This window comes from Oryx dammah, unplaced genomic scaffold (assembly GCF_014754425.2).
Source record: "Oryx dammah isolate SB20612 unplaced genomic scaffold, SCBI_Odam_1.1 HiC_scaffold_10, whole genome shotgun sequence".
Lineage (NCBI taxonomy): Eukaryota > Metazoa > Chordata > Mammalia > Artiodactyla > Bovidae > Oryx > Oryx dammah.
In genome coordinates this window covers 71,330,515-71,474,693 of record NW_024070194.1, presented here as the reverse complement: position 1 = coordinate 71,474,693, position 144,179 = coordinate 71,330,515, and the positions used below count along the sequence as shown (strand labels likewise).

Below are 144,179 nucleotides of genomic sequence, written 5' to 3'. Positions count from 1 at the left end.
CCCCAGTGCCCTAAATATCCCTTCTCCCCATCCTTCCTCCTTGGGAACCATAAGTTCAATCTCTATGTCTGGACACTTGGTAGATTTTGTCGGATAAATTAGTAATCAAAACTTCGCACATAAACATGGGATTTTCTTTTTTTTTTTTTTAAGATGAGTTTGAGAACTACTGTGAGAGGCAGTAGTCTTTCAGTCAATAATCCTCAGTGTAGACAGGGCTTACAATTCCCTTGGAACTACAGGGATTCATTCTTCATTCTGAGGTTTACCCTGAATCAGTAAGACAAACTGCACTTTAACTCAGGAAATTGCACAGTACAGCTTAGAGATATTTCTGTCAAAAACAGTTATAACGTCTTCTGGTACTTGTATAATTACCTGACAGGAATCAGTACGGCTCTGTTTTCTGGTGTGAATTATCCCCTGAAGGTTCTGAATAGGATATGAATTGTGAAACATTAAAAAAAAGATCCTTGGCATGCTAATCTTTAGGAGGTCTCATTTAAATTTGGCAAGCTGTATACCTAGTTCTCAGCCTGTGATTTTGTAAGGCTCCTAGGGTTGGTGATGAGCTGGTGGTAAAATATTTTGGTTTCTTTAAAGAACTTTTAAAAATATAGTATATGTAACAAAGAGTATATAAACTACAAGCATACCATTTAGAGAGAAAAAAAAGATCCATATGTTCACCAAAAAGGTCAATAAGTAAAACGTGACTATATCTCAGGAATCCTCTGTGTCTCTCCCCCATCTCCCATAGGTGACCACTATCTGAGCTTTAATTTCTTTCCTTTTATTTTTTAAAATTAACTTATTTCTTTTTTACTTTTTGTTCATGGGCTCTACACATATGGAATCAGTGTGTATATTCACTCATGTCTTAAGTTTTTTAACTCAACCCTGTGTCTGTGTGATTGAAACATGCTAATGCATGAAATGTACATTGTTTATTTCAACTTCTATATTTATGTTTCCCTGAATAAATATATACATAATTGTTTCAAACAACTTTTTCATTACATGGAGAATTCCAACCACACACAAATGCAGAGTGGTGTCATGAATCTCCAGGTACTCACTAGGTTCAATAATTACCATTTCATGGTCAATCCTGTTTCATCCAAGTTCCTACCTGATCCATTCTCACTGGTATTATTTTGAAGCAAATTCCTTATATCATCATCATTTCCGTGTATCTCTAGATACATGAAATAGTGTATATGTATTTCTAAATTTCTCTAAAGAATTAAAAGAATAACAGTACTATTATCATGCCAAGATTAACAATAATTCTTAGTATTATCAGATCTACCATGTTCAAATTCCCCATGACTCATGTCACTTTTGAGTGTATTTTTTATAGTTAAAAAAATATCAGAATCCAGATAGGGTCCACACACTGTGATTAGTTGATATTTTTGCTGTCTTCTTAAATCTATAGTTTTATTTCTACCCTGCCCCTTGCAGTATTTTTTGAAGGAAACTTTTGTCTTATAGAACTGCCCACTTTGAATCTTGCTGATTACATCCCCAGGATGTACTTTGACAAATTATTCTGTGTTCTGTATTTCCTGTAAATTAATATTTTGATACAGAGCTTTATCCAGACTCAGATTTTATTTATTTATTTATTTTTGGCCAGGCTACATTAGAGATAGTGTTCTGTTCTTTCACGACACAAATAAAATCTGGTTATCTTTCCCTTGGAGTTGTGAGAAGCTGTCGATGGTTAACATTCAGGTCTATTCAAGTAGATGTTACTATTTATCCTTTCAAATACTGATGAGTATTTAGGTTGTTTCTAGGTTTTTGCTACTATGAATAATATGTATTACTATACATATTCCTATACTTTGTATAATATGTTACATATCATGTGTATTGTTATATGTTAAATATATTCTTATTCTTTCTGGTTAATAACTTAAGCAAGAATTTTTCTAGAAATGGGATGGCTGAGTTGCAGGGCCTATTCAAGTTTAACTTTATAGTCAATGCCTAAGTCTTTTCTAAAGCAATCCTTCTAATTTACACTCCAATCAAGAGTAGGTGAGAATTCTTGCAGCCTCATTGCGTTGTCCAACTTAAGCTCAGTTCATCTGGTGGATGTGTAACAGTATTTCATTGCGGTTTTCATTTTCAAAATGATGGAGGCATTCAGTGTAAGGGTCACACATGACCAAGGACATTTCTCACCAACCAAACTGAGCTGGCTTAAAGAGGACTCGTGGAAGAAAGATTAAATCCAGATGTGTGTTTCTTCTTAGACCCTCATAAAACAGAATTTAGTACAGGTGTTCACCACCCCTCCCTCAAAAGGGGAGTATTTATTTCTTGTGCATTTTACATATGTCTTCTGAAATATCTCTAATTGGAAATTCATCTTAGTTATTTCTGAAAGAACTTTCCCACACCACAGTTTTGATAACCATAATATATTCTCTGGGCTTCCCTGATAGCTCAGTTGGTAAAGACTCTGCCTGCAATGCAGGAGACCGTGGTCAAATCCCTTATGATTATACAGTGGAAGTGACAAATAGATTCAATGGATTAGATCTGATAGAGTGTCTGAAGAACTATGGACGAATGTTCGTGACATTGTACAGGAGACGGTGATCAAGATCATCCCCAAGAAAAGGAAATGCAAAAAGGCAAAATGGTTGTCTGAGGAGGCCTTAAAAATAGCTGAGAAAAGAAGAGAAGCTAGAGGCAAAGGAGAAAATGAAAGATATACCCATTTGAATGCAGAGTTCCAAAAAATAGCAAGGAGAGATAAGAAAGCCTTCCTCAGTGATCAATGCAAATAAATAGAGGAAAACAATAGAATGGGGAAGACTAGAGATCTCTTCAAGAAAATTGGAGATACCAAGGGAAAATTTCATGCAAAGATGGGCACAATAAAGGACAGAAAGTGTATGGACCTAACAGAAGCAGAAGATATTAAGAAGAGGTGGCAAGAATACATAGAAGAACTATACAGAAAAAGATCTTCATGACCCATATAACTGTGATGGTGTGATCACCCACCTAGGGCCAGACATCCTGGAATGTGAAGTCAAGTGGCTCTTAGGAAGCATCACTATGAACAAAGCTAGTGGAGATGATGGAATTGCAGCTGAGCTATTTCAAATCCTAAAAGATGATGCTATGAAAGTGCTACACTCAGTATGCCAACAAATTTGGAAAACTCAGCAGTGGACACAGGACTAGGAAAGATCAGTTTTCTTTCTTTTTTTTTTTAAATAAAAATATTAATTTATTTATTTTAATAGGAAGCTAATTATTTTACAATATTGTAGTGGGTTTTGCCATACATTGACATGAATCAGCCATGGGTGTACATGTATCCCCATTCCCGAACCCCCCTCCCACCTCCCTCCACATCCCATCCCTCAGGGTCATCCCAGTGCACCGGTCCTGAGCACCCTGTCTCATGCATCAAACCTGGACTGGTGATATACTTCACATATGGTAATATACATGTTTCAGTGCTATTCTCTCAAATCATCCCACCCTCGCCTTCTCCCACAGAGTCCAAAAGTCTGTTCTTTACATCTGTGTCTCTTTTGCTGTCTCACATATAGGGTCATCATTACCATCTTTCTAAATTTCATATATATGCGTTAATATATTGTATTGGTGTTCTTCTTTCTGGCTTACTTCACTCTGTATAATAGGCTCCAGTTTCATCCACCTCATTAGAATGGATTCACATGTGTTCTTTTTAATGGCTGAGTAATACTCCATTGTGTATATGTACCACAGCTTTCTTATCCATTCGTCTGCTGATGGACATCTAGGTTGCTTCCATGTCCTGGCTATTATAAACAGTGCTGCAATGAACATAGGGGTACACGTGTCTCTTTCAATTCTGGTTTCCCAGGTGTGTATGCCCAGCAGTGGGATTGCTGGGTCATATGGCAGTTCCATTTCCAGTTTTTCAAGGAATCTCCACACTGTTCTGTATAGTAGCTGTACTAGTTTGCATTCCCACCAACAGTGTAAGAGGGTTCCCTTTTCTCCACACCCTCTCCAGCATTGATTGTTTGTAGACTTTGATAGCAGCCATTCTGCCATTCTGACTGGCATGAGATGGTACCTCATTGTTGTTTTGATTTGCATTTCTCTGATAATGAGTGATGTTGAGCATCTTTTCATGTGTTTGTTAGCCATCTGTATGTCTTCTTTGGAGAAATGTCTGTTTAGTTTTTTGGCCCATTTTTTGATTGGGTCATTTATTTTTCTGGTATTGAGCTGCATGAGCTGCTCAATTTTGTATATTTTGGAGATTAATTCTTTGTCAGTTGCTTCATTTGTTATTATTTTCTCCCATTCTGAAGGCTGTCTTTTCACCTTGCTTATAGTTTCCTTCCTTGTGCAAAACTTTTTAAGTTTAATTAGGTCCCATGTGTTTATTTTTGCTTTTATTTCCATTACTCTGGGAGGTGGTTCAGGGAGGATCCTGCTGTGATTTATGTCAGAGAGAGTTTTGCCTATGTTCCCCTCTACGAGTTTTATAGTTTCTGGTCTTACATTTAGAACTCTAATCCATTTTGAGTTTATTTCTGTGTATGATGTTGGAAAGTGTTCTAGTTTCATTCTTTTACAAGTGGTTGACCAATTTTCCCAGCACCACTTGCTAAAGAGAATGTCTTTTCTCCATCATATATTCTTGCCTCCTTTATCAAAGATAAGGTGTCCATAGATGTGTGGATTTATCTCTGGGCTTTCAGTTTTGTTTCATTGATCTATATTTCTGTCTTTGTGCCAGTACTATGCTGTCTTAATGACTATAGCTTTGTAGTATATTCTGAAGTCAGGTAGATTGATTCCTCCAGTTCCATTCTTCTGTTTCAAAATTGCTTTGGCTATTAAAGTTTTTTTTTTTTTTTGTATTTCCATACACATATACATTGTGAAATTATTTGTTCTAGTTCTGTGAAAAATACCATTGGTAGCTTGATAGGGATTGCATTGAATCTGTAGATTGCTTAGGGTAGTATGCTCATTTAAGTATATTGATTCTTCCAATCCATGAACATGATATATTTCTCCATCTATTTGTGTCATCTTTGATTTCTTTCATCAGTGTTTTATAGTTTTGTATATATAGGTCTTTTGTTTCTTTAGGTAGATTTATTCCTAAGTATTTTATTCTTTTCATTGCAACGGTGAATGGAATTGTTTCCTTAATTTGTTTCTGTTTTCTCATTGTTAGTGTATAGGAATGCAAGGGATTTCTGTGTGTTAATTGGAAAAGGTCAGTTTTCATTCCAATCCCAAAGAAAGGCAATGGCAAAGAATGTTCAAACTACCACACAGTTGCACTCATTTCACATGCTAGCAACATAATGCTTAAAATTCTCCAAGAGAGGCTTCAACAGTATGTGAACTGAGAAACTGCAAATGTTCAAACTGTATTTAGAAAAGTCAGAGGAACCAGAAATCAAATTGCCAACATCTGCTGGATCATCGAAAAAGCAAGAGAGTTCCAGAAAAACATCTACTTCTACTTTATTGACTATACCAAAGTCTTTGATTGTGTGGATCACAACAAACTGTGGAAAATTCTTCAAGAGATGGGAATACCAGACTACCTTATCTGCCTCCTGAGAAGTCTGTGTGCAGGTCAAGAAGCAACGGTTAGAACCGGACATGGAACAACAGACCGGTTCCAAATTGGGAAAGGAGTATATCAAGGCTGTATATTGTCACCCTGCTTATTTAACTTACATGCAGAATACACCATGAGAAATGCTGGGCTGGATGAAGCACATATTGGAATCAAGATTGCTGGGAGAAATATCAATAACCTCAGTTATGCAGATGACATCACCCTTATGGAAGAAAGCAAAGAGCAGCTAAAGAGCCTCTTGATAAAAGTGAAAGAGGAGAGTGAAAAAGTTGGCTTAGAACTCAACATTCAAAAAACTAAGATCATGGCATCCAGTCCCATCACTTCATGGCAAGTAGATAAAGAAACAATGGAAACAGCGACAGACTTTGTTTTGATTTGTTTGGGGCTCCAAAGTCACTACAGATGGTGACTGCAGCCATGAAATTAAAAGATGCTTGCTCCTTGGAAGGAAAGCTATGACAAACCTAGACAGCATATTAAAAAGCAGAGACATTACTTTGCCAACAAAGGCCTGTCTAGTCAAAGCTATGGTTTTTCCAGTAGTCATGTATGGATGTGAGAGTTGGACTATAAAGAAAACTGAGCACTGAAGAATCAATGCTTTTGACCTGTGGTGTTGGAGAAGACTCTTGAGAGTCCCTTGGACAGCAAGGAGATCCAACAAGTCCATCCTAAAGGAAATCAGTCCTGAATATTCATTGGAGGGACTGGTGCTGAAGCTGAAATTCAAATACTTTGGCCACCTGATGTGAAGAACTGACTCATTGGAAAAGACTCTGATACTGGGAAATACTGAAGGCAGGAGAAGAAGGGGATGACAGAGGATGAGATGGTTGGATGGTATCACCGACTCAGTAGACATGAGTTTGAGCAAGCTCCAGGAGTTGGTGAAGGACAGGGAAGCCTGGTTTGCTGCAGTCCATGGGGTCACAAAGAGTCAGACACGACTGAGCAACTGAGCTGAACTATGGCTCAGCTGGCAAAGAATCTGCCTGCACTGTAGGAGGCCTGGGTTAGATTCCTGCGTTGAGAAGATCCCCTGGAGACGGGAAAGGCTACCCACTCCTATATTCTGGCCTGGAGAATTCCATGGACATGCGGTTGTTAGGCAATAAATACCTCTTTTTCTCACTCTCTAGCTTATAATGAGAGACTGGTGTCCCTAGTCCATCTCTCTAATAGTGATGTAACCGTGACCTAGCTCCTCAGCCTTTCTGTACTTCAGTTTTTTGTCAGTTAGTTGAGGATCATTTTAGTAGCTGTCTTATGTAGTTGTGAAGTTTAAATGAATCAATGCATTTAAACCATGTAGAAGGTTTTTGAGCCCATGAAACCCTCAAAGATGCTAGCTATGATCATCCTTTTTCCTGTTCCCCTTCATAAAACTTGCCATTGCCCAGGAGTTATTGGAGAGACATCACTCTGACATGTGAATCCTCCAAGAACAATATTTTCCTGAGGGTGAGACAAATTCCTATGGTGCCAAGTCACTGTAAAAAAAGACCAAAAGGGTCATTGTAAGACAACAGAGGGATGTCATAAAACCAATGTGACTGACCTCCTGATTTTGTCTGGGGGATTGGCAAATGTGAGCCCTTAGAGAAACTCTGTTTTGTAAATAAACTTTTATTGGAACACCTGTTTGCTTTCAGATTGGCTCTGATCTCTTTCTTGCAGTAGAGGTGAGTAACTGCCATCAAGACTATGGCTGGCAAAGATGAAAATATTTACTATATACTAGTCCTTTACCAACCTAGATAGCATATTCAAAAGCAGAGATATTACTTTGCCAACTAAGGTCCGTCTAGTCAAGGCTATGGTTTTTCCTGTGGTCATGTATGGATGTGAGAGTTGGACGGTGAAGAAGGCTGAGTGCTGAAGAATTGATGCTTTTGAACTGTGGTGTTGGAGAAGACTCTTGAGAGGCCCTTGGACTGCAAGGAGATCCAACCAGTCCATTCTGAAGGAGATCAGCCCTGGGGTTTCTTTGGAAGGAATGATGCTAAAGCTGAAACTCCAGTACTTTGGCCACCTCATGCGAAGAGTTGACTCATTGGAAAAGACTCTGATGCTGGGAGGGATTGGAGGCAGGAGGAGAAGGGGACGACCAAGGATGAGATGGCTGGATGGCATCATGGACTCTATGGACGTGAGTCTGAGTGAACTCCGGGAGATGGTCTTGGACAGGGAGGCCTGGCGTGCTGCAATTCATGGGGTCGCAAAGAGTCGGACACGACTGAGCAACTCAACTGAACTGAACTGAGTCCTTTACAGAGAAGGAAATGGCAACCCACTCCAGTATTTTTGCCTGGAGAATCCCAGGGACAGACGAGCCTTGTGGGCTACTGACTATGGGGTTGCACAGAGTCAGACACGACTGAAGCGACTTAGCAGCAGCAGCAGTCCTTTATAGAAAATGTTTCTTGACCTCCCTGGTCTAGCACATAATTTACCTTAGATGGCTACTTATCAGTGTTACCCAGTCGCCACTTCTTAACATAGTTCAAAAAGGTGCAGCAAAGGTTTTTTTTTTTTTTTTTTAATTTTTAATTTTATGTTGGAGTATAAGCAGTTAACAATGTTGTGATAGTTTCAGGTGAACAGCAAAGGGACTCAGCCATGCATGTATCCATTCTCCCCCAACCTCCCTTCCTATCCAGGCTGCCACGTAATACTGAGCAGAGTTCCCTGTACTATATAGAAGGTCCTTGTTGGCTGTCTCTCTTAAATACAGCTGTGTGTACATGTCCATCCCAGACTCCCTAACTGTGCCTTCTGATCCTGCGCTGGGGCTCGGTAACCGTAAATTTGTTCCCTAAGTCTGTGAGGTCTGTTTCTGTTTTGTAAAAAAGTTCATTTGTATCGTTTCATTTTAGATTCTGTATCTAAGGGATGTCATACAATGTTTCTCTTTCTCTGTCTAACTTACTTGACTCCATGTGACAATCTCTGGGTCCATGAATGCTACACCCAAAGGTTTTATATAGTGATAGTAATGCTGATGACAATTGGTAACATGGTATTTAATTACTATGGCCAGGCATCTTGCCAAACACAGGTATTAACCCCTTTAACTGAGCATCTACAATAAGGCCTGACATCTCAGTATCTGTCAACTGTATTCAGTTAGTAATAGTAAAATCAACCTATGAACACAGGCAATAGCTGGATGGTGAAGAAAGTCTTTTAAATGTGATAACTTTATAGTAAGAAGAATGTAAGAAGCCATATCCGAGCAAAAGAGCGTTTAGTTATCTTGGAATGTGTTTTACAACGTAAAAGAAGTTCATTGCCCTTGAGTCAGTTTATTTCGGTGCAATCCCAATAAAAGTGGCGGTTTTAAAAGGGTGATTTAAGCTAACTTTAAAGTTAATTTGTAATGGTAAATGTATAAGAATGGGGAAGGAGTGTTTGAAAGAGTAATTACCTCGCAAGATATCAGCATGTTATAAAGTGATACAAATTTAAACAGTTGGTTCTTGGTAGAAGAATGGATAGCTCCATACATTACAACAGAGGATATCCAAAGTTGTGTGTGACAAGATAATACACGAGATAGAATTTTAAGCCAGTGGGGAAAAGGGCAGATTTTTTGTTACTCACCTGAAATTCCATACTGAGATTCGTGGGTCACAGCATGGGTAGGGCTGCACTGTTGACGTTTGTCTACATTTTCCTCTTGAAAAAGAGTTGGCCCAGTTTCTAGTCTATTTGGCAGACTTCTCAGATGGTGCAGCAGTAAAGAATGTGCTTCCCAATGCAGGAGATGCCAGTGACCTGGGTTCAGTCCCTGGGTTGGGAAGATCCCCTGGAGTAGGAAATGGCAATCCACTCCAGTACTACTGCCTGTAAAATCCCATGAACAGGGGAAGCAGGCAGGCCACAGTCCATGTGGTCACAAAGAGTCAGACATAACTGAACGCACACAAACATAGCATCAGCAAATATATCTTCCAGGGGAGTAAAGTAGTCACCATGATAAAGCAATTTTGATTCTTGATATTGTTGACCAGTCAGATCATGAGTGCAAAATGCAAAAGATTCTTATTTTTATTCTACTCTAGAGTTTAGCTGCTTTAGGATCAAACCCAGATGTTGTTCAGTCACTCCGTCATGTCTGACTCTCTGTGACCCCGTGGACTGCAGCATGCCAGACTTCCCTGTCCTTCACCATCTCCCAGAGTCGCTCAAACTCATATGAATTGAGTTGGTGATGAATTAATTTTCCCTGTGATAAATGGCCATCACAGATGCCAACAGTGTAATTTATTCTTGAAGGAAATACCGTTTAGTGACACTAGAGGTCTCCACCTTCCCATGCACAAATGACATCACAGAGGAAAACCTTAGAAAAATTTCCATGGCAACAGTGAGTGGGTATCTTGTCCTGGGGGAGTTGGTGCCGCGTGCAACCTGTATGACCCACAGGGACAGTTCATAATGAGCAGTTTCTAGTTTCTGTTGATGGGTGGATGTCATCTGTTGATGTTTTGAAATACAGACTGAAATCTGAGTAGGCTTTGTTGGACTTAAATTTTCCACTTGTTTTTCAGATTTGTGTCTTTGATTGGACGCCTGAAGCTGCTTAAAGCCTGCGGCACTGGAAAAAAAAAGTGTGGTCATTACTATGAGCCATGGCCCAGAAATCCTCTTCCAGTTTGGATTTTAAACTGACTTTTTCCAAATAACAACATCCTGTTTTTAAATTAATTGCATGCTGCTGTTTACATGGTAAAGGATCATATGTGAATTCAGAAAAATTTTGGGTTTATTAAAAAGAAAGGAAAAGATGTAGCCCCCAAATGTGTGAGGCAGAATCAAACTTTTGAGTATGAAAAATTTTTAGAATGGTAACATGTCTTGGTATTTGTCTCTTACTGGAGAATGCTACAACCTGAGAGCGCACAGGTATGCTAAGAGCACTCTCTGGTGTGAACGCCCATGTACTCCCTCTCCCATCACTCAGGGCCTCTCTGACTTCCTGAAAAGAAACAGGAAGAGAGCTAAGCCTGCTTCCTTCCCTCTCCTTTTCTCTTCCCAGTTCCTTGGGCTACTACAGGCAGCGGGAGGGGAACCTGTCTGGTACTCCTTACAGGGTGCTCACCGACCCTCGCCCACTGTTGGCGCTCGATTCCAGAACCTTCTTCATCCAACTGTTGGCTCCTTATAGAATCTTGGAGTTTATAGGGAGATTTGGTGACTGGTTCCATCACAACAAGAATCTCAAGTTTGAAAACCCTCTAAATCCCTCTGAAAAAGTGGCTATACATTCTGCTTGATTAGTCCCAGCTCCAGGGAACTTCCTGCCTCCCAAGGAGCCTGCTTCTTTCTTTCGTCTCTCCTGCCTCCGTCCCTCTCTTCCTTCCTTTCTTTTTTTTTCTCTCTTTTTAAAATTATGAAACTATGATAATAATTTACAGGAGACTTGGAATATACAGAACAAAGTTACATATAGTTCCACTCTTTCTTCCTTTCTTCAAGCAAATTTGAACATCAAATTCCATACTTGGAATATGGAGATTTGGTGAGTTATTGAATTATATGTTCAAATTTGTTTTCTTTCGGGGTTTTGAAGACTTTGTTCCATTGTCTTATAGCTTTCAGCGTTATAAACAGTCAGCAGTTGTAGGTAGCCTCTTTCTTCTCTATGGAAGGTTTTTGGATTAGCTTTCTCTTTGCCTCTCCCACCCCTCTATCGACGTCACCCGTGTTCTGAAATTTCTTTCTTATGTGCTCTGATGAGAGTTTTTTTTTTTTTTTTTGCATTAATTTTACTGGGTGTCAAAATAGTCTGTTCAAGCTGGAAATAGTATTTCAGCTCTGAGTTATTTTCTTGTACTATTTCTTTCAGAATTCCCTCCCCTTTCATTATTTGTCCTTCTGTAACTCCTTTATTTGGACATTGAACCTCAGCCCTGAAACTTTTTTTCTAACATTTCTAAGCTTTCCTTTTTTTCTGGGAGATTTAGCTTTATTTCCAACCTATGAAGTTAAAAAAAATTTTTTTTCTCTTAACAATGTTTTAAATTTCCCAAATAGTTTTTTCTTCTCTGAATGCTGTTTGCATTTTTACAGCATCCATTTTGTTCACGGATGTACTATGGACACAACGCTTCCTTTTGTTTTTCTGAAGATAATCATTGTTGTTATTATTTGGTTTTCTTCTGTTCCTCATATCTGTTGTTTTTGTTTTCCCTCAGTTTTTTTTAAAAAACCATGTTACTTCAATTTCTGCTTTTTAGGGTAGCACTTTTGTTCAAGTGCTTGGCGGTTTAGTTACCTTTTTATATTTTGGTGAAACTCTAAGATGATGATTGGGAAGTCTGAGATCTTGGAATGGGCTTATACATTAGTAGGCTCACTTAGCAGTAAAGGGGCCCTTTACCCTCCATGGACATTCCTAAATGGATGGATCTCCAGGCCTTTTCTCTTGGGCTGATCAGTTTTCTCAAAAAGGAATCCTATAGTGTCCGGCCATGGGAGAAATAATTACTCTGGAGATGAACTGAGGGACTGAGGTAGGGAACAGTCTCGCCAGTAAATCCGTGGGCTTTAACTTAATCGCCCACTTTTTGTTATCATGACTTCTCTGTATCCTCCGCTGGGTAGGGGGAGGGTTCATGAGTCTAGATCTTCTCAATCAAGGTCACCCTTTCTAGAAGAGCAAATCTCTAGGTCTCTGCTGGCTCTCAGGGTAGAATCTTGACTACATGGAGAAACTGCCCCAAAACTCTTACTCCCTTTAAAGAGTTTCAATCTTTACCTCCAGCTACATCTCCACCTAATACCTAAAGGGTCTTTTGTCCAATTCACATTTCTGTTCCCTTCTGAGATTCTACGGAATAACTAGGTCTCAGGTTTAGGATTTCTCTATTCACTGTGCCAAGTCTTCTTCAACTGCTTTCTAGCCTCCAAATTTGCTAACATCTCGCACCTCTGTTTTTTCTTTCCTTGCTCACTTTGTTCTTTTAAAGAATGTATCTTTCTTTTAAAAATTAAGTGACATTAAGAAGGAAGTGAATGAAGACTGTGTTCAATGCACCCTGTGTCTTTATTCATGTGGACAACACGGTCACTAAGAAGAGTCTTTCTTTTTAGTTTTGGTTGGGATGCAACCCACACATTATCTTACACTGATTACGGCCAGCCTCATTTTCATTCTTGCCAGTGTTCTTTTTGCTCTAACTTCGAGTGAACTGAAACGTGTCCTTTTTGCTTCCTGTAACTGCAGCCTCCAAACATTTGTCCACAGGACCATAGCTTTTCCTTTCCTTCTCTGTACGTCTTCTCCAAGCCACACATCTCCAGTTTTTTTTTTTTTTTTAATTTTTGGTGTCCTAAATTGCTTTAATTTTTCTTGAACTTTTAATTTTACTTTGGGGTGTAGCTGATTAACAATGCCGTGACAGTTCAGGTGAACAGTGAAGGGTCTCAACCATGTGTCCATTCTCTCCCAAACCTTCCTCCCATCCAGGCTGCCACCTAACTTTGAGCAGAGTCCCCTGTGCTATACAGTAGGTCCTTGTTGGTTATCCATTTCAAATATAGCAGTGTGTACATGTCCATCCCAAACTGCCTAACTGTCCCTTCCCCTCAGCATCCATAAGTTCATTCTCTGTCACTGTTTTGTAAATTCATTGGTATCATTTCTTTCTAGGTTCTGCACATAAGGGATAGTAAATGGTATTTCTCCTTCTCTGGCTTACTTCCCTCAGTATGAATGAGTGAATCCATTCACATTGCTGCAAATGGCATTATTTCATTCTTTATAATGGCTGAGTAATATTCCACCATGTATATTTACCACATCTTCTTTTTCCATTCATTTGCCAAAGGACATTTAGTTTGCTTTCATACCTTGACTATTGTAAAATATTGGTGCAGTCAACACTGGGGTGCATGTATCCTTTTGGATCATGTTTTTCTCTGGATATATGCTCAGGAGTGGGATTGCAAGGTCATATAGTAGCTCTGTTTTTCGATCTTTAAGGAGCACCCATACTCTTCTCTGTAGTGGCTGTACCAATTTACATTCCCAGCAACATTGTAGGAGGGTTCTCTTTTCTCCACACCCTCCAAATTTTATAATTTGTTGTTTATTTATTGTTGGTGGATTTTTTGATGAAAACCATTCTGGCTGGTGTGAGGTGATATCTCATTATAATTTTGATTTGCAGTTCTCTAATAATTAGTGACGTCTCTCAGTTCAGTTCAGTTCAGTCACTCAGTCCTGTCCGACTCTTTGTGACCCCATGAATCGCAGCACGCCAGGCCTCCCTGTCCATCACCAACTCCCGGAGTTCACTCAGATTCAAGTCCTTCGAGTCAGTGATGCCATCCAGCTATCTCATCCTCTGTCATCCCCTTCTCCTCCTGCCCCCAATCCCTCCCAGCATCAGAGTCTTTTCTAGTGAGTCAACTCTTCGCACAAGGTGGCCAAAGTACTGGAGCTTCAGCTTTAGCATCGTTCCTTCCAAAGAAATCCCAGGGCTGATCTCCTTCAGAATGGACTGGTTGGATCTCCTTGCAGTCCAAGGGACTCTCAAGAATCTTCTCCAACACCACAGTTTAAAAGCATCAATTCTTCGGCGCTCAGCTTTCTTCACAGTCCAACTCTCACATCCATACATGACCACAGGAAAAACCATAGCCTTGACTAGACAGACCTTTGTTGGCAAAGTAATGTCTCTGCTTTTGAATATGCTATCTAGATTGGTCATAACTTTTCTTCCAAGGAGTAAGCGTCTTTTAATTTCATGGCTGCAATCACCATCTGCAGTGATTTTGGAGCTCAAAAAAATAAAGTCTGACACTGTTTCCACTGTTTCCCCATCTATTTTCCATGAAGTGATGGGACCAGATGCCATGATCTTCGTTTTCTGAATGTTGAGCTTTAAGCCAGCTTTTTCACTCTCCTCTTTCACTTTCAAGAGGCTTTTTAGTTCTTCACTTTCTGCCATAAGGGTGGTGTCATCCACATATCTGAGGTTATTGATATTTCTCCCGGCACTCTTGATTCCAGCTTGTGTTTCTTCCAGTCCAGTGTTTCTCATGATGTACTCTGCATAGAAGTTAAATAAGCAGGGTGACAATATACAGCCTTGACGTACTCCTTTTCCTATTTGGAACCAGTCTGTTGTTCCATGTCCAGTTCTAACTGTTGCTTCCTGACCTGCATATAGGTTTCTCAAGAGGCAGGTCAGGTGGTCTGGTATTCCCATCTCTTTCAGAATTTTCCACAGTTTATTGTGATCCACACAGTCAAAGACTTTGGCATAGTCAAGAAAGCAGAAATAGATGTTTTTCTGGAACTCTCTTGCTTTTTCCATGATCCAGTGGATGTTGGCAATTTGATCTCTAGTTCCTTGATAGCTCAGTTGGTAAAGAATCTGCCTGCAATGCAGGAGACCCCGCTTCAATTCCTGTGTTGGGAAAATCCACTGGGGAAGGGATAGGCTACCCATTCCAGTATTCTTGGGCTTCCCTTGTGGCTCAGCTGGTAAAGAATCTGCCTGCAATGAGGGAGACCTGGGTTTGATCCGTGGGTTGGGAAGATCCCCTGAAGAAGGCAAAGGCTACCCACTCCAGTATTCTGGCCTGGAGAATTTCATGGCCTGTATAGTCCATGGGGTCGCAAAGAGTTGGACACGACTGAGCGACTTTCACTTTCTAGTTCTTTTGACTTTTCTGGTCTGGCTTAATTTAGTCTCTCTTTACCCTTTTGCTAACCCTCCTCTCAAAGAGCTTTAGTTATTTGAGGTCTCTGTTAAAATGTAACCCCCAAACTCCTGGCATGGCCTGGTAAACCCAGAATATGGCAATATTATTCTTAGATTCTCTACCTCTGACCCACTACCAGGTCTGGTCTGGGGAACAGAGACCTTGGCATCTAGGCCTGGACCTGAATGAATCTTCCCAACAGAAAGAATGCAGTGTACTATAATGTAGCATCCTGCAAACTGGAAAATTATCAGTGGTCTGAAGATTCTTGCTACACATTTGAAAGTTTTGTGTCTGTACACACATATGTTTGTATGTTATGCTGGTAGGTATAGGTACAGTTTTTATATAAATTATGGATCATACAGTTGACTGCCTGTAACTGAGTACCATCCTCAGCCACATTTCAAGCAATAGCTACATACGACGACTGGCTGTCATTTTGCACAGCACCTTGTACATTTCTAAGATTGCAGGAAGTTCCATCAGGTAGTGTTGAAACACAGAGCTTGTGGTGCGTTTTGTTCATAGGTATGTTGGCCCCAGTGGAATTACTCTGTCATGCGCAAAAGAGCTGAGGTGTGCTTGCGAATTTATGACAAATGAAGGTCAAATGCATCAAGACACATAACTGATTCCTCTTTGATAACTGCAGTAGGGAAAAGCAGTGGATGAACTGAGTCATCACACTGGGTGCCTGAGGTCATATAACCACGATAAACGCAGAAGGTTTTACACTGTGGTCATCGGGACACAGTTACATTGGGAGTGTTGATTCAGTTTCAGTCTCTTGACTTCATCGTCATGTAAAATTAGTATTGTTAATTTTAATATCATTTTTTATAGTTTAATTGTGTTAACTTTTACCAACCACATCTTTGGTTTTATAGTTATGTACAACCAATGAGGTTGAGTTTGTGTTTTTTTTTGTGTGTTTGCTTGTTTGTATTTAAGTTTGGTCCCCTCCTTTGGTTACAGAATTGAGATAGAATTAATTCAGATAGAAATAATTCTGGTGGAATTACTTTTCCTATAAAAGAGGTCTCTAGATTCTTTGTTGGGAATATTATAACAATAATGTAGTATTATAACAATAATATAGTATAATAATGATGTTGATGGATTGGTGGCTGCCTTGTGTACATTCGGTGGTCTTCTAAGAGCTCTGAAAGTTATATCTCATTTACTTCTCATCATGTCCCCATTAACACTGGTCCTGTTGCTCTCATCCTAGACATGAGGCACTGAGGCCCAGCCTTTAGGTGACTAGTTCAAGGTTATGTAGTGGTGAAGCTGGGATGTGAATCAGGCAGTCTGACTTCAGAAGCCACATGCTTGGCCTTGATGCATTGTCCGATAGAGGGCACAGGTGTTGCAATCAAATGCTTTCTCTCTCTCTTTGTTTTACACACTCTGGGCAAAATATAGACTTCAAGCCTTAGTGTCCTTATTTATAAAATGAGAGCAATTATGCTGTCTTCATAGGGTGGTTCTAAGTGGAAAAAATGTCCACAAAGCCCTTAGCACAGTACTTGGCAAGATTTTTCCATAAGGAAATCTTTGACTCCACATTTGCCAGCTGGGGGCTGGCCCAACAGCCACGTCAGTCAGTGAAGTGACTGCATTTTCCTGATGAATTCTACCCCCGAAGCTTCATCATCAAGAGAAGTATAGAAGGCAGAGAACTTGGAGATGGAAATACACGTCTTTCTTGTCTCCCTGGGGAGTGTCACCCCACCTGCCGGATGGGCCCCCAGAGCAGCTTGCACCCTCTAAGTGCGCCTCTCTGACAGTGAGTCCTGGGCTATACACGAACTACCTTGGGGGGGGTGCCTACTCCAGCCCCAAGGATCTCTGGGCTCTGGTTGCTCAAGCCTGCTTTCAACTCTTGTTAAATTAAAAGGCAGAATGTGGAGGGAGCGTCTTCAAGCAGTGTCTCCTGACGCGGCCACAAAGACATCGTGCAGGAGGTTGGAGCTTTAGCTGGGCCTTGCCGGGAGGTCAGTTGGTTTTGAGGTTGTTTAAAAGATGTGAGAGGGCCTTTCAGGCTGGTAGGAGAACATGAGTAAAAGTTCTGGGCCAGGAATACACAGTAGGTATGCAGGGACCTGTGAGTCAGCTTATCTGATGCTAATAGCTGTGTGGTTTGATGTGTAAGGACTTAGCTAATCTCAGTCTTTCTCTCACTCACATACACACACACCTACCCCAGAGACACACTCAGGACTCTCTGGGCTCAGGGCTTTGGGGAAAACATGGAGAAACAGACAGCCAGGACTCTTCCCCGTTGTCAGCCTTCACGGAGACCAGCCAGCATTGCTGCAGGAATGGCGGCGTCCAGGTGGTTCAGTTCCAGGCCCGCCTTCTGACTGCGGGCCCCTCCTCTGCCAAGATGGCCCCCGGAGTGAGTGAGAGTGGGTTTGGGGAGTTAAAGTACCTACACAAGGTTGACCCCAGGGCTGGCTTCAAAATGCCCCGCACCCTACGGACCCCTCGATAACTCCGGGATGTTAGAGCAACTCCAGGTACACACAGCACAGGTTGTTGGCTCTTGCTCACTACTCCAGGGGTTAAGGTGACAGACCATGCCCTCCTTCACTGCCTCTCTGCTTGCTCTCTACCTCCCACCACCTGCTATTCACCCCTTTTGCTCTCTTGTGTCCTCTGGTTTGACACTTCCTCTCTTGCTCCACTGGTTTCTGCGTCTTCCTAAAATTCCCCAAGACAGAGAATCTGATAGCAAAGATTAATCAGTCCCTGTTGGGCAAAATAATTCCCACCAAGCCTTATTGTCAACCAGCCACACACACTGATGGGTGATCATAGCTGGGTGCTCACCTATGGTCCAATGCATTCCTTCATTGAGCAAATATTTATTAAGCCCCTTCCAAGCTGGCAGGGTCGGTGACAAAAGGCAGGTCACTGATGCAGCCGAGATCTCTCACGGGTACTGTGGTGCCACGTGCAACCTTATCTTGGCTTTAATACATGTTTACGTGTAAAGAAACAGAACTCAGGGTAAAATGAAACAAGAACCATTTCTTATCATTTCTGGCCTACCATCCATTCAAACCTGCTTTGTGGGGCTAATTCTTCCAGCTTCTGAAATCTCCTAGGTCCTGTGACTTTTCTGGTTATTTTTAGGTGATTGAAAATGTCCTCTGGTCACTTCTTATCTTCCCTTGAGCCTCATTTCAGCAACTTAACTGTGTGGTGTCATGCATGCGTGCTGAGTCTCTTCAGTCGTGTCCAGCTCTTTGCAATGCCATGGACTGCAGTCCGCCAGGCTCCTCTGTCCATGGGATTCTCCAGGCAAGAATACTGGAGTGGGTTGCCATTTTCTCCTCCAGGGGTTCTTCTGGACCCAGGGATCAAACCCGAGTCTCTTATATCTCCTGCATTGGCAGACAGGTTCTTTACCCCTAGTGCCACCTGGGGTGCCATGTGCTGTGTGCAGTGCTTAGTCACTTAGTCGTGTCCCACTCTCTGCGACCCCATGGACTGCAGCCTGCCAGGCTCTTCTGTCCATGGGGTTTCTCCAGGCAAGAATACTGGAGTGGGTCGCCGTGCCCTCTTTCAAGGGATCTTCCCAACCCAGGGATCGAACCCAGGTCTCCCACATTGCAGGCAGATTCTTTACCATCAGACATGAGATAATCGCAAATCTGTTCAGAGCATGTGTTCTCTCTACTCTGTTTCAGGTGGGCTGAGTGTACCACGTGGGTGAGAAGGAGAGAAACAGGCAGGGTTCCTCTCCAGGCTTTGTCACTTCCCCAGGCTTTGTCACTTCGTCTTTTCTGGCTCAGTAACCATGGTTTCTGCCCTCTGCCCTCTCTCCCAAATCGGAAGAGGGTAAGTAAACAGGAAGGACTGGCAGGAGAAGCTGCCTTGTCTTGGGCTGTCTGACTGGATCCTGGCATTTCCTGGGGTGGGTGGATGATAAAAGCTGATGCCTCTTCTCCTAGGAGTCCTGGGCAAGACAGACACTCTGAATCCTGAAATCTGTGGCTGCACTTTCTGGACGTGTGCAAAGGGCCCGTCCCTCTGGCTGCCCGTGCCCAGCTGCCGCTTCTACACCTCAGCATCGCTGGGCAAAGCCCCAGCCAAGCAGCTACGCCAGGTGGTCCTCCTAACAAGACAGTTAAGAAACTGGTGCAGCATCACCAGCCCTGGACCAAGATTCTTAAAGCACTTAACAAAAAATACCAAAACCCCACAACTTCCAAACCAAGGACCAAACCCTAGAGAGTAACTTCTTTAAGAACCCATTTCTTTTGGTGTAAAAGGTGTAAAGGTTTTTAAACTGTATGTTTTTAAATTTTTATTTATTTTATACTATAATTGTTTAGCTTTTCACACCTAAAAATAGCATCACCCTTAACGGCCCACATCTTTTGCACAGGAAATACCCATGCCTCCTCATTTGTCCGCATGAGCAGGGAAAGCTCCCTTAGAACAGCTGAACTCGTGAGTCCATGTCTTCCTAAAAGAAACCCAGATGTCCCTTTCCCAATACCTTTGACTGGACTCAAGGAAAAGTTCTCCTTTCTGTTGGCAAGATTGAGTCCATGTGGAAGTACAGCATGGGAGAGAATTAGGGGTGGTGGTAAGAGGGCCAGGCCTCCATGAGACCATCTCTCCATGTTTCTTTTCCCTAGATGTGGAACAGATAAGACCAGGTGTGACTTCTGACCCTGAGAGTTGGTGTAAAAGTTTTTCTAGCCCTGATGGGGAGATACAGCAGGAAGGCTGAGTATAGTCTGGAACAAAGCAAGACTGGATGCTGAGAGATCTGGGTTCTAGTCTCCACTTGGTGACTATTTTCTGTGTCTCTAGTTTCAGATTCCTAACCTTTTTTGTTTTTTTTTTTTTAAGTTAATTGAAGGATGGATAAATGCAGAGTTGATTTCTGCCAAGCAACAACATGAAGCAGCTATAGGTATACATATGTTTCCTCCTTTGTGAACCTCCCTCCCACCTCCTCCTCTTCGAGGTTGTCACAGAGCACCAGGTTGAGTTCCCCAAAATATTTATTTATTTGGCTGTGCTAGGTCTTATTTGCGGCATGTGAACTCTTAGTTGCAACCTGTGGGATCTAGTTCCCTGACTAGGGATTGAACCCAGGCCCCCTACATTGGGAGCATGGAGTCTTAGCCACTGGACCAGCAGGGAAGTCCTATTCCTCACCTAACAAATAGATACATTTACAGTCAAATTTCAGAAGGCTTTTGTAAGAAAAGAGTTTGGTATGTAAATCCTTTGTACACTCTAAAATAAGAAGCAAGTAGTAATATCGTTAGTCATCCAACAGATTCACCATTTGTTAAAAGCTGATTATGAGTTTGACATGATTTTGGCCACCGTGGAGGGGAACACAGAGTTGGCTGTTACTATTTCTGAGAGCTGATTCTCAGAAGTGTCTCCTGCTGGGGACATGGTAGGGGTCTCTGGGCAGGGTGCGTGCAGGGGCCCAGGTTGAGGAAGGGGGTGCCAAGAGGGGAAGAGGGGGCCCACAGGTGCCCTCATGCCTGCTAAGGGTGGACTTGGGGAGTGTTTGTGTGTGTGTGGAAAGTATTGCTCACCAACCTTTGTGGCTGCTCAGGATTTTGATTCAGATTAGAACCAGAAAATGCTCAAATTAAAAAGGCCCTGAGATAGCATCTTTCTGACCCTCCCTCATTTTGAGGCCCCTGAGGACTGAATGACTTGTTCAGAGTTTCGCAGTGAACTGAAAGTAGAGCTGTTTCAGAATGGATGACCCACACATTTCCAGTCCTCTGTCTACATGCTTCCCTTCCCACTGCAATTCCCTGCAGGCCATCCTCCACCCTCTTCCTCCTTGAGTTAGGTGCGTTTGGCAAACATCCGAGCTTTCCATCAGGAGCCAGGAAAGAGCGGTATTGCCTTGCCATGGATCTGGAGCTCTGGAGTCTTACATTATTTTCAGAACAACGGACCCCAACATCTGCACCTGTGCTTCTGAGAACAGGCACCTATTTTTTCCTCATTAGGTGAGGTTCTCAGTGTTCATTACAGCAGAGTGTCCATTAAAAAAATAGTAGCCTCAATGTGGTCATGATCATTTCACGGCACACCTGTCAGACCATCAGCCTGCTTTTACTATTGTCTTAAGAGGAATCCGGTGCATCCCAAGCCCTTGGCCCCCTGCAGTATTTCATTTTCCTCATCAGAATTTTCATTAGTCTACTGTTCATGTGCATTTGTAGGTTATCCTTCCTGTAGGTCATTATGGTACAAAAAATGCAAAAAAAAAAACAAAAAAACATCAGAGTGGCTGCACCATAGGTTAGTTTGAAGCTGGGGACACTAACTTTACCTGATTGTTCCTTCATTTTAGTCATTTTTTTAGGTTTTGACCCCCAGCACATAATTAACTTGGCTTTCTCCGCATGGTCTTTCCTAGCCCAAGATCAGACAGACCAACACAGTTTCCCCCCTTACTTCACCTCCCTCGCTGAGCAGTGGGTAGGAGCATCCTAGTTATGGATAAGCCAATGCTTTCAATGTCTTCGTTACTCTTCTGAAATGAAACCCTACATAAATAATCCATCCCCTACAGAATTCCTCATTTCCTTCAGTTTGATGGTCTGCCACTTGGTCTTGGCAGTTACTTCACTTTTAATTAAGTTTATTTCCTTCTTTGTTTTGTCTTATTCAAGACTGGTCTGATTTAGAAATGTAAGGTGTTGGACATTATTTATATTATCATTATTTTTGTTAAATATTTATTTTTATTTACTTATTTGGCTGTGTCAGGCCTTAGTTGTGGAACATGGATCTTCATTGTGTCACGCGGGGCCCAGGCTTAGTTGCCCTGAGGCATGTGGGATCTTAGTGCTCCTAGGAGGTGTTGAACCCACATCTCCTGCATTGCAAGGCAGATACTTAGCCACTGGACTGCCAGGAAAGCCCCACCAGACTTTATTTTAGATAGAGTGCCAGAAGAATTTCCAGTTGCACAATGAGTTAGGGTAGCAACTAAGAATCACAAGAAATACATCTTGTATCACAAAATCCCACCATGGAGAAGGAAATGGCAACCCACTCCAGTATTCTTGCTTGGCAATCCTCTGGGACCAAGGAGTCTTGTGGGCTATCATTTGTGGGGTCACAGACAGTCAGACACAATTGAGTGACTAAGCACCACATTCTGAAACCACATATTTGGCAGGGAATAGAAATATGATTGGGGAAAAAATAGTAGGATAATAATATCTAGAGAAATTGGGTGGTGGACTTCTGGTGGGAAAACTGAAAACAAGGCCTAGACAGCCCCCCTCCCACCCACACACGTAATGGATAATTTGGTGGCATGGATTTTTACTGTTGTGCTCCACAATTTTTTTTTAAAAAACACATGGGATGGAACCACTTGAAATACTTTTATAACAGCCAAGATTCTGACATTGATGTCCTCCTCCACCGTGAAACGTGTCGGCTGGCTCTTCGTTCCACGTGTTGCCATTTTGATGTGGTCTTTCTCTAGGGGGATGGTGGGGTACCCTCTGAGTGGCATAGTAAGGTGGTTTTGGAGGAGAATGGTAAGCTGATTCAAAACAGGATTAGTAATCACAGGACTGCTGGTTCTGTGCTCATTTTAAAAACAGCCGTGTTATCTACTTTTACATGGTTTGTTAGATTCTGAATTTTTAAAATTAATTTTTATTGGAATATATTTGCTTTACTTTGTGTTAGTTTCTGCTGTATAGAAAAGTGAATCAGTTATAAGACATATACAAAAGTGCCCTCTCTTTGGGGTTTCCATCCCATTTAGGTCACCACAGGGCACTGAATAGAGTTACCTGTGCTGTACAATAGGTTCTCATTTGTTACCTATTTTATATACAGTATCAGTAGTGTACATGTGTTAATCCCAATCTCCTAATCCATCCCACCCCTTCCTCTTACCCCCATACATTAGCTCTCTACATCTGTGTGTCTATTTACAGTTTGCAAATAGTTTCATCTGTATCATTTTTCTTGATTCCATATATATGCATTGACATACAGTATTTGTTTTTCTCTGACTGACTTTGTGTGATAGTCTCTAGGTCCATTCACATCTCTACAAATAACCCAATCTGTTCCTTTTCGTGGCTGAGTAATATTCCATCACATATATACACCACATCTTCTTTATCCATTCTTCTCTTGATGGACATTTAGGTTGCTTCCTAGATTCTGAATTTTAATGGTAGAAGAAAGGAAACTTACAGGCCTTTTTTGCCAAGTGGGTATCATTTTTCCATCCCATTTACCCACATTCAGGATTGAGGTTCAAAATATCTAAACACCCTGACAGCATGGGCACCGGCCAGTCAGAATGGATGCAGTCTGCAAACAGCCCTTGTAAACTTCCGGAGATTTATCGACTGAACACTGACCCCACACTGGGTAATGCACTCTGCTCTGTCATAGATGAGCTTGGAGGCAAAGCCTGCAAAAGACACATGAAGAGGGGTGACTGTCTTTAGGTAGACTCAGATGCTGCCTAGAGCCATCTGTGGGCATCCAATCAGATAAAAGTGAACAACAGCAAAACTAGCTTTAGGAGAACATTTAGCAGTGTAATTGGTCAGGTTTGCCCCTGGAGAGCTGGTTCTGATGTTGGTTGTGTCATTGAGTTGCTTGTTTTAGCGGGAGTAGGGGGTGTTCCCTCCTCCCTCTTGCCCTGTTCTTAGACATTTTTGGAGAAGTAGCCTGGAATACATTTGGAGACCAGGACAAGTCCCCCCATCCCCCGCATTTCAAAGGGTAGCAGATGGTTCTCCTGGGACTGGCAGACACCTGGGCAGCACCTCTTCATACTGCTCAGAACTCGGGTGGTGCATCTACAAGGAAGGTCAGGAGACTAGGCCCATTTACACAGCACAAACGGAGGTGTTCACACAGCCAAGTCACAGCCCAAGCCATTTGGCTTCTCGAAGGGAAGTATTGGATGTTATAACCCTATGCTATTTCTTGCAAGACCTTCCACCAGCTGTCCTCTGACAAGTGTTTTAGATGTCTGGGACATTGTTTTCTTTTTTCAGAATTTTATTTTATTGATATATAGTTGATTTACAATGTGTCTTACAACATGTTGGATGTCTTTTTAAACCAGAAGGGAATGGCTAAGCGGGCTCTAACAGCTTGGTGAACAGGACATCTGTGTGTGTGCTAAGCTGTGTTCAACTCTTTGTGACCCCATGGACTGTAGCCCACCAGGTTCCTCTGTCCATGGAATTCTCCAGGCAAGCATGCTGGAGTGGGTTGCCATTGCCTTCTCCAGGGGGTCTTCCTGGGATCAAACTCGCATCTCCTGTGTCTCCTGCATGGCAGGCGAATTCTTTACCCTGAGCCATCAGTGAATAGGGCACATGTGTCTTTTTCTTGCTAAGTAAGTACCGAGGGTCAAGAGTTCTGGGCAAGTCCCTGAGGGCAGTAAGGATGGCTCTGCTGTGTGCTGTGAGGGTAGGATCAGCTGAGGAGGTGAGTCGTAGGTTCAAGATAGAAATGTTGATGGTGTAACATGCAGGCAGAGGGGAAAAGCCCCCATGAGCAAAGAATCAGTTCAGTTCAGTTCTGTTGCTCAGTCGTGTCCGACTCTTTGCGACCGCATGAATCACAGCACACCAGGCCTCCTTGTCCATCACCAACTCCCAGAGTTCACTAAAACTCACGTCCATCGAGTCAGTGATGCCATCCAGCCATCTCATCCTCTGTCGTCCCCTTCTCCTCCTGCCCCCAATTCCTCTCAGCATCAGTCTTTTCCAATGAGTCAACTCTTCACATGAAGTGGCAAAAGTATTGGAGTTTCAGCTTTAGCATCAGTCCCTCCAATGAACACCCAGGGCTGATCTCCCTCAGAATGAACTGGTTGGATCTCCTTGCAGTCCAAGGGACTCTCGAGAGTCTTCTCCAACACCACAGTTCAAAAGCATCAATTCTTCGGCGCTCAGCTTTCTTCACAGTCCAACTCTCACATCCATACATGACCACTGGAAAAACCGTAGCCTTGACTAGACAGACCTTTGTTGGCAAAGTAATATCTCTACTTTTTAATATGCTATCTAGATTGGTCATAACTTTTCTTCCAAGGAGTAAGTGTCTTTTAATTTCATGGCTGCAGTCACCATCTGCAGTGATTTTGGAGCTCAAAAAAGTAAAGTCTGACACTGTTTCCACTGTTTCCCCATCTATATCCCATGAAGTGATGGGACCAGATGCCATGATCTTCATTTTCTGAATGTTGAGCTTTAAGCCAACTTTTTCACTCTGCTCTTTCACTTTCAACAAGAGGCTTTTTAGTTCCTCTTCACTTTCTGCTATAAGGGTGGTGTCATCTGCATATCTGAGGTTATTGATATTTCTCCCAGCAATCTTGATTCCAGCTTGTGCTTCTTCCAGCCCAGTGTTTCTATGATGTACTCTGAATATAAGTTAAATAAGCAGGATGACAATATACAGCCTTGATGTACTCCTTTTCCTATTTGGAACCAGTCTGTTGTTCCATGTCCAGTTTTAACTGTTGCTTCCTGACCTGCATATAAGTTTCTCAAGAGGCAGGTCAGGTGGTCTGGTATTCCCATCTCTTTCAGAATTTTCCACAGTTTATTGTGATCCACACAGTCAAAGGCTTTGGCATAGTCAAGAAAGCAGAAATAGATGGTTTTTTGGAACCTTTTTCGATGATCCAGCAGATATTAGCAATTTGATCTCTGGTTCCTCTGCCTTTTCTAAAACCAGCTTGAACATCTGGAAGTTCATGGTTCATGTATTGCTAAAGCTTGGCTTGGAGAATTTTGAGCATTACTTTACTAGCGAGATGAATGCAATTGTGCAGTAGTTTGAGCTTTCTTTGCCATTGCCTTTCTTTGGGATTGGAATGAAAACTGACCTTTTCCAGCCCTGTGGCCACTGCTGAGTTTTCCAAATTTGCTGGCATATTGAGTGCAGGACTTTACATCCATAAAAAGTGACTCAACCTTTCTAGCTCTGATGCCTTGTGGACCTGCTGGTACAAAGAGTTTAAGAGACACACATGCACCTTCATTCATTAAATAAAACTTGGTGACACAAAAGCATGTGTGTTATTCAGTCACCAAGTTGTGTCTGACTCTCTGCAACCCCATGGACTGAAGCATGCCAGGCCTCCCTGGCCCTCACCATCTCCTGGACTTTGCCCAAGTTCATGTCCATTGAATCAGTGATGCCATCCAATCATCTCATCCTCTGTCACCCTCTATCTTCATCCCAATTCCCAAGAAGGGCAGTATAAAGAATGTTCCAACTGCTGGCCATTTGCATTCATTTCCCATGAAGCATGCACGCATAAGTAAGTAAGTGTTAGTCACTTGGTCATGCCTGACTCTTTGCGATCCCATGGACTGCAGCTCACCAGGCTCCTCTGTCCATGGGATTCTCTAGGCAAGGATACTGAAGTGGGTTGCCATTTGCTTCTCCCGGGGATCTTCCCAACCCAGGGATCGAACCCAGGTCTCCTGCACTGCAGGCAGATTCTTTACCAACTAAGCTACAAGGGAAGCCCATTTAAGGCTAGTTTAATATATAGAGATTACTTACCTCATTGTAATTATATTTTGAGGTTTTTTTTTTAAGTAAAAAAATTCTCCAGCTTTATTGAGGTATAATTGACAAATACTGTGTGCCTGCTGGGTGTACAATTTGATGTTCTGGTACACATGTCCCTTGTGGGATGGTCACCAGTTGAGCTGATTAACTTACCCATTTTCGGTCATACTTACCTCTTTTTTATGGTGAGAATGCTAAAGATCTCCTGTCTTAGCAAATTTCAAGTGTGCTATGTGGTACTGTTACCTATAGTCACGTGGCTATACGTTAGATTTCCACAGTATATTCATCTCGCGTGACTGCAGCTCTGTACCCCTTGACCTATATCTCCCCATTTCCCCTCCCCCAACCCCTGGCAACCCTGCTACTCTCTGCTTCTATGAGTCTTGACTGTTTTAGATTCCACATGTAAGTGAGGCCACAGAGTATTTGTCTTTGGCTTACTTCACTTGTATCATATCCCTCCACTTCAGCCATGTTATTGCAAGTGGCAGGATCTCCTTTTTTAAAGTTGGCTAATATTCCCTTATATATGTACACCAAACTTTTCTCTATCTACCCAGGGCATTTAGGTTGCTTCCACATCTAGGCCATTGTCAACAACGCTGCAGTGAACGACGGAGTTCAAATATCTCTTCAAGATACTGATTTCATTTCCTTCGGATGTGTACCCGGAAGTGGAACTGCTGGCTCATATTCTATTTAAGTTCCGTTTTTAATTTTTTGAGGAGCCTCCATGCTGTTCTCCAGAGAGGCTACACCAGTTTACATTCCCACCACAGTACACAAGGGTCCGCTTCCTTCCACATCCTTGCTGACACATCCTTTTCATTTTGATGATGGCCATTCTGACAGGTGAGGTGAGAGCTCTTTGAGGTTCTGGTTTGCATTTCCTTGATGATGAATGAGGTTGAGCATCTGTTCATGGACCTGTTGGTCAACTGTGTGCCTTCTTTTGGGAAATGTCTATTTAGATATTTTGCCCACTTTAACTTGTTTTTGGCTATTGAGTTGTATGTTGTTCATTTTTCAGTTGCTCTCGTGTCTCTCTGTGACCCCACGGACTGCAGCACACCAGGCTTCCCTGTGCATCACCAACTCCTGGAGCCTGTTCAAACTCATGTCCATTGAGTCAGTGATGCCATCCAACCATCTCATCCTCTGTCATCCCGTTCTCCTCCTGCCTTCAATCTTTCCCAGCATCAGAGTCTTTTCCAATGAATCAGTTCTTTATATCAGGTAGCCAAAGTATTGGAGCTTCAGCTTCACCATCAGTCCTTCCAATGAATATTCAGGATTGATTTCCTTTAGGATTGACTGACTGGTTTGATCTCCTTGCAGTCCAAGGGACTCTCAAGGGTCTTTGTTGTATGAGTTCCTTATGTATAGTGTTTTGGATATCAACCACTATCCACCCCTGCAGTGGTGAGGTGGGCCACTGGGCCCCAAAACAGAGGAGTTGTGGCTGCAGGGATCCTCTTGATGCTGAACTGCACCAGTCTGAGGAGGGCAGACACAGGTAAACACCTTCTGTAGCTTTCTATGTGGCCATCCCCAGTTTTCCCCTCCACTGGCTTTTTACAGCTTCAGTGACAACACACTCCAGTGCTTTTTTCTTGGAGAATCCCATGGACAGAGGAGCGTGGAGGCTTACAGTCCATAGGGTCTCAAAGAGACATGACTGAAGTGACTTAGCACATACACACGGCTTGTTATGGCTTCTTAACTCTCCAGAGCTCTTTTCCTCAATGAGTAGTTGTTAGATTCTTGTTTTTGAGGTGCAAGGGCTGAGGCCTCTTGGTAACTCCATCTTACTGATATTTTCCAACTCAGATAATATGATTGTACACATAGAAGAATCTGAATGGGTCTTCATTGCAGAAAATTCACTTCCAGGTTGGCAGAAAACTCTATTTTAATTTAAAAAATTTAAATGTATGCTTCTAGTGGCTCTGCTTTGAGGATTTTGTCATGCTTTGTTGGCATAATTTCAGTGTCTTCAGTTTGCCTGTGGAATGACCTTCAATTTCTTTATCCAAATGTTTGTAGCATCTGCACATTTGACTTTCATGTACTTTTCTGGTCAGTGACACTAACATTTCTATTTATGCATGTCGGGAGCCAGCGTGAGTAATTCCACCCGTGACAAGGTCATGCGGCAAGAGCTCTGATGGCAAGGCTAATCAGACCTCAGGTTTTCCCCCTGGCATTTCCTGAGCATCCACCCCCCAAAAAATAAGAATCTGCCTGCTTTTCCACTTTTCTGATCTTCTCTGGAAAAAAGTCAACTCAGGGCTTTAGTCTTCTGCATTTGAAAGGGATGTTTCAGTTAACCCCCTCTGATTGCTCTCTAGCTTGCCTAACAGGTTCCTTGGACCTCTTACAGCTTGTGAATTGCTTGCAGCCCCCAACCAGCGAGAGGCACAAAGCTTAACAGCATCTTAAAGATACAGAGCCTTTTCTAAAGAGTTAAAAATTATATTGGTGACGGGATTTCACTGTTGACTCAATGATTGCCAACAGGCCTCCATATTCTTTATCTTTTAGGCACCTGGGAGGATGTTAATCAATGTAAACGGGATATGGAAAAGATATATAGTAGTTCTGATGTTAGCAACACTAGACTTTTGAGTTAATTACTTCTCTTTGCACTCCTCTTGTGTCCTTGCTATGTAAGAATGTAACTTTATTTAGTACTTTCTGAGAGTGGCACCAAACTTTGGGAAGATCACACAAATAAGTCTTCTGGTCGACAAACCCTTATCAGAAAAAAGGCTGTAAAATGTTAATTGGCCCCTTTTGGCCAGAAGATGATGTAAATCACCTAAGACTTGAGTAATACAATTAGGTATGCAGAGAGAAAAGCCTGGTTTCGATAAGAGTCTGGGCTGCTAACACTGCATAATTTTGTATTACCCATTGATCTCTATGTACAATCTAAAAGGTATATAAGGCCTTCTAAACAATAGGAGCGGGAGCCAGTCACTGGACTGGTTTCCCCCGTGTCTCTTTACTTTAATTTCAGGCTGAATTTCCACCTGGGGCGCGGAGGCTCGCCAAGTCTACTTACTTGCCCTGGCTGTTAAGACCCGCGCGAAATGGAGCCTAAGGCGAGGCACCCTTAGATATTCAAGCGAGCGCCGGTGGCCCTACGTAGATGGTGCAAATTCCTTGTCTGGAATTTTATTGGTCTTCCGTGTAATCCAAGCTATTCAGCCCTCTTCCTCCACTTAATCTTCCTACTACACTATTTCTTCCTAATCTAATCTTATATTAATAAATAAGTCTTTCCTTGCCGACTCCATCCACCCTTCGAATTCCCTGGATCCACCGGGGCCGGACCCCGGCATATGCATCCATTCATCCATCGAACCTATTAATATCTATCAATATATTGATATATCAGTAGCTGAGGTATAGATAGATGATAGATAGATGTGATAGGTGGATGAATGGATGGATACCCTCATGCTCATGATCAACTTGAAAATTTCCAGTGACTCTCACTAGGAAGCATCCACTGACTCTCCCTACCTTGCCCCGTGCGGGAGCATCTCCCAGGCTCATAATGGACAATGAGCTCCATGTTATGGGCGAGAAAGCCTCATCCAGGAAGTTAAGTGAGGCTGCGAAGTTTATCATGGCAGAGCTGGGGCTTGAGCTCAGGTCTCTCTGGTTCCCAACCCCACCTCCTCTCCACAGCTCCTCACACTCCCAGCACGTCTCAGCTGACACAACGGGTCCTAGAAACCGATCTCTTCTCTACAGTCATGTTCACAGCAGGGAGGGTAGCAAGCTCTCAGGACCAAATGGAAGTAGTTCTGGCATGGAGAGAGGAAGGCTGGACTGGTGGTAATCCCGAAGCCCTAGCAGCTGCAGCTGGGATCTTTGCTCTGAATGCCAACAGAGACTCGCTCCTTGACGATACTGTACTCAGCCTCCCTGAAATCTTTTTCAAGTAAGCATAACTTTGGGGCTTCTGTGTTTGTCTCTGCATCGTCCAATTTTAGCAAGAATCTTGCAACATCAGTTTAACCAGAATCCCCACTCTTGATGTGTGATCCCTTACCCCCTAGGTGAGGTCTGCTCACCTGGCCTGCCTTCTCAGAATCCTGCTAGGTCGGATAAGCCAGAAGCCCCCCTTCCCCCTGCTGTTTCTTAGTAATTTTCCATCCACTGCCCTGCCCCCTGTTTCTTGTCTGTAAACCCTCACTTTCCCATGCAGCTCCCCCTCCCATGCTGGCCCCTACGCCCATCGCGATGGTCCCCCTTGAATCAGCCTTCCTGTGCATTCACAAGTGTCTCTGGGTCTTTTCTCTGACAATATTGACAGGTTTATAAACCACAGAGCGGATGTTCCACCGGCAGGAAGAAACAGCTGCCAAAGTCAGAAATCGAGAGCCGGACAGAGGCCTCTTCCTGTGTGTGTGGAAAAACCACGAGCTCTGCAGTCAGAGAGGATATTGGAGGCCAGAGAGGTAAGAAGCTGGCGAGAGAAACGAGGTGACGAGAGAAACACACAGGCAAGAGTCAGAACATGACAAGGAGCTGAGAGACGGTGGAGGTGTTGCTGCAGGAGAAGGGATGTAAGGGTCTGGCCTGGGTGGGGAGGGCCCTGTCTGTATCAGAGACAGGATAGCCTGAACCTCACCATTGCCCTCTCCCAGCACGCCCACTGCTGGCTTGCCTGAAGAAAGCATCCATTTCCTGCAGCTGCTGTCGTTAAGTGACCATAGGCTGGTTGACTTGAAAACGACCCAGATGTACTCTCCCTCAGTTTAGGAGGGGCCTGCGGGTGTGCTCAGTAGCTCAGTCATGCCTGACCCCTGCATTTGCTGCAGTGGCAGAAAGATTCTTTACCACCGCACCACCCGGGAAGCCCTCTCTGGGTTTTGGAGGCCAGAAGGTCAGCCAGGGTGCTGGCAGGCCACGCTCCCTCCGTAGGCCCTAGAGGGGGCTCCGTCCTGGCCTCTCCCAACCTCTCGCAGCCCTGGGTGTTCCTGAGCCTGTGGCTGCCTCACTCCTGTCTCTGCCCCCAGCCGCCCCTTCTCCCTGTTTCTTATAAGGTCACCTGATGTTGGCTTTCGAGTCCAGCCCTACAAAATCTAGGACACTCTCATCTTGAGATCTTTAACTTAAAGAGATCTGCCAAGACCCCTTTTCCAGATAAGGTCATACTGGCAGGTACTAGGGGACATACCTTTTGAGGGATCACTATTCACACACTGCCATTCATCCCTTACTCAACTTGCCTGACAGCTCTTTTTGAGCCTGAATATACAAAGGAAATGTGGAAAGTGAGACTGTCAACCTCAGGGGTTTACAGTCTAGAAACAGAGGCAAAGCAGATGTTTGTAGAGCTTGATGGAAAATGGCGGGTGTGTTGGAGATGTGGAGAGAAATACAGTGGAATGGAAGCTTAAAGGGGCAAGAGATACACCAGCTTGGGTTGGCGGCCTTCAGGGAAAAGGAGGCTCCTCATAGCAGACCTGAGAGACAGGAGTACATGAACTTGTGGGATGGGGACAATCTGGGCAGAAAAACTAGCCTCAGGGAGGCCCCGAGGCAGGAAGCGATGGGGGTTCACAGGCAGTGCTAAGAACTGTCTGGAGTGATGGGAGTACAGATGAGTGGAGGGCAGAGGCAAGAGGGGATGGTAGAGAGGGTGTCTGGGAACAGGATAGGGCACTTTGAATGGGGTTCAACCAGGGAAGCCTGCACAACATTATGAATATAAGGGCGTGGTATAAAAACCTTGATTTCTGAAGATAGTACTTTTATATTTCATAAATAGTAACAATTATTTTTTTCATAAACAGTAAAAAATTATTTTAAGCTATTTGAGATGCAGTAGAGGCAGAACGAGGCCTTTCTGAGCTTCCTTTAACTGACTAAATGCAGACACTTCAGAGAAGTGAGAACCACCATAGATTCCTTCTTTGGTGTGTGTCTGATCCCAGGAGTGAGACGAAGAGTAAATCTACCTCCACAAACTCTCATCTCCTGAAACCTATTTGCTTTTTCCATTGGAGACTTTTCCTTTTCCTCCCTGTCCTCTGGCAAGTTAGCTATTAAGCCCCAAATAACCACCGTTTTGAGTGCCTCATCACGGAGCTCTCCCACACGTACACACGTTACATGCGTAGATAAAAGTACACTTCTCTTGCTCATTGGGCTTTTGTCAACTTAATTCACAGGCCCTTGGGCACAGAACATAAAAGGGTAGAGGAAAACTTATTCCCACCCTACAGTTTATATATTGTACATGTGAATTAAAATGTAGACAGACTTAAGATGGGAACACTGGTTCACAGACTACTAAATAATCCAGGCACGATTAGCAGAGGAGAGAGGAGAGATAAGTATGTATTTGGAGAGACTGCAGAGGCAGATTCAAAAGGATTTTGTAGAAGGGAGAGAGGGAGGGAGGTTAGAAAGGGGGAGCAGATAGTTGACAAGAACTCTGTGGCTCTGAGCCTGGATGACCAGGTCCATGAGGGTGCTGTTATTAGGAAGTAAGAGATAGGAAGATCTTAAGATAACAGGACATGTTAATGGAACCTGTGTGAAGCCTGGCAGAGAGCCTAAACTGGAGATGAGGATTGAGGTGATTGCATTGAAGATCTTTAAAGGCATGGGGTAAGAGAAAACTATGTTTAAAAAAAAAATGCGAGGAGGGGAGGGGCCTCAGAGGTGATTTGGGGAAGAAGGAGGGAGTGAGGCCAGCTAGAGGTGGGGAGTTAATCAAAGGTGGAGGTGGTGAAAGAGGAAAGGTCAGAACATCCATGGGGCTGGAGATTAAACAGTTCATATTAAACTTTGTATCAAAAGTTGCAGAGAGGTAGATAAGTATCGAGCACATTCTATAAGAACAGGAAAGAAGGCTGTCATTGGAGGAAGCAGTGTCAGGAGAGAGGTTAGGAGGCAGAGCTGAATTCGGGTGTTGGAGATCATTCTTTCAAAGAATCTTATTGGAGGGAAAAGCATCCCAGGTGCTGAGAACAGGAAGTGCAAAGGCCCTGAGGCAGAACTACATCCAGCGTGACGGGGAAACCACTATGACTGAAGTCACTGGAGCAAAGTTGAGAGTGGAAAACTAAAGACCTGATCCCACAGGTCCTTGGAAGACTGTGTAGGGAATTTAGAATAAAGTATGTTGGAAAGTGAGTGGAAAATGAAATCTTGTAGAAAAGAGAGAGAGAAATATAATACCAATAACTTCAGGGTTATCTGAGCCTCTCTTCTGGTTGAGGATTTTGAATGATTCTCAAAATTTAAAACATCACCTCAATGATAGCTATATTTTGATGATAACCCAAACAGAACCAAGTTGGGGGTGAGGGGGATGAGTAGGGAATTAAACTATGAAGAGGCATCTTTCTTTTATTCCATTTTTATGTATCCATCTCTTTGTCATGAAGTCATAACATTTTATCAAAATATACAAACAACACAGATACTTTAAACATGTATAGCTAGAATTCTTATTAAATAAGATCACTGTGAATAGCATGCATGGGTGTTTATCCTGAAAGATGTCTCTCTCAAGAGACTTATGAGTCATCAAAACATCAGTAACAGTATCATAAAGGAATGGGATTTCTTTTCCCTAGAAGAATTACACATTTCATTTTTTTTCTGCTGTTCTAATGTGAGGATGATAAGGAGAAACTGCCACTGATACTGAAATCAACTGAGAATGGATGGGTGGGAAAGTTTTATTGGCAGGAGTGAAATGATTCCATGACTAAATCTTCATTGGATTCTAATTTCTACGTTGACAAGATAACAAGAGTAGGGATCGAGTCAACCTTTCATATCAATGACACCAACACTCCCCACCTTCCTTTCTCCCATGAATTTCCTCGCTAATCAGAATGAATGGATTTGTAAATCTCAAGTTATAAGCTATGTTTATTATGAAGAGTTCCTGTAAGAACCTAGTCAGGGCTTCCCCCACCCCTTCCCCCTTACACTTGCGCACAGGTATGAACAGAATGAAATGGGTTAGTGGTGACTTGTCTGTGGCTGAATGGAATCCAGTGCTACACCAGGCCAAGAGCTGCCTTCGGTCTTGAGAGATTCAGATTATGCTCCTTGAGTCAACACATAGGTCATGGACCAGTAGCTGGTGCCCAGGTGAAGAGTCATAACTCAGAGCAGAGTTCAGTTTTCAGATCTTTCACAGCATGGAGACCCATCTTCAAGTAAAAAGCTACAGTGAGTAAGAAACTCAAGACTGGCCACGGTCATCAGTGAGGCAGAGCTAGTTTCTGCTACAGACAAAGCTGCTGAGGAGCTCCCAGGGGCTCAGCCTCTATGGGTGAGTGTTTCTTTTCTTTTCCAAGTTGAAAAGGAACCCAAGGAGTGTCCGCTTGAACCAGTTCACAGAGGGAAGAGGGCAAATCCTCTGGAGAGGCGAGGTCAGGATATCAGCTTCTCCATCCCTGGGTTCATGAAGGAAAAGTTCCGGAACATGTTCTGGTCCATGCTGTTGATCAGCGCCCTGTCTGCGAATGACAGCCGGGGCTTCTCATTCAGGAATTCCTTGTCGAAATTGCTGCAGTCGTATGGCGATTTCTGGATCAGAGTTTAAGTGGTGGGGAGAAAAAGAGAAGAAGATCAGCCACTGAACTCATTATCTGTTTTCACCATCAAGGCTATAATCTTCATGTGAAAAGGCTGGCATCTGCAAATAAACTAAAGTAACACTTACAGATGATCATATGCGAGTTTTATTGACCGTCTCTCAGACCCCGGATCATCAGTGTTATCAACAGTATAATAAATACATACAGAGGGATTCTATGACTTGCACATTCAAATAAGTTTACGTGAAGCAGGATTGGCAACCCTTGGGAAAATGGTCAGCCCCAATCTGACCTCTGATTTTTTAATCTACAGGTGACCCTGGATGGAGAAGTAGTGGGAGGTAGGGGTTGGGGGTGGGGGTGGAGGAGGGGAGGAGTTTTGCAGATTATACATTCCTGTTCTGCCAACATCCTTCACTACTGTTCATTCCCCTTACCCACAGTCATCTTATTTTTTTAAAGTCATTTTATTTAATTTTTTATTAAAAATTTTATTGCTGTATAACTGATATACAATGTGTTAGTTTCAAGTGTATAGCAAAGTGAATCAGATATATATATATATATACACACACACATAAAATACTGCTCTTTTTTTAGATTCCTCATAAGGACCTACCGCATAGCACAGAGAACTCTACTCTTTAATGCCCTGAATGGGAAAAGAATCCCATGCTAATTTTACTATTAAACATCTCGGGCTGTCTTCCACAGACAAGAGAGATTAGGGTGACCTCCTTTCATGCCACCCGATCTATTGGTGCCCATGACCAAAAACAGACCTATTCACAAGTACGGCTCAGTATGGTGTACGCTTCCACTTTCTAAGATTAAGAGCAACCATTATGCAATGTCACCCTTATACGAGCATGACTAAGAGTCAGCCCTTCCATCCTTAAGGGGCCCCCAGAGCTGCTGAGGTCAACGCTTCTTTGGCCTTTGCCCACAAACAGCTGCTTAGACCGCAGGTCACGGAAATGCCTTCCTATGGAAAGAATCTGGAATCATCCCACAAGGAAAGAGTAGATCAAAGGTCCGATTTTTTTGTGCAGAAAACATCAAGTCCGTCATAGTCTCTCATGGAAGTCGAGACAAAAGACATGGCCCTGATGAGCTGGAACAAGGCAGAAATTACTCTCTAAATTATTAACCTATGTATTAGAAATGGTGCTGTTACAAATATGAAGACTGCTCTGGGCCAGCCCTATAGGACCCTCGGAACATCCCCAGAGCTTTGGAAAATGTTGAGAATAACTAACTCTTCCTGGCCCAGGGACACACTGCCCTGACTGGCCATCCACCACCACAAGTAACGACAGAAGACATTTTCTAGAGTGAATGCAGTGCTTTGAAATCCACAAGTCGGTGCCACCTGTTGCAAAGATGGCTCATATTCATCCAGGTCACTGCTATCTTATTCTCAGAATCACCAGGAATGGGGGTAGAGCTGGCAAATCCACCACTTTGCTTTACTCTTAAAAAAAAAAAAAAGTTGTGATATATTTGTCTATCCCGATCTCCCAGTCTACCCCACTCTCCCCACCCCCTTGGAATCTATATGTTGCTCTCTACAAATACATGGGTCTGTGTTTCTGCTTGCAAATAGGTTCATCTGTACACTGTTGTAAATTCCACATATTTGTGTTAACATACGACGTTTGTTTTTCTGGCTTCACTCTGTATGATATAGTCTCTAGTTCCATCCAGGTCTCTGCAAATGACACAATTTTGCTCCTTTTTATGGCTGAGTAACATTCCATTGTATATACGTACTACTGGGGAGTTTGTGTTTAACAGGGACAGAGTTTCAGTTGAGGAAGGTGCAAAACTCAGGAGGGTGGATGATGGTGAGGGTTGTACTACCTTGTGAATGTCCTTAGTGCCACTGAACAGTGAAATGTGGTTAAAATAGTCTGTTTTTATATTATGTGACTTTTACCATGATTAAAAAAATTAAAAATTGTGGTAAAATGTACGTAACATGAAAGTGACCATCCTAACCCTTTTTAAGTGTTCAGGTACATTCATATGTTCCGTCACCATGACTACCATCTACCTTCAGAACATTTTTTATCTCAACTTTGCCTCATTTTACAGTGACCCAGGAAGTTCTGCTCTTGCTCAGGGAGGTTGGTGACTCTGGCCAGTGGGAATTTAGAGACCTGTCTTTTTCTAAGCACCGCCTTACTTCTTACATGAAAAAACATCTACCAATTACCATTAGGGTCTGTAGTTACAAGACCAGATGACACGTGTCAGGGAAAATTTCACAAATATCACAGAACACATGGCTCCAAAATTCCTGTTAAAGGAGGCAGGGTTTAGGCTCAGGTTTGGGTCACACAGACTTGACCCTGAAAGCCTGAATGCATCCGTGCAAAGCTCCACATTGTATCTCAGGGTTACCTATCCACACACATATTCGGTCTAAGGCCTATATACTCAGTGATCCATTCTTCATGCAGCTACATTTGCGGACGCAGTAAATGAGTTACATCCCCCTCCCCAGCCCCATAGCCTGATTATGGTTAAAGAAGATTTTCTTCCAAGAACAGCACCCCAGAGGGTGGGTGGGGAGTCAGGGTCCAGGCAGCCTGGGTGTGACGTGAGGATGGTGCTGGCAGGACCTCAGGGTCCCGGGGGCCCCTTACCACTTTAGGTCTGAATGGCGGGTCGATCTCCTTCCTTTCCAACTCTTCCCAATTGATCTCTCGAAACAAGGGGTGCTGACGAATGTCTCCCCTCACCCCCAGCCGCTTCTCAGGCTCTCTTACGAAGAGCTGAAAGGGAGCAGAAAGGGAGCAGTTACTTCTCATGGGATGAACCAGGCTCCTCAGATTCAGGGAGCCCAGACCGCAAAGCTTGACTCCACTAGGAGAGGGGTTTGGCTCTTGCCACCTGATTTCAGAGCCTTCTTTTTCTACAACTGTCTTAAACTATCGACTCAAGTCAAACTAGTGGCAACAGGTCTACTGAATATTCTAGAGTCTGAGCTTTGCTCTAGAAATGCTATTTTTTAAATTATCTAGACCTTGATCGAAATCAGCTTTGCCCTGTGTTATTCATGAGGCCGCCAGCAAGTCACAGAGGCTCTGAGTCAGGTTCCTCATCAGTAAGCTGAGTGAATCCTTCTTACAGATCTGTTCTGTGGGTTACAACAACCCACACACACGTAAGTGTGTGCTAATTCCTGGTCTGCAAAACACACCAGCAGAGGGTAACTGACCAGTGTGTGTGTTTGTTGTTTGGTTGGCTGCCATCAACCGAGTTTGATTTCTTACAAAGCTGCTTTCTTAGGGTCATACTCATGCTCTAAGGAAAAGCTTAGCCTCGTGTTGTTATAATTAAATGCTTCAGGGAATCAGTTTAGAAGTATAACAGCTGCCTGAGGCCAAGTGTGCACACACTAGTTTTCTGTTCATTCCCCCAATAACATGGGGTGTTTGTTCCAAGAGGATCATGAGAAAGAGTTTTCTGAGCCTAGCAGATATACCTGTGAAAGGTAAAAAAAAAAAAAAATTAGAAGATAAAAGGAATAATGAGAAGGTAATATGATCTCCAGCTTCATGACTCCAAATCCTTTCTAGTTTTGCACAGATGAGTAAATTATCATCTCTGCTCTGCAGCTGATCCTCCCTACCCTGGTCCTGAAGATGCCCGTTGATCTTGTGGGCAGTCATCGTCTCTGCCACAGGGGAGGCTGCACCAGAGTTTTAAATGCTTACAAAGAAAGGTTTGATTTCGTCCATAAAAGCTGTCACAAGTGTGGTTTACATTTGTAGGAAAAAGCACATCTCTTACATAAACGGCCAGGATGCAGCTGGAGTTTGTTTAAACATATTCGACTGTCTGGGCAAGAAAGCAGTGCTGGGACACTGTGGACAGCCCCCTCCCCTCGACCCCCAGGCTTCGCATCTGCCACTGGAATCTCCCCTCCAACCTCAGTCCCTCCTCAGACGGCTCCTTCTACTAAAGGGAGAGGTATTTCTGTCTGGGATGAATAGTGTTTCATCATTTTCCAGACAGGACATCCTGGATGAATAAATGAGGAGGAAAGGGGCGTGTCTCTGACCACTGTCAACTGGACGGCCATGTTCCAGCTGTAATTCTTTAAACCTTAAAGGAGACATTCCACACAATTTTTAAAGTTTACTTTTCATTTAGTTATTACAAAACATTGGCTGTATTCCCCATGTTGAATAATACATCCTTCTAGCCCATCTTGCACCTAAGAGTTTGTGCCTCCCCTCCCAACCCTGTGTTACCCCATCCTCCTCTCCGCTGGTAACCACCAGCTCTCCGTGTCGGTGGGTCTGCTGCTTTTTTGCGATATTCACTAGTTTGCTGTACTTTTAAGATTCCACATGTAAGTGATATAATATTTACCTTTCTGTGAAAGTGTTAGTTGCTCAGACCTGTCCAACTCTTTGTGACAAGGTCTGACTTATTTTCACTTAGCATAATGCCCTCTAAGTCCATTCACGTTGTTGCAAATGACAAAATTTCATTCTTCCATATGGCTAAACAGTATTATATTGGATGTGTGTGTGTATGTATATATGTGCATTTATATATACATACATACGTATATAAAACATCTTCTTTATTCATATGTCATTGATGAAGTCTCAGGTGTTGCTTCCACGTCTTTGCTATTATAAATATCTTTAGTTTTTTGAGGAACCTCGATGCTGTTTTCCATAATGGCTGCACCAATTCACATTCTCACCAACAGTGTTGGAGAGCTTCCTCTTCTCTACTTCCTCACCAACGTTTTTTATTTGTTGTCTTTTTGCCATAGACATTCTGACAGGTATGAGGTGACATCTCGTTGTGGTTTTGATTTGTGTTTCCTTGATGATTAGTGGTGTTGAACATCTTTTCATGTGCCTCTTGACCATCCTCATTTCTTCTTTGGAAAAGGTCTTCTGCCCATTTTTATTTTGTTTTTATTTTCATTTTTAAAAAAATATAAATTTATTTATTTTAATTGGAGGCTAATTACTTTATAATATTGTATTGGTTTTGCCATACGTCAACATGAATCCACTACGGGTGTACATGTGTTCCCCATCCTGAACTCCCCTCCCTCCTCCCTCCCCATACCATCCTTCTGGGTCATCCCAGTGCACCAGCCCCAAGAATCCAGTATCATGCATTGAACATGGACTGGCGATTCGTTTCACATATGATATTATACATGTTTCAATGCCATTCTCCCAAATCATCCCACCCTGGCCTTCTCCCACAGAGTCCAGAAGACTGTTCTATACATCTGTGTCTCTTTTGCTGTCTTGCATACAGGGGTATCATTACCATCTTTCTAAGTTCCATATACATGCATTAGTATACTGTATTGGTGTTTTTCTTTCTGGCTTACTTCACTCTGTATAATAGGCTCCAGTTTCACCCACTTCATTAGAACTGGTTCAAATGTATTCTTTTTAATGGCTGAGTAATATGGTATGGGCACAGAGACAGGAATACAGATCAATGGAACAAAATAGAAAGCCCAGAGATAAATTATGCCCATTTTAAAATTAGGTTGTTTTTCCTTTGATGTTGAATTGTGTGAGCTGTTTACGTATGCTGGCTATTAACCCCTCGTTGATCATACCGTCTGCAAACGTTCCCTCTCACTCGTAGTCTGTCTTTTGGTTTTGTCAGTGGTCCCCTTTTCCAGCTGTAACTCTCGCTGGGGCACAGCCTCTCCTGACGTGCATTTGTTCCGCGCACTACATGCATCCACGCCCTTGCCAGACTAGAGGGTGGAGCCCGGTGCAGACACCACTGCCGTTACAGAGACTGGTGAATACTCTGCCCACCTTTTTCAGAGGGTCCATTACTTCTGGGTCTCACAACATTAGGTGTAACTCCCTACAGGGAGTTTCTCTCAAAATGATTCGTTAGTATACCTTTGATTTTTGCAGAAAAGGGAGCTCAAGGATGTGAGGGCTGTTGGATTAAAATCATAGAGCAAGAGAGATGCAGAGATGAAACTAGAGGCCAGTCTTACAATCAGCACATCGCAAAATGGAAACCAATTTTTTCAGCCCAGCTCCTAGGACCTGGGAGATCTTCCCAGGGAGCAAGGACATGGACATTTTACTTACTCACATGAGAAAGAATAAGTCCAGGTTCCTCCACGTGGATTTAAAACCTCTTTCAACAACTGGTTCTTTTTCTTCCCCTTCTTTATCCTTAATTGTCTTTGTTTCTGCTCTATTCAACAAAAAAATTCACTTTCTACATTCACAGCAAATCTTTTCCCTGCCACTGAAACGCTGCAGGTGACTTTTTTTTAAAGCGGAGGAGGGTATTTGCTAGAATTTAGCTTTAGTTTTGTTTTTAAACTTTTTATTTTGAAATAATTATAGGGCCTCAGTCTGCTGTAACAAAATGCCCCAGACTGGGAGGCTTAAACAGCAGACGTTTGTTTCTCGTGGTTCTGAGGGTGGGAAGTCCAGGAGGTGCTGACATGGTCAGTTTCCAGTAAGACCTCTCGTCCTGGCCTGGAGGCGGCTGTCTTCTTGCCACGGGCTCACGTGGCCTTTTCTTGGCGCACGTGTTTGGAGGGAGCGATCTCTTTTCTCTCCCTCTTTTTGTAAGGACACTAATCCCACCTTGAGGACCCTACCCTCATGACCCCATCTAAACCTAATTGCCCCTCAAAGGCCTCACGACCTATAACGTCACTTTGTGAGTGTGAGGGCTTAAACATGTGAGGCTCTGGGAGCACGCAAACATTCAGATCATACATGTAGATTCAGCAGAGGCAGGTCCTGTGCGCCTTTGCCTGGTCTCCCCGAGCGCTTCCATTGTAATATGACGACAGTGCAAGAGGCTGACACGCGCACAACGTGTGCGCCTCGTCCTGTGCGCTGGATCACACGCGGAGGTCTGGGTGGCCGCGAAGACAAACGGGGTACAGGACTGTCGTACCACCACAAAGATCTCCCGTGGGGTCCCCTTGATGGTCACTCCCCTGCCGCCACGATCCCTAACCCCCGGGAGCCGCTAATGCGATTTACAACTCACAATGTTGTCATTTCAAGAATGTTACAGACGTGGGCTCATACAGTACGTGACCTACAGAGACGCACTTTTTCTTTTTTTCACTTTAATGTTCTTTGCCTGTTTGGTGACTCAATAGTTCTGTCCTTTTAATTGCTGAGTAGTTAAAAGATGGAAACTTGACGTTAGTAAGTAAAAGGCCCATGCCCTTGCTCTCGATAGTTCTCCCAGGTTCTGGGAGCTGAGCTGATAAAATTAGTTTCCATCTTGCACTTTTCACCGCCATCTTTCCTCCTCCTCAATCTTCCTCTCCTTGGAAACCACCTCGACCCTAGTGTCTTTCTGTGGACTTACTCCCATCATTTCCACCTGGTCTGGGTTACACCCTCTCTGCGTCCTTGCCGGGACGTCTCCTCTGCTGAGCTGGGAGGAGCTGGGTTTGGAGGCACAAGTGTTCAGCTTTATGGAAAAGGTAGCTGCAATGTCAGCTTCAGAACCCCCCAAGCCTTTTCCTCGCTTTCTTTTTCTAGTGAGTTCTGACAGTCCAGGCCTTTGGAGGGCAGCCTTCATGCTATGGATTGAACCGTGTCCCTTCAAAATCCGTGTATTGAATCCCTAGCCCCTAGTGTGGGTGAACTGGGAGTAAGGAGATGCTTAAGGATAATGAGGTCATGAGGGTGGAGCTGATCTGATAGGCGAGTCCTTATAAGAGGAGGTGTCAGAGCTGTCTCGAGAGAACACAGTGCCTGCAAGCAGGAGGGTTCTCACCAGAAACCCACCCTGCCAGGCCCAGACCTTGGATTCCCAAGCCTTCAGAAATGTAAGTAAATTTCTGTTGTTTAATTCGCCTAGTCTATGGTGTTTTGTTAAAGCAGCTGGAACCAACTAACATACCTCAATTAAGTCCTTCCAAGAGCCAGGGTGTACAATAAATGTAACAACTGTCAGAGTGCCTGAAGCTGCCATTATGGAAAGGCAAAATTGTTTACATTCCAATCCTTGTAACTAATTTTTACTGTTGTCATCTTTTTTTTTTTCTTTAAATTGGTTAATTTTGAAATTAGCTTTCATTTTATAGATGTGTTGTTCAGTCATTAAAAGGGAACTTGATTGGTCATTTGGGGAGTTTTCTAAGTTTACTGCCTGTTTGGATCCATCAAAAAGTGCAAGCTGAGGGTATACTGGTTCAGATTTATAAATACCATCAACCTTGGGCTGGGGCTCCTCTGGGGGCTCTGTTAGCATTTCAGATTCAAGACCTTGATTCCTCAGGGAGAACTCCACAGCCGCCTCTACGTACGAAACATCCTAGTCAAGCTGACAGTCGGATGAGAGGCTGAAGTGCATTACGCAGTTTAAATTTAATTCTGAGCAGTTCTTCATGAGAAAAAAAGGAGACTGGTGAAAAAAAGATAGGCCGGATAATCTTCTAAGTTTGGATTTAAAACCACTGATAACATCTGATGTTGAAAGATCCTATTCTCATCCCCTTTTCATTATAAGAAAAGCAGAGCTAAAAATTATTTCCCTAAATGACTTTTTATTTTAGCTAGCTGATATGAGTTGTCAGAAATCAAAACCCTGTTTTGTTCAAAACACCTGTATTTGCAGTTCTTTTTAGATCTGCTGGCTCTTGGTTAACATCTGTGGGTCTTTTTGATCCACATAGTCTCTGGAACGGCTCAGTAAATGTAGGTGCTTATCATGATATGTAATTAGCATGTTGTATGAGCATGAGTTTCTTTTTTTTCTTACAACTTCCTACAATCACACTGTACTGGTGTTTTGCATCTTCAAAAGAGGAGAACTTAAAGTTTAAATCTGTAGTGATGGCTTTCCAATGCATCGTGTGTCTCTGCAATGGACTGACTCCCTGGGGGCTCCTGGTGCAAAGTTAGTGATTCTTGGAGTCTGTAGCACTGGGTTCTGGTTTTTTTTCTCAAGTAATCTCCTTTCTTACTTTTGCTTATTTTTGGCTGTGCTGGGCCTTCATTGCAGGCTCTTCTCTGGCTGCAGTGAGTGGGGTGCTCTCTAGCTGTGCTGCGGCGGCTTCTCTTGCTGCGGCCATGGGCTCACGGGCTCAGTAGCTGTGCTGTGTGAGCTCAGCTGCTCCAGAGTATGTGGGATCCTCCAGACCAGGACTCGAACCTGTGTCTCCTGCATTGGCAGGCGGATTCTTTACCGCTGAGCCACCAGGGAAGCCTGCCAAGGCTTAAGTCTGGCCTATCGCGGGTGAGGTCTGACTCCTACTTTGATAGTAAATTCTGGAGATCGCTGCTAAGATGATAAGAGCCTGCAGTATCAAGGGTTCCGGGTGAAAAATACATCAATGTCTCCTGTGGACACGGGTCAGGAATGTGGCAGGAGGGCTGGCCTGCGTCCATCTGGACAGCCCCTGGGCTCTGCTCAGCAGGAGTCTCACCCACATGGAATGTTGCTGGCTTAAGGTTTCATACAGAAGTTGGGTTGAGGGATGAATTCAACAGCCTGAGTCTCAAGGGCTTCATTGCAAATTGTCTCCAATTACAGGCATTTCCAAGACACCTGGTAGAATCTCATACAAAGCCTTGGCTTTTTTTTTTTTTTTTTTTGGGCATGTCATGTGGCTTGTGGGATCTTAGTTCCCTGACCAGGGATTGAACCTGGGCTCTCTGCATTGTGAATGCAACGAGTCCTAACTACTGGGCCACCAGGGAACTTCCGAAGTCTTAGCTTTAAAACCCGTCAAAGAGCAGGCAGCCCCCAGTCATACAAGAGCAGTTCTTTCTCTTCATAATCTCTGTCCTCTTGCTGTGTTCGGTCTGAAGCAGAAACCCAAGAGTTGGAGACGAAGGGAAAGCGCACACAGTTGGTACTCTGTGACCACACTCTCTTCTCCAGAAGTGAGCAGCTGCCAGCCGTGAGCCTGGCCGGAGGAAAGGGAGCTGGAAGTCTCTGCTCTCAAGTTAGGGCTGATGTAATGACTTAGATCTTGGCCAGGACAGCTTTAATTTCTCAGCAGAGACAGTGTTTTCTGACTTAGGAGTGACAAGAACTTTTTCTTTTATCTAAGAATGAGCAGAAAGCCAGACATCTTATCCACATCTTCATCCAGGGTAAGGGGAAGATTTTTAATTACGTTTCAGGATCAGCATTATAATTTGACATTGGTACACATTACAGAGTGATCACCACGGAGGTCTAATTACCACCCATCACCACAGAGTTGACCCCCCTTCATCTATTTTTGCCCAGTCCTCTAACCCTCTTCTCCACTGGTAATCACGAATCTGTTCTTTGTATCCATGAGCTTGTTTTTATTTTATTGTGCTTGTTTTGTGTGTTTTCTTAGATTTCACATGAGTGAAAGCACATGGTACTTGTCTTTCTCTGTCTGACTTATTTCACTACCTAGAATGCCCCTGAGACCCATCCATGGTGTTGTAAATGGCAATATTTCATCTTCATGGCTGAGTAATATTCCGTTATACGGCTCTCACACACAGCATAGCTTCCCCTGTTCATCCATGGATAAACATTTAGGGTGCTTCCATAGCTTAGCTATTGTAAACAATGCTGCAGTGAACACAGGGGTGCATATATATTTCCCAATTTGTGTTTCTGTGTCATTCGAATGAATAACCGAAGTGGAAGACCATATGAGTACATGGCAGTTTTATTCCTAACTTTTTGATGAATCTCCCTACTGTTTTCCATAGTGTACCTATCGCTTTACATTCCCAACAGTGCATGAGGTTCCCTTTTCTCCACATCCTCATCAGTACTTATTTCTTGCCTTCTTGATAACAGCCATTCAGACAGGTACGAGATGACAGCTCATTGTAGTTTGGACTTGTGTTTCCCTGGTGAGTGATGTTAAGCATCTTTTCATGTACATATTAGCCACTTGTATGTCTTTGAGAAACTGTTTATTCAGATCCTCCTTTGCCCATTTAAAAATTGAGTTGTTTGTTGTTGAGTTGTATGGTTTCTTTATGTATTTTGGATAGTAATCACTTATTAGACATATGATTTGCAAGTATCTTCTCCCATTCAAAGTTTTCATTTTGATGGTTTTGTTTGCTGGGCAGAAGCTTTTTAGTTTGATGTCGTCGCATATTATTTTTTTGCTTTTGTTTTCCCTGCTTATAGAGCCAGATCCCCCAAAATATCGCTAAGACTGATGTCGATGAAGTCTGTTTTCTTCTAGGAATTTTACGGTTTCAGGTGGACAGAATAGACTGTATAGGGATTGTTGCTGGAGATTTCTTTTGTAAATTATGCATGTGAGGGTCTATCTTACACTCATCTTGATAGCTCATGTTCATCCTATTGGTGCCTCAGTTAAAACAGACGGCAACCATCCCCTTTAAGGCTGGCTCAGAACAATTATTGTTTACTATGTATTGGGTTGGTCAAAAAGTTTATTCCAGTCTTTCCACAACATCGTATGATCAGAAAACCTAGTGCTAATCTTACAAAAGTCTCCTTGACTTCACTTCTTACCTTCACTAAAAGGTCCTTCGCCTCCTTCTCAAGCCATCGCGGGTAAAAGGGATTGTCCATGCGGATGGAGTGGAAAAGCTCCTCTTCATCCTGCCCGTGGAAAGGGGACTGACCTACTAGCATCTCATAGAGGAGGACACCGAAGGACCACCAGTCCACAGAGTGGTTGTACTTCTGACCCAGGAGGATCTGTGTGACCAGGAGACAAAGACAGAGAATAAAAATGAGGTTGACTCAAACCTTGCATGGACTTTTCAGGGCCACCCAGGATATAACTCACGAGGACAGAGCGTGGTTTTAGCAAAGATGACACTGAAAACGATCTTCTGAGAAGTTAACGATCAGATAGAAATGAGTGGGCAGTGCCCAAACTAAGCAAATATTTTTGAGATCAACCTCTTTTTTCCCCCACCTAAGCGAAACAGCTAAATTGTACCATCACCCTTCATCTGCCCATCTGAGACGGGAGCATGTGGGTGATAAGATTCAGCCCAGGAGAGCTGGTGTGTATCTATGCCCTTCGGTGCCTCTAAACCAAACCCACGCATTTTATGGACTTTCTGTTAAGTGTTGGGGCTTCCCTGATCACTAGTTGGGTAAAGAATCTGCCTGTCACGCAGGAGACATAGGAGACACGAGTTCAGTCCTTGAGTTGGGAAGATTCCCTGGAGGAAGAAATGGCAACCCACTCCAGTATTCTTACCGGGAGAATCCCATGGACAGAGGACCCTGGTGGGCTACAGTCCAAAGATTTACAAGGAGTTGAACATGAGTGAGTGACTAAGCAACCTAAGCCAAGGGTCCTGAGTCTTTACATAAAGTTTTGTAGTTAACCAAGCAGCCAAGGAGGTTGACCAAGTCCACCCCTTAAACCTAAGCAGTCATGGTTATGAAGAGTCAAATTTTGTGACTATGCTGAGAGAGACTAGGGCAACAAGCTGGTAGATATTTGCAAAAAATAAAGGTCAAGTTGCAAACAGAATTTTTCAATCTGCCACTGACTTCCAGGATAAAAAATGCTATCGACTGGCCTTAATATTTGAACACCAAAGTTAATCTTAAAGTTCAAAAAATAACCTTAAGGAACAGTGTAAAAGTAGACCTAGGGAGAATGATAAAATAAAGATGAGCACATACAGCACAATCTTAGTTCGGGGGCCTTTGCCTCAAGAGGGGACTGGTTCAGATGCAATTCCCAGAACGTGCCACAAGGGGGAGCCCAGGGCAACCAGAAGCCGCTCTGAGCATCACATCCTGGTACACAACATCATTTGTGTTGGATTAACGAAAAGAAATTTGGAAGACAGGAGACAGTTAAGGTGGAAATTCAGTCTGCTAGGGCTAGGTGGTAAAGAGTTTCATTCTTAAGTTAGGAGAGAGAAGCACAATGCCAACTCAGCTATTCATGGTATGAACAGAAAATCTGCAAACGTCTGTGATGGGTACTGGGCGTTTCCCCATACTTTGTGTGTTACTGACAAGAACGTCTGGGGTAGGTCCTCTTATCCCTGTTTAACAAAGGACAGTGACTGGACCCTGGGAGGGTCTTCACATCTTCCTTAAGGAGACCTTAAGGAAGGTCAAGAGCTATGGTTAGTCAAGAGCTATGTTTTGAACCCTGGTCTTTGGGGATCTTACTATACAATGTTCTTTTTCCATTATAATGTTGTCTCCAAGACGGAAACTTTGTTCTAACTTGGTCATGCTCAAACTAGTCTATATTTTTAAAGAAACTGGTGGAGAAACACTGGCTGGAGTGGCCCCTTTTGAATCTCAGACCCTGATGCCTTCTCTTGGCCATGCTGTCTTTTGTCTCGTGTCCCCCCCCATCTTTGCTCAAAATAATTCAGGTAATCATAATGTTACCACTTCATGTCAGCGTCCCTCTTTCTCTCTTAGAGCAAAGGAGAGCTGCAATTCCATCTGCCTTGTGGAGCTAGTAATGTGAGGGCTGCACACGGCTCACCGGGTGATATACACAGCAGAGGAAGTGTCCTTAGAAAACCAAGTGACCTCCAGTGCCCCCACTCAGCGTGACTCCTGCCTTCTCCAGGGAGCGCCTTCTCTGTATTAAAATTCCTGACTAAGTGGCTGGTAGGTGTTAGAAAGCAGGGTGTCTCCTTATTTTACTGTTTTCCTATTCTTTGTCAAAATGAGTGTAGCCCTCCAATTATACGTCAGACCCTCAGTCTTATAGCAGTGATAGGGGACAAGGGAGGTTTTGAGAAGACCCCAGGAGGCATGGACTGCTGAGACTATTCCCTGGTTTGGAGGAGCACAGTCGGCTTTTCCATGCACCATTCCTGACACTGCACTGAATGCCTTAATTTCTTGTGTTTTGGGATCTCCGCCCATATCTTTGGGGTCCCCGGGGGAGAATGAGTGAGATGAAGGAAAAACTTCACCAAGGCCCATGCATGGCATGTGTGTGGAGCTTTGGAAAATGGGTAGGGTTTTGATGGAAAAGGGGGAAGCTAGGGAGTGTTCTTGTGTAAAAGAGGCCCAGAGGTGGGGGAATCCAGCACAGGTTCAGAGACGGGCATTTGAGGTGCAGGGCTGGGTGTGGACATTCAGGGAACGGGTGACGGATGCTCTGAGTGGTGAGGGAGGAGCCTAGACATCAAGGTGGATAAACCGTGGTCCTTAACGGTGCGAAATTCAGTTTATTGGCAAATCGATTACATGTGCGCTGCAGGGGCGCAGAGGAGGAAACCACTGCTTCGTGTAAGAAGCCAGGAGCATCTTCAGGGAGAGGATGACCCAGGGGGTGGGGGCGATCCGACCCAGGATCCCAAGTGCCCGGTTCCGGGCCACAGGAGAGGAGGGAAGCTGGGCTTCTCAGGACATACGATTAAGGACCTTCGCTCGGGGTTTTGGCTTGTACCAGACGATAACGGGGACCTCCTGAGGATGCTCAAAGCCGTGGCATGACAGGTTTCCCACTGGAAAGGGAATCTGGTGATGCGGGAGGAGTGGCCCTCAGTTCAAGGCACTCCAGGGGTCACCTAGACAGTGCCACAAGATACAGATGAAGATACAAGAATTTGCATTTTCGTGAGTTTAAAAAAATTCTGAGGGACATCTGAGCCCTGGTTTAGAGACCTGAACAAGGACTAGGTTTCCCAAGAGGGGAACGGGAAGCGTCATCTCAGGAGGAGCTGCTGGTGTGTCGGCCAGGGCATCTGTTCTCAGCACGTCGGGAGGTGTGTCTGTTACGACGACTTACTGTCCTAAGGTGTGGATTCACCGGTGTCGTAGGCCTGATTAAGGGGATGGCTGGGTTCTGTTTGAACTAAGCTCATTTTCACAACATGATGGGTCCTTAAAAAGTTTCCTCCAAAGAGGCTTGGGATGAAGACCACACTAAGTGATACAAAGCCCAAGACGGCAGTGCAGGGACCTTACTCCTCGTCCCAGCTCCTTGTCACTTTATCATCAGGCTGAAAACGGTCATCTCATTAGTTATAGTAGGAAGCTGGCTAAATCAGGTGTATCAAAAACACTGTTGTAAATTCTGGACTTACATCCACTGTTCGTAGCCATGAACCTTGCCTTATGTACACCTTGTGGCATCTATCTTACACTGCGTCTTTGTGAGGGCTCTTTTCTAGCTATGAGCCACTAAAACCAGAATCTGAAAGAAACTAGCCATCTGAACGCAGAGTTCCTAAGAACAGCAAGGAGAGATAAGAAAGCCTTCCTCAGCAATCAATGCAAAGAAATAGAGGAAAACAACAGAATGGGAAAGACTAGAGATCTCTTCAAGAAAATTAGAGATACCAAGGGAACATTTCATGCAAAGATGGGCTCAATAAAGGACAGAAATGGTATGGACCTAACAGAAGCAGAAGACATTAAGAAGAGGTGGCAAGAATACACAGAACTGTACAAAAAGATCTTCACGACCCAGATAACCATGCTGGGCTGATCACTCACCTAGAGTCAGACATCCTGGAATGTGAAGTCAAGTGGGCCTTAGGAACCATCACTATGATCAAAGCTAGTGGAGGTGATGGAATTCCAGTGGAGCTATTTCAAATCCTGAAAGATGCTGCACTCAATATGCCAGAAAATTTGGAAAACTCAGCAGTGGCCACAGGACTGGAAAAGGTCAGTTTTCATTCCAATCCCAAAGAAAGGCCATGCCAAAGACTGTTTAAACTACCGCACAATCGCACTCAGCTCACACACTAGCAAAGTAGTGCTTAAAATTCTCCAAGCCAGGCTTCAACAGTGTGTGAACCGAGAACTTCCAGATGTTCAAGCTGGTTGTAGAAAAGGCACAGGAACCAGATATCAAGTTGCCAACATCCGCTGGATCATCAAAAAAGCAAGAGAGTTCCAGAATAACATCTATTTCTGCTTTACTGGCTATGGCAAAGCCTTTGACTGTGTGGATCACCATAAACTGTGGAAAATTCTTCAAGAGATGGGAATACAAGACCACCTGACCTGCCTCCTGAGACATCTGTATGCAGGTCAAGAAGAAACAGTTAGAACTAGGCATGGAACAGTGGAACAACATGGTTCCAAATTGGGAAAGGAGTACGTCAAGGCTGTATATTGTCACCCTGCTTATTTAATTTACATGCAGAGTATATCATGCAAAATGCCAGACTGGATGAAGCACAAGCTAGAATCAAGATTGTAGGGAGAAATATCAATAACCTCAGATATGGAGATGACACTACCCTTATGGCAGAAAGTGAAGAAGAACTAGAGAGTCTCTTGATGAAAGTGAAAGAGGAGAGTGAAAAAATTGGCTTAAAACTCAACATTCAAAAAAGCTAAGATCATGGCATCTGGTCCCATCACTTCATGGCAAATAGATGGGGAACAATGGAAAGAGTGGTGGACTTTATTTTTTGGGCTCCAAAATCACTGCAGGTGGTGACTGCAGCCATGCAACTAAAAGATGCTTGCTTCTTGGAAGGAAAGCTATGACCAACCTAGACAGCATATTCAAAAGCAGAGACATGACTTTATTGACAAAGGTCCATCTAGTCAAGGCTATGGTTTTTCCTGTGGTCATGTACGGATGTGAGAGTTGGACTGTGAAGAAAGCTGAGCGCCGAAGAACTAATGCTTTTGAACTGGGGTGTTGGAGAAGACTCTTGAGAGTCCCTTGGACTGCAAAGAGATCCAACCAGTCAATCCTAAAGGAGATCAGTCCTAGGTGTTCATGGGAAGGACTGATGCTGAAGCTGAAACTCCAATACTTTGGCCACCTGATACAAAGAACTGACCATTGGAAAAGACCCTGATACTGGGAAAGACTGAAGACAGGAGGAGAAGGGGACAACAGAGGATGAGATGGTTGGATGGCATCACTGACTCTATGGACATGAGTTTGAGCAAGCTCTGGCAGATGGTGATGGACAGGGAAGCCTGTTGTGCTGCAGTCCATGGGGTCGCAAAGAGTCGGACATGACTGAGCGACTGAACTGAACCAGTATTTTGAGTGCCTATCACAAAGTACTAAGCCAAGATTTTAAAAATTATTGAACCTCATGATTTTAGTAGAACATAAAATGTACTATGAATAGTCATAGTTATTTAAGACTATTTCATCTTAAGTTCAGCCAAATCCTTTTCCTGCATGTTTTCGAACATACACTGTACTGTTGCTGCTGCTGTTGCTAAGTCGCTTCAGTCATGTCCGACTCTGTGTGACCCCATAGACGGCAGCCCACCAGACTAGCTGGTGATAATGTATAATAAATACACGTAAGCTGGCGATGCATTTTTAACTGATGAAGGATGACCTAAAAGTGAAAATATGTAATGATACACTGGCTGTTGGGTGGTCCTGGAGCAGAAAACCAAGTCAAAAGGCATCACTGGCGTCCAACCAGAGGTGCCGAGGTCCTGGACAGGGATTTGCTGCTGAATTTGTTTTGCCCCAGACGGGGAGGGACTGGAGAAGCTCGTATTTGATTCACAAAGGGATTCACTCTGAGCAGCAAAAGAGAATCAAGGTATGTGGCGGTGGAGGGTGGTGGTGGGGTGGATCTTCATTCACAAAACTGGGGAGGGATGAGAATAGATGTGTGAAGTCCTGAGGTCTAAATTTAGAGGGTCTTGGCATTCGCATTTGGGAGGGTCAAGAAAGAACAGAGAGAACAGGTTTGGAACCTGCTATGTTTGAATGGCCTGTGCCAGTTAGTTGGAGATCTCAGCAGGAAAACAGACATACGGGTTTGGACAAGAAGTCTGGGCATGGCTGCAGTGATTCGAAATCACAGTCATACATCTGCTGCTCATGGAGAATGTACGGGAGGAGAAAGGACCAGGAGTGGAGCTGTGTGAAGACAGCGCGATTGAAGGTGAGAGGATGAGTCTGAAGCTGCAGAGAGAAGCCAGTCTCGGAGGCTAAATTCTGGAAGATGCCAAAGAAAAGAGATTGAAAAGGAAGGGCTGCCCAAGATAGGGCGGGGCATAAGGCATGTGTAGACAGGGCAGTTAAAGCCACAGTCTACTCACCAGAGGCCAAGCTCACATTTAAAAAAGGTGCAGTCAAAACTAAATACATACGTGCAGGGCAGAGTCTCCTGTTTCCCAGCCTGAAGATGCTGCTGTTACTTTGGCAATGACAGGGATATGTCGCTAAATTTGTTTTGCCCTGGAAATCAGAGGCCCATCACTGTCTATCAAACAACCACTCAGCACTCACACACTTATCAACAATTCTTCACTCACTCTTTGAAAAGCTATCTATTAGCACCTTAATGTGCCAAGCCTTGTGCTCCATCCTTGGATATAAAAGAAAGAATATACTGATCTACACAAGTGACAAGACGAGAAAACAGAACCGTATACACCTGTACCAACATCACTGCCCTGGTTTTGCTATTGTACCATAGCTATTAAAGATGGAATTGGTAGGGGAAATGGTGAACGGTAGATATGGGTGATGTTTCTTTACTATTTTGGGAAGCTTCTTGTGAATTTGTAATTATTCCAAAATAAAATGTCTAAAAAGTTAAAAAGTGAAAAAGCAGCAGTCCTGGGACTTCCCTAGTAGTCCAGAGGCTGAGACTCCCCACTCCCAATGCGGGGCACCCAGGTTCAATCCCTGGTTGGGGAACTAGATCCCATGTGGTGCAACTAAAAAAAAAAAAAAGATCCTGCATGCTTCAACTAAGATGCGGTGCAGCCAAATAAATACTTTTTAAAAAGAAAGAAACGGCTGCTGGCATTAGAGTAATCATCCAATAGAGCGGAGAGATTCAAAGACAGAAAAGCCACGATGATAAATTTATGGTGCGAGAAAAACCACGTGGCAAGGGGGTGTCTTTCTCATCTGCCCGGGTGGGCAGCTGGCATGGAATCCAGAACTAGGGCGGCGGGCAGTGGGCAAAGCAGGATTGAAGGATGCCTTTTGAGCAAACGCTGCACTTCCAGGGGCTCAGAATACAAGAGCAATGGCTTGTTTCTTTTTTAAACGTTCATAGGCTCTCTCATGTGACAAAATAGCGCAAGACAGAAGTATTCTCATTTTATATGAGAACGTGGGGCTCTCCAGGCTCACACGGGACACAGCCTGGAAACCACAACTTGGGGGTTTCTAGTCCCAAACGAAGCCACTGAACGCAGGTGGATGCCCCAAGAGCCTGTTCAGGGTCCACCTGGCTCTTCTCCAGTGGCTGCTTTCGGTTGGTCTGAGCAGGGTGGATATATTTTAAGGCTGGGGTGTGGGGAGCCAGGACAGGATGGACCTGCTGGGTCCTTCACGCTTGGCGAGATGCTGCAGTCAAGGCTGGTACCACCCGCCAGGAGACACCAGCAACACCTTCGTGCAGCTGCGTTTGTCAAGTATTTGGATTAACAAACACACCTCCAGCACCAAAGCACTTTAAAGTCTTTTGGTTTTTCCGGGGAGGCAGCAGCAACAATGCTGGCCTGGGGTGTGCTGAGGTGGGGAGGGGCCGGGGTGCACCCTACCTCTGGCGCGATGTAGTCGGGGGTCCCGCAGAAGGTGTTGGTCCTGGCGTCTCCCAGCATGTTCTCCTTGCACATCCCAAAGTCCGCGATTTTGATGTGTCCATCTTTGTCTAAGAGGATGTTATCCAGCTTCAGGTCCCTGAGAAACAAAGCAGGTTCTCACTTTAATAAGGCAGTTTTGATGACATGGGGTTGCTGTGTAAGATGGGACACGGTGGCCTCAGCGTCCCATCGGGGTTTTCAAATCAAGATGGCAGAGCAGAAGGACATGCAAGCGTCTTCTCCCAGCACAGCTGGAAAGGCCACCCGTGGGTGCTTTGCTGGCCTCCTCTCTCCTTTCAACCCTTCATCCACAGCATGGCTCAGGGGCTCACTGCTTCTCCTCCATGGTGTTTCCTCCGTGACCAGCGTCTCTGCCCAGGGCCCAATCTATTATAGTCCCGAGCAGGCAAGTAAACTATTTCTGGGCCCAGCTCTGACAGGCTTCCCTGGTGGCTCAGACGGTAAAGTGTCCGCCTGCAATGCGGGAGACCCGGGTTCAATCCCTGGGTCAGGAAGATCCCCTGGAGAAGGAAATGGCAACCCACGCCAGTACTCTTGCCTGGAAAATCCCATGGACAGAGGAGCCTGGTAGGTTACAGTCCATGTGGTCGCAGAGTCTGACACGACTGAGCGACTTCTCTTTCTTTCACTCTGACAGAGTCTTGTATCTTCTACACCCAGTGCAGTGCCTGGCCCATCTCAAGAGCTCCATCTGTATTTCTTGTATGAATGGCTGAGCAGGTGCCGAGATGGGGATGCTTAAAGGTCATGTGTCATCTCTGCAAAGCAGCACCCCTCAATATTAAGAGGGGCCTTCCAGAAATGAAGCCTGATGTGTCTGGGGTAGGGTGGTATTTAGTATTACACAACACGTACACGCGTTCACTCCTATGCAGATAGGGGTGCAGATAAGCCCGACTCATCAAGGAAAAGGCTGGCTGCTACCCATTTCCCTTTCTCACTTATTAAGGAGTAGTTGTTACTCAGTTGCTCAGTTGTGTTTGACTCGTTATGACTCCATGGACCGTATAGCCTGCCAGGCTCCTCTGTCCATGGGATTCTCCAGGCAAGAATACTGGAGTGGGTTGCCATTTCCTTCTCCAGAGGATCTCCCCAACCCAGGGATCAAACCCACGTCTCCTGCATTGGCAGGAGGATTCTTTATCACTGAGCCACCTGGGAAGCCCATTCATTCAGTGAGGCCTAGCTTCTGCTTAAGCAAGAGTTTGAGGTTTTATATTGCTTGTAACCAGTATCCACATTCTAAAGTTCCCATCGCTATTTCTCTCTCTTGTTAAACTCTAAGCTTCAAGAGGGTGGAAATGCGTATTGTTACTCACTGTACAGCAATGCTCTGACAAGAGTGTGGCGTATGGCAATCGTTCCATAAATATTTGTTGAATGAATTACTCACGAGCCGGTGACTACCTCACCACTTCATTGCCTGCTGCAATTAAGTCCTGAGTAATGGTTCCCTTTCAGTGCTTTCTCACCTTGTGTGAGCGGATCAGCTGGGGACACAGAGCAGGGGATACAGTCCTGTTCTGGTGGGTGGATGCTGCATGCTGCTAGCTTACATCTGGACCAGCGTGCTAACCTCCGGCACCAACGCCTCATGGACAGTCTGTCTGACCAGAGGCGTGGATGCTCCCATGGTACAGGAATGTGTATCTCACATTCATATCAGTATCGGTTCTGTTTCTCCCATCCTAACTCAAATGCCATCACGCTCTCTTTAATGAGGACTACACACTTCCGATATGTCTGTCTTCTCCTTAGGCAGGCCCTCGGCTTTGTTCCTTCATTGTAATTAAACCCACCCTCATTGTGATGTGTTGCCTGTATTTAGACTTGAGGGAAATGTCAAGTTAGAGTCTAGTGAAAAAGAAAACTTTTTTCTCCCACCCATGATCACAGACCTCTCACATTCTGCCTTGGACCCTAGGCTGAGCATGTCTGTCTGAGAGTCTCCCTCGGGCACTCTTCATTAGAATCTTATTCCCTTGGACTTTCTACGAGTTTGCTGTTCGTGTCTTTTCATGTACTTATATTTCACCTTCGAAAAAACCCCAAAACCCCAAACAAAGTACAAACCCAGAAAGTGACTTCCTCAGGTATCCAGAGGCTGGACTTCTATAGCTTCAGTATCCACCATGATGCTTAACAGAGGCTGTGTGTTCAGCGGGTGCTCCATCCAAGTTACCAGGTGCAGTGGGTTTAAGGTACCCCCTCCCCACCAACGATGTTCTTATCCTAAACCCCAGGACCTTATGAATGAGATCTTATTTGGAAAGAGAGTATTTGCAGATGTAATCAAGTGAAGGATCTTGAAATGATGTCATCTTAGATTATCTGTTGTTGCTCAGTCGTGTCTGACTCTTTGTGATCCCATGAACTGTAGCCCACTAGGCCCCTCTGTCCATGGGATTTTCCATGCAAGAATACTAGAGTGGGTAGAATACTAGAAGGGTAGATTCCCTTCTCCAGGGAATCTTCCTGACCCAGGGATAGAACCCATGTCTCCGCACTGGCAGGAGACCAGCGATCCACCAGGGAAGCCCTGGTTTATCTGAGTGGTCCCTAAATCCAATGTCACGTGTCCATGTGAAAGGCATACAGGGGAGAGATACAGGCAGAGGCGAAGGCTGAGGGACGATGGGAGGGACACCCCAAGCCTGGAAACCCCTGGGGCCACCAGAAACTGGGAAAGGCCAGAAGGACCCTCCCCAAGAGCTCGCAGAGGAAGTGTGGCCCCGTGGACACCTTGATTCTGGACCTTGGGACTCCAGAGCTGGGAGGGGATAAACTCGGTCGGCTGAAGTCATCAGATTTGTGCTAAATCTTATGGCAACCCTTTGAAACTAATCATCAGTGGACAGAAAAGGGAAACTAATAGAATCTCCTTGTTAATTCAGGGGCCCAGTGAGTGTCAGTGAGTACGTTTACAAGGTACCTTGTAGGCTGAAAATTTTCTGAAGGCCAATCTCAGTGTCCGTGTACCTGCTAGGTGACATCCCACAGTTCAAATTATTCAATGACTTCCCAGGATCTCCTACAGTCCTGTGAGTACACTGCTAAATAAATGTAGTGTTCTTTCTTAGAGGCGCATAAGGCACTTCAGAAAACATGATTTCCCAAGCAATTTATGATATTAAAGACACTCATGGACCCTCACTGTCTTTTTGTCCTGAGTGTCAGTAATTTACAAGAGATGAAGAGATAGAATGTGGAGAAGCAGCCTGCACTGGGACATGTGCGGTTTGGTGGCACGAGGTCCTTTTCAGCTCTAAGATCTCTCTTCTCTTTGACCTTCCTAGTTTTTCCTCCCTCTTTTCCTATCCGTCCATCCCACACAATCTGGAGGGCCTCAGTATAGGTATACTTTGGGGATACTGCAGGCGTTTCATATAGAAGGAGAAAAACAAACCATGGAATCTGATCAGGGTTTTCACCATCCTGGGGATCAGATCTCCATTTCCTGAAGATTAAAGAATCATGTCAGATTTTTAGCCTATCGTTTTGTAGACAGACCCCCCACCCAATACAAAAGTATACCCAAAGGGTGTCAGAGAGACTGCTTAAGAAAAATGAGTGCTGAAATCTCCCCTGAAATCTCATCTGGTTCGGCAGGTCTAAACAGGGTGCCCACACTTGGCTGCACCCCTGGAAGTAGAGAGGTTTCCCCAGGCGGAGTTTCAGTCTCCTCTGTAAGCACTGGTACAGCCTGGATGGAGTGCTTCTGGACCACATTATTATACAGTTTGCTGTCTTCAGCAATTTGTGCAAAACCTCACTTAGCCTTTCCTAATGACTCGGGGTCCTTCCCGAGCACTGGCCACAGGAAAGCAGGTGATCCCATTCTCCTGGGCCGTGAGCTTGTCCTGCTTTCCCCCTTTATGTCAGGTCCTCAGCTGTCTCTTCTCACTGGGGTCACTGTGCAGGCTTCCAGCTGCTCAGCCAGCATCCTGTCTAGCTCCTTTCTTTTATTAAAAAAATGATCTCCCTCTCTAATCTGCAGTGAGTTGGAAACTAGATAACTAAGCCTTTGAAGATTTGCATGTTAAATGAGTTCAAGTGTGCCTTGAGAAATGAACACTGAAGTACATTAGCTTTTATCCAAGAAGGTTGTGAGATGATGGTGTACAGTAAGTTCCGGATGGATATCCGCTCAAGAAAAAGGGGACACGTGGCGTCCTGGGTACGGTGACTAGGTGTAGGCATGTAGGTTTTCACAGGTGTGTTTGAGTGTTCAAGGAAGGACTTCCCTCCACCCTCACCCAGGAGAACACTCAATATGCAGATACAGGCAAGAACGAAAAGGAGACAGAGAGAAAGCAACTGTGAGATGCCAGAGAGAAAGTAACGGGAGATAACGAGACAAAGGGAGGTGAGAGGGCGAAGAAAAGGAAAGAAAGAACAGAATGAGGTCGCAGCCCCTCGGCTTTGAGATGGGAAATTTCCTCCTTGGTTGGTAAATCAGTGTCCGCGATCACTCTGGGCAGGAAGCCTGGGTGTGGAACTTTGCGCCACAAAAGCACACTGACCGCTTCCTGTCACCTGAGCACGATGAGTAAACCACCTGGAGCAGGGAATCCCGACATCCCAGGGCTTGTTCCCAAAGAGCCAGCTTACCTGTAGACAATTCCTTTGGAATGAAGGAACTGCAGACCGAGGATGATTTCGGCAGCGTAGAACCTGAGCGAAGGAAAAATCGAGGTTCCACATGAAATGTTTAGTGGGAAAAGGTTCCCCATTAGACAGAGTGAGCGTGTGGCATTCTGCTAAATGTACACGCGGAATTTTGTTTAATCCTAACAAAAGGAAGACCACATCCATTCTACACGCCCAGCTTCAGCCCTGAGAGAATGAACAGAGCTGATACCTAGTGCTGCTGCTTATACTGTGAACTAGAATACCCACTCCAGTACTCTTGTCTGCAGAATCCCAGGGACGGGGGAGCCTGGTGGGCTGCAGTCCATGGGGTCGCTGAGGGTCGGACATGACTGAGCGACTTCACTTTCACACACTGGAGAAGGAAATGGTAACCCACTCCAGTGTTCTTGCCTGGAGGATCCCAGGGACGGGGGAGCCTGGTGGGCTGCCATCTACAGGGTCGCAGAGAGTCGGACACAACTGCAGTGACTTAGCAGCAGCAGCAGAATGCTTGAATTATCATTTTGGAGGGTTATGAGAATATTCAAAGACACTAAATGTAATAATAATGTAATAAATTTCCCTTTTATTTTTAAATCTACCTGGACCCCAGATTCCACATGGACCTGACTTGCTCACACGTGAAAGATGCAGTGTGAGAGGAGGAACGCATAGAGGTAGAGCTCAGCGATCTCGCAGGTTCAGTTCTAGACCACTGCAGTACAGCAGATCTTTTTTTTTTTTTGGTGGTGGGGGGGTTGGTTTTCTTGTGCATACAATAGTTACATTGACACTAGACTAGTTATGAGGTATGCAATAGTCTAAAAAATGCACATGCTTTAATTAAAAATACTTGCTGTGAAGTATACTTCAATAAAAATAAATGAAAAATACAGCTGAAAGATGCGAACCATCATCTGACGATGTAGAGTTGCCACAAACCTGCATTTATTGAAAAAAAAAAAAAAGGGTATCTCAAAGCATGATAAAATGAAGTGTAAAAAAGGAGATATGCCCGTGTTAGGGGGTGATCCTGTGCTCTCCACCTTCACAGATGAGTGACTCAAAGGAGGTGAGTTTAACCATCACTAGTTGGATTAGATATAAGGGAGAACTTCCTGCAAGTGTGATCTGCTGGATCTTGGAGAGGAATGCAGGAATCCTTTCCCGGGAGGCAGTGAGGAAAGACAGCGTGTGTCTGTGATGCCTCCTACACTTAAGAGACCTGGAGGGGACTGGGAGAACCCTTAATAGCAGAAAAATGCTTGAAGATTTCTGTGCTGCAGAAATCCCATAAAATTATCCCCTGACACCTGGCTGACGGGTCCTGGAGACAATAAGATCAGCAGTGAGCTAACCACTGGATGTGACAAGACGGACGTTTCAGACTGGGTTTCTGCACAAGCTGCTGGAAAAGTCTGTCTGTCAATGCAGCTTGACATGAACGACTCTTGAGTGTTCGTTAGGGGTGAGTGAGAGATTGTTGAGCATTCAGCGAAGAAGGCTAGTGTGTACCCACACTTTTAGGTGGGCCTAGGGGCACAGTTTTTGAATGTCTCAGGGGTTTGATGACTCAGGAAAGAGGGCCCGAGAGAGGCAGGATGCAGAGGGTTCTGTGAGCTCTGCTACTGTCCACCTAGTAAACCCACCTTGCTTGATTCTGCCTGCATCCAGGGTGCGTGTGTGCATCCAGTCGCTCAGTGGTGTCTGACTCTGCGACCTCGTGGAGGTAGCCCCCCAGGCTCCCCTGTCCTTGGTATTTTCCAGCAAGAAAACTGGAGTGGGTTGCTGTTTCCTACTCCAGGGGATCTTCCTGACCTAGGGATCAAACCTGGGTCTCTTGCATCTCCTGCTCTGGCAGGTGGATTCTGCACTGCTAGAGCCACCTGGGAAGCCAGCATCTAGGGTGGCTTGATGCCAAAGAAGGTGGAGATTTATTCTCGAGAGAAAGCAAATGTCTCTTCCGGTTCTCCAGTTCTCCTGCCCCCAGAGCTGAATGCTTGATGCTTTACTCTGAGCTTCCCTTGAAAGGTCCCTGTGGACATCCCACCCGTGACCCCTCTTCCATCTGACTTCCATTCAAGGGGCAAATCTTGCTTCTAGGTTCAGGTGACTTAGAAGGCTGATGAACTGGGGTGGTTCCTTAAACTAAGTACTTGATCTCGAGGCAGAAAAATGAAATAAAACTAACTGAATGGAAGCTTTAGGAGCTGGGGAAACAGGCGCCTCATTGGATGTGTTTCTGGGGTCACCCTGCCCTGGAGTTTAGGTCCTCTGAGTAAAGCATGTGGGAAAAAGCAAGGTGTGGGCACAGTGGACCCCAGTCCCCGACCAGACAAGGGGGACCCCAACCCCACGAAGGGCTCTTACGTGGCTCTGCAGAGGTCGAACTTGTGGCAGCTCTGGATGTGGTACATTAAGTCTCCTCCGTTGAGATACTCCATCACGAAAAAGAGGTTCTCCTGCAGAAAGACACGACGTCCCACTGTGAGCTGCTTTTTTTTATTGGGGTATAGTTGCTTTACAACAATGTGTTGCACATGGTCTCTGCTGTGCAACAACGTGAACCAGCTGTACGTATACCTATATCCCCTCCCCCTCAGACCTCCCCACATCTCATCCCTCTAGGTCATCACCGAGCACCAAGCTGAGCTTCCTGTGCCAAACAGCAGCTTCCCACTGGCTAGCTATTCTACGCGTCGCAGTGTATATATATCAGACCCAATCTCCCAGTTCATCCCACCCTCTTCTTCCTCTCTTGTGTCTGTATGTCCGTTCCCTACATCTGTGTCTCTGCTTCTGCCTTGCAAAGAAGCTCATCGGTACTATTTTTCTAGATTCCACATACATGCATTCATATACAATACTTGTTTTTCTCTTTCGGGCTTACTTTTCAAAGGAATGAGTTTCATTATTTCAGAGGAAACGACTCTGTCTTGAAACCCCTTTCAAAAAGGCTGGCAACATGACTTAGTTGATCTGCAGCATTTCTGAACTCCAAGAAGTCTGGGAAGTTGGGGGTGCTGGTGAGTGTGATGTTGGATGCCTAAATGCGCTGATGCAGTGGAGCAGATGGGGGCACGTGAGGGAGGGGCCGCCTGGACTTGCTCACTTAACCGTGGGATGGTCTCAGGCTCTTCAATGTGTGCTGACTGTCTACCTACTCAAGCTGACAAGGGTGGTAAAAGTCGGGCTTCTCTGGTGGCTCAAACGGTAAAGAATCTGCCTGCCAATGCAGGAGACATGGGCTCCATCCCTGACCTAGGAAGCTCCCCTAGAGGAGGAAATGGCAGCCCACTCCAGTACTCTTGTCTGAGAAATCCCATGGACAGAGGAGCCTTTTGGGCTACAGTCCACGGGGTCGCAAAGGACAGGACTTAGGAAACGAGCGTGCACACATGAACACCGTGATTTTGAAAGTCCTCATGAGCCACGGAATGAGCGATACATTCAGTGTGGGGATGGCTGGATGTCTGCACATAAATCTCCATCTGTGAACCTGACCCGGGCGATGTTTTTATTTTTAAAACAGAATTAATTACCATGATGCCCGCAAGAAGATCACGAAATAGAGGTGAGAGGGCTTCCTCCTGTTAAGTCATCTACTGTTCATGCCAATGGAGCTCGGCCTGGGGGCAAATACCTCTGTGCACCATGTCCTGACTGCCTTAACATCTAAGTCAATGCCGCCATGAGCCAAGGGCTGAGAAGCAGAATGGGTTAGGACAGAGTGGGCGGCACGATTCTGAGCTTGACAAGAGTGAATCACTTTTCGATCAGCCTTTGTATTCTGTGTCTGAGTCGTGTGTTTTGTTCTCTTATAAAGAACTCAAGCAGGCCTGCTCAGAGTGTATTATTTCTGACTTTAGAAAGAGTCCAAACAAAGAATTAAAATTCAATAACCTCTAGGATTTGCCCCCGAGTCCGAGCATTCAGCGAGTCTTTCATTTTGCCTACTTATCTGGCAAAACCATACCGTTTTGTCAAGTAGCTCCTTGAAGAAGTGAATTTTACGAGAGGAAGGTTGCCTTACTTAGGATGCTCCCTCCAGCAGGGGTGTGGCTGAAGTTCTTATGCATGACACAAGAAAACATTGAGCATCTTTCCATCCGATCAGTGAAGTCAGTTTTATTTTTTATTTAAAATCTTTTTTTGGCTGTGATGCACAGCTTGTGGGATTTCAGTTCCCTGATCAGGAACCGAATCTGGGCCGTCAGCACTGAGAATGCAAAGTCCTAACCGCTGGACTGTCAGGAAGTCCCTGAAGTCAGTTTTCACTGGGCTTTGCCAGTACCCTGATTATGGGCACTAAAAGAAGTGATACAGTGAAGAACCTCTGGCTAACAAGAAAGCATTTGGCACATCATTCAATGTTTATCTCTCAGCTCCCCAGTTTGCAAATATATCTATGGAATACATGCTGTTCTGTGCCTGGCCCACAAAAGCAAGAGAGTCAGAGTCAGTTTCTGCTTTGCTGTGGCTCTCTGACAATTGAAGGCAATAATTAATGCTGATGTGCTGGAAAAGACTGAAGGCAGGAGGAGAAGGGGACCACGGAGGATGAGATGGTTGGATGGCATCACTGACTCAATGGACAATGAGACTGAGCAAGCTGCGGGAGATCGTGAAGGACAGGGAAGCCTGGCGTGCTGCAGTCTATGGGGTCGCAGAGAGTGGGACATGACTGAGCAACTGAGCAACAACAACACGCTGTGAACAGGCTCAGGGTGAAGAGTCCTCCCTGCAGTGCGTTTCTGGTGGAGTGTATATTCCTGTAGAGTCATTTACTTTTTAAACTTTTTATTGGAGTATAGTTGATTTACCATGTTGTAAAGCAACAATGTTAGTTTCTGCTACTGCTGCTAAGTCACTTCAGTCGTGTCCGACTCTGTGTGACTCCATAGATGGCAGCCCACCAGGCTCCCCCATCCCGGGGATTCTCCAGGCAAGAATACTGGAGTGGGTTGCCATTTCCTTCTCCAATGCATAAAAGTGAAAAGTGAAAGTGAAGTTGCTCAGTCGTGTCCAACTCTTTGTGACCCCATGGACCGCAGCCTACCAGGCTCCTCTGTCCATGGGATTCTCCAGGTACTGGAGTGGGGTGCCATCGCCTTCTCCGATGTTAATTTCTACTGTATAGCAAAATGTAAAGTCAGTTAAATACTGAGTACATTCAAAACTTCAGAACAGTAAAGGATTCTGTGTGTTTGTGTACAAAGTACTGTATTTTCCAGAGCGTCTACAAATATCTTTCATCATTTGGCTGATAGGATGTATTTTGTTCTCCTGCGTTTTGGGTTGACTAAAAAAGTTCATTCACGTTGACCCGTAAGATGTTATGGAAAAACCCAAATGAATTTTTTGCCCAACACAATACTCATAAAAATATAAGAGACCAATTTAGGGGGCCTCTAACATCTAAATTCCTTTGTATTCATCTTCTTTGTGAAATATTTACATAAAATTTAGTTGTAAAAGTAGAAATACTAGTAGAAAGGAGGAAGGCCGGTCACAGCTATATACAGTAAAAGAAGTACTTAGACACTTCACTAATCTAAGAATTGGGAAAAAAAATCATTTTTCACGTGAGAGATGTGTATTCATCTCAGTGGTTTTCAAAGCCAAATCCTTGAAATCATTAAGGTCTAAATTTAACCTAGATATTGCGCTTGAATCTCTACCTTGGTGGATCCCACCCTTGTTACTTACTCTGTCGATGCCCTGAGTGTGGACGAGAGTCAGAGTGGAGACAAGTCCCCTTCAGAGGGCTGACTACCTCTGCAGAGATTTACATCTTTACTTCTACTTAATGCCCCCCCAAAATCAAGGCTTTGGTTTGAAATTAGAGACCGAGCAAGTTACTTCCTGGACATCCGCGTCTCTGGGGTGGGGAGGAAGAGCATGGAGCCGGGGTCAGGGTTTCCCCGCCAGGAGCTCACAGAACCAGTGAGTGGCCCAGCCTAGGGCGGAGCTTGCATCGCAGAGGCACGCCTGCTCAGCACCTGGGCAGGGCACACCCAGATCCCCTGTTGCTCCAGGCGCACGCCCACATCAGGGTGGTCAGGAGAACACTCAGTGTCTTACGTATGCTTGTAATTTAGAAGACTGGAGTCACCCTGAATCTGGAGAACTTAATTTATTCCGTAGTTGTTTACCGAGCCGTAAGCTAACACATCCTAGAAAACAGGTTTATTTGCTTTTTTCAAAAAGAATAAGCCATCAAAGAAAGCCAAAGATAATCACGTGTACTTCTGATATCTGAATGTTGGGTGCATATGCGTGTGAGGGAGGCAGGGCTCCCTGCAGGCTGGCAGACTCGTTCATTACGTATGGCCTATTTATATTTCTACTGTAAGTTCTAATTAGTAAAGTTCACTGCCTTCCATAGATTTGTTAAAACGTGTCAGAAATAAAGTGCCCAAGTTTCTAATGGCTTGTACCTGCACCAGAACTTGGGCTCAGTTGGTATTTTCTGGCTTAATTGTCCCACAGGGTCATCTTGTAGTAACTAACAAGTTCTCTCCTCTGTAACATGTGCTAGCAGGGATTCAGTTCATGAATTTTAAAATTGTTTTCCCTGATATGACTGGGTCTCTACTAAGAGGAAATAGTGTAGTTAGGCTGATGGACTTTGCTCCCAAACTGCTGCCCTGCTTGACAGTTGTGTGACCTCTGGTGTCTCTGTGACCCCTGCAGGGGTGACCTCGATTTCCTTGTTTGTAAAATGGGGATAATAGGGTCTACTTTAGAAGGTTGCTATGAAGAATAAATTATCTAAAATACACAGCATGCCTAGAAATGATTTAAAATATGTAACATGCCTAGGACATGGACTCGCACACAGTAAATGCTTTATAAACACCAGCTGTTATTTATGACTATAATTACTATACATAATATACACACATGTTGAGAAATATACATTCACAAGCACAGAAGGATTCCTGGAACTGACTGAGTTTTAACATAAAAGACAAGTTTTAAGGAATATGGTTTTGATGTGAAAATGATCTACTCTGCTGAAGATTTTAAAGTTATCTTTCCCCTCGTCATTAGCAATGAGAAACTAATACTGAAAAAAGATGAAATACTCAAAAATCCTACCTCTGGGTACCTTTGAATGATATAGCTAGAAATGACTCTCTTCTTTAATGCTTTTGTGTATTCTCCACTTTTTAAAGTATATATTGGTATAATTACTTTTATAACTAGGGAAAATACTAATGAAATTTCCTAAGAATTTATAAGTGAGTGAGTGAGTTTTCCATCACCTAATGTTTCTATAGTGTAGATTCTCTGTATTTACCAAGGGGGTTTGCTATTTGATATGGACATCTTGATTCAGTGTTTGATGTAAAGTAAGATGCTATCTTTTTTAGCTCAACTAAATTGAAACTGGCAGGCTTAGCATTATGAAGACAGCATGACCAGGTAGCACCCGATACTCCCTGATAAAATTTGAGTCATCTGATAAAAGACTTCTTACATCGTTTTAATCAAAACAATACAAACTGTAAAAAAGATTTTAAAAAATAATCAATAACAAAAAGATCTAAAAGGGAAAGCCTCATTAAAGGGAAAGTTTACACTGACAATGTGAAAGATGATTAACTGTAAGATTAAAGTGACAGACTTAACAAAATCGGCGATGTAATTCCCATAGGACTGTGTTTGCATGTCAGTGTCCTCTGGAGGAATTACAAGACCCAGGGCTGTCAACATACCAGGGCTTACAACATGAGCTTATTCTTTAAAAGACATTTCGTGAATGAACATTCTAGAACTGGTAAAGGGGCAATGGAAACTTATCCTAATGTGATCTGGCTTCTACCTGACTTCTCCTTCGAAGGATCACATTTGTTTTGCACAGGACAATGAAAATAAAGAGCTTGGGAAATTATGCAGTCATGATGACTAGCGAGTCAAGTACTGAACCAATGAGGGGACAGTTGGCAAATGTGCATAAGTATCAGCAAAGTGAGAACTTTTTAGCATTAGAGACTCTATGATCTTATCAAACTTGTAATAATTTTGAGATTACACAGAGGACGTGGCAAATATCATGCAAATAAGGTCAGGAATATAGATTCCCTTTCCAGAAAAAATAAAAGGGGGAAAAGAATAATTAGTCATTTTTTCAGGTTTTTTCCTTCTCCCAAGGGCTAGTGAGTTAATGTAGTAAACTTTATATAAGAGAAACAATAAGATTAGAATTCAGATATTTAATGTCCAAGTGTAAGGACTTTTTTGGCAGTCCAGTGTGCTTCTAATGCAAGGGGCACAGGTTCAATCCCTGGTCAGGGAATTAAGATTCTGCATGCCCCGCAGGGTGGCCAAAAAAGAAAAAATCCAAGTGTACCAGTATCCTTTTCAGAGAATCATGTTTTGAAGCATATGTAATAAGTGCTGTAACATCCAAGATGATAGTACAACAACATGGAAACTGGAGAACAGACTTCAGCTCAATCTTGCTGCTGCTGCTGCTAAGTCGCTTCAGTCATGTCCGACTCTGTGCGACCCCACAGACGGCAGCCCACCAGGCTCCCCGTCCCTGGGATTCTCCAGGCAAGAACACTGGAGTGGGTTGCCATTTCCTTCTCCAATGCATGAAAGTGAAAAGTGAAAGTGAAGTCGCTCAGTCGTGTCCGACTCTTCGAGACCCCATGGGCCGCAGCCTACCAGGCTCCTCCATCCATGGGATTTTCCAGGCAAGAGTACTGGAGTGGGGTGCCATTGCCTTCTCCAGTTCAACCTTGGGGTATGTCCTATTACAGCCAGTGGCAAGTGTGGGATGGTGCACCCTGAAGAATGAAGGGCAGTTGGTCCATATCTAAAAGGAAATTCTCCAGATCAATATTTAGCCCTGTGCCACAGAGTAAGAACGCCATACATAATTACCTTTATTATGTGTATTGTTATTATTTTGTTATAACAAATGAAACATGTTCTATATTCCTATGTGTTCTCTCTCTATATATATATATAGAGAGAAATATATATATATAGAAATATACCTTCATAATGACCAAGAAAGTATGTGATGACTTTAGAATTCTTCCAAATCTTGCTCCAGTTAAGTGGCCTCATGCAGAAAGCATGCTACCCACTCCAACCCCTAGCCTCCACAACAGGGAGTTGCACACGTTTCCAGCTAAAAAAAGAAAACATGCTTCTTGATATCAAGGGAAAGTACTATTTACATGGAGAAATGGTAAGATGCATATGAACGCAGTTACAGAAAGGCAAACCACAGGAAGAAAACCACCTTTCCAGGTTTTATCATCTGAGAAGCCTGAGGTGAAAGATAATGGCAATTAAGTAGGATTTGGGGAATCTGAAAGATATTTATGGGGGAGATTCTCTTTAAGCCTTCAAAGGAGGCAGAGTGGATTTGCAGACAAGAGGTTCCTTCCAGATGTGCTCGAAGCAGTTGCAAAAGGCTGGTGTTTTGTGGGAAGCTGGTGTCTGGGGCTTTGGGAGAATAGCTGATGCAGGAACCAACCGACAATGAGGGCACATGAGCCTTGAAGAAAAGTTATGACCAACCTAGATAGCATATTCAAAAGCAGAGACATTACTTTGCTGACTAAGGTCCGTCTAGTCAAGGCTATCGTTTTTCTAGTAGTCATGTATGGATGTGAGAGTTGGACTGTGAAGAAGGCTGAGTGCCAAAGAATTGATGCTTTTGAACTGTGGTGTTGGAGAAGACTCTTGAGAGTCCCTTGGACTGCAAGGAGATACAACCAGTCCATTCTGAAGGAGATCAGCCCTGGGATTTCTTTGGAAGGAATGATGCTAAAGCTGAAACTCCAGTACTTTGGCCACCTCATGCGAAGAGTTGACTCATTGGAAAAGACTCTGATGCTGGGAGGGATTGGGGGCAGGAGGAGAAGGCGACGACAGAGGATGAGATGGCTGGATGGCATCACTGACTCGATGGATGTGAGTCTGAGTGAACTCAGGGAGATGGTGATGGACAGGAGGCCTGGCGTGCTGCCATTCATGGGTTCGCAAAAAGTCGGACACGACTGAGCAACTGAACTGAACTGAACTGAGCCTTGAGGAAATGTTACACAAATCACATCAAGGTGAGAATATACCCGTGAGCTTAAGAGCAGGTATGTGGAAAGGGCATGGCATTTCCGACTCAGCAGGCAACACACGCAGGCAGAGTTCCTGAATATTTGTGCATTAACTACCTATTACCATTAGTGTCTTGGGAGAGGGTGGGACCTGAGGCTAGAGTTTTGAGTACAATAGGAATTTACTAAACTATTCTTTTTTTTTTTTTTTTTTGTAAATTGTGAATCGAACATCTGCTGAATCAGTTTAGTTGCACAGAAAGGGCAACTGAAACACATCAGAGTGAAGGGCAATTTCTGAAATAACAGTTTTCAAGCATTCATAGTATCAAAAAGTGGCAGAGTCCTGTAAAGAAAAGAGACACATGCTATATAACACAGGAGTCCAGCCTGGTGTTCTGTGATGACCTAGAGGGGTGGGAGGGGGGAGGGCAGAGAGAATCAAGAGGGAGGTGATATATCTGTATAATGATGGCTGAACTGCGTTATCGTCCGGCAGGACCCAACACATCATTGTAAAGCAATTTTCCTCCAAATAAAGAATAAATAAAAAACATTAACTACTTTATGAAATAAAAAAAGAGTTACCTATGAATGGGGACAACACAAAAAGTTAATTCTCATCTCAGTTCATGGATAAGTGTTTTTGAGGATGTGGCTTACGTGGTTTTCTTTTCCTTGCTCAAACTGTGATCACTGTCAGCACTTCTAACTCACCGGAGCGTTTATGGATTAAAGTGTTTTTGCAAGCTTTAGACAAGGGAGTTTCTGAATGAAATGCTTGCCATTAAAAACCTTCCAGCAGTCTTAATGGATTTTACCTTCAGACTATGGGAATTCTCACAGTTTGACTTTTTTTTTTTTTTTAAACTACCATGCTGAAGGAGTTCTTCTATTTCAGATAATACCCTGCAGTTCATAAGGCACTTTTTTTCTCCACAAAGGAGTCAAACTTCTCTGCAAATGCTATATATTCTTTAACGTTGTCCCTTAGAGACTAAAAGGGGAGAATTGAGGTTACAAAGAAATGTTAGGTGACTTGTTGAAAGTCATGGGAAGCTTCAGGCATCAACTCTTGCTCTGAATTCATGAGCAGAGGAGTGACTGTGGCGAGGCCGGCCTTGCGTGTTCTATTATGAAGGGAAAGTGAAACTCAGTTTTCTGTTTCATAAAAGAGACATTGCAAAGTAACATTGACAGAGAAGAGTCACCTGGTTCAGACAGGGTGTGTGGAAGTCGAGGGTGGTGGTGTGAGCACATGACTTAACACCGGCATTCTCACTCCGTCTGTCAAATTGAGGACTCTGCATTTGGACGTCTGCATAACAGCTGGGTGTTCACTCACATCGGCCTGAAGAAGGCGGAGGGTCCTGGAGATGTGCTCTATGATCTAAAACGTCTTGTAGGTGCGACATCGTAAAGCTACTGAAACTACTGTGTTGGCTAAAAAGCGCATTTGGGTTTCATCTTAAGATTTTACAGAAAAATTGGAATGTGCATTATGGCCAACCCAACACTTGAATACAGATGGGCCTTTCAGGATTCAAAGGAGACACAGATGAATGTAGACCACAGTTTACTTTTCATTTCTAAGGAACGATTACTTCCTTAAAAAACAAAACAATCCCAAAGTGTTAGATCCTGTGGAGTCCCATACCAAGGTCACAGGTGCAGAGCCCGGAACCAAGATCATCTCTGGATGAGCCCCATAGTAACTGTTGCCATAAGCCCCTAAACTGGCAGCTCCCTGACCCCATATTAGGTAAAAATGCCCACCCTAACCGATCCCCTAATGCCACCCTTCCAGCAGGAACTGTCTTTGTCTTGAGGCTATAAAAATTGGCTACTAACCCATGAAAGCGTCAGAGCTCCCTTGAACCAGCCTGCTCTACTTGCTATGCCCTCATTATCTCTGCTCTTTGTTCTTAACAAACTCACTCCTTTCTGAATTACTCTGTGTCTGGAAGTATTTTTTTTTTTAATTTAAAAAAAGTTTGTAATTGAAGGCTAACTGCTTTATAGTATTGCATTGGTTTCTACCAAACACCAACATGAATCAGCCATAGGTTTACCCATGTCCCTTCCCACTTAAACATCCCTCCACCTCCCTCCCCACCCCTCTAGGTTGTTACAGAGTCCCTGTTTGAGTTCCCGAGTCAAACAGCAAATTCCCTTTGGCTATTTATTTTGCATATTGGTATGTATGTTTCCATGTTATTTTCCCCTATACCTTCCACCCTCTCCTTCTCCCCTGTAGCTGTGTCTATAAGACTGTTCTCAATGTCTTTGTCTCCATTTGCTGCTCTGCAAATAGGTTAATCAGTACCATCTTTTTAAATTCCATATATATGCATTAGCATACAATCATTATTTTTCTCGTTCTGACTTACTTCACTCAGTATAATAGGCTCTCGGTTACTCTGTGCTGTGGAAATTCTTTTCCAACCCGTGCTTGGACCACAACAGAGGCATCTCTTTCTTTTTTTTTTTTTTTTAAAGAGACAATAGTCCTCACATGGAGTCACCTGTGCTAAGCCCACGTCACCAGCTGAGATTTAACACCTAACCTATTTGCAGTTCCAACCTTCCCCAGCAATGCAGTCTTAACTGGTCAATCTGGAACTTTCTGGTCAGTGTGAGTAAGGTCAGCTGCCTGATATAAACCCTCTCCTCCCCTAAGGGAAGGTGGTCTTGCCTGAAACAATCTGCCTTTTCCTTGACCCTCCCCAATTTCTGCCTATAAAGGCTTCCAGGCTCCTCAGAGCTCCTTTTTATTTGCTAAATGAGATGCTGCCCAATTCAGGAATCACTGAATAAAGCCAATTAGAGTCCTAAATATACTCAGCTCAATTTTGTGTTTTAACAGGTTTGGTGACGGTGACAGGATCTGAAGGAAACTTCTGACAGCTTTGAGGAGAACGAGAAACACAGGTAGGAAACCACTGACTTCTCTCCCCCGCCATTACAAGGGCTGTGGGTGAGTTCCCTCGGTTTTTGAGCTCTGCTCTTTGCATTGAGCTCCTGATGACATTTAATTGGCTTTCCAGTCCCCTGTTTGCTTGGAGCCCCTAGTTCCGTGCTGGGACCTTCTGGCGGTTTATGCTGGAGCTCCCCAAGTGCTTGGAACCCCTCTGCAGACTCCCTGCTGGGAGCTGCTGGTGGCAGCTGTGGTTCTCCATTTGTGGGGTTTGCTGGTTCGGTCCTTCCCCCAGTCCCGGGTTCCATGTTGGGAACTGTTGGTGGTATGTGAGGTCTTTGTCTTGGCCAGGATGCAATGATAGCTCTTGGTTATTCCTGGTGTGTTAAGGTGCACATTTGTTTGTCTTATGTAGATGAAGGCTACTGTTGATGGGAATTTCAGAGGCAAGAAAAGCCACAAAATTGGTGGGCATGGATTGAGCACTGAAAAGCTGCTAGAATGCTCACCACCTCACCCAGAGACTCCTGGGTTAGGACAGGATAGTCAAGGAATGGCTTAGAGTGACACTGAGTCACCTGCCCACCTCAAAACATCCACGCAATGGGGTATGTGCATTGTATAAAAACCACACAAGCCCCGCAGCACACCCCGCTTATTCACCTGTCTCTGAGAGACCCAAAAGGCTCAGCCAGAAGATGGGACCTTTCAATTCTAAGAGAGTTAAGTGTGACACCTGCTTATTGTGTCAGTTTGGGGGCCAAAATATGGCTGCACAGAAAAGTGGCTGAGCTACCTTTGTGGCTGAGGGTCCTCCAAGCCCTCACGGAAATGACCACAGCCATTATGGGGAAAGTTAGCTGAGATTACTTAAAAAGTACACTTGAAAATAAGACCTTCCAAATCACACACACAGAATGGGGATACTTGTTTTAACACATTATCTACTGAGTTGTTGCTTTTTTTGCAGAAACTAACGCCTGTGGCTAGCAATTAATTATGTAAGTGAATATCAAACTACCTGCATTTGAGTAAATATCAACAACTTTTTATTTTGGACTTAATGTATTTATTTGAAATTTTGTACATGTCTTACTAAAGCATTGTAATGTTTCATGAGAGTGTGACAGGCAGAATGTAGCAGACACTGCAGTGCAGGGGACTATTACAAATATACTGGTTTTCACTGCATTTTCCCCTGGAAAAGCAGACTGCTGGATGCAATTTTTTGGCGGGGGGTGGGGGGTGGGGGTGGGGTGTCTGTGGGTATTGTTCCCTCTTGAATACTTTCTTTTATTTTACCTGACAGTCGACAAAGTAGATCTTTGCATTGGGGGAGGGGGTGTGTGTGCTCTTTAGAAATAAGAAATTTCCCAATGCATCATTTTTGAAAATGTCAGTAATAAACTTGTGTTTGTAATATACGCAAGGTTGGAACAAAAACCTAATGGAGCCAAATGTGAATGATAATAACAATTATGTTGTATAATGAACCTCTGATCAGCTTCAAGCTCTTAACAACTCTGCACAGTGATGTCAATTGTATCATGATCTAAAACCATATTGATAAGCCTCTGGTCAATAATATTCAGGTAACAAAAGATGGACTAATATGTCTCCTGTTAATGATGTGTTAGCTGGCATGCAGAAGCCTTCAAAAGGCTTCAAGATGTCAAAGGAGTGTCATTAAAAACTTGTTGCAACAGGCTAATGAAATACAAAAGACACAGGAGGTACCTAAAACAGACTGTAAGATGGACATTACCTAACCTTTACTGCTCCCTTCTGTCCCCCTTTATTTGGACACTCATTCTAGTAATCTGATCTAAATTGTCTTTCTACTCTGAAGAGAACACAAGATCATAAGCAAAAGTCCACCAAGTCAGTGGACTTGCAGACAGCCCCATGTCTACCCTCAATGGAAGACCCCCATAAAGGCCCCTCCCAGGATTGTCGAGACTGAGGGATTTTCTGGTAAATTGCTACATTATTCCCTTAAGCAGCTAAGGCTAACTAAAATTTAAATTAATGAGAAACAATGACTGAGTTTTGGTAGATTCCAGAGACTCTCTACTGTATACCCCACTTCAAGCCTGCATATGGGATCCCAGGAAAACTGGCAGAAGGCAGCTCAGGAGAGAATTCTTCCCTGAATTAGCTCTCCTGGATCTTTATCAATCCATGAGAAAGAGGGCAAAGACAGTAACTTTTATAGCCACTTTGGGGACACCTCTTAAGTAAAGGGATGGTTCTATACTGCAAGAAATATTTGCTGTTTGCCCCGACTAAAAACTGGTGAGATATTTACAAGGATTTTTTTTTTTTTAAATAGCTCAGTGATAAGAAGTTGGTCAGAAACTGGCAGTTAATACTGACAGCATCATAGAAATTTTTTCTTTTAGGGCTCTTCCCTTAAGCCAAAATAAATCTGTGTACACCCCAGAGGGAAATAAAAACCTATCGCCTTTGTGAAAGGATTTACTAAAACATTCCAAAGGCAAACAGCTCTAACTCCAGAACATATAAATTTTGTGATATCCATTTTAGTTAGAAATCTTCTCCCTGATATACAAGGAAAAAATGAATTAAGGATAACCTAGTTGGGATGGGGTAGCTCAATGTAAGCTGTCATTTAAACTGCAACCCAATTCTTTGAGGAATTAAGAGCTACTGTCATGATCTTACAAATTTTGCAAAACTAGAAATTCAGCTCTCGAAGCAGTTCAAAATTCAACTATCCCTTCCACCAAGGCCACAGCCACCGCTATTTATCTCAAATGTAAGTATTAATCGTATATCAGTTCTAATGAGGTGGATGAAACTGGAGCCGATTATACAGAGTGAAGTAAGCCAGAAAGAAAAACACCAATACAGCATACTAACACATATATATGGAATTTAGAAAGATGGTAATGATGACCCTGTAGGTGAGACAGCAAAAGAGACACAGATGTATAGAACGGACTTTTGTTGGACTCTGTGGGAGAGGGAGAGGGTGGGATGATTTGGGAGAATGGCACTGAAACATGTATACTGTCATGTAAGAAATGAATCGCCAGTCTATGTTCGATACAGGATACAGTATGCTTGGGGCTGGTGCATGGGGATGATCCAGAGAGATGATATGGGGTGGGAGGTGGGAGGGGGGTTCAGGGTTGGGAACTCATGTAGACCCGTGGCAGATTCATGTCAATGTATGGCAAAACCAATACAGTATTGTAAAGTAAAATAAAGTAAAAATAAAAATTAAAAAAAAAATTCTGGCCTTAGGAAACCAAAGTCCTTCTTGGAGGAACCTGCATTCTATTCCCATGCCTTTGAGATGTAAATGTTATCTAAACTTTAGGGAGGTAATTCTTATCAGTAAGAAAATAAAAGGGGGGAAGTCATTTGAAACTTCAGTTCAGCTGCTCAGTCGTGTCTGATTCTTTATGACCCCATGCACGGAACACGCCAGGCTTGCCTGTGCGTCATCAACTCCTGGAGCTTACTCAAACTCATGTCCATTGAGTCGGTGATGCCATCCAACCATCTCATCCTCTGTTGTCCCCTTCTCTTCCTGCCTTCAATCTTTCCCAGCACCAGGGTCTTTTCCAGTGAGTCAGTTCTTTGCATCAGGTGGTCAAAGTATTGGAGCTTTAGCTTCAGCATCAGTCCTTCCAATAAATATTCAGGACTGATTTCCTTTAGGATGGACTGGTTGGATTTCCTTGCAGTCCAAGGGACTCTCAAGAGTCTTCTCCAACACCACAGTTCAAAAGCATCAGTTCTTCGGTGCTCAGCTTTCCTTATGATGCAACTCACATCCATACATGACTACTGGAAAAACCATAGCTTTGACTAGACGGACCTTTGTCAGCAAAGTAATGTCTCTGCTTTTTAATATGCTGTCTAGGTTGGTCATAACTCTTCTTCCAAGGAGTAAGCATCTTTTAATCTCATGGCTTCAGTCACCATCTGCAGTGATTTTGGAGCCAAAAAAAGACCATTACTGTTCCCATTGTTTCTCCATCTATTTGCCATCAAGTGATGAGACTGGACGCCATGATCTTCATTTTTTGAATGTTGAGTTTTAAGCCAGCCTTTTCACTTTCATCAAGAAGCTCCTTAGTTCCTCTTCACTTTCTGCCATTTGAAACTTAGGTGAACAAAACAAAACAAAAAATCTCCCACATGCCTTCCCCACAAACTTTAGTGAAAATGCGTTAGCCATCTGAGCAGGTAACTTTAACTTATTTCTCTACCAGGTAAACAACTTAGATCCAGCCTCTTTTGTAAGTAGTAAATTTCTTACTGGAGAAGGCAATGTTACTGTAGCTGATTCATGCCATTAATTTAAAAATGAAAGCTATAAGGTCTCTGTACCTCTCTTTATGTTCATGTGTCTGTATACATGTGTTGTATGGTTATTTTTCACCTCCTAATGGTATTACTAAAACTGTAAAAAGAAATAAAAAAAGAGTTCCATTTAGTTGGTTTGAAGAGAATTAAGCACTTATATGAAGTAAGTATTCCTAAATCTCCCAGAAATACCTCAGCGATATTACAGGTCCAGTTTCAGACAGCTACAATAAAAACTAACATCACAATTAATCAAGTCACATGAATTTTTAAATTTCCTAGTGCACATAAGGCTTATATTTACACTATACTCTGGGCTATAAGTTGGAAAATCTCATGGATGGAGGAGCCTGGTAGGCTGCAGTCCATGGGACCGCTAAGAGTCGGACATGACTGAGCGACTTCACTTTCACTTTTCACTTGCATGCATTGGAGAAGGAAATGGCAACCCACTCCAGTGTTCTTGCCTGGAGAATCCCAGGGATGGGGGAGCCTGGTGGGCTGCCGGCTATGAGGTTGCACAGAGTTGGACACGACTGAAGCGACTTAGCAGCAGCAGCAGCATGGGCTATAAGTGTACAATAGCATTATGCTTGAAAATGTATGTACCTTAATTAAAAATACTTTATTGCTAAAAAAAAATGCTCACTATCTGAGCCTTCATGAAGTCATAATCTTTTTGCAGGTTGAGGGTTTTATGTCAGTGTTTGTGGCTGCAGACTAATCAGGGTGGTGATTACTGAAGGTGGTGTAGCTATGCTGATTTCTTAAAATAAGACAACAGTGGTTTATTGATTGACTCTTCATTTCATGAATGATCTCTCCAACGTGGGCAATTCTATTTGACAGCATTTTATGCATGGAATGTCTTTCAAAATTGGGATCAATTCTCTCAAACCCTGCCACTGCTTTAACAATTAAGTTTATATAATATTCTAAATGCTTTGTTGTCATTTCAACAATCTTCACAGCATCTTTACCAGAATTAGGTTCTAAGTCAAAAAACCACTCTTTGCTCATCCACTGAAGTCAGTCCTCATCCATTAAAGTTTTTTCATGAAATTGTATCAATTCAGTCACATCTTCAGGCTCCACTTCTAATTCCACCACATCTGCAATTACTTCCTCCACCAAGGTCATGAATGCCCAAAAGTCATCCATTAAGGTTGGAATCAACTTCTTTCAAACTCCCGTTGATGCTGATATTTTGATTTCTTCCCGTGAATCACAAACGTCCTCAACGGCATCTAGAATGGTGAGTCCTTTCCAGAAGGTTTTCAACTGACTTGCCCAGATTCATCAGGAATGAACATCTGTGGTGGAGAGCCTTACAAAATGTATATGTTAGAGAATAAGACTTGAGAATTGAAATCACACCTTGGTCCTTGGGCTGCAGAATGGAAGTTGTGCTAGCAGATAAGAAAACAACAGTAATTTCATTGTATGTCTCCATCAGAGTTCTTAGGAGACCACATGCATTATCAAGGAGCAGTAGTATTTTGAAAGGAATCTTTTTTTCTGAGTAGATCTCAACAGTAAACTTAATATATTGAGTAAACCATGCTGGAAACAGAGGTGCTGTCATTCAGGCTTTGTTGTTCCATTTACAGAGCACAGGCAGGGTGGATTTAGCATAACTCTTAAGGGCTCTAGGATTTTTGGAGTGGTAAATGACCATGGCTTTTAACTTAAAGTCACAGTTGCATTAGCACCTAACAAGAGTCGCTTTGTCCTTTGACACCAGGCGCTGACTTCTCTCGGGCTATGAAAGTCCTAGATGGCATCTCCTTCCAATATAACACTGTACCGTCTGACCTGACAATCTGCCGGTGTGGCCTCTTTGTTAATTATCTTAGCTAGACCTTCTAGAGAATTTGCAGTAGCTTCTACATCAGCACTTGCCGCTCCACCTTACACTCTCATGTTACGTGTATGGCTTCTTAAACCTCACAAGCCAGCCTCTGCTGGCTTCAGACTTTGCTTCTGCCGCTCCATCCCTCTCCTGGCTTTCACAGAGACGGAGCGAGCAGGGCCCTGCTCTGGGTTAGGCTTTGGCTTAGGGGAACAGTGCGGCTGATTTGAGTGATCCAGACTGCTAAGCTTTCCTCCATAGCCATCATAATGCTGTTTCACTTTCTCATCATTCCTGTGTCCACTGGAGTCGCACTTCTAACTTCCTCTATGTTCACACCCTGGGCTAATGGTTGGTGCAAGAGGCTTCTCTCTCGACCTATCTTACCTTCCACCACGCCTTCATCCCAAAGCCTAATTATTTCTAGCTTTTGACTTAAAAGTGAGTAATGTGTGTCTCTTCCTTTCACTGAACTTTAGAGGCCACTGTAGGGTTATTAACTGGTCTACTTTCAACTGCGTGCCTCAGAGACTAGAGGACCTGAAGAGAGGGGGAGAGATGGAGAAACGGCCGGTCAGAGGAGCAGTCAGAACACATTGAACGTGTGCCAGTTAACACGCTACCAACAGGGGCATGTTTGCAGAAACCAGCACCTGCGGCCAGCCATTTGCTATGTGAGTGAATACTGAAACACCCACGTTTGAGTCAATATCAACACTTTTTTTGCACTTAATGTATTTATTGGAAACTTTGTACATGTCTTATTGAAGCATTCTGATAGTAGAGGTGATGGAATTCCAACTGAGCTATTTCAAATCCTAAAAGATGATGCTGTGAAAGTGCTTCACTCAATATGCTGGCAAATTTGGAAAACTCAGCAGTGGCCACAGGACTGGGAAAGGTGTTTTCATTCCAATCCCAAAGAAGAGGCATGCCAAACAATGTTCAAACTACTGCATAATTGCACTCATCACACACACTAGCAAAGTAATGCTGAAAATTCTCCAAGCCAGGCTTCAACAGTACATGAACCGTGAATGTCCATATGTTCAAGCTGGATTTAGAAAAGGCAGAAGAACCAGTGATCAAACTGCCAACATCCACTGGATCATAGAAAAAGCAAGAGAATTCCAGAAAAACATCTACTGCTTTATTGATTACACCAAAGCCTTTGACTGTGTAGATCACAGCAAACTGTGGAAAATTCTGAAAGAGATGGGAATACCAGACCATCTTACCTGCTTCTGGAAAAATTTGTATGCAGGTCAAGAAGCAATAGTTAGAACCAGACATGGAACAACAGACTGGTTCCAAATTGGGAAAGGAGTACGTCAAGGCTGTATATTGTCACCCTGCTTATTTAACTTCTATGCAGAGTACATTATGTGAAATGCCAGGCTGGATGAAGCACAAGCTGGAATCAAGATGGCCAGGAGAAATACCAATAACCTCAGATAGGCAGATGATGTCAACTTATGGCAGAAAGTGAAGAGGAACTAAAGAGCCTCTTGATGAAAGTGAAAGAGGAGAGTGAAAAAGTTGGCTTAAAACTCAACATTCAGAAAACTAAGATCATGGCATCTGGTCCCATCACTTCATGGGAAATAGACGGAGAAATAATGGAACAATATCAGACTTTATTTTTGGGGGCTCCAAAATCAATGCAGATGGTGACTGCAGCCATGAAATTAAAAGATGCTTACTCCTTGGAAGAAAAGCTATGATCAACCTAGAGAGTATATTAAAAAGCAGAGACATTACTTTGCTGACAAAGGTCCATCTAGTCAAAGCTATAGTTTTCCCAGTAGTCATGTATGGATGTGAGAATTGGACTGTGAAGAAAGCTGAGCGCTGAAGAATTGATGCTTTTGAACTGTGGTGTTGGAGAAGACTCTTGAGAGTCCCTTGGACTGTAAGGAGATCCAACCAGTCCATCCTAAAGGAGATCAGTCCTGAATATTCATTGGAATGATCGATGCTGAAGCTCCAATACTTTGGCCACCAGATGCAAAGAACTGACTCATTGGAAAAGACCCTGATGCTGGGAAAGATTGAAGGCAGGAAGAGAAGGGGACGACAGAGGATGAGATGGTTGGATGGCATCACTGACTAAATGGACATGAGTTTGAGTAAGCTCCGGGAGTAGGTGTTGGACATGGAAGCCTGGCATGCTGCAGACCATGGGTTGCAAAGAGTCAGACACGATTGAGCGACTGAATAAACTGAAATAAACTGAATATTTTGAGTGTGTGATAGGTGCTACAGGAGGCACATCTGTGCAAGGACAGAACACGTATTACAAACACCCTGGGCTTCACTGTGCTTCCCCCTGGAAGAGCAGACCTTACTCTTTCTGGAGACATTCTTTTTAGTCCTATGGGTATTATTTCCTCTAGAATACGTTTTTTTATTTTACCTGATAGTTGGCAAGGTGGATCTTTGTGGGGGGCTCTTTTAGAAATAAGAAATTTTGTAATGCATCATTTTTGAAAGTTTTATGGTAATAGACTTGTATTTATAATAGACACAAATTTGGACCAAAAACCTAATGGAGCAATATGTGAATGATAACAAAAACCATAAGGTATATAATGAATTCTTGATCAATCTTTTAAGCTCTAGCATCTGCTGTTAATTGTATCATATTCTAAAAATATACTGATACATCTCCGGTCAATAACATTCATGTAACAAAAGATGTTTCTATACATCTCTGGTCAACGATGTGTTAAGTTTGCTCTCTTACATGGGCATAGTTCATGATGCCCAAAACAATTACAACAGTAACATCAAAGACAACTGTAATGTAATAATGTAAAAATTGGAAATATTTAAGAATACAAAATGTGACACACATAAGTGAGAAAATGCTGTTGGAAAAATGGCTCCAACAGACTTGCTCAATGCAAGGTTGCCATAAAGCTTTAGTTTATTAAAGAAAAAAAATGCAATATTTGTGAAGTTCAATAAAGCAAAGCACAATAAAGCAAAGTATACCTATAACAGAAAGTAGTCCAAATGCTTCTCAAGTTCACATGATCAGAGATAATCTTTAGTAAATAAAAGCTTGTTGAAGTTTGTTGGGTTAACTAAAATACGTGCTCTGAATTATTATCATTAAAATAATGCAAACGTACAACTTTTCTACTTGTTTTACTGGTCAAATAAGTTTGTGTTATCTCTGTTACAAAGTTTTTCAGCAAGAAAAAAATCTTAGGGGGTGATGGATGACTTGTCCAATGTCTTATGAAGCTTTTGTGGGTAGTGTAAACATAATTATTGAGAACAAATGAGTCAAATTGATGCAAATGGGATAACAGGTTTTAGGTAACTTGTAAAATAGTTTCCTCAAAACTTTGTGGTAATCTGAAACCCAAGTTTTGCTAATTTAAATTATGGATAGTCATTAAATATCTAGATAATTTCCAAATAAGATAAAATACTGAAACACTAATTATTGAATACAGGTTTATCTACTTTGGGCATTTACAAACCAACTAAAGATTTTTGGGTCTATTAGTAAACTTTTTTTGTGCCATACTGAAATATTTACTCTTAGAAAACAAATTTTAAAACTGTCAAGCCACAAAATAAGCTGCTAACATAAGACTTTATAGTTGTTTACTATCTGATTTTCACTAAAATTAAGTATTTTTAGGGTTAAACATTATAATTAAAGCTATTAGAAATAGTAAGGGGAAATATCTCTGGGTGCAAGGATAGTAGGATGTGTGATTTGACAATGGTAGGTATGAAGAATAGAGATGTATTTCTGTTGAGGAAAAGAAGGCAATTTTGTCCTAACTGCAGAATGGTTATTTCAGAATGGAAAGAAGGAATAAACATAGAAAACAATTGTAGAAAGTTTGTGGGAAAAAGAGTCTTGCGAGCTGAATTTTATGCGTGGGTAAGCTATCCATGATCTGAATGAATTTATTTAAGTAAAAAAGAGTTTTAGTCAAAATTAAAATTGCTTTTTCTTAAAAGGAAAAGTTCTTTTGCACTATTGGTCTACTTCTGGTAAGCAGCCGTGAAAGGGTCTTCAAGATAAATTCCTGTGATTCCCATTATCTTTATTAGGTCTTTGATTACTTGAGTAATTCTGAGTCTTCTCTACTAAAAGAGACATTTTAAACAATTATGCAACTTTCTTTTTTTTTTTGAATTGGAGGCTACTTACTTTACAATATTGGAATAGTTTTTGCCATACATTGACATGAATCAGCCATGGGTGTACATGCGTCCCCCTCCCCTCCCTCAGGGTCACCCCAGTACACCAGCCCTGAGCACCCTGTCTCATGCATCAAACCTGGACTGGCAATCTATTTCACACATGGTAATAAACATGTTTCAATGCTATCCTCTCAAATCATCTCGCCTTCTCCCACAGAGTCCAACAGTCTGTTCTTTACATCTGTGTCTCTTTTGCTGTCTCGCATATAGGGTCATTGTTACCATCTTTCTAACAATTATGCAACTTTCCATATTTACCTGCAAAGTCCTTATCCCTTTGTTTGAATGGATAACTGTTACTTCACAGTGAACTATGATCTTATTTGACCAAGTATTTTTAAACTTTTTGGTATTTTTGACAAACTTCTCCCAAATCAAATTCTAAATGTAATCTTTTTGACCTCAAACCAACTTTGAGATTTTCCAGAGAGCCCCTGAAACATTTCAAAAGATTTGTTTTCTCTCCTTAGAAAAAGAGAGATGTCAAACTAACTAGGCTTATTTGATACAGTAAATTGTATGGGAAGCCCTGTCACATAAAAGGTAATACTAAGCTTCCTTTAGGTTGTATTTCTTTTTTTATTTTTATTTTTATTTTCCTTTAACTTTTATTTGTTTATATATTTTTAAAATTTATTTTTTCTTAAATTTTAATTGGAGGCTAATTACAATATTGTGGTTTTTGCCATACATTCACATGCATCAGACATGGGTGTACAACATGTAGGTTGTATTTCTATAGATATATAAGTATTCTCAAAATTCGTATGTCCTGCAATAATGTAATCAGCCATACTTCCAGTTACCATCTTAAAATGTTTATCACAGAATAACTATTTCCTTTTCAAATGAACTCTTATCAGATCTTTAACTATAGTCATTTGTAAGTCTGTCATTTACAGAGTTACTGTTTTACTCCGATGCTTTTGCAAAAGTATTTCTTCAAAAGTGCTTTATTTAAAGAAATTCATGGAAAGGACTCTGACAAATACAGGTTAGTGATAACTTTGGTTCACACAACTCAACTGGGTAAACATTTCCAGAACGAATGAAAAACTGGATTCAAGCAGAACAAGAATTAATAACATGAGACTGAATGAACTGAGGAGGATGAGTAGAATTTCTTATTTGAAACATTGCTGGTATCTTAATATTTTGTTTTTCCAGATTTGAGATTGCTCTTGCAGTAACATAACCTACAACAATGAGGTAAAGTATACCATTGTAAACAAAGATGAAATGTTTTCTCTGATTCTTCCAGAACCCAGAAACTCTCAAATATTCTTTTTAAAGCAAAATAGCTATTTTACATAAGATTAGTGAGAATCTGTCATTGTAACAGGGCACAATTGATTACATTGGTATTATTACCAAGGCATTGACTGTAATAGTATATATGAGAGATGTGTATAGACTCAGATATGACCAGACAGCTGAAAATAACTAAGATTCACTTTGGGGAGTCTATAAAGTCCTTTGGAAAAACTGGACTGGTACCAAGATTCCTGGTAACTAAACAGGCGAGTAAAAAAGGTAATTTCCTGGTAGGTCCATAGAACTCCAGGATATTTTTTTAGACCTCAATAAGAGAGGAACTCACCCAAAGTTACAGGTATTGCAGGTAAAACTGGATTGTGAGATTTTGGCTACCTGGCTTCAGAGGCTTAAGAGTTCAACCTGAGGTTCCTTTATAGGAAACAGTTTTTAAAAAAGTATAAATGGTCGAGCACTATTCTTGCTGCACTTATGTAATTAATCAGGCCAAGTTTAATGCAAACAAATTGGGTTTACTGTTAATGCTCTTTGGTTAAAAGAACAGTGATTACAGAGAAGAAAACTGTATTTCTGTAGATATCAGAGTCTAATCCTGGGAAGTGCTTTGGAGACTTTGTAACATCCCTGTAACCTGGCGTGGATCTCGAATACTTCCAGTTCCCTCAATTGACTGGTTATGACTCTCCAAACTACTGTTTCCAATTTCCTCCCACCCTTCTGATTTGGAATCCCAAAGAACAAAGACTGCCCTTGCGTCTCCTGGCAAGGGACTATCCCAGATCTTCCTCACTAATCAGATGGGAGCCAAACTGCAGGGACTTGAACCTTGGGTGTACATCTCACCTGATGGTGGGTCCTGTCCACCCACTCAAGATCTCAGAGTCGAATCGGCTGGGAAGAGAAAATGTTGAGGTGCATTACTGGGTAGCCAAGCACGCAACCCTCTCTTCTTCAGTGCCTTTCCTTGACTCTGGCCTTGACTTGGAAAGAGAACACCATCCCCCGTATCTCCCAAGCTATCACTTGGGTGTGGGGGTGGAATCCTTCAGATCGCTGGACTTCTCATCAGAAACTCTGATCTGTCCACGATGTTAGAAAGCCCTGGTCTGTTTCCTTCCCTCTATCTAACCACCCCAAACTTGGGGAACTTTCTATTCAGGCTCTACACAAAGGAGGAGACACATAGCAAGAGTAACCTCCCCCTTCCTTTGGCAGGATGCTTCGTCACTAGTCAAGACAGCCTGTGGCACCTGGATTAACGTGTCTGCAGAAGCTGAAACTCAGTTACAGGAAAACGCTGAACAACCCACTTGGCTTGAAAAGGTGACTCTTTCAATGGGATCTTTTTTGTTTTTTCTTCATTAGTTTGGCCGCTCTCTAACTATTGGGAATTATCCTACTTTACATAGTCACAAGAGGCTCCCTGGAATGCTGTGTTCTTTCAAAGGCTTTAAATTCATGTTTGTAGGCACTGACCCTCAGGTGAACGATCTCCCTCAACGTGGAGTTTTCCAAAAAGGAAGAGGATGCCTGACTTAAAACTGGTGACCCTGAGCCCTGTGGCCCGTGAATAGCGCACAAAGGATCATCAAAAACCACGGGAACTTCAGGACGGCAGCTGGGAACAGTGCTAATACCTTACATTTTGATCACATCTTCCAGTTAAGCTGACGGTCTGGTCAAAAGGGGAGGGGGGTGATTGTTGATAAAACAGTCCCCAAATGGAATTCCTCGTGCTAAGCCCACATCTCTAAATGGAGACTTAACATCTAACCTACCTGCAGCTCTAACCTTCCCCAGTCTAGACCTTCCTGATCAGCACTTGTGAGGAAGTGACCTTGCCTGAAACACTGTTCTTTCCTTGTCCCCACTTTCTGCCCATAAAAGTCCTCCATTTCATACAGGTCCTCCGCGTTCCTTTCTGCTTCCTAAATAGGATGCTATTCAATTCACGAATTATTGCAAAAACATTAGATCTCTAAATTTACTCAGTTGAATTTTGTGTTTTTAACACTTTCCAAACCCTTCCCCTGCCCCCCCCCACCCCGACCTAGGGTTATCAGAGTTAGATCAGAGAAACTATGGGTACTCGAGTTATTGAACTTTTACTCTAGTATAATGAAACAGAAGAACACTATTTTTCTGTGTGCTTTTCCCCCCTGTAGGTGAACATTTAGATACTACAGAGATGACATATCACTAAGACACTTACATGGTATGAATATATAGAATCCCATATCTGGACAAAGATGCCCCAGTAAGATTGCATGCTGTTTTCATCTCAGTGGCCTTAAGACAAAGTTCATCTTTCCTAGCTTCAGTTTTCTCATAGGTAAAATGGAATAATATCTACTTCACTGGGGTTGCAGAATTAAGTATATTATTTTATTTAAGGTTCCTAGGAAATTATCTGGTGCTAAATTGACTTCAATAAAGCTAGTTTGAATCATATATTTTAAACTAAAAATATGTTAAAGCAGAAATGTCTGGTTGCCTCTCTTTCTTAGTAAAAAATATTATTCTGGATGACGGTGTGCTCATCTTAAAGATTCAACTTTCCAGTTTTCCTTAGAGCTATAGAAGAGTCAGAGAGAGAGGTAAACAGCAGCTTTTTGTAAGTCTTTTGCAAAAGTGACTTAATAAAGAAGACTAAGCAGGCATGGGGTTGTTCTTTCCTCCCTCGAATGTGGCTGTGACAGCTGGGCTCCAGTAGACATACTGGACTAAGGATGAGAACCCAGTGCAGTAGATGGTTCCTGGGTCTCAGACATCATGGAACTAACTCCTTTTGTATGAAGAGACTGACTTCTGTCTCATTTAAGTCATTGTTTCCAGTCTCTATTACTAGCAGCCAATGCAATTTCTAATTGACATACATGTCAATTCACATTAGACAATTTCAGAGATGTGGCTCCTAGTTTTTAAAATAATTTTCTGTATCAAGAAAATAGGGCATCTAATACTAATAGCATCTTAAAATCAAGAAAGCAGACTACTATTCTTCCAAGCTAGCTACCAAGTCCCTATAGTTTGAGTCTTGCCTCTGTTGGGGAAATGTAGAACTTAACAAAGAGTAGGTCCACAAGAAACCACATTTGTTGAATTAACGGGGACTATCCAAAGTGATTCATGAAGTGTATTTTCAAAGTTTTATGATTAATTAGTTTCTGATAGATTCTAATTTGCCAGCACAGTTAAAAGATTCCTCCCATGGACACACTGATCGACACAGAAAGCAATTCCTCCTGAAGAACTGAGGGCTGACTGAACAGCTTCTGCTCAAGAAATGATATAGAGGGACCGAGACCCAGCACTACCAGGAACCTAGAGGAGTGGGTGGAGGGGGTGTATGTTTACGTATGGCTATTCACATTGTGGCACAGCAGAACCAACAAAACATTGTAAAGCAATTATCTTCCAATTAAAAAGAAAACTAGGGTCCACCTCTGACACTGTGGTCTGCAGTAGGAAGGACACCCCTGAGAGCCCTGTGCACAGACTTGCCCACTTTGGGACACATGGAAAGAAACAGTGATTGAAAGGACACTTAGACCATTTACTAACCTTAAGGCATCTGCCAAACGTGGGGGAACTGCTGGAACTCTTTCCAAATTGGAAAGGAGACAGTAAAACTGTCACTATTTGCAGATCATATGATACTACACATAGAAAACCCTAAAGATACAGTGAAAAAACTATTAGAACTAATAAATAAAGTTGCAGGATACAAAATTGATATGCAGAAATACAATGCATTTTGTATATTAATGAACTGTTGTAAAGAAAAAGCAAAACGATCTTGTTTACAGTTGCATCAAAAAAGAATCAAATATCTAAGGATTAACTTCAGAGGTGGAAGACCTGTATTCTGAAAACTAAAAGACATTGATGTAGGAGATTCAACGTGATACAAAGAAAATGTGGAAAATACCCTGTGTTCGTGGATTGAAAGAATTATTATTGTTAAAATGTCCTTACTACTGAAAACCATCTAAAGATTTAATGCAATATCTATCATAATACCTATGATATTTTTTGCAGAACGAGAACAAATAATCCTAAAATTTGTATAGAATCACAAAAAATTCAAGTAGACAAAGCAGTCTTTGACTGCTTCAAATCCTCATTGTTACAGAAGTTAAAACCAAATTCTAAACACAAGTAAGCAGACAAAATCCAGAAGTAAGGCCCTTTTCCCAACTGACTACATTCTAACTTACACAGAGGAAATCATTATTCATGTAAATTGCTGCTTTTTACACTTATCTGTGGCATCTGGTTATTTTGTTTGACATACAAGGTTTAAATAAATCAGGACTATTAAGTACAAAACAGGCTAGAAGGATAGATTGCACAACATGGGAAATCTAAATATTTTATAATAACTATAAATAGAACATATTCTTTGAAAATTGTGAATCACTGAACTGTACACCTATAACTTATAATACTGCACAGCATCTATACACTATCAAAAATTAAATTTAAAAATCAAGGTGTCTCAAAACAACTGAGGGTCCTTCAGAAAGTGTAATAATGTAAGCTTTGCCTCCCCTTCCCCACCATCTCTAAAAGAACTTAATTCCTTGAAATCTAGTGAGACAGTCATTTTTACATTTTACATGTACATTCTATAACATTTTTTCTCGTGTATTTACTGCTCTGGTTTTGGTAAAGCATTCCATAGGCTTGGAATTTTAAGAGCATTTCCTATAAGGAAAAATGTAAATAACCCCTGAGAATTGACAATCAGAGACAGAAATATGCCTATTTTTTTTTACAAAATGGACTTCATGGTAGCCTTCTCTGCAAGATATGAAAACAACAGTCAAACAAACACATAAAAACAGCTAGTGGGAAGCTGCTGTACAGCACAGGGAGCTCAGCTCGGTGCTCTGTGATGACCTAGATGTGGGGGAGGGGATATATGGATACATATGGCTGATTCACTTCATTGTACAGCTGAAACTAACACAATATTGTAAAGCAATTATATTCCAATAAAAAACAACAGCAGGAAAAGGTGCCAAGAGAAATTTGATTTCCTAGAAGCCTGGTCTGGTCTGAGGTGCATTTAGCATTTTGATAAAAGCCTCACAATATTTCAAGAGGAAAAGTGAGACTACGTAACCCCCCAGGGTGCACAGCAAATCTAGAACACAGAACAAGACAGTTGGGCAAAGTTCCTTATTTTGTCTTTGAGTAAAATATCTGCACCATCCAAGACCAACAGATATTTCTGATCTCCAGGAGGAACTGTCTAGCAGGAAATCTCTGTAACCCTCATTACCAGGAATCCCAAACTCCTTTCTGCTGTAAAAACATAAGCCTACTTAAACAGCTTATCACAATCCCTTTCTTCCTTCATGCCCTCTTATAGCCTCTACACTTCTGTTACCCAAGACCTTTACTGCCTATTCAAATTCTAATTTCTAGTTTTTCTCAGCTCTGGTACTTAAAAGTCAGCATTCTGCAATTAATATTACTTACCACCGTTAGAAGTATCATTGTCGCCTCTTTGAAAGTGAAAGTGAAGTTGCTCAGTCATGTCCAACTCTTTGCAACCCAATGGACTATAGCCTACCAGGCTCCTCTGTCCATGTAATTTTCCAGGCAAGGGTACTGGAGTGGGTTGCCATTTCCTTCTCCAGAGGATCTTCCCAACCCAGGAATCGAACCCGGGCCTCCCACATTGCAGGCAACGTTTTACCATCTAGGCCACCAAGGAAGACACAAAAGAAGTGCTTGCCTGCTGAAACCCGGGATTGAACCAGGGACCTTTAGATCTTCAGTCTAACTCTCCCAACAGAGCTACTTCAGCTCCACAGAGTATGAAATTCTCTAGGTCAGAGACTACATTATTTCTATATCCTTCACGATGGAAACCCAGACCATGAGAAAGCACTTAGTGATCACATACTGTACTTGAAGCATTGTGAAATGGCATTGTGAAGACTCTGAACTGAACTGAACTGAAATAGGCAATAATAGAATAGAAATAGATAGATATTGTTCAGTCGCTCAGTCATGTCCAACTCTTTGCGACCCCATGAATTGCAGCACGCCAGGCCTCCCTGTCCATCATCAACTCCTGGAGTTCACTCAAACTCACGTCCATCAAGTCAGTAATGCCATCCAGCCATTTCATCCTCTGTCCCCCAATCCCTTTTCCTCCTGCCCCCAATCCCTCCTGCCCTCAATCCCTCCCAGCATCAGAGTCTTTTCCTCCTGTCCCCAATCCCTCCCAGCATCAGAGTGTTTTCCAATGAGTCAACTCTTCGCATGAAGTGGCCAAAGTACTGGAGTTTCAGCTTCAGCATCATTTCTTCCAAAGAACACCCAGGACTGATCTCCTTTAGGATGGACTGGTTGGATCTCCTTGCAGTCCAAGGGACTCTCAAGAGTCTTCTCCAACACCACAGTTCAAAAGCATCAATTCTTCGGTGCTCAGCTTTCTTCACAGTCCAACTCTCACATCCATACATGACCACAGGAAAAACCAAAGCCTTGACTAGATGGACCTTTGTTGGCAAAGTAATGTCTCTGCTCTTGAATATGCTATCTAGGTTGGTCATGACTTTCCTTCCAAGGAGTAAGCATCTTTTAATTTCATGGCTGCAGTCACCATCTGCAGTGATTTGGGAGCCCCCCAAAATAAAGTCTGTCACTGTTTCCCCATCTATATCCCATGAAGGGATGAAACCAGATGCCATAATCTTAGTTTTCTGAATGTTGAGCTTTAAGCCAACTTTTTCACTCTCCTCTTTCACTTTCAGCAAGAGGCTCTTCAGTTCCTCTTCACTTTCTGCCATAAGGGTGGAGTCATCTGCATATCTGAGGTGATTGATAGTTCTCCTGGCAATCTTGATTCCAGCTTGTGCTTCTTCCAGTCCAGTGTTTCTCATGATGTACTCTGCATAGAAGTTAAATAAGCAGGGTGACAATATACAGCCTTGACGTACTCCTTTTCCTATTTGGAACCAGTCTGTTGTTCCATGTCCAGTTCTAACTGTTGCTTCCTGAACTACATACAGGTTTCTCAAGAGGCAGGTCAGGTGTTCCGGTATTCCCATCTCTTTCAGAATTCTCCACAGTTTCTTGTGATCCACACAGTCAAAGGCTTTGGCATAGTCAATAAAGCAGAAATAGATGTTTTTCTGGAACTCTCTTGCTTTTTCGATGATCCAGTGGATGTTGGCAATTTGATCTCTGGTTCCTCTGCCTTTTCTAAAACCAGCTTGAACATCTGGAAGTTCATGGTTCACGTACTGCTGAAGCCTGGCTTGGAGAATTTTGAGCATGACTTTAGTAGCTTGTGAGATGAGTACAATTGTGCGGTAGTTTGAGCATTCTTTGGCATTGCCTTTCTTTGGGATTGGAATGAAACCTGACCTTTCCCAGTCCTGTGGCCACTGCTGAGTTTTCCAAATTTGCTGGCATATTGAGTGCAGCACTTTCACAGCATCATCTTTTAAGATTTGAAATAGCTCAACTGAAATTCCATCACCTCCACTAGCTTTGTTCCTAGTGTTACCTCCTAAGGCCCACTTGACTTCACATTCCAGGATGTCTGGCTCTAGGTGAGTGATCACACCATCGTGATTATCGTGGTTGTGAAGATCTTTTTTTTACAGTTCTTCTCTGTACTCTTGCCATCTCTTCTTAATATCTTCTGCTTCTGTTAGGTCCATACCATTTCTGTCCTTGATCGAGCCCATCTTTGCATGAAGTTTTCCCTTGGTATCTCTAATTTTCTTGAAGAGATCTCCAGTCTTTCCCATTCTGTTGTTTTCCTCTGTTTCTTTGCATTGATCGCTGAGGAAGGCTTTCTTATCTCTTCTTGCTATTTGGAACTCTGCATTCAGATGCTTATATCTTTCCTTATTTTAGCTAAGTACATTTATTCATCTATTCCCTAATTAAACGCTTGAGAGTCTATTGGCAGCTGGAGAAGTGGTGATGAAATCCCTAAGTGACCGTCCACATTTACTGGCTGATTCCCAGTTTCCCCACTAACACTTCTGTGGCTGGAGGCAGAAGATGCTACTTATACTAAGTTAGTACATTACCATCAAGGCTTGAAATAGAACAAGAGAAAAATTTCCTCATTTTCTTTGGATCTTAACCACATAGCTCCCCACGGGTCTGCTTATTATTCTTGGCTACATACAACACAATTCTAGGCCTTACACATGGGGATAGGGTCAAGTACAGCAGAAAAATAGAAAACCATAATGTTTATACGGATGACTGATCTACAGGAATGTTCATTTCAGTGTGATTTAAATCAGAACAAAATTTAGAAATAGCCTAATGAGATAAATCACATTGCAGAAGGATATCTACAGATGTCAGGAAATGTACAGAGTGTTAAAGTGCAAGTTACAGAGCAGGAGGTATTTACACTAACTGGTTATTTTTATTTTTATAAACCCAGTGGTGGGGGAAGTCTAGAAGGATAAACTTCAACATAGTAATGACGACTATACCCAAGTAATGGGATATATATGATTGTCTTTAAGCATATAAGCAAATTTTCTAAAATGATCCTGAATAACTTTTAAGTTAGAAAAAAAAGTGTTTTTTTTTTTTTTTTAATTTTAAAGAAAAAGCAGATCAGGAGGAACAGTCTCCCAAAATAAGAGGCATTTTTGACAAAATTCACAGTTTTATCTGGCTGCTCAGTTCCTGGTACAATATGGTCTAAAGGATGACCTTCTCCTGGCCTTATAAAGGGAAATAACAGTACACACATATTTTGATCCATTTTTCCAAATTTTGTCTCCTGACATATATGTATGGTAGATGAACAGATGTCGCACCTTTTCGCTTTCACAGAGCACTGCTTTGTTAAGCAAGTCACACACTGCTTAGCATCCTTGTTATAGAAGTTAAACTGAATTCTAAGAAGAAAGCAAGTAAAACCAGAAGTAAGGCCCTTTCCCCAGTCAACTGCATTAGAAAATGCAAGTTTCCTGCATTTTTCCAAACAAGAAAACTTGTTTCTTTCCAAACAAGTTTCTTCCCCTCTAAACAACTGTGAAAGGCTTGCTTAGATGGATGGAAGGTGGACTCAAAGAAGAAAGAGATACACGGAGTAAGCGCCCCGTGTCTCCTGTTCTGCAGGAGCACCCAGACCTACTGGCTGAGGGTGTAGAGATGAAGAACCATCTGGGCAGAAGCCTTACCTTGGTCTGGAATGTGCAGAACATATGTGTTAAGAACGGATGCTCCCAGGCCAAGGAGAGGACCCTCTTCTCTACCATTGTGCACTCCACGTCATCATCCATCAAAACCACATCTTTCTTTAAGGCTTTTATTGCGAAAAATTGATTGGTTTTCTTGAACTCTGCTAGGAAGACCTGGAAGGAAGGAGAAGAAGCAGGGTTATTTTAGAATTTGGATTGACACTTGATAAAGAAGACTCATGATGTGCATGAGAGAGAGGTACTGGGGGAGGAAACAGAATTAATTCTCCCGTCCTCCTCGATCCCCTTTATGGAGACAGACCGAGTTTTACTGGCGTGGGATGCTATTAACAGCTTCATCCACTCTACCTTTCAGAGGGTTTCACAAAATCGGATGGGTTATTCTCAGCCCCTGGAAAGACTCTATTGAAAAAAGTGGAATCTAGGAAAATCGTATAGATGAACCTATTTGCAAAGCAGAAACAGACACACAGATGTAGAGGACATGGACATCAAGGGGGATGGATTCGGAGGTTGGGATTGATACACACACACTACTATGGACAAAACAGAATGAATGAGAACCCACTATATAGGTGAAGGAACACTACCCAATGCTTGGACCAAAATGGGAAGGAAATCCAGAGAAGAGGGGATACATGCACATGTATGTACAGCAGTGTACATGTATTTACACAACACTGTAAATCAGCTATACGCCAATACAAATTTTTTAAAAGTGTCCTGTCTGCCCAGAGACCTAAGTTTATTAAAAAAAAAAAAAAAAAGCAGAGAAAAATGTGTATTGAGGAAGCAGCAGTGAGCAAGGAAGAGGAAGACTTGACTGCTTTTGAAATAATCAATAAAAATGAGCATAAAACCTTATTCCACGTTTTCAAGGCCAAAAAGCATACGTGAGAAATACAACTGTCCTGATGTACTTAAAGAATGCACAGCATTTCCTCTGACGGCACAGACACTAACATTATCTTCAAGACCTACTATGTGTCAGACATTCTGCTACAGGCTTTAGGCATGCTATCTAATTTTAGTACCTGTTTAATTCTTGGTTCAGAACACTCTGCAATACAGATAGTAATAATAAAAGAAACCTAGGGTCAAAGGGTAACTATCTCAAACTCACAGAGCTACTCAGTGGAAAATCTGACTTCAAAGCTGACTTTTTCCACTCAATTTCAGGCATCTTATAAGACAGGACACCAGATGGCTTAGTATGGAGGGTTGCTCCAACCTGCATTCTTACAGATGATACAGCCACAGGCAACTGACAGAAGTGAGGGCACGGCCTGTGGAGTCAGAAAGCCACAGCTCTGGCCTCATTGCACAGACATTTTTACCAGCTGTGGGAATGTGGGCTCACAAAGCAACCTCCCTGGGCTTCGGTTCCCTAATGTGGAAAAGCCATAACTATCACCACACTGCTGACTTACAGGACTGTTGTGAAAATCACACACCAGGTGGGGAAGCGATTTGCGAACTCTAAAATGCTTTCTGAATGACAGTTATTGGAATCTAAAACCAAAACGAATGTGTGTAACAAAACAGAAGCAGACTCACGGAGACAGAGAACAAACCAGTGGTTTCCAGTCGGGGGAGGGCCAAGACAAGGGCATGGGATTAAGAGGTACGAACTGCTCTGTGTAAAATAAATAAGCAACGGGGATATATTGAATCTCACAGTGAAACAGAGCCATTATTCTGTAATAACTTTAGAGTACAATCTATAAAACTACTGAATCACTATGTTACAACACGTCTGCAGCTAATATAATATTGTAAATCAACTATACTACAAAACACCCACTCATCATTTGTTTCTTTTAGTGACTTTTGAGGAATGCTGAAGTTCATGAAGACACACCAACAGTGGAAAATGCGTGTGTCTGTGTTTAAAATAATACAGTGCAGACACACAGCTTTGGGGGTAGCTGGCTTGATAGAGAGGGTAGAGCTTAGATGAGAATTCAGGCATGAAGGTGAAAGTGTGAGTCACTCCATTGTGTCCAACTCTTTTTGCGACCCCACAGACTGTAGCCCGCCAGGCTCCTCTGTCCATGGAATTCTCCAGGTGAAAATACCAGACTCGGTAGCCATTCCCTTCTCCAGGCGATCTTCCCAACCCAGGGATGAAACCCATGTCTCCTGCATGGCAGTCAGAATCTTTACCATCTGAGCCATCAGGGAAATAATTTGTATAACCCCAGAAAATATGACATTTATTCTCCTGGGCCTAAAATCAATGGAGAACCAAAATAGGCTACCATTTTGGTGAGGAACCGTATCTATAGAGTGAAAAAAAAGAAAAACAAGAACAAGTTTTGGAGTTCAAGAAGAGGAAATATATTCTGCTTTGGGGCTCCCCTCTCTCACTGGGCCCCCACAGTGCAGTCCCCTCGGGGTCCAGGGATCTGGGATTCTGACGGGGAGGAGCTTAGTTACAGAGCCGAGGCTACTGAAGCTCTCAGCTGTCCATTGGGTTATTTACTAAGGCAGGTAGGTTTAACTTAAAGCTGCGTTAACCTTGTTGAAAAGTAGAAATCTACCCAGAAAACAAAGAAAAGTATTTCTCTAACAATTAGAAATCCTCTTTTGGTAATTGCTTCTTTCAATAAAACATTCCTCCAAACCAGCCTTAAACTAAGAAGTCAAAAAGGCAATCTCCATCTCTGTAATGTCCTTTCAATTTTTGGTAACAGGCTATCATGGCACATTAATTGATGTTACATTTTAATGAAGACTGGCTGTAAAACTGCCTATTGCACTCAGAATAACACCAAGTGAGGCTGCGATGGTTCGTGCTATTGTGGAAACAAACTAATAGCAATTGGCTACAGTTGGCAGGGCGGAGTGGGTTTTGCCAAAGGCGATTCCTTGGTATTAAACCCAACCCCTACTAGCAGCACAAAGTCATTCAGCTATGGCAAGACCTAGTTGCATTTCAGCTTGTTTATTATTAAACTGGGTAAGTTTTACAGCCCAAGTCTGGTGAGCAGGTGCTGAGCATAATGCTGGCCTTGGTTACACAAATTCATGGAACAGTAGTCTCTGGCTAAAATTCTCCAAGAAGTGACATCCAATATAAATAAAAAAAACAACTGCTGCTGCTGCTGCTCCTGCTAAGTCGCTTCAGTCGTGTCCGACTCTGTGCGACCCCAGAGACGGCAGCCCACCAGGCTCCCCCGTCCCTGGGATTCTCCAGGCAAGAACACTGGAGTGGGTTGCCATTTCCTTCTCCAATGCAGGAAAGTGAAAAGTGAAAGTAAAGTCACTCAGTCGTGTCCAACTCTCCACGACCCCATGGACTGCAACCTACCAGGCTCCTCCGTCCATGGGATTTTCCAGGCAAGAGTGCTGGAGTGGGGTGCCATTGTGAGATATGCTTAATAGCCAATATAACGTAAAAGCCTGTATTCCATGACATCCCTCTTTACAATCACTGACTTGACAATCTTCTCGTCACTGATAGTTGATTATAATTTTTTAGACTATGTTTTCCTCCTCCTCGCCCCCCATGATAGAGAGCCCATACGTTGAGTGAGTGGCAGGAATAATTGAGAGGAGGGACTCCTCCATGAAACTTTTCCTAAGACACTCAAGTTATGGCTGTAATTCTGGGCTGCACTGTGTCCCTTCCAAATAATTCCATGGACAGGCTCCTCTGGAATCTTCCTGACCCAGTGATCAAACCTAGGTCTCTCGCATTGCAGGTAGATTCTTTACCATCTGAGCCACCGGGGAGGCTTAATAATTCATATGCTGAAGTCCTAAACCCCCAGCACCTGAGAGTGTGACCTTATTTGGAGACAGGGTCTTTACAGAGATGATTATGTTCAAATGAGGTCATTAGGATGGGCCCTGATGCCATAGAAATGGCATCCTCATAAGAAGAGGGAATTGGGACACAGAGCAATGGCCGTGTGAGGACACAGGGAGAAGCCAGCATCTACACCCGGGAAAGAGGGAGGCCTCAGGAGGGACAGCCCTGTCCACACCTTGATCCAGCATGTCCAGCCTCCAGAATTGGGAGAGATATATTTCTGCTGTTGAAGCTGCCCCCCTCTGTGGTGTTTTATTACAGTAGCCCTAAGCTAAGACAAGACTGAGAAGAAAATCATAAGGAAAGTAAAACCACACTCTGGGTTGAAGAAAGGAAGAAAACAACAACAAAACCACCAATGAAACAAAAATATCTATGAGACAGGAACTGGCCGGGGCACCTTCCCGCTTCGTTGGCGTCCGAAGATACCACGCTCAGAAGCTGGTGGGATGAACACCTTCAAAGTGAGACGGCTGGAGCTGTTTTTCCCCAGGGAGTAGAGGCTGCTGCTCCCAAGAGCTCCCTGTGTTTAGTCGCTCAGTTGTGTCCGACTCTGTGCGACCCCATGGACTGTAGCCCGCCAGGCTCCTCTGTCCATGGGGATTCTCCAGGCAAGAACACTGGAGCGGGTTGCCACACCCTCCTCCAGGGGATCTTCCCAACCCAGGGATAGAACGCAGGTCTCTTGCTTTGCAGGCAGATTCTTTACCATCTGAGCACCAGGGAAGCCCCCCGGTCCCTTTTGATTCAGACATCTCTCTGCCTGCTAACATACAGCACATCACATCATAGCTCCCGCCCAGGAAGCCTCTCTCTGCACACCCATGCCTGGTTTTGGTCCCACCAGCTCAGTTCCGCTGGCCAGAGCTTTGCTTCTCAGTTTCTCTCATCTGGCCCACAGAATCCTACATACAGTATCGTACCTTGCCAAAACTTCCTTTCCCCAACATTTTGTGTAAGGTGAAATCCTCGATTTTTAGTTTCATACGTAGAGAACTTCTTTCTTTGTTCGGCTCAGGTTCTGGATGATGGCATACTTTCTCCATCTCTTCCAAGGGAGATTCCCAGGAGATCCCCTGAGGCTCTGAAAATGATAAGCCAGTGGTTAAAAGGAAATAAGGAACAGCTAGGAAATAAGGAATAGCTAGGAGAGTCTTCCTAGCTATTCTGAGAACCTGCTTTCTTTTTCATATCCTGTTCTGAAGTTTCATCTGCAACAGTTCAGAAAGGGGTTCCTGCAGGGCAAAAGGAGCACCTCCTGCCTGGAAGCCTGAAATCTGGGGGATGGATCGTGTCTCTTTATGGGACAGACTGGGAAAAATGTCAGCTTAAGAAACATTCCAACCAGCAAAAGACCATCCCTGCAGCAGAAACAAGCACTTTAGATAATACTGAATCACGGACATATATGGATTTTAGCCAAACTGGAGGGAAAGTGACTCCCCGTTGCTTGCATGGCTTGCAGGCATAACGGCCTCAATTTCTGTGACCTACCATGTAGGGAAGAAGAGCTGGGTAGCAGATCATTAAAGACCCAAATGGAATCATTCGCCAAGTCTTCAGGTCAAGATGCTGCCTATTTTGATTGTCTCTGAGACATGGTTTACCCAGAGACCTTTCCCAAATCTAATCCAAACACTTCTTTAAAAAAAATTTACAGACAATTTATTCCTCACCCCATGCCAGAGAAGTTGTAGACCAACTTTTCTGGAACCTTCCTCCCACCCTCTTATAACATTTCTTTTCTTAAAACTGAAATATACTTGACATATCACATTGTGCTAAGTTAACACGCATAACATGTTGATTGACACATCTATCTACTGTGATATCACTTGATGGCACCTCATAGCACATAATTATCCTATCATTTTTGTGGTTGGAATTATGTGTGCTCAGTCATGTCCAACTCTTTGAGACTCCATGGATTGTAGCCTGCAAGGCCTCTCTGTCCATGGAATTTTCCAAGCAAGAATACTGGAGCTGGTCACCATTTCCTGTTCCAGGGGATCTTTCCCATCCAGGGACTGAAGCTGCATCTCTTGGGTCTCCTGCTTTGGCAGGAAGATTCTTTACCACTCCAGGTTTGTCTTTACCACTCTAGGTTTGTCTTGCATATTCTAAGTCCAAGGAAAATAAGTATTTTATAATATATGTTGAAACTATTCAGAATCACATGTATACATATAGCTGAGTCCCTCTGCTGTTCACCTGAAACTACCACAACATTAATTAATTGGCTATACCGCAATACAAAATGGTTTTGATGTTGGTCTTAAAAAAATAAAAATTGAGAAAGAATCACACAGTCACAACCTCTCAAAAAGCACCTTCCAACAGGAGGCTGGATGAGCTTCCATAATGTCATAAAATGTTAAGGATGTTGGCTATTCTTCCCCATTCTAATCTTAAACTTTCCAGTAAAGTCTCAAAGTACAGAATAAGATGGTCTGTGGTATTTCTACCTTAGTGCTCTATGGAGAATTCAGTTTTGTAAACAGTCGGACCATGGCAGGGAATAACAGTCTAAAATTCTAAGGAAAAGTTTGCCATTATTTCTGACAATATTGCCATTATTTCAGAGAAACCCCATCTTCTACCCCCACCCCAACTTCCCACAACCCCATTCACTTACAAAGCTTTTCTAGTGGGCTGTATTTTGGTTTTACTTCTAGAAGTAGAAGCCTCTTTGTGGGTGGCTAGGTTGGTAATTTCTAACTAGAAAAGAATCATTTCTCAGGCCAGGTAAAGGGAGAATTTAACCCAGAAAGTCTTAGTGAAAGAATTAGTTGCTCAGTCATGTCCGACTCTTTGTGACCCCATGGACTGTAGCCCGCCAGGCTCCTCTGTCCATGAGCTTCTCCAGGCAAGAATACTTGGAGTGGGTAGCCATTCCCGTCTCCAGGGAAACCTTCCCGACACAGGGATCAAACCCGGGTCTTCTGCATTCCAGGCAGATTCTTTACCTTCTGAGCCACCAGGGAAGTCCTGGACTCAGGTTAATCAAGATGAATTACTGACGACAATTCCACTGTGAATAGGGATAGCTACCTTTTTTCCCTGGTCCTGGTACGTACGGCGGCTTTGCTTCACCTTTTATGGAGCATGGGAGACCAATTTCAACTGGACCTTCTCTGAAGATGTGCTCAGAATCTCTTAAGCAGCGAGCCTGGGTTACAAACAAAGAGTCAGACCACCCACCTACCCACTCACCACGGAGGGGACCATGCATGCCGCTGTCCATGGTCCCGAAGCCATTTCAGATCCCTGAATATGCAGGATAACCGAACCTCTCCTCCTCCTTGGCACTCTCTTAGGATCCCATACCCTGTGAACGTCTATTATATTTTATGCACCAGCAGAGCGTGCTCACTTCCTTCATATTTTCTGGGGGCCCAGTGGTTTTTCCCACACTCCCCACTGTGCTCAGTCACAAATAGGAATCAAAGACCAATGGATGGAAAAATAGCTCAAGTAGGCAAAGCCAAGTCTTTTAAGATTTCTTTTTTTTTAGAGCGGACCATTTTTAAAGTCTTCCTTGAAGTTGTTACAATATTACTTCTGTTTTATGGTTTGGTTTTTTGGTGCGAGGCATGTGGGATCCTAGCTCCCTGACCAGGGATCAAACTCACACTTCCTGCATTGGAAGGTGAAGTCTTAAACTCTGGACCACCAGGGAAGTCCCAAAGCCAAGTCTCAAAGAGGGTTTGTTCACAGATGTGAGGATTCAGCATGCTACTGAGCGGAAAGGCAAAGCTGCCTCAGATTCAGTGTTTTGGGGGCATTTTGGAGATGATTTCAGCAAATGTTTTTCCCACCAGCTATTACATAGTCATCTTATACAGGTATAAAGCTAGCAGTGAATCCTCAGTAATTTTAATGAATACATTTGTTTGTGCCCCTGCTCATTCCATGAAGAATTTAAGCTCTTACAAAGATCCATGCAAGCGAAAGGCATTAAATAAACATCTCAAAGTGGGGATGTAGACATGCAAATGAAGGCCAGGGTCAAGGCAAGAGCTTGGAAACAGATTCCAGGTTGCCCCATACAGTTGCTACAAGTCCACGAGTGAAGGGACGGAAATAGTCCTTGTTGAGTTGAAGCTGCGGGCTCTCGTCCCCTAAAAGCCATTCCTACCTGCTGAGTGCTCTCGATCATTGCCAGCGCTTCAGCCATCAGTTTCTGGTTTATACCACAAAGGTTGGCCACCTTTGTCTGGCATCTGTGATGCACATTCATGCCACATGCTGAAAGAGAAGCAATGCCGTGAGCAAGGGCGACAGAACCAACTTCCAGACACTCTGAACACGATCTGTTTTGGGTGCAGGTACGTCCAACAGACAATTGGCAAACCCCCAGCACCATCTTCCCCACAGAGGGAGACTCTGAAAACGGATATTAGGGCGGTGCTCTTATGATGCCACCAAGCATCCACCTCTGCTTCACTGAGATACTCATGCACGCAGCTGGTGCCTTTTGGCATGACACTGGGACACGACTCCTGCTCGAGGCAGAGCCAGAGCCTTGCTGATGGCAAGGAAGGCTGCCGCCCATTTGTGTGCACAAACTGAGCACAGTGATTGGCCTCCAAAAGGTGCTCACCAAATACAACTTTTCTTTCATCTTTCAAAATGTTATTGAAATATTTAGATGATACTTTAGCTGTCTTTACCTTTAGTTTTCACTAGGTAAACAGACCGTTCACAATAAAACAAAATAGCATTTTCTATGTAAGTAAGTATAAACCATAGATAGTTGTAAAAAAAAAAAAACCCATCAGAAGTGAAATCTTTAATTCAGTAAAGATGCTACTTATAATGTCCTCTGTCCTTTGAACCCTGTCTGATTTACTTGACTCTTCCCAGGCTCCCAGATGCAGGTTTTATGTTGGGCGGCCCCAGCTCCCATTTCCTACCCATGACTGCAAGGCAGAGAGAGGGAGGCAGTTAGCAGGGATTGAGCATCTTACTGTTTAAAAGTGTACCAGATCTAAGCTCCTCTCTGATGTGCCATGCAGAAAGGCTCCCTGCCCACCAGGATCAAAATGTCAGAAGCCTGTTACGAACCTAGTAGATGATAACTGAACCTCTGTGAGTGCAAACAGTTCCTCTGATGACTAATTTCATGCGAATTTCAGCAGCCAGAGGAAGGAGACAGGATCAGGATAAGAGGGGACCCGTACTTAGGCAGGAGGCTTACAGGAGAGCAAGAAGAAGAGAGAGGGAGGGAGAGACAGGGGGAGACCCAGGGGAGAGAGTGGGAGGTGGAGACGCAGACAGGGGCATAAGGAGGGAGCAGACAGCACCCCGCCTCGTGGGGTTCCAGCAAGAACAGAGAATGACTCAGGGGGAAGGAAGGGAGGGAGAGGAGGGGAGAAGAGAAGGAGGGAAAGTAAGGAAGGCCAGAGGACAGGAAATGAAAGAAGAGAATGGAACAGAGAAGAAAGAATGTTGGGAAATGAGGGGACAGAGCAGGGCGTGGGAGCCATGGAATAATGCCAAGGAATCGTAGCGGGAGTTCTGAGCTCAGAGGCAGCAGCAGCTGCTGGGATGAGTGTGGCCTCTGCAGGTGGGGTGATGGGCTCCAGGGAAGAAAACCCCGATGTCCAAGACCATCAGATTCAAGGTGCCATTATGTGTGGATTTGATTATTCCTGTCCTGTTTGTTTGCTCAGAAACCCTCCAGTTACCTGTTGCCTGTGAACTCCTAAGGACATCTTTACAATGCCAGGCCACCCACCCACGGACTGTTGAGCAGGGGTAGACAGGAAAGTATGTGGTGGTCCCTTGGGCAGCAGAGGTTTCTCTGGTTCAGATGAATTTTGACTACCTGTGGGTTTGCCTTCAGCAATGAGTTGAAAAACCTAATATCTCCTGCCTTCCTTAAGATGTCACTCCAGGCTCCACCAGACCCGCAGATACACCTGGGATGTGGATAAGGAGGCATCTAAGGGTGATCTTCCTGCTTAGGTCAGCCCCCTTTATCACTTAAAAGACCCAACACACATTAACCAGTGGCATAAGTTAAAATGGGGTCACCCACAAAAAATAAAGTGGCTTCTATGTTTAATCAGCGGGCTTCCCAGGCAGCGCTACTGGTAAAGAACCTGCCTGCCAGTGCAGGAGATTTAAGAGACACGGGTCTATCCCTGGGTTGGGAAGATCTCCTGGAGGAGGGCTGAGGAACCTACTGTAGTATTCTTGCCTCGAGATTCCCATGGACAAAGGAGCCTGGCACGCACCCGTCCATGGGGTTGCAAAGAGTCAGACATGACTAAAGTGACTTAGCAAACACGCATGTTTAATCAATATCCTAGGATAAACCATAATGGAAAAGAGTGTGTTAAAAAATGCATATAAAGTATGCACATTATATAATGTGTGTGTGTGTGTTTGTGTGTATATATATATATATATATATATATATAACTGAATCATTTTGCTCTATAGAAGTAATTAACAAAAAAACAGTGTACGTCAACTATACTCCAATAAAAATTTTTTTAATTGAGAATAAAATGCTCCCTGCTGAGTGGGGCACCTTTGCTTTGAACACATTATGTAGGCTCTGTCCCCTCTCAGCCCCACTCCAAAGGCAGAAGGGCTCTGATAGTTTTTGTTGGGATTTTTCCTCCCTACCTCCTAAGCCTGGTGAAATGGCATCTCAGTTTCTAAAGGTTATTGCCTTAGCAACCTGGGCTTTGAGAGCAAGAAAGCTGTCTGGCTTTTTCTCTGATGAGACTGAATAACTGGATGGGTAAAGGGGCGTGAGCTCGGGCTCTGTGGCCCGGTCACCTGGAGGAGCCATACTGTCAGGGCTGGGCAGCCCCCTCTGCAGGCTTCCCTGGTGGCTTAGATGGCAAACAATCCGCCTGCAATACGGGAGACCTGGGTTCAACTCCTGGGTCAGGAAGATCCCCCGGAGAAGGGAATGGCAACCCGCTCCACTCTTCTTGCCTTGGAGAATTCCACGCACAGAGGAGCCTGGTGGGGTTGCAAAGAGCTGGACACGACTCAGGGACCGACACTTCCAACATTTAAACTGTGCGGCTGGAGTTCACAGCACACTCTGGGGATAGGTGTGCCAGCTTCAGTAAGCCAGAGAATTTTTCCATACAGGACTTTTCAGCAGCCCAGCAGATGTGCCAGGCTCATTCCTCGATGGGGCCACAGACAGAATGGTTCTTGCTGGTTCCAGGGAGAGTGGCAGGGGCATGGCCAGAGCTGCCAGAGTCAGGAAGGGACAGGCCAGGGCAGGGGACCAGTCAGAGGAGCCTGCCGCCTCCTTGCTCCAAAGGACTAGGTGCCTCAGATGGCATCAGGCCAGGCGCCTGGACATGGGACCTGAATGACTGCACTTCTCTGGGAAATAAGACACGGGGTGGTGGAAGGTGGAAGGGGAAGAAGCAGTGGCTTGTTATCTGAGAACTTCTCATTCAGGACCGTGGGGCTCTTCTGGGCTGGCTGAACAAGCCAGTCATCTCCATCTTCCCTCCCTCCCTCCTCCTCTCATCAAAGCTGCAAATCCACTCCCCTGGAGGTTCAGTAGGTGGGGACCCCAAGCACCTCTCGTGTGGGACTCACCATCACACTTGAGTCCTTGCCTGGCCAGGCCCCACAGCAGGGTCCCACAGTGCTCACAGAAGGTTGGGCTCTTGTAATTGTAGACCTTAAATCTGTGCGGCATGTCGATTTTGAACCTCTCCTTGTGGAACTGAAAGGGAACAAGAGAGTGTGATGGTTCGTGTGTCCCTGGGTTCCCCACTTGTCATTTCTCTAGCAGAGACTTTTGCAGAATGAACAGAATAATGAAAACATTGCAACGATGTGTATTGGAAGTCATGATTTTTACTTGTCAAGCCTTATAGTCATGTCCAATGAAGACAGGAAGCCATTAGCTATACTGGGTCAAGGGCGTGAGATACTCCTTTCGCCTCTGGGCAGATGGGTTAATATTTCAGGAAGGAGACCAGAGTTATTCGTTTAAATGGGAGTTATTTCAAAAGACTTCCCTTCCTAATTTAATATAAATATTTCCTTTTCTCTTGCAACCTAGAACTGGTGCTTTCACCTTTGGAAGATATTATATAATGCCTTCTCTAGAGGCATCGGTTTATTAGTGTGAGGAGTGGGAAGACTTCTCACGCTTGTTAGACATGCACAGAACAGACGAGGCATAGAGAACAGTTCTGCCAGGTGCTGTGACAAATATGTCACCTGTGTTGTCTTTTACACGTGTAATATCTCACACAATCCTCAAAATTTCTCATTTGAGGCAGCCTCTGTTAGGATTTTGATTTGATCTATGGGGAGATTAAACACGGAGAGGGCAAGACACTAGTTTTGGGTCTCAGTAACAATCGTTACTGAAGAGGAAAGTGTTTTAGGGATATTGACGCGCCTGGAAAAATTTAAGAATTGCACATTATGAATAAGGATTAGGGAATTGTTGGACTTCCCTGGTGGTACAGTGGATAAAAATCCACCTGCCAGTGCAGGGAACATGGGTTTGATCCCTGGTCTGGGAAGATTCCACATGCTGTGGAGCAACAAAGCCCATGCACCCCAACTACTGAAGCCTGCAAACCTAGAGACCATGCTCTGCGCTAAGAAAAGCCACCACAACGAGAAGCCCTGAGCACCGCGGCTAGAGAGTAGCCCCTGCTCTTTGAAACGAGAGAAAACCCACACGCAGCAACAAAGACCCAGTGCCACCAAAAAGAAAAGAATTTTTTTTTAAAGTCCTTTAAAAAAGAATTCGTGGGCTGTTAAAGGTAATGTCAGGATGAAATCATCGTATTTCAGACAAAGGCAAATCTCGGTCCATACCATAGTTTCTCGGCTGTTGATAGCTGATCCTGTGCACTTTGCTATTACTTTATCGATACACTTCTTGTGAATTGCTGCGTTACATTCTGAAAAGAAATAACTACAGCTTGAGATTTTCAGAAGTTAAGGGACAGCTAAACAAAAGGAATGATGCTAGTACAACAGAAATCCTTCTCACTTACGTTGACACTGGTAGCCTTGTTTGTTCAGACCCCTGCAATAAAGCATATGTTTGAATATGTATATAGACTTGAGTCAACTGTAGTACCAAAAACAAAAACATTTAAAAGATGAACAAGCTCTCATAGCTTCCTGCTCTCACATAAGCGTTTTCTGATCAGCAGCCCTCGTCTGTTATTAGCCAAGAGTGTTAACGTGTGTTCTTATTTTGACCTGCTTTGTGAAAAGTCTGAACATTCAGTAAATGAGTTGTTCATTTCCTTTTCATTTGCATATTTCCCAAACAAACATGCAGACAAAAAAAAATATCCAACCAAAAATGGATCACAGGCTCCTGGTAGCAAATCTCCATGTCTACACTTAAAAATTTTCACTGTCTTACTAAGTTCAGTACAGATAAGCAAAGATATCCACGTAACACTTTATTTTCTCTTTCTGAGTATCTGAGAACATTTGCAGCTAATAAATTATCAAGACTGATTCTGTTAACATTCACTATTAGAAAGGAAGGAGTTCAAGTCATTAGATGAAGACAGTTGATGGAAATCCACCAAAAGTCTACCTGACCTTTGGATACCCTGGTTAAGCCAGAGGTTGTGCCTTAACAAATCCTGCAAGAACCCAAAGGACTGAAGACCCCAAAAGAGTGGGGGAGGCTGAAACAAGAGATAGGAGTCATTTTGAGTCTCCAGTCTACCGTAGCCTTCGCTCTTGTGGTTACTGAGGCTTGAACCAATCTCTGTTCAAGGGCTGTTTAAGACACCCAAGAGCCTTATAAACATAGAAACCCATCAGCTCCAATGGGCAAGTGTTGCCTTCTGCAGACATTTAGTTAGCACAGTTGGGTTGTTGAGCTGGTGGCAGTTTTGACTATAAAACTGTGCTTACAATAAAGATCTCTCCCTCTTCTGTCCCTCCCCACTCACCCCCAGAAGCACTCACCCCCAGAAGCTTCCCATTTAATTGGAAACCAAAGTTTCCTTGAAATCTTTCTTAAGGGAGCTGGATTCCTCATGCTATAGGAGCTCTATTATGAAAATATTCTCTAGAATCACACCATTTGAGCCTTCTCAATCCAGGTGAGGCCACTGAAAACTCTCAGGTAGTACCTATTCCTGTACACTCCCCCAAGGTGGAACATGCCAGGCCTGGTGGATTAAGAAGATGCATCATGGGACTTCCCTGGTGGTCCAGTGTTTAAGAATCTGCCATGCAATGCAGGGGACGGGCATTCAGTCCTTGCTCAGGGGTCTAAGATCCCACAGGCCTCAGAACAACTAAGCCTGTGCTCTGAAGCCTGTGTGCCATAGCTAAGAACCAACACAGCCAAATAAATAAACAAACCAAAAAAAGTGACACAAGGCATAACCTGAGGCTTGGCATCACATGCGAGTTACCATACCAGACAAATTCATGGCAGACGGAGCAGAACGTGGGCTGTGGGAAGAAGGTGGCCGTGAACTCATGGCACTTGACGTGGTGGACTTTGGCCTGCTTGATGGCTCCTCGGCGGTGATGTAGAGCGAAGAAGCCGTCGGTCTCAAATTCGTTCATGTCCTTTGTGTCTGCAGGAAGAGGGCAGTGACAGTGACCTTCTGTGAAATGGCTGTCACAGCTGGGGGCGACCGGGCGGGGTGGGGGGGGAACGGGGAAGAGGCAGAGATGGATGAGGAACTAGACAAGCTTCGAGACCGTTAGCATCCAAGTACTGGGTTGGGCTAAAAGCCTACTTGGGTTTATTCTAAAAGATGTTATGGACATTTTGGCCAACCCAGTATTTCTAAAGTTTGGTACAATACAAAGTGTCTTTCCTTAGTCCCATAACAGAATTACCAGAGGGTGTCCTGTTACAGGATTGGAACAACAAGGCTGGAATCTTGGCTCAATCCTTCCATCCTCTTTCACTGAGCTATATCCTCTCTCAATTTTTAAAACCAGAAATTGGAACATTTAAGGTATTTATTGACCTTTCCTCGTCACTGTCAGTGATGAGTCAGCCAGAAAAGGCAGGAAGTGGCAAATACTTTGCCTGTAATTCTAAAGAATAATGTGGTACTGACAGTAAGTTGGAAAAAAATATATATATTTTTTAGCTCCCAGGAAATGTTCTATCTGGTTGTTTATAGACAAAAAATGTAGATAGGCAGGAGCTGGCCAGATTTCTGAAGGCAAAAAAGCTTTGGGAAGTTGTTTATGCTTTGGTTCCTGAAGCCCATGGGAATCAGACGCAGCAGCCACAAAACTACACAGGTCAATGTGGAAAGGGCCAGAAAGGAACAGATGACTGCAATTAAAAAGTGTCTAGACAGTCCTGGACGGTACCTAGTCATCTACATCAAATCATCACGTCCACATTTCTTCAGTTTACCCTGGGCTCTGGGTGCTGGTGAAGGTACTCTGGGTAGTAACTGTCCACAGTACCCACAGCTTCCAAAAGGCTGGAAGAATTCTGAGAAATACCGGTGAGAATATTCACCCTGGCCGACGCCCAGGCCCCCCAGCCAAAATACACAACAGCAAGGTAGTTATGATTGAACAGTACGGTGGGTCCTCCAGCATGCACGAGCGAGTGCATGGTACAGGAGGCAGAACAAAGCTGCCATCATCACTAAAATACGGATAACGAATTAATGATTCTAGTTCCTGCAACTGCGATTTCAAGTAGAGTCTTGGATTACTTATTCCACTTATTTTTTAAAATACGAAAAATGGATAAGGGGCTCCTGCTTCACAAATGAAGAGAGCTAACAATATTTAAACTCAGTTGTTTCCCTTCCGGCTAAGCCATGGCAGTGGCTGGACAACACACTCGAGGCAAAAGATCCTGCCGGAGTATCTTAATTTCCCCACCCCTTTTCATGGCCAGGCTGGAAGCACACTGGGTAGATGGGGCCGGGGGAGGGTCACGGAGGTGCAGACTCTCCTCCACCATCCAGCCTAGTGCCAGCACTCATTTCAAGACTGAAGTCTTCTCTCCAAGAGTCCATGGGTCTGTTTTATGGAAACCCCAAACTCTCAGATAAAACGTCACTCTGCTGTACACCTGGAACTAACACAGCACTGTAAATCAACTCTACTCCAAAGAAGATAATAATAAAGCATTCCTAAGAAAGAGTTCCTTACAGGGCTGAGTACTTTGCCTGATACTTCAAGGATAGGCGATTTAGGTCTTTTTTTTTTTTTTTTTAAGGAACTGCACTGGAAATAAAAAGGCTTGGTGAATTAGGGGTAAGATTTAGGGTCACTGAGGCAACTGCCTTCTCCTATAGGTTCTGGTTTAAGTGTAGAGATCTATTTACAACTCGGGACCAGCACAGGAGGCCATTTGTCGGGAAGCTCTGACTCATTTCTATTTTGGTGCTGATGAAATAAAAGGAAATAAAGCATAAAATTACTTTTGAACTCAGGGAGGGAGGTGAATGATTCTGGGAACCCTATCCATATTACTGTGAAAAATATACAAATATAATCATGTAACAATTATATGGTGGTGGTTTAGTTACTAAGTTGTGTCTGACTCTTGCGACCCCAAGGACTGCAGACCACCAGGCTCCTCTGTTCATGAGATTCTCCAGGCAAGAATACTGGCATGGGTTGCCATTTCCTTCTCTAGGAGATCTTCCCGATCCAGGAATCAAACCCAAGTGGATTCTTTACTGACTGAATAGTCAGTAAAGCTATTATAATAGTATAAGCTATTATAATAGTCTGGACTATACACAACTGTATGTTTATAAATATAGTCTCTGTATTAGAACACTGTACATTTAAAAATATGTCAGAGAGTACAGGTAAGGAATTCATTTCTTTGCTCCTTGTTATAATTCCTTTATCCTCTGATCATTTCAATCCTTATAAGAAAGTAAATGTATAAAAGCTCAGAATTTTAAAAATTCTCCTTGTAATTACTATTTCTGAAGTAATTTGGCCTTCCATTTGTTCACTGGCTTGAATAAGCTCACTGGTTTTTATATAGTTGGTTATTTATTTTATAGCTATGGTGCCTAATCTATTTTTTTAGTTAACCAATCACATGTTTGTAGTCAATTAAGTCACACATTTCCTGGGGAGCTATAAGCGAATTGCTATGCAGGATAGTATAAAGAGTTATGAGATGTTACTCCTAATTTTGAATGGGTAAGTCAAGAAGAGATGGCACTCACACGAAGAACAGACTTGGAGATAAGAACTCCCATATTTTTGGGAGGGAGGAAATGAAATTACAAAAGAGGCCATGAAGAGGCAGCTGAAAAATTAAGAAGAAAACTTGAATAATATTACATCAAGCAATACAAGAAAGAAAAGGTTTTTCAGCATTGACGGATAGAGAGATGTCAAGGGAATTGAAGCTTAAGAAACAAACATTTGTTTTGAGGATTCATTCTTTTGGAGAACGCCATTTAGCAGATGGATTGAAAAATGAGCCAGATTCTTTGGGTTTAAGGGTTGATAGAGTAGTGAAGGAAAAAGGAGTAATAGATTAAACTGTTTCTCAAGAAATGTGTCAGGGAATGAAAGGAAAGAAAGCGTTGTAGAGGGAAAAAGTTTAAAAAAAATACCTTTAAACTGACAGATTGGGATTGACATATATACACGGTTCAGTTCAGTCGCTCAGACGTGTCTGACTCTTTGTGACCCCATGAATTGCAGCACGCCAGGCCTCCCTGTTCTCACCAATTCCTGGAGTTGACCCAAATTCACGTCCATCGAGTCGGTGATGCCATCCAGCCATCTCATCCTCTGTCGTCCCCTTCTCCTCCTGTCCCCAATCCCTCCCAGCATCAGGGTCTTTTCCAATGAGTCAACTCTTCGCATGAAGTGGCCAAAGTACTGGAGTTTCAGCTTCAGCATCATTCCTTCCAAAGAACACCCAGGACTGATCTCCTTTAGGATGGACTGGTAAGACCTCCTTGCAGTCCAAGGGACTCTCAGGAGTCTTCTCCAACACCACAGTTCAAAAGCATCAATTCTTCGGTGCTCAGCTTTCTTCACAGTCCAACTCTCACATCCATACATGACCACTGGAAAAACCACAGCCTTGACTAGATGGACCTTTGTTGGCAAAGTAATGTCTCTGCTTTTGAATATGCTATCTAGGTTGGTCATGACTTTCCTTCCAAGGAGTAAGCGTCTTTTTCTTTCTTTTTTTAATTTATTGTTATTATTATTATTATTATTATTTTTTACAATATTGTATTGGTTTTGCCACACATCAACATGAATCCGCCATGGGTGTACATGTGTTCCCAATCCCGAACCCCCCTCCCACCTGGCTGCAATCACCATCTGCAGTGATTTTGGAGTCCAAAAAAATAAAGTCTGACACTGTTTCCACTGTTTCCCCATCTATTTCCCATGAAGTGATGGGACAATGATGCCATGATCTTCGTTTTCTGAATGTTGAGCTTTAAGTCAGCTTTTTCATTTACCTCTTTCACTTTCACCAAAAGGCTTTTTAGTTCCTCTTCACTTTCTGCCATAAGGGTGGTTCATCTGCATATCTGAGGTTATTGATATTTCTCCCCACAATCTTGATTCCAGCTTGTGCTTCTTCCAGCCCAGGGTTTCGCATGAGGTACTCTGCATAGAAGTTAAATAAGCAGGGTGACAATATACAGCCTTGATGTACTCCTTTTCCTATTTGGAACCAGTCTGTTGTTCCATGTCCAGTTTTGACTGTTGCTTCCTGACCTGCATACAGATTTCTCAAGAGGCAGGTCAGGTGGTCTGGTATTCCCATCTCTTTCAGAATTTTCCACAGTTTATTGTGATCCACACACTTAAAGGCTTTGGCATAGTCAATAAAGCAGAAATAGGTGTTTTTCTGGAACTCTCTTGCTTTTTTGATTATCCAGCGGATCTTAGCAATTTGATCTCTGGTTTCTCTGCCTTTTCTAAAACCAGCTTGAACATCTGGAATTTCATGGTTCACGTACTGCTAAAGCCTGGCTTGGAGAATTTTGAGCATTACTTTACTAACATGTGAGATTATACAGTGGAAGTGAGAAATAGATTTAAGGGACTAGATCTGATAGACAGAGTGCCTGATGAACTATGGACAGAGATTCGTGACATTGTACAGGAGACAGGGATCAAGACCATCCCCATGGAAAAGAAATGTAAAAAAGCAAAATGGCTGTCTGGGGAGGCCTTACAAATAGCTGTGAAGAGAAGAGTAGAGAAAAACAAAGGTGAAAAGGACAGATATAAGCATCTGAATGCAGAGTTTCAAAGAATAGCAAGGAGAGATAAGAAAGCCTTCTTCAGCAATCAATGCAAAGAAATAGAGGAAAACAACAAAATGGGAAAGACAAGAGATCGCTTCAAGAAAACTAGAGATACCAAGGGAATATTTCATGCAAAGATGGGCTCGATAAAGGACAGAAATGGTCTGGACCTAACAGAAGCAGAAGATATTAAGAAGAGGTGGCAAGAATACACAGAAGAACTGTACAGAAAAGAGCTTCATGACCCAGATAATCACGATGGTGTGATCACTCACCTAGAGCCAGACATCCTGGAATGTGAAGTCAAGTGGGCCTTAGAAAGCATCACTATGAACAAAGCTAGTGGAGGTGATGGAATTCCAGTTGAGCTATTTCAAATCCTGAAAGATGATGCTGTGAAAGTGCTGCACTCAATATGCCAGCAAATTTGGAAAACTCAGCAGTGGCCACAGGACTGGAAAAGGTCAGTTTTCATTCCAATCCCAAAGAAAGGCAATGCCAGAGAATGCTCAAACTATATACACAGTGCTAGGTATAAAACAGGTAACTAATGAGAACCTACTATATAGCACAGAGGGGAAAAAAAAGAAGGTAATCCATTTGGACTGTAGCCTGCAAGGCTCCTCTGTCCATGGAATTCTCCAGGCAAGAATACTGAAGTGGGTTGACATTCTGTTCTCCAGGGGATCTTCCTGATCCAGGGATTGAACCCAGGTCTCCTGCATCACAGGCAGATTCTTTACCATTTGAGCCACAAGGGAAGCCCTAGGATGTATGTTCAATTAACCTTCTGCTGTGTGACTCAGGGAACTAAAACCGGGCTCTGTAACAACCTAGAAGGGTGGGATAGGGAGGGAGGGTCAAGAGGGAGGGAACATATGTATACCTACAGTTGATTCACGTTCATGTTTGTAGAAAACAATACTATAAAGCAATCATCGTTCAATTAAAAATAAATAAAATTTCGTGTGCATTCTAATTTACATTAGGTGCAAACACATAGTTTTTGATTGTACTTATTCATGCATTGGAGAAGGAAATGGCAACCCACTCCAGTGTTCTTGCCTGGAGAATCCCAGGGACGGGGGAGCCTGGTGGGCTGCCATCTATGGGGTCACACGGAGTTGGACACGACTGAAGCGACTTAGCAGCAGCAGCAGCAGCATACAATGGTACTTAGAATAGTCCAATTCGCAGAGTCAGAAAGCACACTGGTAGATGCCTGGGGCTGTGGGGTGGATGGGTGGGGAGATGGGGATGGGAGTTCATGTTTAATGGGGACAGAGCTTCAGTTTAGGAAGGTGAAAAACTCAGGAGGGTGGGTGACGGTGAGAGCTGCTCAACAACGTGAACGGGCTTAGTGTCTTCGAACAGTACCGTTAAATATGGCTGAAATAGTATATATTATGTGACTTTTAGCACAGTAAAAAGCTTTTTAAAAAATATTTCTTTCAAGTTGGAGAAGATAGCGTAATTATGTATGTCTTGTCAATGAGGTGGAAACCAGAGAGAGAAGAAAAAACTGAAGATGCCAGAGAGGAAGCAGGGCTGGTGTTACAGAGCCGCCAGGGTCGACAGCCAGGACACCAAGAAGGGGGGCTCTCTCAGAGGCCGAGAGCGGGAAGAGGGCTCAGGGAGCAGCAGCCGTGCCCTGAAGCGCAGACACCGGCAGAAGGCACGGGCTCTCCCAGCTCCACCAGGTTAGAAGCTTCCTCAGCAACTCAGAAGGGCTATGGGAATATTTGAGACAGTCACTGAGTGGGAACCACAGGAAAACAAAAGGCGTTTCTAAATGCCAGAGTGAGCCCCACTGAACAGTTCAACACACATGCCCGGAGCCCCTCCTAAGTACTCAGTGAAACAGGAAAATGAATGAGACAAGGCCATCTGCAGCAACGTGGATGGACCCAGCGGCGATCATACCAAGTGAAGTCAGACAGAGAATGACAAATAGCACACGATATCACTTATATGTGGACACTAAAAAAAATGATACAAATGAACTTATTTAAGGAACAGAAACAGACTCACAGACTTAGAAAACAAACTTGTAGTTACCAAAGGAGAACGGCATGGAGGCATAAAACAGGAATGGGCTTAACATACACACATAGACAGATACTCAACAAGGACCTACTGTACAGCACAGGGAACTATACCCAATATTTTGTAATAACCTATAAGAGAAAAGGATATGAAAGTATATATACATGTGTGTGTGTGTGGGGGGGTGCATATATATATATTCAGACATATCTGAATCACTTTGGTCTACACCTGATGCCAGCACAACATTATAAATCAACTATACTTTGAAAAAAAGATTGAAGAGTGGTAGCATTTGATTCATTTACACAGCATTTTGACAACAGGATATAAATGCAACAGGAAGAACTGACAGGCTGTCTAAAACACCATGCACACGGCTCGTAAATTAACTTCTATGAACGGTGTCTGTGTGTGAGATGCAGGGAAAGTCTTCAGTGACACATTTTTTTCCTTGCTTGTTCCTAAAAGCATTTGAGACAACTAATGTGAAGCATTAGTACTCTGTTCTTCTAGAGCTAAGGGAAGTATTTATCAGCTTCTTATTCATTTTGTATTCTGATGGTGTGACCATGTGTCATATCACACCATTTATACACAGTGTGTACACACAGGGCAACACATTAGCAGAACGTTTGGTGTTTACAGTAAATTCCCAAATGAAAATATAGACAGACTAGAAAAGCCCTGGGCATGTGCCTTCACACCATGTGAAAAATAAATGCTGGACTTCCTTGGTGATCCAGTGGTTAAGAATTTCCCTGCCAATGCAGGAGAAGGCAACGGCAACCCACTCCAGCACTCTTGCCTGGAAAATCCCATGGATGGAGGAGCCTGGTGGGCTGCAGTCCGTGGGGTCGCTAAGAGTCGGACACGACTTCACTTTCACTTTTTACTTTCCTGCATTGGAGAAGGAAACGGTAACCCACTCCAGTGTTCTTGCCTGGAGAATCCCGGGGACGGGGGAGCCTGGTGGGCTGCCGTCTATGGGGTCACACAGAGTTGGACATGACTGAAGCGACTTAGCAGCAGCAGGGAAAACAGGTTTGATCCCTGGTCTGGGAATATTGCACATGCTGCAGGGCAACTAAGCCCGTGCACCACAACTACTGAGCCCACACTCTAGAGCCTGTGAGCCACAGCTGCTGAGCCCATGCACATAGAGCCAGAGCTCTGCAGCAAGGGGAGCCAGCTCAATGAGAAGCCTGCCCACCTCCACAAGAGAAAGCCTGAGCACAGCCGTGAAGACCCGGTGCAGCCAAAAATAAGATTTTTCCAAAGTGAACACTATAAATGTTTTATATTTCTGTGTGTATCTGGTCCCACAGAGTGTACATTCAACTCGTGCTTGAGCATCATTGGAGATTTTAAGGAAATTCCTTGTGATTCCATTTTGTTTGCTTTCGAAAAAGTGAACTAAGTTGCAAAGGAGAAGAGACATGCCCACCTCATCCCCAAATAGGAATAAGAAATGTCACTTGCCACTCATTTCCAGAAAGTATCTTGCATTCATCAGCATTCGGCCTTGAGGTTTCAGCTCTAACTGGTGGAAGGAAGAAAAGAGACACGGGTCAGAGTATGAGGCAAGCGCTGAGCTGAACGACATCCCAACTGAGGAGCTGGGTGAGGCAGGAGATTTCCAGCACAGCTCTGTTCCTTTCCATCTTGCTCACTCATATTATCATCAAAATAGCACAGCATCCACAAATATAACCTTTCTTTTATCAAAACACCTCAGCAGCTCATGAATTTGATTTGGAGATCAAAACTTCCTTAAGGCCATGTCCGACTTTCTGCGGCCTGATGGACTGCTGCCTGCCAGGCTCCTCTGTCCATGGAATCTCCCAAGCAAGAATACTGGAGTGGGTTGCCATTTCCTCCTCCAGGACATCTTCCTGACCCAGCATCTCCTGAGTTGCAGGCGATTCTTTACTGCTGAGCCACCGGGGCCTCTAGGTTAATAGGGGTATTAAATGGGAGTGGCCTTTTACTTTCACATGGAGAACCTGCTTCCTTTGCAAAGTGCCGGACCATCTGCCAAGGGAAATTTTAATTAGATTGGTCAAGGAAGGGATTAAGAATATATATATTTCAGTATGATTATGTAGAAGGGACCAGACAAAGTGACCTGTTAAGGGATGATGCAGATTACGTGATGTGATGTAAGGGACACATGGCAAATCTGAGAAGACCTGACTAACCACTAATAATATAACTAAACTGTAACACAGCATTGCTCACATGCTAAAAAGAAAAAAAAAAAGGTGAACTGAAGCCCATTGCTGATCATTACATCTATGGATCACTAGAATAACTGAAAAATAGCAAGAAGGGTCTGGTTGAACTCAAGACTGAATATGAATCATGATTAAATAATTCGAAGTCATGGTGATCTGGTACCTTCCACCAGACCTTTAAAGATATTGGAGAAACTGACATAATAATGCCAATAATGCCAATGGTACAGCATCACTACTATTAGAATTTTATGATGTGACAAGCTTGTACCACTTGCTTAACTAAACATTCCATGAAAGCTTCAATTTGTTCTTGTTGTTCAGTTGCTGTGTCTGACTCTTAAATGGCTTAGATTAGTGAAAAGAGAAGGGCCTTTGACATCAAGTACATATACCATTATTCTCTGGTTTATGGAATACTAAATAATGGAGGCAAAAATAAAACTCGAAGAACAAGGGATAGGGGCTCATTCCCAGAGGAAGTGGGAAAAACTGGTACCAGGTGACTGCAATGCTATCAATATTCAGGAATTAGTGGTGATAGAAGAAATTAAATCAGTGAGCTGCTGAAAAAACAGCCTCCACAGAAAGTCAGATTCCATCACATTTATGAGTGAGTGGGGGATAACCACACCAACAGGGAAAACCCTGGGAAAGCAGAAACAAAATATCAATGTTTGGAAACTAGATGGTGACTGTGGAAGTAAGAGGCAATTCTGAGAAAATCTTTTTTTTTTTTTAATAGAGAAACTAATTTTAAGAAAGCAGATTTCAACAGAAGCAAGGGAAACTAAGTCCAAAGCAATCTGTTGATGCTTAAACATGATAAATAAAAGTGAACTAGGAAATAACCTTGAACATAACAAAGGCAGAAAATATAAGAAGGTTGCCAGTAGTTAAATGTGGATCCGAGGGCTTCAGTTCAGTCGCTCAGTCTTGTCCGACTCTTTGTGACCCCATGAACTGCAGCACGCCAGGCCTCTCTGTCCATCACCAACTCCCAGAGTTTACCCAAACCCATGTCCATCGAGTTGGTAATACCATCCAACCATCCTATCCTCTGTCATCCCCTTCTCCTCCTGCCCTCAATCTTTCCCAGCATCAGGGTCTTTTCCAATGAGTCAGCTCTTCGCATGAAGTGGCCAAAGTACTGGAGTTTCAGCTTCAACATCAGTCCTTCCAAAGAATACTCAGGGCTGATCTCCTTTAGGATGGACTGGTTGGATCTCCTTGCAGTCCAAGGGACTCTCAAGAGTCTTCTCCAACACCACAGTTCAAAAGCAACAATTCTTCGGCACTCAGCTTTCTTTATAGTCCAAATCTCACATCCATACATGACCACTGGAAAAACCATAGCCTTGACCAGACGGACCTTGTTGACAAAGTAATGTCTCTGCTTTTTAATACGCTGTCTAGGTTGGACGGATATCCTATCCTTCCAAGGATCCGAGGGCTTATGCCTCAATAATCCCAATATGCAAAAAACATGGAAAGTCTGACAAGAATAAACTTAAAAAAATGTCTTGGCAAGAAAGCAAATGCAACTTTAAGAGGTATAAATAGAAAAACAACTTGTTTGTCAAGGATGAATAATAAAAGAATTTAAAAAATAGTTATCCCTTTATTCATTGAAAAGGAAATCAATAGTATGCTACTTTAAAAATTAGAGATTTGGTGACTCTTCCCTTTTAAAAAAATGAGGCAGAAAGTGGAAAATAAATGGGAATAGGAAAAAAACAGAGGAAGATTTTCTCTAGTTTCTCTCTTCTTTCTCTGAGCCTGGTCAAATGCTCTATGACTCAGAGGTATCTGCAGCCTCACCCTCTCCCCCAACAGGTCTGTGTAAACTTTTACCACTAAGTCACATGCCTGTGACATTACCCACTTATTTATCCACTTCCTATTTGCACAACCAGCTACCTAAGAGGAATTCTGTTTCTGTGATCTCTCACCAGGCTGAATGAGTTCCCAGACACCCTGAACTAAATTATCTAAATACATCTAAGCATGGGGACTTTAAGAAAAAAATCTTGACATATCGTTATCTTTAAAGATTACTTTAGTGATGCAAGCAAAGATAGATATACTTTCCTAAAAAGTACCTCTCTCTCTTGCTCTCTTTTTTTAAGGTAAAAAATATACAATTGACACAAAAATCTGTTTTAGGTTTATATTATTCCCATTTTGAAACCTGGCATTTGAAAATCTTTTGGCTGGAGTTCTTAAGAATCTGAGTTATATGAAATATGAAGCTGAAAGGTAAGAGTCTTCTCCTTTGCATAAAGGATGCAAACACTTGAAAACACTTTTTGGGTTTCAGCTCTTACAAAAGCAGCTTTTATTCATATGTTTTCTTTAATTTTTATACCCCAGAAATTTTCATAGGAATTTTTTATGCTTTCATAGTTTACTTCTCCCTTTAACTTCATAACTATTTTGGTAACAAATGTTTAGAATCAAAGTTTTCAAAAATCTGTGTGGTAACATGAGTTGTGTATAATGTACTTTTTAGAGCAAAGTAAGCTAATCCTGAGGAGAAGGCCATGGCACCCCACTCCAGTACTCTTGCCTGGAAAATCCCATGGACGGAGGAGCCTGGTAGTCTGCAGTCCATGGGGTCACAAAGAGTCAGACATGACTTCACTTTCACTTTCACTTTTCACTTTCATGCATTGGAGAAGGCAATGGCAACCCACTCCAGTGTTCTTGCCTGGAGAATCCCAGGGACGGCGGAGCCTGGTGGGCTGCCATCTATGGCGTCGCACAGAGTTGGACACGACTGAAGCAACTTAGCAGCAGTAGCAAGCTAATCCTGAATATTCATTGGAAAGACTGAAGCTGAAGCTCCAATATTTTGGTCACCTGATGCGAAGAACCCACTCACTGGGAAAGACCCTGATGCTGGGAAAGATTGAAGGCAAAAGGAGAAGGCGGTGGCAGAGGATAAGATGGTTGGATAACATCACTGACTCAAGGGACATGAGTTTGAGCAAACTCGGGGAGATAATGGAGGACAGGGGAGCCTGGCCTGCTGCAGTCCATGGGATCACAAAGAGTCAAATACGACTGAACATTGAACAAGAAGCTAAGCAAATGCACTATGACTAGAAAAAATTACAGGGATTGAGATATTAAATGGATCTTGGCTCTCTTCTCACTTATCTATCCAGCATCCTGTCTAAGATAGTTTATCAAGGTATCATGTAGGTATCTAAATATCTTGATATTCACGTGATATCTTGATACACAGATCACAGGTAGGTTCCCACGCTATGAAAATTTTGTGGTATTTCCAAGCTGACTTTAACAGTTATAGATCAGTAACAGTTCTTCACACCCTAAGAGACCTTATTTCCTTTACCCAAGAATCAAAGAAATGTGACTATGCTAGTATGTTCTACAGTCCACAATGAATACTCATCGTCACAGTCAAGTCACCAATGAGTCAGTGGTAGGGAGTCCGTTTCCTCGAGGCCTTCAGGATGTCAGCCTTCAGGATGACATTGAAATTTTGTACCAGTCGTCAGCTGCGATGGTGTCTCACTTCATGGAATATACACATAAGTGAAGCCCATGCCTTGGCTACTTACCCATATTTCTGTCTTCCCGTTGTTTTTCCTGCATCTCTCGGCCAGGGAGTAGAGCTCCACGGTGGTCTCGGATATCAGGTCCACGTTCTTGCCCTTCACGATAATCTGCATCACTCGCCCCTTGTTGATGTGGGCGTCGAAAGTGCTGTCCCAGGGCGGGTACATGGTGGGCTTTTTCTGGATGTACATCTGCCCATTCTCTAGGAATGGAAAGATATGTTCTCATTACGCTTTCAGCCTGTTCTGGGAAATAATTCACCCATTCCCTCTGCTCTCGAGGACTATATAAGTCTTCAAGGCGGACGACAATAACACATACGATTAGAATTAGAGACACTCAGAGAATGAACTCATGGTTACCAGGGAGGAAGGATGGGGGGGGAAGGGATAGTTAGGGAGTTGGGGATGGACAAGCACACACTGCTATATCTAAAATGCATAACCAACAAGGTCCTACTGTATAGCACAGGAATCTCTGCTCAGTATTAGGTAGCTGTGTGGATGGAAGAGGGATTTGGGGGAGAATGGATACATGTATACATGCATGGTTGAATCGCTCTGGTGTGCACCTGAAATTATCACAACATTGTTAATTGACTATACTCCAATAAAAAAATAGTAAAAAAAAAAAAAGAATTAGAGATAAAATAGAACAAAATGAGATGGTTCCAAGGTCTACATGCAAGGTAATGTACTAAAACTTGGAAGTCAACCTGGATAATTTATGCAAATAAATCTGGCATCTTCACTGGCAATTCATCAGCTGCTTCTTTTGAAGTCTGAACATCTGAGCAAATATAAAGAACCCAGCAGCTAAGCCTGGTATGCTTGGTAGAGGACAGTGACCTAGATTCTCCCCACCCCCCTTTTTTTTAACAGGTTATATACTTTTATGCCTTTGGGGATTTTTCTGTGTTAATGTAGTAACGGTGGACACATGACTGTTCAATTTCACTGGTATCTAGTAAAAAAAAAAAAAAGATAATATAAAACTACTGTGTGTTGATTTGAAAAAGACAGTGACTTAATTTCAGGCTTATACTGAGTGTTCTTTTAGAAAGATATTTTAAAATTTTCCACTCAACATAAATACCTTTAATAGGCAAAACCTTTAAAATACCATGAACCATTATTTTCTTCTCAAAATGAGGATACATTTTAACATAAACCATGCACCCTAAGCAAAAACTAACAAGTATCTCAGAGAGGTGGAGGTCATCATCCCCGGAGTCAGTGACGCAGGCTGCAGAGGGCTGGCAAATGGTTAGTGACAGGAACCAAGGGCAGGATGATGGAGTTTAAGGGAACCATCCCAGAACCACCAGGGGAAGTGAGTACTAGTGGGATTCAGCAGTGTTGCCCTATCCTCCATCCACACTGGATTCTCTGTAGCATTTATGCTCTAGTCGTTGCAGGAGCAGAAAACTGCAGCTGTATTTCAGGGTTTCTTTCTTGTGACCCTAAGCACATGAAGCGGCAGTCCGAGCAGAGATTTATCAGAGATGTTGATAAAGCAAAAAGAAAACGCCACTGAAAGCAGGGAAACAAAGCAGTTCTAACTCTTGACGCATGATGCTGAAACAGAACAGGCATCAGGCATTTGCTAAATTATTCTTTGGGAGGTATACAAGGATTTGAATAAGCTGAAACCTCACACTGTAGGTAAACCTGGCTGTGAGAGGTATAAACTCTAGCAATGTTGAGCATGGAATTGGAAGGGGAATATTTTTATGGTTTGTTTAATAGAAATTTAACTCAGGATTAGACTTAAAAAAAAAAAAGCCATGGCAATATTAGTGATCAGAGTAATGTTTTACTTCCACAGGCTTCAAGCTACCTCTCAAAATTCCTTTATCTTCTTCCAATCATTATCATTCAGCACACCCAGGAAACGGACAGAAATTCCCATAGCAAGGCATTTTTCACACTTTCATTCAGTAGACTGTCATCATTTACAAAGAGAACAAGCACTCAAGATCCTGTCTATTTACAGTGGGGTTTACTATTTTCAAAGGCTCCTAGACTGACAGCACTGTGTCCTATTTGCTCCTGTTCTTTGCTTTATGTAAAATGCAGCCTTAACCTCCCAAACACAGAAACCTGCTAAAACGCTACGGAAGTAATGTTTTAAATACCATGTTCAGAGAGATTTCTTTTCAGGACAAAACTAAAACAAAATGAAAAAAACAAAAACTTCCGCACTCCACAGGCTAACCTTTCAGAAAAACAAACTTCTTTTCCAACATGTCCTCTTGATTCATGTGGCTGATTAGACCAAGTTCAAAGGCAAGGCCAAAAGAAGAAATAGATACTTAAAAAAAGGCTCCCAGGAGGCAAATGTCAGTGAGACCTGTGGATGTAAAGGGAACCAGATCCAAGGGACCCATTAAGTCAAAATGCAGCTTTGAAAAACTCAGACATTGCACACTTCAAAGATTTCAGTGACATTTGAAAGGTTTTAGATTGGGAGCAAGTGCCATTCTCACTGTTAACTAAACAGGAGAGAGATCTGGGCAGAAGGGAACTCAAGATGATCAGTCAGTCTCCTCCACTTTGATGTGCTCCTGGGGCTGGAAGGCAGAAGCCAGTTGAGCACAGAGAAGTCTTTTAAGGGAAAGAAAAGCCAGCATCCAGGATTGGAAACCCCAGGGTTCTGAGCTGGACACATCCAGCTGGAGGTCATCACCTGCAGAATGAGGTTCCTCTTGCACCCGGGAACGTCACTTAATTTTTCTTTTTCAAGACTACCTTCTTCTCTCCATCTTTCTCTCCAGCCCCAATTCTCTCCCCACACAACCCTGCTTTGATGTCTTCACTTCACATGACTTACTATGTGACCTTTCTGTTTTTTGCTTATCTTCTGCTAGGAGAGGAACTCCGAAGGAAAGGAATGTCTTCTGGCCCAGTATACAGTAGGTGCTCCATAAATACTTTCTCTGTAAATGCACTGTAGTGGCTCCTAATCGTTCCTGTGGCTGCATCAGTGGCAATCAGACTTCCCTATAAAGTGTCATCTGCTAAAACCAGAAAATGTGTGTAGAGAGGTAGGGAAAGGCAGGGAGGCTGGGAATACCATGGGATATAAACTTCATCCTGCTTTTTATTTCTTCCTTTTCTTTCTGTTTTTAGAAAGTCCATGATAACTTTAAAACACAGAGGCAGGGATCAGACAGGGGAGGAGCAGTTTAAGTGATCATGAAGATATTCTAGACAGAATAGGATTATCTTATTTTTCCTGAGTGACACTGTTTATTCACATTATCATTACTAATGTGCTTCAGGAAATAAATTGGTTTAAATATTATCAAATTTTCTTTAAAACATTTTAGCAGTCACTTCATTAGACAATTTAGCTTTATGTTCATTCATTCTTCTAAATGGAAGAAGTATTCCAAATGTCCATTCAATACTCATTTTTTGTCTGTTCACTTATTACAATGTACAGTGATGTTAATTACTATCTCATTTAGAAAAATTCCTTGACTCCATGGTACTACCATGCTCAAATGTGCACATTAGTTACATTGCTGTACCAGTAATTTAGACAAGTCAGAGTAGGATGATTTTAATGGAAAGATCTAAACCCATGAAGGAATCTTGGAAGACTGTCATGCTTTCCCCCTCTCCATGAAATTTTCATGAATATTTAAATCTGACAAAATTCTTTAACTCACCTGGGGTCTTAGTAAAGGAAGGCTTCTGAAATTTGAACCCTAATTGCTAATCCTATACTTTTTGTACAATTAATCTGAACTTGGTCAAAGAAGCAGTAAAATATCTTTGGTGTTAAGTCTAAGACAATGGAATAGTACTCAGTCATAAAAAGGAATGCATTTGAGTCGGTTTTTGTGAGGTGGATGAACCTAGGTCCTGTTATACAGAGTGAAGTCAGTCAGAAAGAAGAACACCAATACATTAACGCATATATATATGGAATCTAGAAAAATGGTACTGATGAACTTATATTCAGGGCAGGAATAAACCTGCAGATACAGAAAAGAGACTTTGGACACAGTAGGGGAAGGAGAGGGTGTCACAAATTGAGAGCGTGGCATTGAAACATATACGTTACCATATGTGGAACAGCTAGCTAGTGGGAAGCTGCTGTATAGCACAGGGAGCACAGCTTGGTGCTCTGAGACAGCCTGGAGGGGTGGGAGGGCGGTCCAGAGGGAGGGGACATATGTCTACTTAAGACTGATTTACGTTGTTGTATAGCAGCTGCCAACACAATATTCTAAAGTAAGTATCCTCCAACTAAAACTTTTCAAAATGCAAGACGATGCAGACTTTATCTATAATCATAGAAAGCAATCAGAAAATACTGTACCATGTTCTACTCTAGCTCATTAAAGTAGGTTTTTGGTTTTTTCCCTTCGTTAACTCTGCACATAATGTCCTCAACTCATTCCTCCTTTCCTTCGTTTATGTGGAAAATGGGACCATGACCTAGAACATAAGGCAGGCGACCAGGTCTAGTTCAGAGGCCGTTACTAAGCCCATGTGCCTCTGAGGAAGCACTTGGCTTCTCTGGGCATAGCTTCCTGAGCTGAAAAGTCAGGTTGAGTCAGGCGACCTTGAAGATCCTGGAAGGCCTTGCTTCCCAGTTCACTGCAGGGGCTTCCTTCTCCCCCGCCCCTCACGCCCAGCACCCACTCAGGCTTACCTGATTCAACATACTCTTTGACCAGCACGGCACAGTAAGGGTTAACCGCCTCACCCTGGCAGGACTGGCAAGGCCCACAGTCGAAGTTGGACAAACCAATTCGGAGAAACGGTGACATGATGCTCACTCCCTGCAAAGCGACAGAAGGCAACAGCTGCTTGAAGACTGTAAAATATATTATTCTGGGTGTTGCATCCCTCTTAACCAGTGCTTTATCTCTGAAAGCCAGAGCCTCAAGTGGCTCGACTATCCGTTCAAACAAATGTTTTACTTCCCCTTCTGTACGGCGCATTATTGGGCTCACCCCAAACCGCAGGCTGATGTGCCAGAGAAAGCGGTGTCCTGGACTAAGGTTATTTAACCTTGTCAGTTAGACCTAAGTCCCACTCTTAATTGAATGGAGTTATATTTAATAGTTGCAGAGAGACACAAAAGCATTCCAACACTTCATTTCTTCTATTAGCCAAGTAGGTACCCAGGAAACAACACAGTAATAAGAAAATGAGTTTATAAACAGTGAGTCTATTTTAGTCTCAGCAGTTAAATATGACACTGTGAAATTCTTACGTGGGCTATTTGTGTATGTGATGGAATGGGCTCTGGGCGTTTATTTAGCAGCTGATCTGTTTACTTTAGACACACACAGAGATATATATATATCTGTGTCTGCATGTGTGTGTATGTATTTAAAGAGCTTTTGAACAGTTTGAACCACTTAAAAACCCTAAATCACTGACCACCATGAAACAGCAACTTCATTGTGGAAAGAGAAACAAAGGACTTTGTAAAAGTCACAGATCTAATAATTACACTTTCCGGGAGATGTTAGTGAAAATCATCTTAGTGTTGGCTACAGAGTCAGGGATTCTAGTCTGATTTTTCATCTACTGTTCCTTTGTTTGACCATTTACTTCAACTAAAGCTCCCTCCCTTTTTTACCTACTTTTTCATGAGGCTTCATGAATCTGAAACTATTACCCGGTATCAATAATTAGTGATAAAATTACACTCTTGCTTCCTGTCTCTTGAACAGATTTCACCTCATGAATTTTCCAAAACATTCTTAAGGAAGCCAAAGGGAATGTGCATTGGCCAAAAAGTTCATTTGGGTTTTTCTGTAAGAGGTTATAGGAACTTTTTGACCAACCCAGTAGAAAGCATTGGCTGTCTTTCTTATCTTTGTGGAAAAGAAAAAAACTACTCAGAGTAACAGGCTCCCAGATGCCATGATCAATGACGCAACTGGGGGTCTCGAAGCCGTCATCTGAAGCCAGCAGAGCACGGGAGATCGCCAGTCCTCTGGGCCTCTGGAATGCTGCTGGCCTTCAGGTTTTTTGTTTGTTTTTAACCAACAGGGAGACATATCAGGGGCCCTTGACAGCTGCTGTTAATTTCATGGAGATTAAGAGAGCCCCAGTGTCCTGCAGTTCAGCAGGTTTAAATAAAAGAGATGGTCACAGAATCATCCCGATTTGTCTCATGTTCCTCTGAAACACATTCCCATGAATCAGCAGTGAGATGACTTCCAGGTTTGTCTTTAGGGAGCCCCCTCACCCTCTGAGCTTAGAACTCTTGGGTAGAAGCCTGTCTAAGAAATGAGAATTCTCCAGAGAAAACTTGAGACCACCCCCCCCACCTCTCCCTCCGGGGTTCCTGGGTCATGTAGATCTTTCAGACAAATTTATACTCTTCCACTGATCAAGCCAAGAACTGGCATCATTTATGGGACTATTTACCACGTGTGGACTTTTTGAAGATTTCCTCAAAACAAGCTGAAGGTAAGCAATTCATTCGGACTGGAGCCCGGAGGGATCAGTGACTCGTAATGTCTGAGTTACAAGCACTCTGACCTTTCCTGACGATGTGTCACTTTGCTATTTCCAGGCTGGGCTCAGAATTAGGCAACAGCGCTCAACGAGCACCTGGGAAAATCTGTCTGGGGAACAAACAGAAGGCGGTAGGGTCTGCAAGGGCTCTATCATTGCAAGGAAGTGAGTTGCAGTGAAACCCCCTCCTCCCGCAGGGCTGGCGTAGACATCACCCGATGTCCTATCCACAAGCGATCCAGGCTCCCTTGCCAGTCTGCCTGCCCTATCCCCTCACACATGGGCATTTTGCCCATCTGCCCAATGCATCCATCTATCTGGTAGCAAAGCCAATGCCTCTGGTTCTAAAGGCCTGGTCCCAGGGATGGCATCTGACATTTAGAAAGCAGAACTGGCATTTGTGTGCTTTACCTCACACGTCGTTCAGTAAAGCCTCAAGCTCAGGGGTGCCTTTTTAAGGCAAAAGGTAGCATTTTATTCCTGAGCTACTCAGAATCTTCTCTCCTCCTGTATCATGTCCTGGCTATTGTAAACGGTGCTGCTACTATCAATGGGGACCTAGGGTGTCACACAGAGTGAAGTAACAGGAACAAATACAATGCAGAGATACATGCAATCTAGAAAAATGGCACGTGAAAGCGAAAGCTGCTCAGTCGTGTCTGACTCTGTGACCCCATGGAATTCTCCAGGCCAGAATGCTGGAGTGGGTAGCCGTTTCCTTCTCCAGAGGATCTTCCCAACCCAGGGATCAAACCCAGGTCTCCCACACTGCAGGCAGATTCTTCGCCAGCTGAGTCACAAGGGAAGCCCAAGAATACTGAAGTGGACAGCCTAACCCTCTCCAGCGGATCTTCCCAACCCAGGAATCAAACTGGGGTCTCCTGCATTGCAGGTGGATTCTTTACCTACTGAGTTATCAGGGAAGCCCCAGAAAAGTGGTATAGATGATCTTACTTGCAAAGCAGAAATAGAGACACAAACGTGGAGAACTAATAGATGGATACTAAGGGGGAAGGGAGGGTGGGAGGAACTGGGAGACGGTGATTGACACAGACTGCTGATACTCTGTATAAAGTAGATACCTGATGAGAAGCTACTGTGTAGCACCGGGAACTCTGCTCAGTGCTCTGTGGTGCTCTGAATGGAAAGGAAATCCAAATGGGAGGGGATACATGTATACACATGGCTGCTTCATTTTGCTGTACAGTAGAAACACAACATTATAAAGCAACTATACCCCAATAAAAATTGATTAAAAAACAGTAATAGGCGATTATCATGAAATGAAGAAAATACGTCAAGTTAGTAAAACTCTCCTTACCTGAGGCAAACTGCATTCAATATTTTGATGGATTTTCTCTAGTCTATTTTAATTAATGGGTTTTGTGTTTTTGTTTTATATTCTGTGCTCCTACTGTTTGTATGAGATTATATCTGACTTTTAATTTAACATTTTATCATGAAGATTGTCCAAGTTACTATGCCATCTTCCTAAGCATCCTTTTAATTCTTGCATGATATCCCATTGAGGGACAGCTCCATTATCTGCTTTATTAAAGTCTTATAGTTACATACAAAGATTGTGTCCAGTTATTCCATAATAGAAATTAGCTGATAAGTACCTTTTACAATTTTTTTAATTTAGGAAGATTGCATCAGACTAGGTCACTAGAGAACTCCAATATTACTAGATCAAATGATATTACTATTTGTAAGAGATTACTATTTAAAGAAAATAACAAAAGGGGAAAATATCTGTAGTAAATGTAACAGAAAATAAGTGATCATCATCCTTATATAATAAGTATACACAAATGTGTAGGAAAAAATACCCCAAACCACTACCCATGACCCAAGTAAATAAGTGACAATGTCACAAATATATAAAATACAAAAAACATAGTTGTAACTAGTTTGTAGGAAAATTTCCAGCCTTGTGAGCAATTCAAGAAATGCAAAAACAAATCAAGATACTATATAATTGCATTTATGTGACATTCTTGAAAAGATAAGCTACATGGGAGAAAAAAAATCAGCAATTAGCAGACAGGATGTGATTATAAAGGAATGGCATGAGCAGGTTAGGGGGGATGGTCTAACTGTTTTATAGCCTGGTTGTGGTGGCAGTCACAGAAATCTAGACATAAATACACAGAATGATTCACCCAAAATAAATGTCAATTTTTCCTCATGGTAACTTAAGAACCAAAATAAAGATATATGCTACTAGCATTTCAAGGCATAGATTATAAATTCAGAGGTTATATAAAGAATATATATTAAGAAATGGAGAATCCATATAATAAAATACTGAATTAAAATCTGAAGTAACCAAGAACAGCCTCAATTTACTAAAGGTGGTCAGAGTCTTTAAAAAAAAAAAAAGAACATTTTTCACTCTATAACATTTAAACACTCCTGAAATTTTGCATTTTGGTGCAAATAGCTGAAAAAAAAGTAACATTAGCATTTAACAATACATTTTCTTTGAGGTATATTAATATTCAATTCAAACTAAAATAATAACTCAAATACTTAAAATATAAAATAAAACAATAACATTACTTTACCTGGGCAATTAGCAAATATTTTTCGAAGTGCTCTTAGCTAACACTGGCAAGGACAACATGCATCAAATGCTATCTTATCTGTTGTGAGCATAAATTTCCACAGTTCTGTTGAACACACACACACACACGCATGTATGTATATGTATATATGCAAATCTCAAGAGCTAAGAAGATATGTAATAAGCACATGAAGATGAAATTAACATGAAAGAGAATGGGATGACTTGTGCTCAGAGCGGATGGTAAGGGAGAAGGGGGATTCCAAGGAGAATTACTCTTGTACAGAAATACAGGCACTGGAATCTCATCCATCAGGACCGTCCTCTCCCAGTCTCTCTACGGAGTGTACATTTCATAATCTCTTTACTGCCAATCTCAGTGACCTTGCTTTTTACAACAAAGAATGTGTGTGTGTGAGTGACTGGCCGTGACTTCCCTGGGGGTCCAGTGGTTAAGAATCTGCCTGCCAGTGCAGGGGAAATGGGTTCAATCCCTGGTCTGAGAAGACTCCACATGCCGCAGGGCAACTAAGCCTGCACACCACCGAGCCTGCATGACCTGGTGCCCATGCTCTGCAACAGGAGAGGCCACCGCAACTAGAAGCCTGTGTGCCACAACTAGAGAAAGCCCACGCACAGTAATGGAGACCCAGAGCAGCCAAAAATAAATGATAAAATTACATTTTAAAAAAAGTGACTGGCCAGCCCAGGCTGTCCTGGTAGCCCAGGGCAGGACACTCTGCAGACCGTTCATCTGAGGACTCCCCTGGACAGCTCCTGGGGACCCTTGAACTGCCAGGTCTGCAGGAAACTCACTGTCTTGCCTTTGGAATCTGAGCAGTGACTGGTGCCAGGACTCCTGGCCTAGCACCCCGCCTAGACATCCCCCTTTCTCTCATCCGCCACAACCAACTTTCTCTTCTCCTTCCCCTCCTCCTCCTCTCCCTCCTTCCCTGGGACCTCCATTCTGCATCATCCCTTGTTAGACCCAGTGTAGCAGCTTACTGTCTCTCTCCAGCCTTGTCACCTCTCACTTCCAGTCGGATCTCCACACTGCAGCGCGAGGACCTTCCTTAAGATCACGCAGAGCTCCCGCTGCTTCTCCCATGTGTCATACTGCTTCGTGGCTCTAGGCGCTTCACAATCCCGCCCCTCTCCCTGGACTGCTTTCCCAGTCTCCTCTGTCCTCCACCTGCCCCTCCCCCACTTCCTCATCTCCCAAGATCCTGCTCAGTCTCTACCTCCTTGCAAACCCCTTCTTCCCTCACCTCCATCCCCGCCCCCCCTCACATCTTGGTGGGATCTACTCAGCCTCCCGTGGTCCCTGGGTACCCTGTGAGACACACCTGTCATAGCAGTTCACCTCTCCTCTGCCATTTCAAACGTCTGAGTGGTACTGATCTTGTAACTCCCATTCTCTTTGTCTTCACCTCTCAGCCTCCAAATCTGGGGGACACAGAAGGGCCCCACCAGGATTTCTCCAACATAATCCTTAGAGAGGGTGGGGTATACTTATATCCTCAGAAGAGGGGTGGGACTCAATCTTTGGAAGTCCCTCTGGTTAAATCAGTGTATCTAGCAAAAGCCTTCCAGAGAGAGTGCATGTGGGTGCCTTCCTCAATAGACCCTAGCTGTGATAAAGGGTTTCCTCTATTACCACGTTCCTTTGGGGAATGCGGGTTGGGGAGGAGACCAGGGCTCACACGATCATATTGCCCCATAATGCTTTACTTGATTGATTCATTCACGTTTGTCTTCCCAAACAAGACTTTGGGCTCTGAGGGCAGAGACCAGGTCTTAATTAATCATCTACATACCTCTGAGGATTAATCCCTCTCTCTGATACTGAGCATATGTTCACTGCCTGCTTGCTAAGGAACTTAATTTTCCAAAGCAACATTTTACATCCCCTCTTAATCTTCATGCATTTCCTTTACCTGCAAGGGTATTCTATGGTCTGATTAGGAAGCAGCCAGTTACAGAGGAAATCAATTCAAAGGAAACGTGCCAGGAGTCATTACAGGCAGAGAATCGATGCCATTACGAGCTCAATGGCAGCAGTTATTTAACTTCTTTAAGTCTGTCTTCTCATTTGGAAAATGGTGATAATGTTGTTACTTGTTTCAAAGAGTGAAGAGGATGAAATAGGAAAACACAGGGAGGCACTGAGAGCAGGGCTGGCACACAGTCAACTCTCAGAAAAAGTTATTATTATTGCAACTCTGAAATACTTCCTAGTGTACTTTATGAGCATTATTAGTGTGTACCAGAAAAGGGTAGAAAGTAAATGGAAATGGTCTTTTAGGAGCGTTATCTGGGCTGAATTATGTGACCTTCTTCTGCACTCTGCCACTGAGCTCTCATAAAGCCCTTCGGGTATCTCTTCTAAAGCACTTATTTTCCCCTAATGGAGTAATCATGATGCCAGCACTCGTCATGATGAACTAGCAGTGTGTCCATCGAGCCTTCTGCGCTTTAGCTAGCCCAGCTGTGAAATATCGTCATAATGTGTACTTTAAACCTGTGGAGGATCTTTACTCTTACAACTCAATGTGTTCCCCTTTAACTACGATCTCATTCCTCTTGGGCAGGTAGATGGGCAAGTCTCACTGCTCAGAGGTGTGCTTGAGGTTATATCCGTTAAGTATCAAATGGAGAATTCTGGTCTCTTGACTGCCTGGTGCTGCCTGACCTACTTACCTAGACTGACTCACCCGCCACAATTCAAACCCACCGAATACTTTCACGGTGACCTGAAGGATTGCCACCACATAACGAAAGCGGCTGGGGGGAAAGTCCATGGAATAGGAAGCGGGAGAAGTTCTCTAAATGCTCGTCAGCAAAAACATGTCGAGACTTCACTTCCTCTGCAGCAAGTCAAGTAAGAATGAGCATACTTCTTTATTTTACAAAAATCTGGACAGCAGTTGTATTGCTATAATTTAGCTGGAGGAGCCTTAAGGACAGACAGAGAGTCTTGCAGAAACACCAAAACCTTAACGTGTATCAACAGAAGAGAAAGCACAAGCAAATCAATAGTAAGCTTGAGAATGAGGAAAAAAATTCAGTGGGTTCCCAATCCGTCGGCTCAGCTGAAATTTGGTAAATGTCAGGCAAATTCTGGTAAATGAAGATACACCTACCGCTCCCACATTTCTTTATGAGACACAGAGGCAGCCTGAGCAAACGGAACACATCCCTTCACCTGCCAAAAATGTAGAAATAAAACAAATACTGAAATTTAGGGAAAAGCACCTGTGTGGCATTATTACTATTCTGACACTAGTTTGAATGTGTGATGTGGACAGACAGTCCCATGAAAGCCCAGCTCTGAACAAATTGCACGAATATTCAATTGTCTCTGTCCAACTGACTCAGCCCGTTTTCTGAACACATCTCAATGATCCATCTCATTGGCTCTGTTTATACCTTCCTTCCATGGGTGTGCTCCATCACCTGCACCCAGGCACATCCTTCAACCTTTCTCCTCTTTTAAGGACCTCACCTCTGCCCTTCCAGAGGTGGGCAGAGGAAGGGATCCAGAGATCCCTTCCTGTTTCCCACAAGAAGAGGAGTGATTTACCCAAAGGATAAACTACAGGAATAACCAATGCTTGCCTAGTCCAGCTCCCTCCTCTCTTTTCGGGGATCTGCCAATTTTCAGAGATTGTGTTTCTCTACTCTCCTCTGCTGTGCCATAAAGCAGGGCAGGGCTATCCTGCCAGTCCTGGGAGGCCAGCCATCGTCCAGCACTGCCTATGACCCTGTGAACAACCACCAACCTATTTGCTTGGATGCTTTGGCCATATCTACCAATCCAGCCTTTTATCACTCATCAAGTTGATTTTTTTTTCTTCTTCTCCATCTCTCATGCTGCTAAGTCACTTTAGTCGTGTCTGACTCTGTGCGACCCCAGAGACGGCAGCCCACCAGGCTCTCCCGTCCCTGGGATTCTCCAGGCAAGAACGCTGGAGTGGGTTGCCATTTCCTTCTCCAATGCATGAAAGTGAAAAGTGAAAGTGAAGTCTCTCAGTCGTGTTCAACTCAGCGACCTCATGGACTGCAGCCTACCAGGCTCCTCCGTCCATGGGATTTTCCAGGCAAGAGTACTGGAGTGGGTTGCCATTGTCTAATTGGTACAAGCACATGCCTCGAGGGTTACTTATTGGGTCTTCTACAATTCACAAAATTCTGCAAAAAGCTTTCTACAGCTTGTATTATTCAGCCTTCTCATCAAGCCCACGAGGTAGGTATAATTAGCTCCATTCTACAGATTAGAAAGCTGAGGCCTGAGTGGGAAAGCTGAGGCCTGAGTGGGTGAGCTGAAGGTTAGCTAGTTCATGAGCAACGGAACCTGGATTCCAGCTTTGCTTGCTCAGTGCCTCCACCCAAATTAGTCAATGATTCCTTGTTAGAAAATCACTTCAAGGTTAGGTCAGGGAGGAAGTGAAAGCCTGGAGAGTTCCCCATAGATTGTTCCCATCTGCTCAACCAGCCTCTAATTAGAAAGGACCCACAACAGCTGTCAGACAAGCTTTCCCAGCAGCCTCCTGGATGCCTACTTGCTCAGTTACCTTGGCTACTTAACTTGACATTTCTTTTTGTTGGAACCTGTGGTCTAATGATCTGTCCTTCTACTCCTTGGCTATAACTTGAAGAGTTAAAGGGTGAGTAATGGGGCACTAGCAGTAAAGAACCTGCCTGCTGATGCAGGAAATGCAAGAGATGTGGGCTTGATCCCTGGGTCAGGAAGATCCCCTGAAGGAGGGCATGGCAACCCATTCCAGGATTCTTGCCTAGAGAATCCCATGGACAGAGGAGCCTGGTGGTCTAGTCCGTAGGATCGCAAAAAGTCAAACACGTCTGGAGCAACTTAGCACGCACACAAACAATATAAAGGAATTGAAGTTTCTTGTCAGAACTTAAGCTCTTTTGGAAGTGAGGACAAAGCTGCTGACCTGGATGGTTTTCCCATAGGGTCATAAGTGTGTACTGCCGGCCTCTGCGTCTTCTCCATTCCTGCTGTTACTGGTGGCTGGCTGGTACCGGTTATGATTCCTGGAGCCAGAGTCCAGAGCAAGACTCACTGCTTTGTATAAAGTCAGTCCCCTCGGCATGTCTTACTATCCATTGTAGGGTGACCACTTACTGAGCCCACAGATGCTGTCTCATATGGAAAGTGGATTTAAGGATGGGGCTGTTTATTTAGGTCAGATTTTCCTCTTAAAAGACACTCTTGGGACTTCCCAAGTAGTCCAACAATTAAGACTGCTTCTACTGCAGGGGGCACGGGTTCAATTACTGGTCAGGGAACTAAGATCCTGCATACTGCGTGGTGCAGCCCCAAATTAAAAAAAGAACAAAGACACTTCACCACACAGAAAAATGTAATGATGTGAGGTGATGGATATGTGAATTAAATTGACTGCGGTGATTATTTCACTGTATCAAGTTTAATCAAGTCATACATCTTAAATATATATCCAATTTTGAATTGTCAATTATACCTCAATAAAGCTGGTGGAAGAGAGATGAGTTTCTCAGTGATTCTACCATCTTATCAACCCCGTAGCTCTAATCACACACACAGAATGTTTTGGGATCTTCCTAGTGTACCAGAGGAAGAGTTCTTCCTCCTGCTGGATGCTCAGGCAGGAAAAACATCCCACCTGAATGCAGGACATCCAATCAGAGCCAGGGCTCAGGGCTTGGTCAAAGGACATCTCGACTGAGATGGTCAAGGTGAAGCCCCTGGCCACAGCGTCCCTTTTCCTTGACATGACTGTGTGCCATGAGGGAGGAGGGGACACAGGTAGGAGCCCACAGGAGTGTCAACAAGACAGCCATGGTATAAAATCCAGCTTTCCTCAACCACACAGTCTTACACAAGGGACCTCATCTCTGTGTGACAACCTTTCCATTTCTGCAACATGGAGAAAATAGAAGACTTGCTTCATAGAGTTGTCATAAAGATTAAATGAATCAACCATTAAATGAAATGCTTACAACAGTGGTGGGAAAGGTAGCTATTATATCACATAGAACTTTCCCAAAGCATCCTTGGAAATTCTCCCTGATGAAATCAGTGACTGATGATAACTCACTCAGTGGATTATCTGACCTGTCCTAGAACTCACCTAAACTACTGGCTGCTTTTTTTTTTTTTTGCCATCAATATTTGCAAACCTGCCTACTACGTATAAAGCCCTATGCTGGACAGAAACACATAACAGGGTCTAAATGAGTCCTGGGACCTCAGCATGGAGTAGCCCACTTCTGCCTAGAAGGGATTAGAGAAGGGACTGGACTCCACTTTCTCACCTTTCATCCTGCGAGTAAAATGACGTGGCCGGTTAATTGCAGACTCAGCATCAAGAGACAAAACAAGAGATGGCAAAGTGGGCTGTTGCTCCTGCGTACGGCAAGAGCAAAACACCCCTGTCTGCCCAGTGCCTCAAACACCACACCCCACTTCCTTCCCCGGGTGTGTGACAATTTTCAAAGAAAATACAGTACTTGTTAGTATCACCACAGCAGGCGGAAACAGCGATGTTCAGTCCAAAGATGAACTAGCAGTTCTGTAAAGAATAACCTACCCAGAGCCCTGAGTGCGCAGGCAGACCGGCAGTGCTGGAGGAGTAACCGCCGCAGACCAGGAGACAGGATGGCCAAGGGCGGGACCAGGAGGAGGAGGCAGGGTGGGGCTCTGATGATGGAGGGTGGATGTGTGAGCCACCCACCCCTTCTTGTGGCCCACAAATGTCCCCACCTTAGAAATGACCGGGTTGTAAAAGCATGTTTGTAATCGGAGCTTAGACTCCATGGAAACTGAAAGTAGATACTCTAGGTGCTGAGACAAGCCTTGATCCGCCCGTTCATCTGTTCATTCAGAATGAAGTCAAGATTCTGACACTAAGCACCCTTCTGTCACTGTCCTGGCTTAGGAGGTCTGCCCCTGGTTTTCCCTCCTGTGACCTCTCAGGTTTACTGTGGGTTAAATAGCCCCATATGAGGTCAATATTCTCAATTTAAAAACCACAGAGTACTTTGATTCTCAGAACACACTAGTTGACTGGCTGAGACCATCTGTATTCTTGGCCGCAACTGCAGTGGACGCCCACCGCCTGGGAGATGGGAACCCCCAAGCCCAGCAGTTCTCAAAGTGGGATCCTGGAAGACCCTCAGCATCCAAACCAGCAAGGTGGCGGGGCAAGCTTTAGAAATGCAAACCCTCCATCCCCACCTTGACTCACCGAATTAGAAATTTGGGGAGTGGGTTCCTCCACGAAGGCCTCCACTGACCCGCTGCATATTTAGCCTCTGGAAGCATCAGGCTAGAGCAAATGCCTCCAGGCCAGGCTGTGTCTCTCTCATCTCTATTTGCTTGGTGTCCAGCACAGCGATTCGAAATCAGTGATTCTCAATCAGGGCGGCCTTGCCTCTAGGGGACATTTGGCAGTGTCTGGGGACATTGCTGGTTGTCACATATGGCTGGAGAGGGTGGGACTGGCAACTGGTAGGCCGAGGCCAGAGACACTGCAAAGAAACCTACAACACATAGGACAGCTGCCCACAGCAAACACATCAACGGTGCTGGGGCTGAAAAGCTCTGTTCTACATATTAAATAAATATATTAAACGTGGAGATGCCAAGGGAGCCCTCTCTCTTCATCCCTCCCTGCCTCTTATCCCTTCCTCTTCTTGAGTGAATCCTAGCCCCACAACGAGAAGAGACTATGATGACTTGGGAGAATGGGTCTCTCTCTCTCCCACACCACCTCTTTTGTTGCCACTAGCAACACAGTTGGAGAAGGCACCCCACTCCAGTGCTCTTGCCTGGAGAATCCCAGGGGCGGAGGAGCCTGGTGGGCGCAGTCCATGGGGTCGCTGAGAGTCGGACACGACTCAGTGACTCCACTTTCACTTTTCACTTTCATGCACTGGAGAAGGAAATGGCACCCCACTCCAGTGCTCTTTCCTGGAAAATCCCAGGGACGGAGGAGCCTGGTGGGCTGCAGTCCATGGGGTCGCTGAGAGTCGGACACGACTCAGCGACTTCACTTTCACTTTTCACTTTCATGCATTGGAGAAGGAAATGGCAACCCACTCCAGTGTTCTTGCCTGGAGAATCCCAGGGACGGGGGAGCCTGGTGGGCTGCCCTCTATGTGGTCGCACAGAGTCGGCACGACTGAAGCAATTTAGCAGCAGCAGTAACACAGTAACTGACATGTAATACAACTCACTACAAGTGTTTCAACTACATAAATGGATACATTGGTTATGAATGAAAATGAATCAATCTGTAAACAAATCAGTGGATCTGTCCTTTTTTTTCTTCTTTTTGAGAGCTGAAAGGGCTCTTAGTGATCAAGTAGTCCACTCACTCCTATAAAAGATGAGGAAATTCAGTCTCAGAAAAATTAAGGCAAGTGATCAAATCTACCTGATTAGTGGAAGAAGTGTTACTAGGGTCCAGGTCTCCTAGATCATTATTTATTCATCTTTCCACTGTGCTTTTATTGTAGATATCACTCCAACAAAAATGGATTTGAACACGTGTTTGGATTTCTCCTGCACAAAACATTATGCTGCTGCTGCTAAGGCACTTCAGTTGTGTCCGACTCTGTGCGACCCCACAGACGGCAGCCCACCAGGCTCCCCCGTCCCTGGGATTTTCCAGGCAAGAACACTGGAGTGGGTTGCCATCTCCTTCTCCAAAACATTATACTACTTACACAGAAAGACTGTTCACACCACCAAATGCCAGTCCTTCAGCCTTAATATTTGGAATGTATCCTAATTTTGCTGATTTCGGACAGTATAGCAGCTTCACGTGCAGTAGCCAAGCATTCAGTTAGTGAGTGAACCTAGCTAACTGCTGATTATTCACATTCCAAAGAAGTCGGGGGGGGGGGGGGTGCTTTCCTGTATTCATCATACACAAAGAAAATAGGAAGAGATTAAAAGCTTTGTTTCTCTGAAGAAAAAAAAATGGTAAGAAGTAAAAGCAGCACTTGATTATGAGACAGAGTTCTTTCAAATGCCAAGCTCTGACTTTCCTTGGTGAGTCTTCAGTGAGCTATCAAGATGATTTTGTGATCAGAGCTATTGTGAGAAATGCATTTCAGCCTATTCTTACAACAATGTTAAGAGAACAGCACAGCAGTTCATGACTGTTACTGTTCTCCAGAGCAGAAGGCATGGAGTGAATAAGTATCTTCATTTTGACAAAGAGTCCACTACAAATTAGTGGCAAATAATATGCATAGAGTACTGATGGCTTATACAGGGCTTTTTAAAGATGAGGTTGAGAGAGAGGTTGCTTGTCTTGACAGATACTGGAAACTGTTTTCTTTTCTTTCTTTTTTTTAAATTGGTCCTTCATCTCACTTTGAGAAGCATTGCTCTCTGGTACCTATTTGTTACACAAAACTTGGGAAAATGCAATCTCCTTTAGTATTCTACTTATCTTTTTTATATTTCCCCTTTGAATATAAGCTCTATGATTTTAGGAGTAATGTCTAGTTTTTGTTTTTAATAGCCTTCAGTTGTTTTTTTCTTTTAAAGCAGCCTTATATTCACAGCAAAATTCAGCAGAGAGGACAGAGATTTCCCAAATACCCGCTGCCTGCCCTGTGGACAGCCTCCCAAGTGACCAGCATTCCCCCACCTAGACGGTACATTTGTTACTTACATGGGTATGCCACCATCACCCAGAGTCCTGAGTTTACATGAGGGTTCACGCTCGGTGGTATCATGCTATGCATTTAAACAAATACGTAATGACATGGGTACATGTTAGATATGAATGACAGGTACAAGTCTGTCATTCTTGTATTGGACTAAACGGTTTCCCTGCTCTAAAGACCCTGTGCTCCACCCATTCGTCCTCCTCCTCCAGCCCTGAGAGATATTACAATAAAGATGCAGTAATAGAAACAGCATGGTGCTGGGAGCAGAAGAGTTGGGCAGATCACCAGAAGGAAACAGAATGCCTGGAAACAGGCCTATATACTTATGAAAGCATGTGTACAATGATGGCAGAAAAATCTGGGAAAAAGGAAAGATTGTTTAACAAATGGGCTGTGCCCCTCAGCTAAACCTTCATGAAAGCTGACATCAAAATAAAATTTAGATAGACTGATGACATTGATGTAGAAATAAAGACCTCTAAAACTACTAAAGGTACTAGATATGTAGATTAATGATTATATCCTTTTAGAACTGGGAAGGATTCTCAAATACGATATCACAGACAAGCTTCATACCGAAACACACTTCTATCCTGTTTTAGCTAAAAAGGTACAAGTGTTAAACATTAAAGACAAATCACAATGTGGGAGACATGATTATAAAATAGGTAGTGAAATATTTGACAAACAAATACGTGAAAGCTCTTAAATATCAATAAAAGGTCAAGCCTAATAATTAAATACTATTTGCCCAATTAAAAAATAGACAAAAGCTAAGAGCATACATTTTACAAAATGATTATAAAGGCAAAAGAAAACCATGAAAAAAGTTCAATTTCACTAGAAAGTAAAGAAATGTAAATTAGTCAGTTTCATAATAATCCTTTCTTTGCAATTCCAAAATACAAAAAGCTCTGGAAATAGGAAAAAATGCTTCTACAGTGGAAACTGATTTTTTTCGTCCTTACAGTAAAATTGTAATCATTGAATATACAAGAAGAAAAGAAAATACGAAATCATCAATTTGCCAACCTAGTGCAAACTAATTTTGTAGCAAAATCTGATGTGGACTACTCATGGTCTATTTAATCCCACTGAACATAACTGTTAATACCTTATCCCCCATACACACACATAAAGCCTACTGGGAATATTTTGTACTAAATAGTTATAATTTATTACCTTTATAAAATACAAATTGTAAAACAGATTTAGCTATAACAGTTTGGATAGGGGACCTGTACAATCTTTATGGAAGAAAATATGTATTAAATGACTGAAATGACAAGGCAAGTATATGAACGTATATAAATAAAAATGCCCATTGCAGCATGGCCTACTAAAACTGGGAATAGGCTCATTGTCAAAAAATAACCTATTATTTAAATATATTATGACATAAATACACTGGAATATTTTACAACCAGTAGACTGTTATCCACTTAATTTACAGGCTATAATTGAAATAGAGATATGCTAACCTTAGTGTATGATTAGACTCTCATTAAAAAAAATAAATTTGGATGTATAAATTTTAATGGGAAAAACTTTGGACCAAAACACACTCTCTGGGTGGACTGAATTTTAGGTGATTCTAAACGGTTATTTTTGAGAGGTTTACAATACTAATTTTTAAAAATGATCCTGTATAACAAAGAGGGGAAAATGCTTTTCATAATCAACTCATTTTTTTTACACCTAACAATTTTTGTGCCATAGGATGGGCATTATAGAGAAGTTCCCATTATAGACAAGGGAGAACCGGAGAAGTGGAGACTTCTATTAAGGCTGTAGAACTTGTGAGTGACAGGGCCTAAGCCCTCTGATTCCAACACTGCAAGACCACTGGACGCCCGGCCCCAGGGTACCACCTGGCACACATTCAGATCCTGAGCTTCAATAACATTTGGGATTTTAACAAGTCACTCTTGTTAATATCAATTCACTGGGAGGTGTGCACGTGGAAAGTGCTGGGAGGCAGTTCTTAGACACCGAAGCCTTTTGATTTCAAGACTCCTCCAATCCTTCTCAGAGGAGATTCCCAATTTAGGAAACAGCAGCGGCCCACCACTTCATGAATAGGTAGCTTTGTTGTTCAGTCGCTCGGTCGTATCTGACTCATTGCAACCCCATGGACTGCAGCACACCAGGCTTCCCTGTCCTTCAGTATCTCTCAGAGTTTGCTCAAACTCAGGCCACTGAGTCAATGATGCCATCCAGTCATCTCATCCTCTGTCATCCTCTTCTCACAGGTAGTTTAGGTCTGCAATATATTATTTTTCCATAGCAATGTTACTCACGATGTTGAACGGACGTATGCACGTTTGAAAGTACCGAATGGTACCATGAAACCACCTGCAATGGATTTGTAACAAGTTTCCTAGGAACTGCCCCCTAAAGTCCCACGTGGGATTTCGGGAACACGCCCCAGGACGGAGGACTCGGAGAACACAAAGTTGTTAGGAAAAGTGGAATCGGAGCAATCCCCTTCTAGCTCCAGATCACCTGTAGGGTTCCCAGGGCCAAGGCAGTGAGAAGACAGACCTGGGGGAAGGGCTCTGGGGAGGTGGGCAGGAGTGGGGTAGCTGCGCCCACAGGCAGTGCTGAGCGTGGAGAGCAGGGGTGAAGCAGGGCAACGTGACAGATGGCAACAGAAGGCACTGGGGGACGGAGACGCAGGTGTGGCTGGAGAGTGATGCCAGGGCAGGTGAACCAGGAGGAGGAGGAGCATGAGGGGCAGAAGAGGAGGCACGCAACCGGTGCTCTCCCGCAGAGGGCATCTGAAGCCGGGGGCAGCCTGTGGCACCACCTCACCACCTGCACACTTTCTTGCAGTTGGATGTGGTCAAGAGCCCGTGAGCTAAACTGAGGAACAGCTTCCAGGTTGGGCCCACCTGCCTCCTGCCCCTGGCTAGAAGCACCTTGACGATGCCTTTGATCACCTGCGCCTGGAGGCCCTGGTGGGAGAGGACCAGAGGCCTGTGACAGCAGGCAGACACAGAGACTACCAGGCACCACACTTCACAAGATGAGGAAGAAATGAATAAAGAACTGATGAGAGCTTCCTGAATGATCGGAGGACTGTCCTAGTGACAAAAGAGGATGGCCTTAGTCTATCTAAAAACTGCTCCTCCCCCTCCTCCTTCCTGCCCCTGCTCCCCACGCGGACCAGTCAAGTCTCCCTGTCCTGCTAACAAGGGGCAAAAGAGAGGATGTTGACAATCTCAACCAAAGTGTCCATCTGGCCTCAATGTCCTGCCCTCTCCCACACGTGACAGTGCAGAACGCACCAGAACCATCCTCAGGACACATATTTCCTGAGGTTTAAAAATCGGAAAATCAGATGTGTCTGTCTGGGTAACAAGTCAACAAAGTCTGGGAGAGAAAGCGAAGCAAGTGTGTCAGATACCCCGCCCCTCTGTCCTACCCTTCGGCCACATGAGGGAAAACGCTGAACTCAGGGCACCAAATTTCCCTCCTCGAGACAAAACCTACGCTCTCTTGGAAGAACACACGGCCCCTAATTCTCAGCATCTCCCGACCCGATCTCTCAGAGTGAAGTGAGTCCTGCTCAGGCTGTGGTGGGAACAAGTCAGTGAGGCCTAAGGGACAGAGCAACACAAGGGCTGACGTGCGTGGGTCCCAAGCGTGGACAGCGGAAGTACCAGATGACAACTGAGCGCTCTCCCTGATCTTCGCTGTGAACACATGATTGGCTGGAGAAAGTGGGAGATTCTTTTCTTACTTTTGTTCCTGTTTAAAACTAACATTTCCTTTTGTTCTAAACAGAACACAGAACAATAAGCTATTTTGTTAGCTGGTGCCTCAGTTTTCCTCTTAGGGAAATCAATGAGAAGAAGGAACAGCAAAATCTGACCATAATTAGAAGTCCTTTTTACATATGCTTCATGCCATGGTCTTGTAACACATCCAAGGTGGTACCCTCATCCATATTTTATAGGTAGTGAAACAGGCTCAGAGAGGCAAGAATATGCACTCAAGGTTGCATAGCTAACGGTGGAGAAGCAGGGACCAGACTCCAGCGCCACAGTGCTACCCTGAGAACTCACTACTGAGGTGTTCTCTTCCTTTCTGGGGTCTGTCCTGAAAGCACATGGAGCTCTCTTTGATCTCCTATATGCCAAGCTCTGTCCTATAAGTAATTATTTTTTAATTACGCCAAATGCCTTTTCATAAAAGCTGGATGAAGCACAAACTGGAATCAAGATTACCAGGAGAAATACAATAACCTCAGATATGCAGGTGACACCACCCTTATGGCAGAAAGTAAAGAGGAACTGAAGAGTCTCTTGATGAAAGTGAAAGAGGAGAGTGAAAAAGTTGGCTTAAAGCTCAACATTCAGAAAACAAAGATCATGGCATCCGGTCCCATCATTTCATGGCAAATAGATGGGGAAACAGTAGAAATAGTGGCAGACTTTATTTTGGGGGGCTCCAAAATCACTGCAGATGGTGACTACAGCCATGAAATAAAAAGATGCTTACTCCTTGGAAGAAAAGTTATGACCAACTTAGATAGCATATTAAAAAGTAGAGACATTACTTTGTCAACAAAGGTCCACCTAGTCAAGGCTATGTTTTTTCCAGTGGTCATGTATGGATGTAAGAGTTGTAAAGAAAGCTGAGTGCTGAAGAACTGATGCTTTTCAAATGTGGAATTGGAGAAGACTCTTGAGAGTCCCTTGGACTGCAAGGAGATCCAACCAGTCCATCCTAAAGGAGATCAGACCTGAATGTTCATTGGGAGGACTGATGTTGAAGCTGAAACTCCAATAATTTGGCCATCTGATGTGAAGAGCTGACTCATTGGAAAAGACCCTGATGCTGGGAAAGATTGAAGGCTGAGGAGAAGGGGATAACAGAGGATGAGATGATTGGATGGCATCA

General features: G+C 43.3%; 1 protein-coding gene and 1 non-coding gene across 2 annotated transcripts; both read right to left on the bottom strand.

Moving 5' to 3' along the window:
- Positions 1-34,330: 34,330 nt before the first annotated feature.
- On the bottom strand, positions 34,331-125,656 carry PRKCQ (protein kinase C theta). The gene is made up of 18 exons (XM_040248248.1): positions 125,488-125,656; positions 125,184-125,313; positions 120,518-120,717; positions 116,173-116,233; positions 107,820-107,982; positions 106,420-106,451; positions 106,238-106,323; positions 104,993-105,122; positions 101,547-101,656; positions 100,460-100,577; positions 98,332-98,492; positions 93,571-93,744; positions 62,053-62,144; positions 59,662-59,724; positions 54,988-55,126; positions 47,044-47,232; positions 38,196-38,324; positions 34,331-35,533 (listed from the first exon to the last, which is right to left on the bottom strand). The coding sequence occupies exons 2-18, from the start codon at positions 125,299-125,301 to the stop codon at positions 35,378-35,380; spliced, it is 2,121 nt and encodes a 706-aa protein (XP_040104182.1). The 5' UTR covers positions 125,302-125,313; positions 125,488-125,656; the 3' UTR covers positions 34,331-35,377.
- TRNAV-CAC lies at positions 45,180-45,254 on the bottom strand. The gene has a single exon. It is a non-coding gene; the product is annotated as a tRNA-Val (tRNA).
- Positions 125,657-144,179: the final 18,523 nt, after the last annotated feature.

What these genes read in the sequence shown, in the direction of transcription:
- PRKCQ (XM_040248248.1), bottom strand. Translation starts at nt 125,301, where the DNA reads ATGTCACCGTTTCTCCGAATTGGTTTGTCCAACTTCGACTGTGGGCCT. An exon ending in ATACTTTCTGGAAATGAGTG is followed by an intron (nt 107,983 to 116,172) that starts GCAAGTGACATT and finishes CTCTTCCTGCAG; the next exon opens with ACACAAAGGACATGAACGAA. An exon ending in TCCAAAGGAATTGTCTACAG is followed by an intron (nt 55,127 to 59,661) that starts GTAAGCTGGCTC and finishes TTTGTTTCTCAG; the next exon opens with GGACCTGAAGCTGGATAACA.